We start from the raw sequence: 144,179 nt of genomic DNA on the forward strand, positions 1-144,179 counted from the left end.
TCTAACTTTGTCAGATATCGTCGATTAACATCCATTGAAGCCCATTGAGGTCGATTGTCACTTTGTGTTGAGTGAAAATTTTCTAAGTCTATCTTCCTAATTTGAAGTCGAATTACAAAATTTCTCATATATTTGAGTGAGTTTGCATCTAACTTTGTCAGATATCGTCGAATTACATCCGTTGAAGCCCTTTGAGGTCGATTGTCACTTTGTGTTAAGTGAAAATTTTCTAAGTCTATCTTCCTAATTTGAAGTCGAATTTCAAAATTTCTCATATATTTGAGTGAGTTTGCATCAAACTTTGTCAGATATCGTCGATTAACATCCGTTGAATCCCTTTGAGGTCGATTGTCACTTTGTGTTGATTGAAAATTTTCTAAGTCTATTTTCCTAATTTGAAGTCGAATTTCAAAATTTCTCATATATTTGAGTGAGTTTGCATCTAACTTTGTCAGATATCGTCGATTTACATCCGTTGAAGCCCTTTGAGGTCGATTGTCACTTTGTGTTGATTGAAAATTTTTTAAGTCTATCTTCATAATTTGAAGTCGAATTTCAAAATTTCTCATATATTTGAGTGAGTTTGCATCTAACTTTGTCAGATATCGTCGATTAACATCCTTTGAAGCCCATTGAGGTCGATTGTCACTTTGTGTTGAGTGAAAATTTTCTAAGTCTATCTTCCTAATTTGAAGTCGAATTACAAAATTTCTCATATATTTGAGTGAGTTTGCATCTAACTTCGTCAGATATCGTCGATTAACATCCTTTGAAGCCTATTGAGGTCGATTGTCAATTTGTGTTGATTGAAAATTTTCTAAGTCTATCTTCCTAATTTGAAGTCGAATTTCAACATTTCTCATATATTTGAGTGAGTTTGCATCTAACTTTGTCAGATATCGTCGATTAACATCCATTGAAGCCCATTGAGGTCGATTGTCACTTTGTGTTGAGTGAAAATTTTCTAAGTCTATCTTCCTAATTTGAAGTCGAATTACAAAATTTCTCATATATTTGAGTGAGTTTGCATCTAACTTTGTCAGATATCGTCGAATTACATCCGTTGAAGCCCTTTGAGGTCGATTGTCACTTTGTGTTAAGTGAAAATTTTCTAAGTCTATCTTCCTAATTTGAAGTCGAATTTCAAAATTTCTCATATATTTGAGTGAGTTTGCATCAAACTTTGTCAGATATCGTCGATTAACATCCGTTGAATCCCTTTGAGGTCGATTGTCACTTTGTGTTGATTGAAAATTTTCTAAGTCTATTTTCCTAATTTGAAGTCGAATTTCAAAATTTCTCATATATTTGAGTGAGTTTGCATCTAACTTTGTCAGATATCGTCGATTTACATCCGTTGAAGCCCTTTGAGGTCGATTGTCACTTTGTGTTGAGTGAAAATTTTCTAAGTCTATCTTCCTAATTTGAAGTCGAATTTCAAAATTTCTCATATATTTGAGTGAGTTTGCATCAAACTTTGTCAGATATCGTCGATTAACATCCGTTGAATCCCTTTGAGGTCGATTGTCACTTTGTGTTGATTGAAAATTTTCTAAGTCTATTTTCCTAATTTGAAGTCGAATTTCAAAATTTCTCATATATTTGAGTGAGTTTGCATCTAACTTTGTCAGATATCGTCGATTTACATCCGTTGAAGCCCTTTGAGGTCGATTGTCACTTTGTGTTGATTGAAAATTTTTTAAGTCTATCTTCATAATTTGAAGTCGAATTTCAAAATTTCTCATATATTTGAGTGAGTTTGCATCTAACTTTGTCAGATATCGTCGATTAACATCCTTTGAAGCCCATTGAGGTCGATTGTCACTTTGTGTTGAGTGAAAATTTTCTAAGTCTATCTTCCTAATTTGAAGTCGAATTACAAAATTTCTCATATATTTGAGTGAGTTTGCATCTAACTTCGTCAGATATCGTCGATTAACATCCTTTGAAGCCTATTGAGGTCGATTGTCAATTTGTGTTGATTGAAAATTTTCTAAGTCTATCTTCCTAATTTGAAGTCGAATTTCAACATTTCTCATATATTTGAGTGAGTTTGCATCTAACTTTGTCAGATATCGTCGATTAACATCCATTGAAGCCCATTGAGGTCGATTGTCACTTTGTGTTGAGTGAAAATTTTCTAAGTCTATCTTCCTAATTTGAAGTCGAATTTCAAAATTTCTCATATATTTGAGTGAGTTTGCATCTAACTTTGTCAGATATCGTCGAATTACATCCGTTGAAGCCCTTTGAGGTCGATTGTCACTTTGTGTTAAGTGAAAATTTTCTAAGTCTATCTTCCTAATTTGAAGTCGAATTTCAAAATTTCTCATATATTTGAGTGAGTTTGCATCAAACTTTGTCAGATATCGTCGATTAACATCCGTTGAATCCCTTTGAGGTCGATTGTCACTTTGTGTTGATTGAAAATTTTCTAAGTCTATTTTCCTAATTTGAAGTCGAATTTCAAAATTTCTCATATATTTGAGTGAGTTTGCATCTAACTTTGTCAGATATCGTCGATTTACATCCGTTGAAGCCCTTTGAGGTCGATTGTCACTTTGTGTTGAGTGAAAATTTTCTAAGTCTATCTTCCTAATTTGAAGTCGAATTTCAAAATTTCTCATATATTTGAGTGAGTTTGCATCAAACTTTGTCAGATATCGTCGATTAACATCCGTTGAATCCCTTTGAGGTCGATTGTCACTTTGTGTTGATTGAAAATTTTCTAAGTCTATTTTCCTAATTTGAAGTCGAATTTCAAAATTTCTCATATATTTGAGTGAGTTTGCATCTAACTTTGTCAGATATCGTCGATTTACATCCGTTGAAGCCCTTTGAGGTCGATTGTCACTTTGTGTTGATTGAAAATTTTTTAAGTCTATCTTCATAATTTGAAGTCGAATTTCAAAATTTCTCATATATTTGAGTGAGTTTGCATCTAACTTTGTCAGATATCGTCGATTAACATCCTTTGAAGCCCATTGAGGTCGATTGTCACTTTGTTGAGTGAAAATTTTCTAAGTCTATCTTCCTAATTTGAAGTCGAATTACAAAATTTCTCATATATTTGAGTGAGTTTGCATCTAACTTTGTCAGATATCGTCGATTAACATCCGTTGAAGCCCTTTGAGGTCGATTGTCACTTTGAGCTGAGTGAAAATTTTCTAAGTCTATCTTCCTAATTTGAAGTCGAATTTCAACATTTCTCATATATTTGAGTGAGTTTGCATCTAACTCTGTCAGATATCGTCGATTAACATCCGTTGAATCCCTTTGAGGTCGATTGTCACTTTGTGTTGAGTGAAAATTTTCTAAGTCTATCTTCCTAATTTGAAGTCGAATTTCAACATTTCTCATATATTTGAGTGAGTTTGCATCTAACTTTGTCAGATATCGTCGATTAACATCCGTTGAATCTCTTTGAGGTCGATTGTCACTTTGTGTTGATTGAAAATTTTCTAAGTCTATTTTCCTAATTTGAAGTCGAATTTCAAAATTTCTCATATATTTGAGTGAGTTTGCATCTAACTTTGTCAGATATCGTCGATTTACATCCGTTGAAGCCCTTTGAGGTCGATTGTCACTTTGAGTTGAGTGAAAATTTTCTAAATCTATCTTCCTAATTTGAAGTCGAATTTCAACATTTCTCATATATTTGAGTGAGTTTGCATCAAACTTTGTCAGATATCGTCGATTAACATCCGTTGAAGCCCTTTGAGGTCGATTGTCACTTTGTGTTGATTGAAAATTTTCTAAGTCTATCTTCCTAATTTGAAGTCGAATATCAAAATTTCTCATATATTTGAGTGAGTTTGCATCTAACTTTGTCAGATATCGTCGATTAACATCCATTGAAGCCCATTGAGGTCGATTGTCACTTTGTGTTGAGTGAAAATTTTCTAAGTCTATCTTCCTAATTTGAAGTCGAATTACAAAATTTCTCATATATTTGAGTGAGTTTGCATCTAACTTTGTCAGATATCGTCGAATTACATCCGTTGAAGCCCTTTGAGGTCGATTGTCACTTTGTGTTAAGTGAAAATTTTCTAAGTCTATCTTCCTAATTTGAAGTCGAATTTCAAAATTTCTCATATATTTGAGTGAGTTTGCATCAAACTTTGTCAGATATCGTCGATTAACATCCGTTGAATCCCTTTGAGGTCGATTGTCACTTTGTGTTGATTGAAAATTTTCTAAGTCTATTTTCCTAATTTGAAGTCGAATTTCAAAATTTCTCATATATTTGAGTGAGTTTGCATCTAACTTTGTCAGATATCGTCGATTTACATCCGTTGAAGCCCTTTGAGGTCGATTGTCACTTTGTGTTGATTGAAAATTTTTTAAGTCTATCTTCATAATTTGAAGTCGAATTTCAAAATTTCTCATATATTTGAGTGAGTTTGCATCTAACTTTGTCAGATATCGTCGATTAACATCCTTTGAAGCCCATTGAGGTCGATTGTCACTTTGTGTTGAGTGAAAATTTTCTAAGTCTATCTTCCTAATTTGAAGTCGAATTACAAAATTTCTCATATATTTGAGTGAGTTTGCATCTAACTTCGTCAGATATCGTCGATTAACATCCTTTGAAGCCTATTGAGGTCGATTGTCACTTTGTGTTGATTGAAAATTTTCTAAGTCTATCTTCCTAATTTGAAGTCGAATTTCAACATTTCTCATATATTTGAGTGAGTTTGCATCTAACTTTGTCAGATATCGTCGATTAACATCCATTGAAGCCCATTGAGGTCGATTGTCACTTTGTGTTGAGTGAAAATTTTCTAAGTCTATCTTCCTAATTTGAAGTCGAATTTCAAAATTTCTCATATATTTGAGTGAGTTTGCATCTAACTTTGTCAGATATCGTCGATTTACATCCGTTGAAGCCCTTTGAGGTCGATTGTCACTTTGAGTTGAGTGAAAATTTTCTAAGTCTATCTTCCTAATTTGAAGTCGAATTTCAAAATTTCTCATATATTTGAGTGAGTTTGCATCTAACTTTGTCAGATATCGTCGATTAACATCCGTTGAAGCCCTTTGAGGTCGATTGTCACTTTGTGTTGATTGAAAATTTTCTAAGTCTATCTTCCTAATTTGAAGTCGAATTTCAAAATTTCTCATATATTTGAGTGAGTTTGCATCAAACTTTGTCAGATATCGTCGATTAACATCCGTTGAAGCCCTTTGAGGTCGATTGTCACTTTGTGTTGATTGAAAATTTTCTAAGTCTATCTTCCTAATTTGAAGTCGAATATCAAAATTTCTCATATATTTGAGTGAGTTTGCATCTAACTTTGTCAGATATCGTCGATTAACATCCATTGAAGCCCATTGAGGTCGATTGTCACTTTGTGTTGAGTGAAAATTTTCTAAGTCTATCTTCCTAATTTGAAGTCGAATTACAAAATTTCTCATATATTTGAGTGAGTTTGCATCTAACTTTGTCAGATATCGTCGAATTACATCCGTTGAAGCCCTTTGAGGTCGATTGTCACTTTGTGTTGAGTGAAAATTTTCTAAGTCTATCTTCCTAATTTGAAGTCGAATTTCAAAATTTCTCATATATTTGAGTGAGTTTGCATCAAACTTTGTCAGATATCGTCGATTAACATCCGTTGAATCCCTTTGAGGTCGATTGTCACTTTGTGTTGATTGAAAATTTTCTAAGTCTATTTTCCTAATTTGAAGTCGAATTTCAAAATTTCTCATATATTTGAGTGAGTTTGCATCTAACTTTGTCAGATATCGTCGATTTACATCCGTTGAAGCCCTTTGAGGTCGATTGTCACTTTGTGTTGATTGAAAATTTTTTAAGTCTATCTTCATAATTTGAAGTCGAATTTCAAAATTTCTCATATATTTGAGTGAGTTTGCATCTAACTTTGTCAGATATCGTCGATTAACATCCTTTGAAGCCCATTGAGGTCGATTGTCACTTTGTTGAGTGAAAATTTTCTAAGTCTATCTTCCTAATTTGAAGTCGAATTACAAAATTTCTCATATATTTGAGTGAGTTTGCATCTAACTTTGTCAGATATCGTCGATTAACATCCGTTGAAGCCCTTTGAGGTCGATTGTCACTTTGAGCTGAGTGAAAATTTTCTAAGTCTATCTTCCTAATTTGAAGTCGAATTTCAACATTTCTCATATATTTGAGTGAGTTTGCATCTAACTCTGTCAGATATCGTCGATTAACATCCGTTGAATCCCTTTGAGGTCGATTGTCACTTTGTGTTGAGTGAAAATTTTCTAAGTCTATCTTCCTAATTTGAAGTCGAATTTCAACATTTCTCATATATTTGAGTGAGTTTGCATCTAACTTTGTCAGATATCGTCGATTAACATCCGTTGAATCTCTTTGAGGTCGATTGTCACTTTGTGTTGATTGAAAATTTTCTAAGTCTATTTTCCTAATTAGAAGTCGAATTTCAAAATTTCTCATATATTTGAGTGAGTTTGCATCTAACTTTGTCAGATATCGTCGATTTACATCCGTTGAAGCCCTTTGAGGTCGATTGTCACTTTGAGTTGAGTGAAAATTTTCTAAATCTATCTTCCTAATTTGAAGTCGAATTTCAACATTTCTCATATATTTGAGTGAGTTTGCATCAAACTTTGTCAGATATCGTCGATTAACATCCGTTGAAGCCCTTTGAGGTCGATTGTCACTTTGTGTTGATTGAAAATTTTCTAAGTCTATCTTCCTAATTTGAAGTCGAATATCAAAATTTCTCATATATTTGAGTGAGTTTGCATCTAACTTTGTCAGATATCGTCGATTAACATCCATTGAAGCCCATTGAGGTCGATTGTCACTTTGTGTTGAGTGAAAATTTTCTAAGTCTATCTTCCTAATTTGAAGTCGAATTTCAAAATTTCTCATATATTTGAGTGAGTTTGCATCAAACTTTGTCAGATATCGTCGATTAACATCCGTTGAATCCCTTTGAGGTCGATTGTCACTTTGTGTTGATTGAAAATTTTCTAAGTCTATTTTCCTAATTTGAAGTCGAATTTCAAAATTTCTCATATATTTGAGTGAGTTTGCATCTAACTTTGTCAGATATCGTCGATTTACATCCGTTGAAGCCCTTTGAGGTCGATTGTCACTTTGTGTTGATTGAAAATTTTTTAAGTCTATCTTCATAATTTGAAGTCGAATTTCAAAATTTCTCATATATTTGAGTGAGTTTGCATCTAACTTTGTCAGATATCGTCGATTAACATCCTTTGAAGCCCATTGAGGTCGATTGTCACTTTGTGTTGAGTGAAAATTTTCTAAGTCTATCTTCCTAATTTGAAGTCGAATTACAAAATTTCTCATATATTTGAGTGAGTTTGCATCTAACTTCGTCAGATATCGTCGATTAACATCCTTTGAAGCCTATTGAGGTCGATTGTCAATTTGTGTTGATTGAAAATTTTCTAAGTCTATCTTCCTAATTTGAAGTCGAATTTCAACATTTCTCATATATTTGAGTGAGTTTGCATCTAACTTTGTCAGATATCGTCGATTAACATCCATTGAAGCCCATTGAGGTCGATTGTCACTTTGTGTTGAGTGAAAATTTTCTAAGTCTATCTTCCTAATTTGAAGTCGAATTACAAAATTTCTCATATATTTGAGTGAGTTTGCATCTAACTTTGTCAGATATCGTCGAATTACATCCGTTGAAGCCCTTTGAGGTCGATTGTCACTTTGTGTTAAGTGAAAATTTTCTAAGTCTATCTTCCTAATTTGAAGTCGAATTTCAAAATTTCTCATATATTTGAGTGAGTTTGCATCAAACTTTGTCAGATATCGTCGATTAACATCCGTTGAATCCCTTTGAGGTCGATTGTCACTTTGTGTTGATTGAAAATTTTCTAAGTCTATTTTCCTAATTTGAAGTCGAATTTCAAATTTTCTCATATATTTGAGTGAGTTTGCATCTAACTTTGTCAGATATCGTCGATTTACATCCGTTGAAGCCCTTTGAGGTCGATTGTCACTTTGTGTTGATTGAAAATTTTTTAAGTCTATCTTCATAATTTGAAGTCGAATTTCAAAATTTCTCATATATTTGAGTGAGTTTGCATCTAACTTTGTCAGATATCGTCGATTAACATCCTTTGAAGCCCATTGAGGTCGATTGTCACTTTGTGTTGAGTGAAAATTTTCTAAGTCTATCTTCCTAATTTGAAGTCGAATTACAAAATTTCTCATATATTTGAGTGAGTTTGCATCTAACTTTGTCAGATATCGTCGATTAACATCCGTTGAAGCCCATTGAGGTCGATTGTCACTTTGTGTTGAGTGAAAATTTTCTAAGTCTATCTTCCTAATTTGAAGTCGAATTTCAACATTTCTCATATATTTGAGTGAGTTTGCATCTAACTTTGTCAGATATCGTCGATTAACATCCATTGAAGCCCATTGAGGTCGATTGTCACTTTGTGTTGAGTGAAAATTTTCTAAGTCTATCTTCCTAATTTGAAGTCGAATTTCAACATTTCTCATATATTTGAGTGAGTTTGCATCTAACTCTGTCAGATATCGTCGATTAACATCCGTTGAATCCCTTTGAGGTCGATTGTCACTTTGTGTTGAGTGAAAATTTTCTAAGTCTATCTTCCTAATTTGAAGTCGAATTTCAACATTTCTCATATATTTGAGTGAGTTTGCATCTAACTTTGTCAGATATCGTCGATTAACATCCGTTGAATCTCTTTGAGGTCGATTGTCACTTTGTGTTGATTGAAAATTTTCTAAGTCTATTTTCCTAATTTGAAGTCGAATTTCAAAATTTCTCATATATTTGAGTGAGTTTGCATCTAACTTTGTCAGATATCGTCGATTTACATCCGTTGAAGCCCTTTGAGGTCGATTGTCACTTTGAGTTGATTGAAAATTTTATAAGTCTATCTTCCTAATTTGAAGTCGAATTTCAAAATTTCTCATATATTTGAGTGAGTTTGCATCTCACTTTGTCAGATATCGTCGATTAACATCCGTTGAATCCCTTTGAGGTTGATTGTCACTTTGTGTTGAGTGAAAATTTTTTAAGTCTATCTTCATAATTTGAAGTCGAATTTCAAAATTTCTCATATATTTGAGTGAGTTTGCATCTAACTTTGTCAGATATCGTCGATTAACATCCTTTGAAGCCCATTGAGGTCGATTGTCACTTTGTGTTGAGTGAAAATTTTCTAAGTCTATCTTCCTAATTTGAAGTCGAATTACAAAATTTCTCATATATTTGAGTGAGTTTGCATCTAACTTTGTCAGATATCGTCGATTAACATCCGTTGAAGCCCATTGAGGTCGATTGTCACTTTGAGTTGAGTGAAAATTTTATAAGTCTATCTTCCTAATTTGAAGTCGAATTTCAACATTTCTCATATATTTGAGTGAGTTTGCATCTAACTTTGTCAGATATCGTCGATTAACATCCATTGAAGCCCATTGAGGTCGATTGTCACTTTGTGTTGAGTGAAAATTTTCTAAGTCTATCTTCCTAATTTGAAGTCGAATTTCAACATTTCTCATATATTTGAGTGAGTTTGCATCTAACTCTGTCAGATATCGTCGATTAACATCCGTTGAATCCCTTTGAGGTCGATTGTCACTTTGTGTTGAGTGAAAATTTTCTAAGTCTATCTTCCTAATTTGAAGTCGAATTTCAACATTTCTCATATATTTGAGTGAGTTTGCATCTAACTTTGTCAGATATCGTCGATTAACATCCGTTGAATCTCTTTGAGGTCGATTGTCACTTTGTGTTGATTGAAAATTTTCTAAGTCTATTTTCCTAATTTGAAGTCGAATTTCAAAATTTCTCATATATTTGAGTGAGTTTGCATCTAACTTTGTCAGATATCGTCGATTTACATCCGTTGAAGCCCTTTGAGGTCGATTGTCACTTTGAGTTGATTGAAAATTTTATAAGTCTATCTTCCTAATTTGAAGTCGAATTTCAAAATTTCTCATATATTTGAGTGAGTTTGCATCTAACTTTGTCAGATATCGTCGATTAACATCCGTTGAATCCCTTTGAGGTTGATTGTCACTTTGTGTTGAGTGAAAATTTTCTAAGTCTATCTTCCTAATTTGAAGTCGAATTTCAAAATTTCTCATATATTTGAGTGAGTTTGCATCTAACTTTGTCAGATATCGTCGATTTACATCCGTTGAAGCCCTTTGAGGTCGATTGTCACTTTGTGTTGATTGAAAATTTTTTAAGTCTATCTTCATAATTTGAAGTCGAATTACAAAATTTCTCATATATTTGAGTGAGTTTGCATCAAACTTTGTCAGATATCGTCGATTAACATCCGTTGAAGCCCTTTGAGGTCGATTGTCACTTTGTGTTGATTGAAAATTTTCTAAGTCTATCTTCCTAATTTGAAGTCTAATTTCAAAATTTCTCATATATTTGAGTGAGTTTGCATCTAACTTTGTCAGATATCGTCGATTAACATCCATTGAAGCCCATTGAGGTCGATTGTCACTTTGTGTTGAGTGAAAATTTTCTAAGTCTATCTTCCTAATTTGAAGTCGAATTTCAACATTTCTCATATATTTGAGTGAGTTTGCATCTAACTCTGTCAGATATCGTCGATTAACATCCGTTGAATCCCTTTGAGGTCGATTGTCACTTTGTGTTGAGTGAAAATTTTCTAAGTCTATCTTCCTAATTTGAAGTCGAATTTCAACATTTCTCATATATTTGAGTGAGTTTGCATCTAACTTTGTCAGATATCGTCGATTAACATCCGTTGAATCTCTTTGAGGTCGATTGTCACTTTGTGTTGATTGAAAATTTTCTAAGTCTATTTTCCTAATTTGAAGTCGAATTTCAAAATTTCTCATATATTTGAGTGAGTTTGCATCTAACTTTGTCAGATATCGTCGATTTACATCCGTTGAAGCCCTTTGAGGTCGATTGTCACTTTGAGTTGATTGAAAATTTTATAAGTCTATCTTCCTAATTTGAAGTCGAATTTCAAAATTTCTCATATATTTGAGTGAGTTTGCATCTAACTTTGTCAGATATCGTCGATTAACATCCGTTGAATCCCTTTGAGGTTGATTGTCACTTTGTGTTGAGTGAAAATTTTCTAAGTCTATCTTCCTAATTTGAAGTCGAATTTCAAAATTTCTCATATATTTGAGTGAGTTTGCATCTAACTTTGTCAGATATCGTCGATTTACATCCGTTGAAGCCCTTTGAGGTCGATTGTCACTTTGTGTTGATTGAAAATTTTTTAAGTCTATCTTCATAATTTGAAGTCGAATTACAAAATTTCTCATATATTTGAGTGAGTTTGCATCAAACTTTGTCAGATATCGTCGATTAACATCCGTTGAAGCCCTTTGAGGTCGATTGTCACTTTGTGTTGATTGAAAATTTTCTAAGTCTATCTTCCTAATTTGAAGTCTAATTTCAAAATTTCTCATATATTTGAGTGAGTTTGCATCTAACTTTGTCAGATATCGTCGATTAACATCCATTGAAGCCCATTGAGGTCGATTGTCACTTTGTGTTGAGTGAAAATTTTCTAAGTCTATCTTCCTAATTTGAAGTCGAATTACAAAATTTCTCATATATTTGAGTGATTTTGCATCTAACTTTGTCAGATATCGTCGAATTACATCCGTTGTAGCCCTTTGAGGTTGATTGTCACTTTGTGTTGAGTGAAAATTTTCTAAGTCTATCTTCCTAATTTGAAGTCGAATTTCAACATTTCTCATATATTTGAGTGAGTTTGCATCTAACTTTGTCAGATATCGTTGATTAACATCCGTTGAATCCCTTTGAGGTCGATTGTCACTTTGTGTTGAGTGAAAATTTTCTAAGTCTATCTTCCTAATTTGAAGTCGAATTTCAACATTTCTCATATATTTGAGTGAGTTTGCATCTAACTTTGTCAGATATCGTCGATTAACATCCGTTGAATCCCTTTGAGGTCGATTGTCACTTTGTGTTGATTGAAAATTTTTTAAGTCTATCTTCATAATTTGAAGTCGAATTACAAAATTTCTCATATATTTGAGTGAGTTTGCATCTAACTTTGTCAGATATCGTCGATTAACATCCTTTGAAGCCTATTGAGGTCGATTGTCACTTTGAGTTGAGTAAAAATTTTCTAAGTCTATCTTCCTAATTTGAAGTCGAATTTCAACATTTCTCATATATTTGAGTGAGTTTGCATCTAACTTTGTCAGATATCGTCGATTTACATCCGTTGAAGCCCTTTGAGGTCGATTGTCACTTTGTGTTGATTGAAAATTTTTTAAGTCTATCTTCATAATTTGAAGTCGAATTACAAAATTTCTCATATATTTGAGTGAGTTTGCATCAAACTTTGTCAGATATCGTCGATTAACATCCGTTGAAGCCCTTTGAGGTCGATTGTCACTTTGTGTTGATTGAAAATTTTCTAAGTCTATCTTCCTAATTTGAAGTCTAATTTCAAAATTTCTCATATATTTGAGTGAGTTTGCATCTAACTTTGTCAGATATCGTCGATTAACATCCATTGAAGCCCATTGAGGTCGATTGTCACTTTGTGTTGAGTGAAAATTTTCTAAGTCTATCTTCCTAATTTGAAGTCGAATTTCAACATTTCTCATATATTTGAGTGAGTTTGCATCTAACTCTGTCAGATATCGTCGATTAACATCCGTTGAATCCCTTTGAGGTCGATTGTCACTTTGTGTTGAGTGAAAATTTTCTAAGTCTATCTTCCTAATTTGAAGTCGAATTTCAACATTTCTCATATATTTGAGTGAGTTTGCATCTAACTTTGTCAGATATCGTCGATTAACATCCGTTGAATCTCTTTGAGGTCGATTGTCACTTTGTGTTGATTGAAAATTTTCTAAGTCTATTTTCCTAATTTGAAGTCGAATTTCAAAATTTCTCATATATTTGAGTGAGTTTGCATCTAACTTTGTCAGATATCGTCGATTTACATCCGTTGAAGCCCTTTGAGGTCGATTGTCACTTTGAGTTGATTGAAAATTTTATAAGTCTATCTTCCTAATTTGAAGTCGAATTTCAAAATTTCTCATATATTTGAGTGAGTTTGCATCTAACTTTGTCAGATATCGTCGATTAACATCCGTTGAATCCCTTTGAGGTTGATTGTCACTTTGTGTTGAGTGAAAATTTTCTAAGTCTATCTTCCTAATTTGAAGTCGAATTTCAAAATTTCTCATATATTTGAGTGAGTTTGCATCTAACTTTGTCAGATATCGTCGATTTACATCCGTTGAAGCCCTTTGAGGTCGATTGTCACTTTGTGTTGATTGAAAATTTTTTAAGTCTATCTTCATAATTTGAAGTCGAATTACAAAATTTCTCATATATTTGAGTGAGTTTGCATCAAACTTTGTCAGATATCGTCGATTAACATCCGTTGAAGCCCTTTGAGGTCGATTGTCACTTTGTGTTGATTGAAAATTTTCTAAGTCTATCTTCCTAATTTGAAGTCTAATTTCAAAATTTCTCATATATTTGAGTGAGTTTGCATCTAACTTTGTCAGATATCGTCGATTAACATCCATTGAAGCCCATTGAGGTCGATTGTCACTTTGTGTTGAGTGAAAATTTTCTAAGTCTATCTTCCTAATTTGAAGTCGAATTACAAAATTTCTCATATATTTGAGTGATTTTGCATCTAACTTTGTCAGATATCGTCGAATTACATCCGTTGTAGCCCTTTGAGGTTGATTGTCACTTTGTGTTGAGTGAAAATTTTCTAAGTCTATCTTCCTAATTTGAAGTCGAATTTCAACATTTCTCATATATTTGAGTGAGTTTGCATCTAACTTTGTCAGATATCGTTGATTAACATCCGTTGAATCCCTTTGAGGTCGATTGTCACTTTGTGTTGAGTGAAAATTTTCTAAGTCTATCTTCCTAATTTGAAGTCGAATTTCAACATTTCTCATATATTTGAGTGAGTTTGCATCTAACTTTGTCAGATATCGTCGATTAACATCCGTTGAATCCCTTTGAGGTCGATTGTCACTTTGTGTTGATTGAAAATTTTTTAAGTCTATCTTCATAATTTGAAGTCGAATTACAAAATTTCTCATATATTTGAGTGAGTTTGCATCTAACTTTGTCAGATATCGTCGATTAACATCCTTTGAAGCCTATTGAGGTCGATTGTCACTTTGAGTTGAGTGAAAATTTTCTAAGTCTATCTTCCTAATTTGAAGTCTAATTTCAAAATTTCTCATATATTTGAGTGAGTTTGCATCTAACTTTGTCAGATATCGTCGATTAACATCCATTGAAGCCCATTGAGGTCGATTGTCACTTTGTGTTGAGTGAAAATTTTTTAAGTCTATCTTCATAATTTGAAGTCGAATTACAAAATTTCTCATATATTTGAGTGAGTTTGCATCTAACTTTGTCAGATATCGTCGATTAACATCCGTTGAAGCCCTTTGAGGTCGATTGTCACTTTGTGTTGATTGAAAATTTTCTAAGTCTATCTTCCTAATTTGAAGTCTAATTTCAAAATTTCTCATATATTTGAGTGAGTTTGCATCTAACTTTGTCAGATATCGTCGATTAACATCCATTGAAGCCCATTGAGGTCGATTGTCACTTTGTGTTGAGTGAAAATTTTATAAGTCTATCTTCCTAATTTGAAGTCGAATTTCAAAATTTCTCATATATTTGAGTGAGTTTGCATCTAACTTTGTCAGATATCGTCGATTAACATCCGTTGAATCCCTTTGAGGTTGATTGTCACTTTGTGTTGAGTGAAAATTTTTTAAGTCTATCTTCATAATTTGAAGTCGAATTTCAAAATTTCTCATATATTTGAGTGAGTTTGCATCTAACTTTGTCAGATATCGTCGATTAACATCCTTTGAAGCCCATTGAGGTCGATTGTCACTTTGTGTTGAGTGAAAATTTTCTAAGTCTATCTTCCTAATTTGAAGTCGAATTACAAAATTTCTCATATATTTGAGTGAGTTTGCATCTAACTTTGTCAGATATCGTCGATTAACATCCGTTGAAGCCCATTGAGGTCGATTGTCACTTTGAGTTGAGTGAAAATTTTATAAGTCTATCTTCCTAATTTGAAGTCGAATTTCAACATTTCTCATATATTTGAGTGAGTTTGCATCTAACTTTGTCAGATATCGTCGATTAACATCCATTGAAGCCCATTGAGGTCGATTGTCACTTTGTGTTGAGTGAAAATTTTCTAAGTCTATCTTCCTAATTTGAAGTCGAATTTCAACATTTCTCATATATTTGAGTGAGTTTGCATCTAACTCTGTCAGATATCGTCGATTAACATCCGTTGAATCCCTTTGAGGTCGATTGTCACTTTGTGTTGAGTGAAAATTTTCTAAGTCTATCTTCCTAATTTGAAGTCGAATTTCAACATTTCTCATATATTTGAGTGAGTTTGCATCTAACTTTGTCAGATATCGTCGATTAACATCCGTTGAATCTCTTTGAGGTCGATTGTCACTTTGTGTTGATTGAAAATTTTCTAAGTCTATTTTCCTAATTTGAAGTCGAATTTCAAAATTTCTCATATATTTGAGTGAGTTTGCATCTAACTTTGTCAGATATCGTCGATTTACATCCGTTGAAGCCCTTTGAGGTCGATTGTCACTTTGAGTTGATTGAAAATTTTATAAGTCTATCTTCCTAATTTGAAGTCGAATTTCAAAATTTCTCATATATTTGAGTGAGTTTGCATCTAACTTTGTCAGATATCGTCGATTAACATCCGTTGAATCCCTTTGAGGTTGATTGTCACTTTGTGTTGAGTGAAAATTTTCTAAGTCTATCTTCCTAATTTGAAGTCGAATTTCAAAATTTCTCATATATTTGAGTGAGTTTGCATCTAACTTTGTCAGATATCGTCGATTTACATCCGTTGAAGCCCTTTGAGGTCGATTGTCACTTTGTGTTGATTGAAAATTTTTTAAGTCTATCTTCATAATTTGAAGTCGAATTACAAAATTTCTCATATATTTGAGTGAGTTTGCATCAAACTTTGTCAGATATCGTCGATTAACATCCGTTGAAGCCCTTTGAGGTCGATTGTCACTTTGTGTTGATTGAAAATTTTCTAAGTCTATCTTCCTAATTTGAAGTCTAATTTCAAAATTTCTCATATATTTGAGTGAGTTTGCATCTAACTTTGTCAGATATCGTCGATTAACATCCATTGAAGCCCATTGAGGTCGATTGTCACTTTGTGTTGAGTGAAAATTTTCTAAGTCTATCTTCCTAATTTGAAGTCGAATTTCAACATTTCTCATATATTTGAGTGAGTTTGCATCTAACTCTGTCAGATATCGTCGATTAACATCCGTTGAATCCCTTTGAGGTCGATTGTCACTTTGTGTTGAGTGAAAATTTTCTAAGTCTATCTTCCTAATTTGAAGTCGAATTTCAACATTTCTCATATATTTGAGTGAGTTTGCATCTAACTTTGTCAGATATCGTCGATTAACATCCGTTGAATCTCTTTGAGGTCGATTGTCACTTTGTGTTGATTGAAAATTTTCTAAGTCTATTTTCCTAATTTGAAGTCGAATTTCAAAATTTCTCATATATTTGAGTGAGTTTGCATCTAACTTTGTCAGATATCGTCGATTTACATCCGTTGAAGCCCTTTGAGGTCGATTGTCACTTTGAGTTGATTGAAAATTTTATAAGTCTATCTTCCTAATTTGAAGTCGAATTTCAAAATTTCTCATATATTTGAGTGAGTTTGCATCTAACTTTGTCAGATATCGTCGATTAACATCCGTTGAATCCCTTTGAGGTTGATTGTCACTTTGTGTTGAGTGAAAATTTTCTAAGTCTATCTTCCTAATTTGAAGTCGAATTTCAAAATTTCTCATATATTTGAGTGAGTTTGCATCTAACTTTGTCAGATATCGTCGATTTACATCCGTTGAAGCCCTTTGAGGTCGATTGTCACTTTGTGTTGATTGAAAATTTTTTAAGTCTATCTTCATAATTTGAAGTCGAATTACAAAATTTCTCATATATTTGAGTGAGTTTGCATCAAACTTTGTCAGATATCGTCGATTAACATCCGTTGAAGCCCTTTGAGGTCGATTGTCACTTTGTGTTGATTGAAAATTTTCTAAGTCTATCTTCCTAATTTGAAGTCTAATTTCAAAATTTCTCATATATTTGAGTGAGTTTGCATCTAACTTTGTCAGATATCGTCGATTAACATCCATTGAAGCCCATTGAGGTCGATTGTCACTTTGTGTTGAGTGAAAATTTTCTAAGTCTATCTTCCTAATTTGAAGTCGAATTACAAAATTTCTCATATATTTGAGTGATTTTGCATCTAACTTTGTCAGATATCGTCGAATTACATCCGTTGTAGCCCTTTGAGGTTGATTGTCACTTTGTGTTGAGTGAAAATTTTCTAAGTCTATCTTCCTAATTTGAAGTCGAATATCAAAATTTCTCATATATTTGAGTGAGTTTGCATCTAACTTTGTCAGATATCGTTGATTAACATCCGTTGAATCCCTTTGAGGTCGATTGTCACTTTGTGTTGAGTGAAAATTTTCTAAGTCTATCTTCCTAATTTGAAGTCGAATTTCAACATTTCTCATATATTTGAGTGAGTTTGCATCTAACTTTGTCAGATATCGTCGATTAACATCCGTTGAATCCCTTTGAGGTCGATTGTCACTTTGTGTTGATTGAAAATTTTTTAAGTCTATCTTCATAATTTGAAGTCGAATTACAAAATTTCTCATATATTTGAGTGAGTTTGCATCTAACTTTGTCAGATATCGTCGATTAACATCCTTTGAAGCCTATTGAGGTCGATTGTCACTTTGAGTTGAGTGAAAATTTTCTAAGTCTATCTTCCTAATTTGAAGTCGAATTTCAACATTTCTCATATATTTGAGTGAGTTTGCATCAAACTTTGTCAGATATCGTCGATTAACATCCGTTGAAGCCCTTTGAGGTCGATTGTCACTTTGTGTTGATTGAAAATTTTCTAAGTCTATCTTCCTAATTTGAAGTCGAATTTCAACATTTCTCATATATTTGAGTGAGTTTGCATCTAACTTTGTCAGATATCGTCGATTAACATCCGTTGAAGCCCTTTGATGTCGATTGTCACTTTGTGTTGATTGAAAATTTTATAAGTCTATCTTCCTAATTTGAAGTCGAATTTCAAAATTTCTCATATATTTGAGTGAGTTTGCATCAAACTTTGTCAGATATCGTCGATTAACATCCGTTGAAGCCCTTTGAGGTCGATTGTCACTTTGTGTTAATTGAAAATTTTCTAAGTCTATCTTCCTAATTTGAAGTCGAATTTCAAAATTTCTCATATATTTGAGTGAGTTTGCATCTAACTTTGTCAGATATCGTCGATTTACATCCGTTGAAGCCCTTTGAGGTCGATTGTCACTTTGTGTTGAGTGAAAATTTTCTAAGTCTATCTTCCTAATTTGAAGTCGAATATCAAAATTTCTCATATATTTGAGTGAGATTGCATCTAACTTTGTCAGATATCGTCGATTAACATCCTTTGAAGCCCTTTGAGGTCGATTGTCACTTTGTGTTAATTGAAAATTTTCTAAGTCTATCTTCCTAATTTGAAGTCGAATTTCAAAATTTCTTATATATTTGAGTGAGTTTGCATCTAACTTTGTCAGATATCGTCGATTAACATCCGTTGAATCCCTTTGAGGTCGATTGTCACTTTGTGTTGAGTGAAAATTTTCTAAGTCTATCTTCCTAATTTGAAGTCGAATATCAAAATTTCTCATATATTTGAGTGAGTTTGCATCTAACTTTGTCAGATATCGTCGATTAACATCCTTTGAAGCCTATTGAGGTCGATTGTCACTTTGAGTTGAGTGAAAATTTTCTAAGTCTATCTTCCTAATTTGAAGTCGAATTTCAACATTTCTCATATATTTGAGTGAGTTTGCATCTAACTTTGTCAGATATCGTCGATTAACATCCGTTGAATCCCTTTGAGGTCGATTGTCACTTTGTGTTGAGTGAAAATTTTCTAAGTCTATCTTCCTAATTTGAAGTCGAATTTCAACATTTCTCATATATTTGAGTGAGTTTGCATCTAACTTTGTCAGATATCGTCGATTAACATCCGTTGAATCCATTTGAGGTCGATTGTCACTTTGTGTTGATTGAAAATTTTCTAAGTCTATTTTCCTAATTTGAAGTCGAATTTCAAAATTTCTCATATATTTGAGTGAGTTTGCATCTAACTTTGTCAGATATCGTCGATTTACATCCGTTGAAGCCCTTTGAGGTCGATTGTCACTTTGAGTTGAGTGAAAATTTTCTAAGTCTATCTTCCTAATTTGAAGTCGAATTTCAACATTTCTCATATATTTGAGTGAGTTTGCATCAAACTTTGTCAGATATCGTCGATTAACATCCGTTGAAGCCCTTTGAGGTCGATTGTCACTTTGTGTTGATTGAAAATTTTCTAAGTCTATCTTCCTAATTTGAAGTCGAATTTCAAAATTTCTCATATATTTGAGTGAGTTTGCATCAAACTTTGTCAGATATCGTCGATTAACATCCGTTGAAGCCCTTTGAGGTCGATTGTCACTTTGTGTTGATTGAAAATTTTCTAAGTCTATCTTCCTAATTTGAAGTCGAATATCAAAATTTCTCATATATTTGAGTGAGTTTGCATCTAACTTTGTCAGATATCGTCGATTAACATCCATTGAAGCCCATTGAGGTCGATTGTCACTTTGTGTTGAGTGAAAATTTTCTAAGTCTATCTTCCTAATTTGAAGTCGAATTACAAAATTTCTCATATATTTGAGTGAGATGGCATCTAACTTTGTCAGATATCGTCGAATTACATCCGTTGAAGCCCTTTGAGGTCGATTGTCACTTTGTGTTGAGTGAAAATTTTCTAAGTCTATCTTCCTAATTTGAAGTCGAATTTCAACATTTCTCATATATTTGAGTGATTTTGCATCTAACTTTGTCAGATATCGTCGATTAACATCCGTTGAATCCCTTTGAGGTCGATTGTCACTTTGTGTTGATTGAAAATTTTCTAAGTCTATTTTCCTAATTTGAAGTCGAATTTCAAAATTTTTCATATATTTGAGTGAGTTTGCATCTAACTTTGTCAGATATCGTCGATTAACATCCGTTGAATCCCTTTGAGGTCGATTGTCACTTTGTGTTGAGTGAAAATTTTCTAAGTCTATTTTCCTAATTTGAAGTCGAATTTCAGAATTTCTCATATATTTGAGTGAGTTTGCATCTAACTTTGTCAGATATCGTCGATTAACATCCGTTGAAGCCCTTTGATGTCGATTGTCACTTTGTGTTGATTGAAAATTTTATAAGTCTATCTTCCTAATTTGAAGTCGAATTTCAAAATTTCTCATATATTTGAGTGAGTTTGCATCTAACTTTGTCAGATATCGTCGATTTACATCCGTTGAAGCCCTTTGAGGTCGATTGTCACTTTGTGTTGATTGAAAATTTTCTAAGTCTATCTTCCTAATTTGAAGTCGAATTTCAACATTTCTCATATATTTGAGTGAGTTTGCATCTAACTTTGTCAGATATCGTCGATTAACATCCGTTGAATCCCTTTGAGGTCGATTGTCACTTTGTGTTGATTGAAAATTTTTTAAGTCTATCTTCATAATTTGAAGTCGAATTACAAAATTTCTCATATATTTGAGTGAGTTTGCATCTAACTTTGTCAGATATCGTCGATTAACATCCTTTGAAGCCTATTGAGGTCGATTGTCACTTTGAGTTGAGTGAAAATTTTCTAAGTCTATCTTCCTAATTTGAAGTCGAATTTCAACATTTCTCATATATTTGAGTGAGTTTGCATCAAACTTTGTCAGATATCGTCGATTAACATCCGTTGAAGCCCTTTGAGGTCGATTGTCACTTTGTGTTGATTGAAAATTTTCTAAGTCTATCTTCCTAATTTGAAGTCGAATTTCAAAATTTCTCATATATTTGAGTGAGTTTGCATCTAACTTTGTCAGATATCGTCGATTAACATCCGTTGAAGCCCTTTGATGTCGATTGTCACTTTGTGTTGATTGAAAATTTTATAAGTCTATCTTCCTAATTTGAAGTCGAATTTCAAAATTTCTCATATATTTGAGTGAGTTTGCATCTAACTTTGTCAGATATCGTCGATTAACATCCGTTGAATCCCTTTGAGGTTGATTGTCACTTTGTGTTGAGTGAAAATTTTCTAAGTCTATCTTCCTAATTTGAAGTCGAATTTCAAAATTTCTCATATATTTGAGTGAGTTTGCATCTAACTTTGTCAGATATCGTCGATTTACATCCGTTGAAGCCCTTTGAGGTCGATTGTCACTTTGTGTTGAGTGAAAATTTTCTAAGTCTATCTTCCTAATTTGAAGTCGAATATCAAAATTTCTCATATATTTGAGTGAGTTTGCATCTAACTTTGTCAGATATCGTCGATTAACATCCTTTGAAGCCTATTGAGGTCGATTGTCACTTTGAGTTGAGTGAAAATTTTCTAAGTCTATCTTCCTAATTTGAAGTCGAATTTCAACATTTCTCATATATTTGAGTGAGTTTGCATCTAACTTTGTCAGATATCGTCGATTAACATCCGTTGAATCCCTTTGAGGTCGATTGTCACTTTGTGTTGAGTGAAAATTTTCTAAGTCTATCTTCCTAATTTGAAGTCGAATTTCAACATTTCTCATATATTTGAGTGAGTTTGCATCTAACTTTGTCAGATATCGTCGATTAACATCCGTTGAATCCATTTGAGGTCGATTGTCACTTTGTGTTGATTGAAAATTTTCTAAGTCTATTTTCCTAATTTGAAGTCGAATTTCAAAATTTCTCATATATTTGAGTGAGTTTGCATCTAACTTTGTCAGATATCGTCGATTTACATCCGTTGAAGCCCTTTGAGGTCGATTGTCACTTTGAGATGAGTGAAAATTTTCTAAGTCTATCTTCCTAATTTGAAGTCGAATTTCAACATTTCTCATATATTTGAGTGAGTTTGCATCAAACTTTGTCAGATATCGTCGATTAACATCCGTTGAAGCCCTTTGAGGTCGATTGTCACTTTGTGTTGATTGAAAATTTTCTAAGTCTATCTTCCTAATTTGAAGTCGAATTTCAAAATTTCTCATATATTTGAGTGAGTTTGCATCAAACTTTGTCAGATATCGTCGATTAACATCCGTTGAAGCCCTTTGAGGTCGATTGTCACTTTGTGTTGATTGAAAATTTTCTAAGTCTATCTTCCTAATTTGAAGTCGAATATCAAAATTTCTCATATATTTGAGTGAGTTTGCATCAAACTTTGTCAGATATCGTCGATTAACATCCGTTGAAGCCCTTTGAGGTCGATTGTCACTTTGTGTTGATTGAAAATTTTCTAAGTCTATCTTCCTAATTTGAAGTCGAATATCAAAATTTCTCATATATTTGAGTGACTTTGCATCTAACTTTGTCAGATATCGTCGATTAACATCCATTGAAGCCCATTGAGGTCGATTGTCACTTTGTGTTGAGTGAAAATTTTTTAAGTCTATCTTCATAATTTGAAGTCGAATTACAAAATTTCTCATATATTTGAGTGAGTTTGCATCTAACTTTGTCAGATATCGTCGATTAACATCCTTTGAAGCCTATTGAGGTCGATTGTCACTTTGAGTTGAGTGAAAATTTTCTAAGTCTATCTTCCTAATTTGAAGTCGAATTTCAACATTTCTCATATATTTGAGTGAGTTTGCATCAAACTTTGTCAGATATCGTCGATTAACATCCGTTGAAGCCCTTTGAGGTCGATTGTCACTTTGTGTTGATTGAAAATTTTCTAAGTCTATCTTCCTAATTTGAAGTCGAATTTCAAAATTTCTCATATATTTGAGTGAGTTTGCATCTAACTTTGTCAGATATCGTCGATTAACATCCGTTGAAGCCCTTTGATGTCGATTGTCACTTTGTGTTGATTGAAAATTTTATAAGTCTATCTTCCTAATTTGAAGTCGAATTTCAAAATTTCTCATATATTTGAGTGAGTTTGCATCTAACTTTGTCAGATATCGTCGATTAACATCCGTTGAATCCCTTTGAGGTTGATTGTCACTTTGTGTTGAGTGAAAATTTTCTAAGTCTATCTTCCTAATTTGAAGTCGAATTTCAAAATTTCTCATATATTTGAGTGAGTTTGCATCTAACTTTGTCAGATATCGTCGATTTACATCCGTTGAAGCCCTTTGAGGTCGATTGTCACTTTGTGTTGAGTGAAAATTTTCTAAGTCTATCTTCCTAATTTGAAGTCGAATATCAAAATTTCTCATATATTTGAGTGAGTTTGCATCTAACTTTGTCAGATATCGTCGATTAACATCCGTTGAATCCCTTTGAGGTCGATTGTCACTTTGTGTTGAGTGAAAATTTTCTAAGTCTATTTTCCTAATTTGAAGTCGAATTTCAGAATTTCTCATATATTTGAGTGAGTTTGCATCTAACTTTGTCAGATATCGTCGATTAACATCCGTTGAAGCCCTTTGATGTCGATTGTCACTTTGTGTTGATTGAAAATTTTATAAGTCTATCTTCCTAATTTGAAGTCGAATTTCAAAATTTCTCATATATTTGAGTGAGTTTGCATCTAACTTTGTCAGATATCGTCGATTTACATCCGTTGAAGCCCTTTGAGGTCGATTGTCACTTTGTGTTGATTGAAAATTTTCTAAGTCTATCTTCCTAATTTGAAGTCGAATTTCAACATTTCTCATATATTTGAGTGAGTTTGCATCTAACTTTGTCAGATATCGTCGATTAACATCCGTTGAATCCCTTTGAGGTCGATTGTCACTTTGTGTTGATTGAAAATTTTTTAAGTCTATCTTCATAATTTGAAGTCGAATTACAAAATTTCTCATATATTTGAGTGAGTTTGCATCTAACTTTGTCAGATATCGTCGATTAACATCCTTTGAAGCCTATTGAGGTCGATTGTCACTTTGAGTTGAGTGAAAATTTTCTAAGTCTATCTTCCTAATTTGAAGTCGAATTTCAACATTTCTCATATATTTGAGTGAGTTTGCATCAAACTTTGTCAGATATCGTCGATTAACATCCGTTGAAGCCCTTTGAGGTCGATTGTCACTTTGTGTTGATTGAAAATTTTCTAAGTCTATCTTCCTAATTTGAAGTCGAATTTCAAAATTTCTCATATATTTGAGTGAGTTTGCATCTAACTTTGTCAGATATCGTCGATTAACATCCGTTGAAGCCCTTTGATGTCGATTGTCACTTTGTGTTGATTGAAAATTTTATAAGTCTATCTTCCTAATTTGAAGTCGAATTTCAAAATTTCTCATATATTTGAGTGAGTTTGCATCTAACTTTGTCAGATATCGTCGATTAACATCCGTTGAATCCCTTTGAGGTTGATTGTCACTTTGTGTTGAGTGAAAATTTTCTAAGTCTATCTTCCTAATTTGAAGTCGAATTTCAAAATTTCTCATATATTTGAGTGAGTTTGCATCTAACTTTGTCAGATATCGTCGATTTACATCCGTTGAAGCCCTTTGAGGTCGATTGTCACTTTGTGTTGAGTGAAAATTTTCTAAGTCTATCTTCCTAATTTGAAGTCGAATATCAAAATTTCTCATATATTTGAGTGAGTTTGCATCTAACTTTGTCAGATATCGTCGATTAACATCCTTTGAAGCCTATTGAGGTCGATTGTCACTTTGAGTTGAGTGAAAATTTTCTAAGTCTATCTTCCTAATTTGAAGTCGAATTTCAACATTTCTCATATATTTGAGTGAGTTTGCATCAAACTTTGTCAGATATCGTCGATTAACATCCGTTGAAGCCCTTTGAGGTCGATTGTCACTTTGTGTTGATTGAAAATTTTCTAAGTCTATCTTCCTAATTTGAAGTCGAATTTCAAAATTTCTCATATATTTGAGTGAGTTTGCATCTAACTTTGTCAGATATCGTCGATTAACATCCGTTGAAGCCCTTTGATGTCGATTGTCACTTTGTGTTGATTGAAAATTTTATAAGTCTATCTTCCTAATTTGAAGTCGAATTTCAAAATTTCTCATATATTTGAGTGAGTTTGCATCTAACTTTGTCAGATATCGTCGATTAACATCCGTTGAATCCCTTTGAGGTTGATTGTCACTTTGTGTTGAGTGAAAATTTTCTAAGTCTATCTTCCTAATTTGAAGTCGAATTTCAAAATTTCTCATATATTTGAGTGAGTTTGCATCTAACTTTGTCAGATATCGTCGATTAACATCCGTTGAATCCCTTTGAGGTTGATTGTCACTTTGTGTTGAGTGAAAATTTTCTAAGTCTATCTTCCTAATTTGAAGTCGAATTTCAAAATTTCTCATATATTTGAGTGAGTTTGCATCTAACTTTGTCAGATATCGTCGATTTACATCCGTTGAAGCCCTTTGAGGTCGATTGTCACTTTGTGTTGAGTGAAAATTTTCTAAGTCTATCTTCCTAATTTGAAGTCGAATATCAAAATTTCTCATATATTTGAGTGAGTTTGCATCTAACTTTGTCAGATATCGTCGATTAACATCCTTTGAAGCCTATTGAGGTCGATTGTCACTTTGAGTTGAGTGAAAATTTTCTAAGTCTATCTTCCTAATTTGAAGTCGAATTTCAACATTTCTCATATATTTGAGTGAGTTTGCATCTAACTTTGTCAGATATCGTCGATTAACATCCGTTGAATCCCTTTGAGGTCGATTGTCACTTTGTGTTGAGTGAAAATTTTCTAAGTCTATCTTCCTAATTTGAAGTCGAATTTCAACATTTCTCATATATTTGAGTGAGTTTGCATCTAACTTTGTCAGATATCGTCGATTAACATCCGTTGAATCCATTTGAGGTCGATTGTCACTTTGTGTTGATTGAAAATTTTCTAAGTCTATTTTCCTAATTTGAAGTCGAATTTCAAAATTTCTCATATATTTGAGTGAGTTTGCATCTAACTTTGTCAGATATCGTCGATTTACATCCGTTGAAGCCCTTTGAGGTCGATTGTCACTTTGAGATGAGTGAAAATTTTCTAAGTCTATCTTCCTAATTTGAAGTCGAATTTCAACATTTCTCATATATTTGAGTGAGTTTGCATCAAACTTTGTCAGATATCGTCGATTAACATCCGTTGAAGCCCTTTGAGGTCGATTGTCACTTTGTGTTGATTGAAAATTTTCTAAGTCTATCTTCCTAATTTGAAGTCGAATTTCAAAATTTCTCATATATTTGAGTGAGTTTGCATCAAACTTTGTCAGATATCGTCGATTAACATCCGTTGAAGCCCTTTGAGGTCGATTGTCACTTTGTGTTGATTGAAAATTTTCTAAGTCTATCTTCCTAATTTGAAGTCGAATTTCAACATTTCTCATATATTTGAGTGAGTTTGCATCAAACTTTGTCAGATATCGTCGATTAACATCCGTTGAAGCCCTTTGAGGTCGATTGTCACTTTGTGTTGATTGAAAATTTTCTAAGTCTATCTTCCTAATTTGAAGTCGAATTTCAAAATTTCTCATATATTTGAGTGAGTTTGCATCTAACTTTGTCAGATATCGTCGATTAACATCCGTTGAAGCCCTTTGATGTCGATTGTCACTTTGTGTTGATTGAAAATTTTATAAGTCTATCTTCCTAATTTGAAGTCGAATTTCAAAATTTCTCATATATTTGAGTGAGTTTGCATCTAACTTTGTCAGATATCGTCGATTAACATCCGTTGAATCCCTTTGAGGTTGATTGTCACTTTGTGTTGAGTGAAAATTTTCTAAGTCTATCTTCCTAATTTGAAGTCGAATTTCAAAATTTCTCATATATTTGAGTGAGTTTGCATCTAACTTTGTCAGATATCGTCGATTAACATCCGTTGAATCCCTTTGAGGTTGATTGTCACTTTGTGTTGAGTGAAAATTTTCTAAGTCTATCTTCCTAATTTGAAGTCGAATTTCAAAATTTCTCATATATTTGAGTGAGTTTGCATCTAACTTTGTCAGATATCGTCGATTTACATCCGTTGAAGCCCTTTGAGGTCGATTGTCACTTTGTGTTGAGTGAAAATTTTCTAAGTCTATCTTCCTAATTTGAAGTCGAATATCAAAATTTCTCATATATTTGAGTGAGTTTGCATCTAACTTTGTCAGATATCGTCGATTAACATCCTTTGAAGCCTATTGAGGTCGATTGTCACTTTGAGTTGAGTGAAAATTTTCTAAGTCTATCTTCCTAATTTGAAGTCGAATTTCAACATTTCTCATATATTTGAGTGAGTTTGCATCTAACTTTGTCAGATATCGTCGATTAACATCCGTTGAATCCCTTTGAGGTCGATTGTCACTTTGTGTTGAGTGAAAATTTTCTAAGTCTATCTTCCTAATTTGAAGTCGAATTTCAACATTTCTCATATATTTGAGTGAGTTTGCATCTAACTTTGTCAGATATCGTCGATTAACATCCGTTGAATCCATTTGAGGTCGATTGTCACTTTGTGTTGATTGAAAATTTTCTAAGTCTATTTTCCTAATTTGAAGTCGAATTTCAAAATTTCTCATATATTTGAGTGAGTTTGCATCTAACTTTGTCAGATATCGTCGATTTACATCCGTTGAAGCCCTTTGAGGTCGATTGTCACTTTGAGATGAGTGAAAATTTTCTAAGTCTATCTTCCTAATTTGAAGTCGAATTTCAACATTTCTCATATATTTGAGTGAGTTTGCATCAAACTTTGTCAGATATCGTCGATTAACATCCGTTGAAGCCCTTTGAGGTCGATTGTCACTTTGTGTTGATTGAAAATTTTCTAAGTCTATCTTCCTAATTTGAAGTCGAATTTCAAAATTTCTCATATATTTGAGTGAGTTTGCATCAAACTTTGTCAGATATCGTCGATTAACATCCGTTGAAGCCCTTTGAGGTCGATTGTCACTTTGTGTTGATTGAAAATTTTCTAAGTCTATCTTCCTAATTTGAAGTCGAATATCAAAATTTCTCATATATTTGAGTGAGTTTGCATCTAACTTTGTCAGATATCGTCGATTAACATCCATTGAAGCCCATTGAGGTCGATTGTCACTTTGTGTTGAGTGAAAATTTTCTAAGTCTATCTTCCTAATTTGAAGTCGAATTACAAAATTTCTCATATATTTGAGTGAGTTTGCATCTAACTTTGTCAGATATCGTCGAATTACATCCGTTGAAGCCCTTTGAGGTCGATTGTCACTTTGTGTTGAGTGAAAATTTTCTAAGTCTATCTTCCTAATTTGAAGTCGAATTTCAACATTTCTCATATATTTGAGTGATTTTGCTTCTAACTTTGTCAGATATCGTCGATTAACATCCGTTGAATCCCTTTGAGGTCGATTGTCACTTTGTGTTGATTGAAAATTTTCTAAGTCTATTTTCCTAATTTGAAGTCGAATTTCAAAATTTCTCATATATTTGAGTGAGTTTGCATCTAACTTTGTCAGATATCGTCGATTAACATCCGTTGAATCCCTTTGAGGTCGATTGTCACTTTGTGTTGAGTGAAAATTTTCTAAGTCTATTTTCCTAATTTGAAGTCGAATTTCAGAATTTCTCATATATTTGAGTGAGTTTGCATCTAACTTTGTCAGATATCGTCGATTAACATCCGTTGAAGCCCTTTGATGTCGATTGTCACTTTGTGTTGATTGAAAATTTTATAAGTCTATCTTCCTAATTTGAAGTCGAATTTCAAAATTTCTCATATATTTGAGTGAGTTTGCATCTAACTTTGTCAGATATCGTCGATTTACATCCGTTGAAGCCCTTTGAGGTCGATTGTCACTTTGTGTTGATTGAAAATTTTCTAAGTCTATCTTCCTAATTTGAAGTCGAATTTCAACATTTCTCATATATTTGAGTGAGTTTGCATCTAACTTTGTCAGATATCGTCGATTAACATCCGTTGAATCCCTTTGAGGTCGATTGTCACTTTGTGTTGATTGAAAATTTTTTAAGTCTATCTTCATAATTTGAAGTCGAATTACAAAATTTCTCATATATTTGAGTGAGTTTGCATCTAACTTTGTCAGATATCGTCGATTAACATCCTTTGAAGCCTATTGAGGTCGATTGTCACTTTGAGTTGAGTGAAAATTTTCTAAGTCTATCTTCCTAATTTGAAGTCGAATTTCAACATTTCTCATATATTTGAGTGAGTTTGCATCAAACTTTGTCAGATATCGTCGATTAACATCCGTTGAAGCCCTTTGAGGTCGATTGTCACTTTGTGTTGATTGAAAATTTTCTAAGTCTATCTTCCTAATTTGAAGTCGAATTTCAAAATTTCTCATATATTTGAGTGAGTTTGCATCTAACTTTGTCAGATATCGTCGATTAACATCCGTTGAAGCCCTTTGATGTCGATTGTCACTTTGTGTTGATTGAAAATTTTATAAGTCTATCTTCCTAATTTGAAGTCGAATTTCAAAATTTCTCATATATTTGAGTGAGTTTGCATCTAACTTTGTCAGATATCGTCGATTAACATCCGTTGAATCCCTTTGAGGTTGATTGTCACTTTGTGTTGAGTGAAAATTTTCTAAGTCTATCTTCCTAATTTGAAGTCGAATTTCAAAATTTCTCATATATTTGAGTGAGTTTGCATCTAACTTTGTCAGATATCGTCGATTTACATCCGTTGAAGCCCTTTGAGGTCGATTGTCACTTTGTGTTGAGTGAAAATTTTCTAAGTCTATCTTCCTAATTTGAAGTCGAATATCAAAATTTCTCATATATTTGAGTGAGTTTGCATCTAACTTTGTCAGATATCGTCGATTAACATCCTTTGAAGCCTATTGAGGTCGATTGTCACTTTGAGTTGAGTGAAAATTTTCTAAGTCTATCTTCCTAATTTGAAGTCGAATTTCAACATTTCTCATATATTTGAGTGAGTTTGCATCTAACTTTGTCAGATATCGTCGATTAACATCCGTTGAATCCCTTTGAGGTCGATTGTCACTTTGTGTTGAGTGAAAATTTTCTAAGTCTATCTTCCTAATTTGAAGTCGAATTTCAACATTTCTCATATATTTGAGTGAGTTTGCATCTAACTTTGTCAGATATCGTCGATTAACATCCGTTGAATCCATTTGAGGTCGATTGTCACTTTGTGTTGATTGAAAATTTTCTAAGTCTATTTTCCTAATTTGAAGTCGAATTTCAAAATTTCTCATATATTTGAGTGAGTTTGCATCTAACTTTGTCAGATATCGTCGATCTACATCCGTTGAAGCCCTTTGAGGTCGATTGTCACTTTGAGATGAGTGAAAATTTTCTAAGTCTATCTTCCTAATTTGAAGTCGAATTTCAACATTTCTCATATATTTGAGTGAGTTTGCATCAAACTTTGTCAGATATCGTCGATTAACATCCGTTGAAGCCCTTTGAGGTCGATTGTCACTTTGTGTTGATTGAAAATTTTCTAAGTCTATCTTCCTAATTTGAAGTCGAATTTCAAAATTTCTCATATATTTGAGTGAGTTTGCATCAAACTTTGTCAGATATCGTCGATTAACATCCGTTGAAGCCCTTTGAGGTCGATTGTCACTTTGTGTTGATTGAAAATTTTCTAAGTCTATCTTCCTAATTTGAAGTCGAATATCAAAATTTCTCATATATTTGAGTGAGTTTGCATCAAACTTTGTCAGATATCGTCGATTAACATCCGTTGAAGCCCTTTGAGGTCGATTGTCACTTTGTGTTGATTGAAAATTTTCTAAGTCTATCTTCCTAATTTGAAGTCGAATATCAAAATTTCTCATATATTTGAGTGAGTTTGCATCTAACTTTGTCAGATATCGTCGATTAACATCCATTGAAGCCCATTGAGGTCGATTGTCACTTTGTGTTGAGTGAAAATTTTTTAAGTCTATCTTCATAATTTGAAGTCGAATTACAAAATTTCTCATATATTTGAGTGAGTTTGCATCTAACTTTGTCAGATATCGTCGATTAACATCCTTTGAAGCCTATTGAGGTCGATTGTCACTTTGAGTTGAGTGAAAATTTTCTAAGTCTATCTTCCTAATTTGAAGTCGAATTTCAACATTTCTCATATATTTGAGTGAGTTTGCATCAAACTTTGTCAGATATCGTCGATTAACATCCGTTGAAGCCCTTTGAGGTCGATTGTCACTTTGTGTTGATTGAAAATTTTCTAAGTCTATCTTCCTAATTTGAAGTCGAATTTCAAAATTTCTCATATATTTGAGTGAGTTTGCATCTAACTTTGTCAGATATCGTCGATTAACATCCGTTGAAGCCCTTTGATGTCGATTGTCACTTTGTGTTGATTGAAAATTTTATAAGTCTATCTTCCTAATTTGAAGTCGAATTTCAAAATTTCTCATATATTTGAGTGAGTTTGCATCTAACTTTGTCAGATATCGTCGATTAACATCCGTTGAATCCCTTTGAGGTTGATTGTCACTTTGTGTTGAGTGAAAATTTTCTAAGTCTATCTTCCTAATTTGAAGTCGAATTTCAAAATTTCTCATATATTTGAGTGAGTTTGCATCTAACTTTGTCAGATATCGTCGATTTACATCCGTTGAAGCCCTTTGAGGTCGATTGTCACTTTGTGTTGAGTGAAAATTTTCTAAGTCTATCTTCCTAATTTGAAGTCGAATATCAAAATTTCTCATATATTTGAGTGAGTTTGCATCTAACTTTGTCAGATATCGTCGATTAACATCCGTTGAAATCTTTGAGGTCGATTGTCACTTTGTGTTGAGTGAAAATTTTCTAAGTCTATTTTCCTAATTTGAAGTCGAATTTCAGAATTTCTCATATATTTGAGTGAGTTTGCATCTAACTTTGTCAGATATCGTCGATTAACATCCGTTGAAGCCCTTTGATGTCGATTGTCACTTTGTGTTGATTGAAAATTTTATAAGTCTATCTTCCTAATTTGAAGTCGAATTTCAAAATTTCTCATATATTTGAGTGAGTTTGCATCTAACTTTGTCAGATATCGTCGATTTACATCCGTTGAAGCCCTTTGAGGTCGATTGTCACTTTGTGTTGATTGAAAATTTTCTAAGTCTATCTTCCTAATTTGAAGTCGAATTTCAACATTTCTCATATATTTGAGTGAGTTTGCATCTAACTTTGTCAGATATCGTCGATTAACATCCGTTGAATCCCTTTGAGGTCGATTGTCACTTTGTGTTGATTGAAAATTTTTTAAGTCTATCTTCATAATTTGAAGTCGAATTACAAAATTTCTCATATATTTGAGTGAGTTTGCATCTAACTTTGTCAGATATCGTCGATTAACATCCTTTGAAGCCTATTGAGGTCGATTGTCACTTTGAGTTGAGTGAAAATTTTCTAAGTCTATCTTCCTAATTTGAAGTCGAATTTCAACATTTCTCATATATTTGAGTGAGTTTGCATCAAACTTTGTCAGATATCGTCGATTAACATCCGTTGAAGCCCTTTGAGGTCGATTGTCACTTTGTGTTGATTGAAAATTTTCTAAGTCTATCTTCCTAATTTGAAGTCGAATTTCAAAATTTCTCATATATTTGAGTGAGTTTGCATCTAACTTTGTCAGATATCGTCGATTAACATCCGTTGAAGCCCTTTGATGTCGATTGTCACTTTGTGTTGATTGAAAATTTTATAAGTCTATCTTCCTAATTTGAAGTCGAATTTCAAAATTTCTCATATATTTGAGTGAGTTTGCATCTAACTTTGTCAGATATCGTCGATTAACATCCGTTGAATCCCTTTGAGGTTGATTGTCACTTTGTGTTGAGTGAAAATTTTCTAAGTCTATCTTCCTAATTTGAAGTCGAATTTCAAAATTTCTCATATATTTGAGTGAGTTTGCATCTAACTTTGTCAGATATCGTCGATTTACATCCGTTGAAGCCCTTTGAGGTCGATTGTCACTTTGTGTTGAGTGAAAATTTTCTAAGTCTATCTTCCTAATTTGAAGTCGAATATCAAAATTTCTCATATATTTGAGTGAGTTTGCATCTAACTTTGTCAGATATCGTCGATTAACATCCTTTGAAGCCTATTGAGGTCGATTGTCACTTTGAGTTGAGTGAAAATTTTCTAAGTCTATCTTCCTAATTTGAAGTCGAATTTCAACATTTCTCATATATTTGAGTGAGTTTGCATCAAACTTTGTCAGATATCGTCGATTAACATCCGTTGAAGCCCTTTGAGGTCGATTGTCACTTTGTGTTGATTGAAAATTTTCTAAGTCTATCTTCCTAATTTGAAGTCGAATTTCAAAATTTCTCATATATTTGAGTGAGTTTGCATCTAACTTTGTCAGATATCGTCGATTAACATCCGTTGAAGCCCTTTGATGTCGATTGTCACTTTGTGTTGATTGAAAATTTTATAAGTCTATCTTCCTAATTTGAAGTCGAATTTCAAAATTTCTCATATATTTGAGTGAGTTTGCATCTAACTTTGTCAGATATCGTCGATTAACATCCGTTGAATCCCTTTGAGGTTGATTGTCACTTTGTGTTGAGTGAAAATTTTCTAAGTCTATCTTCCTAATTTGAAGTCGAATTTCAAAATTTCTCATATATTTGAGTGAGTTTGCATCTAACTTTGTCAGATATCGTCGATTAACATCCGTTGAATCCCTTTGAGGTTGATTGTCACTTTGTGTTGAGTGAAAATTTTCTAAGTCTATCTTCCTAATTTGAAGTCGAATTTCAAAATTTCTCATATATTTGAGTGAGTTTGCATCTAACTTTGTCAGATATCGTCGATTTACATCCGTTGAAGCCCTTTGAGGTCGATTGTCACTTTGTGTTGAGTGAAAATTTTCTAAGTCTATCTTCCTAATTTGAAGTCGAATATCAAAATTTCTCATATATTTGAGTGAGTTTGCATCTAACTTTGTCAGATATCGTCGATTAACATCCTTTGAAGCCTATTGAGGTCGATTGTCACTTTGAGTTGAGTGAAAATTTTCTAAGTCTATCTTCCTAATTTGAAGTCGAATTTCAACATTTCTCATATATTTGAGTGAGTTTGCATCTAACTTTGTCAGATATCGTCGATTAACATCCGTTGAATCCCTTTGAGGTCGATTGTCACTTTGTGTTGAGTGAAAATTTTCTAAGTCTATCTTCCTAATTTGAAGTCGAATTTCAACATTTCTCATATATTTGAGTGAGTTTGCATCTAACTTTGTCAGATATCGTCGATTAACATCCGTTGAATCCATTTGAGGTCGATTGTCACTTTGTGTTGATTGAAAATTTTCTAAGTCTATTTTCCTAATTTGAAGTCGAATTTCAAAATTTCTCATATATTTGAGTGAGTTTGCATCTAACTTTGTCAGATATCGTCGATTTACATCCGTTGAAGCCCTTTGAGGTCGATTGTCACTTTGAGATGAGTGAAAATTTTCTAAGTCTATCTTCCTAATTTGAAGTCGAATTTCAACATTTCTCATATATTTGAGTGAGTTTGCATCAAACTTTGTCAGATATCGTCGATTAACATCCGTTGAAGCCCTTTGAGGTCGATTGTCACTTTGTGTTGATTGAAAATTTTCTAAGTCTATCTTCCTAATTTGAAGTCGAATTTCAAAATTTCTCATATATTTGAGTGAGTTTGCATCAAACTTTGTCAGATATCGTCGATTAACATCCGTTGAAGCCCTTTGAGGTCGATTGTCACTTTGTGTTGATTGAAAATTTTCTAAGTCTATCTTCCTAATTTGAAGTCGAATATCAAAATTTCTCATATATTTGAGTGAGTTTGCATCTAACTTTGTCAGATATCGTCGATTAACATCCATTGAAGCCCATTGAGGTCGATTGTCACTTTGTGTTGAGTGAAAATTTTCTAAGTCTATCTTCCTAATTTGAAGTCGAATTACAAAATTTCTCATATATTTGAGTGAGTTTGCATCTAACTTTGTCAGATATCGTCGAATTACATCCGTTGAAGCCCTTTGAGGTCGATTGTCACTTTGTGTTGAGTGAAAATTTTCTAAGTCTATCTTCCTAATTTGAAGTCGAATTTCAACATTTCTCATATATTTGAGTGAGTTTGCATCTAACTTTGTCAGATATCGTCGATTAACATCCGTTGAATCCCTTTGAGGTCGATTGTCACTTTGTGTTGAGTGAAAATTTTCTAAGTCTATCTTCCTAATTTGAAGTCGAATTTCAACATTTCTCATATATTTGAGTGATTTTGCATCTAACTTTGTCAGATATCGTCGATTAACATCCGTTGAAGCCCTTTGATGTCGATTGTCACTTTGTGTTGATTGAAAATTTTCTAAGTCTATCTTCCTAATTTGAAGTCGAATTACAAAATTTCTCATATATTTGAGTGAGTTTGCATCTAACTTTGTCAGATATCGTCGAATTACATCCGTTGAAGCCCTTTGAGGTCGATTGTCACTTTGTGTTGAGTGAAAATTTTCTAAGTCTATCTTCCTAATTTGAAGTCGAATTTCAACATTTCTCATATATTTGAGTGATTTTGCATCTAACTTTGTCAGATATCGTCGATTAACATCCGTTGAATCCCTTTGAGGTCGATTGTCACTTTGTGTTGATTGAAAATTTTCTAAGTCTATTTTCCTAATTTGAAGTCGAATTTCAAAATTTCTCATATATTTGAGTGAGTTTGCATCTAACTTTGTCAGATATCGTCGATTAACATCCGTTGAATCCCTTTGAGGTCGATTGTCACTTTGTGTTGAGTGAAAATTTTCTAAGTCTATTTTCCTAATTTGAAGTCGAATTTCAGAATTTCTCATATATTTGAGTGAGTTTGCATCTAACTTTGTCAGATATCGTCGATTAACATCCGTTGAAGCCCTTTGATGTCGATTGTCACTTTGTGTTGATTGAAAATTTTATAAGTCTATCTTCCTAATTTGAAGTCGAATTTCAAAATTTCTCATATATTTGAGTGAGATGGCATCTAACTTTGTCATATATCGTCGAATTACATCCGTTGAAGCCCTTTGAGGTCGATTGTCACTTTGTGTTGAGTGAAAATTTTCTAAGTCTATCTTCCTAATTTGAAGTCGAATTTCAACATTTCTCATATATTTGAGTGATTTTGCATCTAACTTTGTCAGATATCGTCGATTAACATCCGTTGAATCCCTTTGAGGTCGATTGTCACTTTGTGTTGATTGAAAATTTTCTAAGTCTATTTTCCTAATTTGAAGTCGAATTTCAAAATTTCTCATATATTTGAGTGAGTTTGCATCTAACTTTGTCAGATATCGTCGATTAACATCCGTTGAATCCCTTTGAGGTCGATTGTCACTTTGTGTTGAGTGAAAATTTTCTAAGTCTATTTTCCTAATTTGAAGTCGAATTTCAGAATTTCTCATATATTTGAGTGAGTTTGCATCTAACTTTGTCAGATATCGTCGATTAACATCCGTTGAAGCCCTTTGATGTCGATTGTCACTTTGTGTTGATTGAAAATTTTATAAGTCTATCTTCCTAATTTGAAGTCGAATTTCAAAATTTCTCATATATTTGAGTGAGTTTGCATCTAACTTTGTCAGATATCGTCGATTTACATCCGTTGAAGCCCTTTGAGGTCGATTGTCACTTTGTGTTGATTGAAAATTTTCTAAGTCTATCTTCCTAATTTGAAGTCGAATTTCAACATTTCTCATATATTTGAGTGAGTTTGCATCTAACTTTGTCAGATATCGTCGATTAACATCCGTTGAATCCCTTTGAGGTCGATTGTCACTTTGTGTTGATTGAAAATTTTTTAAGTCTATCTTCATAATTTGAAGTCGAATTACAAAATTTCTCATATATTTGAGTGAGTTTGCATCTAACTTTGTCAGATATCGTCGATTAACATCCTTTGAAGCCTATTGAGGTCGATTGTCACTTTGAGTTGAGTGAAAATTTTCTAAGTCTATCTTCCTAATTTGAAGTCGAATTTCAACATTTCTCATATATTTGAGTGAGTTTGCATCAAACTTTGTCAGATATCGTCGATTAACATCCGTTGAAGCCCTTTGAGGTCGATTGTCACTTTGTGTTGAGTGAAAATTTTCTAAGTCTATTTTCCTAATTTGAAGTCGAATTTCAGAATTTCTCATATATTTGAGTGAGTTTGCATCTAACTTTGTCAGATATCGTCGATTAACATCCGTTGAAGCCCTTTGATGTCGATTGTCACTTTGTGTTGATTGAAAATTTTATAAGTCTATCTTCCTAATTTGAAGTCGAATTTCAAAATTTCTCATATATTTGAGTGAGTTTGCATCTAACTTTGTCAGATATCGTCGATTAACATCCGTTGAATCCCTTTGAGGTTGATTGTCACTTTGTGTTGAGTGAAAATTTTCTAAGTCTATCTTCCTAATTTGAAGTCGAATTTCAAAATTTCTCATATATTTGAGTGAGTTTGCATCTAACTTTGTCAGATATCGTCGATTTACATCCGTTGAAGCCCTTTGAGGTCGATTGTCACTTTGTGTTGAGTGAAAATTTTCTAAGTCTATCTTCCTAATTTGAAGTCGAATATCAAAATTTCTCATATATTTGAGTGAGTTTGCATCTAACTTTGTCAGATATCGTCGATTAACATCCTTTGAAGCCTATTGAGGTCGATTGTCACTTTGAGTTGAGTGAAAATTTTCTAAGTCTATCTTCCTAATTTGAAGTCGAATTTCAACATTTCTCATATATTTGAGTGAGTTTGCATCTAACTTTGTCAGATATCGTCGATTAACATCCGTTGAATCCCTTTGAGGTCGATTGTCACTTTGTGTTGAGTGAAAATTTTCTAAGTCTATCTTCCTAATTTGAAGTCGAATTTCAACATTTCTCATATATTTGAGTGAGTTTGCATCTAACTTTGTCAGATATCGTCGATTAACATCCGTTGAATCCATTTGAGGTCGATTGTCACTTTGTGTTGATTGAAAATTTTCTAAGTCTATTTTCCTAATTTGAAGTCGAATTTCAAAATTTCTCATATATTTGAGTGAGTTTGCATCTAACTTTGTCAGATATCGTCGATTTACATCCGTTGAAGCCCTTTGAGGTCGATTGTCACTTTGAGATGAGTGAAAATTTTCTAAGTCTATCTTCCTAATTTGAAGTCGAATTTCAACATTTCTCATATATTTGAGTGAGTTTGCATCAAACTTTGTCAGATATCGTCGATTAACATCCGTTGAAGCCCTTTGAGGTCGATTGTCACTTTGTGTTGATTGAAAATTTTCTAAGTCTATCTTCCTAATTTGAAGTCGAATTTCAAAATTTCTCATATATTTGAGTGAGTTTGCATCAAACTTTGTCAGATATCGTCGATTAACATCCGTTGAAGCCCTTTGAGGTCGATTGTCACTTTGTGTTGATTGAAAATTTTCTAAGTCTATCTTCCTAATTTGAAGTCGAATATCAAAATTTCTCATATATTTGAGTGAGTTTGCATCAAACTTTGTCAGATATCGTCGATTAACATCCGTTGAAGCCCTTTGAGGTCGATTGTCACTTTGTGTTGATTGAAAATTTTCTAAGTCTATCTTCCTAATTTGAAGTCGAATATCAAAATTTCTCATATATTTGAGTGAGTTTGCATCTAACTTTGTCAGATATCGTCGATTAACATCCATTGAAGCCCATTGAGGTCGATTGTCACTTTGTGTTGAGTGAAAATTTTCTAAGTCTATCTTCCTAATTTGAAGTCGAATTACAAAATTTCTCATATATTTGAGTGAGTTTGCATCTAACTTTGTCAGATATCGTCGAATTACATCCGTTGAAGCCCTTTGAGGTCGATTGTCACTTTGTGTTGAGTGAAAATTTTCTAAGTCTATCTTCCTAATTTGAAGTCGAATTTCAACATTTCTCATATATTTGAGTGAGTTTGCATCTAACTTTGTCAGATATCGTCGATTAACATCCGTTGAATCCCTTTGAGGTCGATTGTCACTTTGTGTTGAGTGAAAATTTTGTAAGTCTATCTTCCTAATTTGAAGTCGAATTTCAACATTTCTCATATATTTGAGTGATTTTGCATCTAACTTTGTCAGATATCGTCGATTAACATCCGTTGAATCCCTTTGAGGTCGATTGTCACTTTGTGTTGATTGAAAATTTTCTAAGTCTATTTTCCTAATTTGAAGTCGAATTTCAAAATTTCTCATATATTTGAGTGAGTTTGCATCTAACTTTGTCAGATATCGTCGATTAACATCCGTTGAATCCCTTTGAGGTCGATTGTCACTTTGTGTTGAGTGAAAATTTTCTAAGTCTATTTTCCTAATTTGAAGTCGAATTTCAGAATTTCTCATATATTTGAGTGAGTTTGCATCTAACTTTGTCAGATATCGTCGATTAACATCCGTTGAAGCCCTTTGATGTCGATTGTCACTTTGTGTTGATTGAAAATTTTATAAGTCTATCTTCCTAATTTGAAGTCGAATTTCAAAATTTCTCATATATTTGAGTGAGTTTGCATCTAACTTTGTCAGATATCGTCGATTTACATCCGTTGAAGCCCTTTGAGGTCGATTGTCACTTTGTGTTGATTGAAAATTTTCTAAGTCTATCTTCCTAATTTGAAGTCGAATTTCAAAATTTCTCATATATTTGAGTGAGTTTGCATCTAACTTTGTCAGATATCGTCGATTAACATCCGTTGAAGCCCTTTGATGTCGATTGTCACTTTGTGTTGATTGAAAATTTTATAAGTCTATCTTCCTAATTTGAAGTCGAATTTCAAAATTTCTCATATATTTGAGTGAGTTTGCATCTAACTTTGTCAGATATCGTCGAATTACATCCGTTGAAGCCCTTTGAGGTCGATTGTCACTTTGTGTTGAGTGAAAATTTTCTAAGTCTATCTTCCTAATTTGAAGTCGAATTCCAACATTTCTCATATATTTGAGTGAGTTTGCATCTAACTTTGTCAGATATCGTCGATTAACATCCGTTGAATCCCTTTGAGGTCGATTGTCACTTTGTGTTGAGTGAAAATTTTCTAAGTCTATCTTCCTAATTTGAAGTCGAATTACAAAATTTCTCATATATTTGAGTGAGTTTGCATCTAACTTTGTCAGATATCGTCGAATTACATCCGTTGTAGCCCTTTGAGGTCGATTGTCACTTTGTGTTGAGTGAAAATTTTCTAAGTCTATCTTCCTAATTTGAAGTCGAATTTCAACATTTCTCATATATTTGAGTGAGTTTGCATCTAACTTTGTCAGATATCGTCGATTAACATCCGTTGAATCCCTTTGAGGTCGATTGTCACTTTGTGTTGAGTGAAAATTTTCTAAGTCTATCTTCCTAATTTGAAGTCGAATTTCAACATTTCTCATATATTTGAGTGAGTTTGCATCTAACTTTGTCAGATATCGTCGAGTAACATCCATTGAAGCCCATTGAGGTCGATTGTCACTTTGTGTTGAGTGAAAATTTTCTAAGTCTATCTTCCTAATTTGAAGTCGAATTACAAAATTTCTCATATATTTGAGTGAGTTTGCATCTAACTTTGTCAGATATCGTCGAATTACATCCGTTGAAGCCCTTTGAGGTCGATTGTCACTTTGTGTTGAGTGAAAATTTTCTAAGTCTATCTTCCTAATTTGAAGTCGAATTTCAACATTTCTCATATATTTGAGTGAGTTTGCATCTAACTTTGTCAGATATCGTCGATTAACATCCGTTGAATCCCTTTGAGGTCGATTGTCACTTTGTGTTGAGTGAAAATTTTCTAAGTCTATCTTCCTAATTTGAAGTCGAATTTCAACATTTCTCATATATTTGAGTGATTTTGCATCTAACTTTGTCAGATATCGTCGATTAACATCCGTTGAATCCCTTTGAGGTCGATTGTCACTTTGTGTTGATTGAAAATTTTCTAAGTCTATTTTCCTAATTTGAAGTCGAATTTCAAAATTTCTCATATATTTGAGTGAGTTTGCATCTAACTTTGTCAGATATCGTCGATTAACATCCGTTGAATCCCTTTGAGGTCGATTGTCACTTTGTGTTGAGTGAAAATTTTCTAAGTCTATTTTCCTAATTTGAAGTCGAATTTCAGAATTTCTCATATATTTGAGTGAGTTTGCATCTAACTTTGTCAGATATCGTCGATTAACATCCGTTGAAGCCCTTTGATGTCGATTGTCACTTTGTGTTGATTGAAAATTTTATAAGTCTATCTTCCTAATTTGAAGTCGAATTTCAAAATTTCTCATATATTTGAGTGAGTTTGCATCTAACTTTGTCAGATATCGTCGATTTACATCCGTTGAAGCCCTTTGAGGTCGATTGTCACTTTGTGTTGATTGAAAATTTTCTAAGTCTATCTTCCTAATTTGAAGTCGAATTTCAAAATTTCTCATATATTTGAGTGAGTTTGCATCTAACTTTGTCAGATATCGTCGATTAACATCCGTTGAAGCCCTTTGATGTCGATTGTCACTTTGTGTTGATTGAAAATTTTATAAGTCTATCTTCCTAATTTGAAGTCGAATTTCAAAATTTCTCATATATTTGAGTGAGTTTGCATCTAACTTTGTCAGATATCGTCGAATTACATCCGTTGAAGCCCTTTGAGGTCGATTGTCACTTTGTGTTGAGTGAAAATTTTCTAAGTCTATCTTCCTAATTTGAAGTCGAATTCCAACATTTCTCATATATTTGAGTGAGTTTGCATCTAACTTTGTCAGATATCGTCGATTAACATCCGTTGAATCCCTTTGAGGTCGATTGTCACTTTGTGTTGAGTGAAAATTTTCTAAGTCTATCTTCCTAATTTGAAGTCGAATTACAAAATTTCTCATATATTTGAGTGAGTTTGCATCTAACTTTGTCAGATATCGTCGAATTACATCCGTTGTAGCCCTTTGAGGTCGATTGTCACTTTGTGTTGAGTGAAAATTTTCTAAGTCTATCTTCCTAATTTGAAGTCGAATTTCAACATTTCTCATATATTTGAGTGAGTTTGCATCTAACTTTGTCAGATATCGTCGATTAACATCCGTTGAATCCCTTTGAGGTCGATTGTCACTTTGTGTTGAGTGAAAATTTTCTAAGTCTATCTTCCTAATTTGAGGTCGAATTTCAACATTTCTCATATATTTGAGTGAGTTTGCATCTAACTTTGTCAGATATCGTCGATTAACATCCGTTGAATCCCTTTGAGGTCGATTGTCACTTTGTGTTGATTGAAAATTTTCTAAGTCTATTTTCCTAATTTGAAGTCGAATTTCAAAATTTCTCATATATTTGAGTGAGTTTGCATCTAACTTTGTCAGATATCGTCGATTTACATCCGTTGAAGCCCTTTGAGGTCGATTGTCACTTTTTGTTGATTGAAAATTTTTTAAGTCTATCTTCATAATTTGAAGTCGAATTACAAAATTTCTCATATATTTGACTGAGTTTGCATCTAACTTTGTCAGATATCGTCGATTAACATCCTTTGAAGCCTATTGAGGTCGATTGTCACTTTAGTTGAGTGAAAATTTTCTAAGTCTATCTTCCTAATTTGAAGTCGAATTTCAACATTTCTCATATATTTGAGTGAGTTTGCATCAAACTTTGTCAGATATCGTCGATTAACATCCGTTGAAGCCCTTTGAGGTCGATTGTCACTTTGTGTTGATTGAAAATTTTATAAGTCTATCTTCCTAATTTGAAGTCGAATTTCAAAATTTCTCATATATTTGAGTGAGTTTGCATCTAACTTTGTCAGATATCGTCGATTTACATCCGTTGAAGCCCTTTGAGGTCGATTGTCACTTTGTGTTGATTGAAAATTTTTTAAGTCTATCTTCATAATTTGAAGTCGAATTACAAAATTTCTCATATATTTGAGTGAGTTTGCATCTAACTTTGTCAGATATCGTCGATTAACATCCTTTGAAGCCTATTGAGGTCGATTGTCACTTTGAGTTGAGTGAAAATTTTCTAAGTCTATCTTCCTAATTTGAAGTCGAATTTCAAAATTTCTCATATATTTGAGTGAGTTTGCATCTAACTTTGTCAGATATCGTCGATTAACATCCGTTGAAGCCCTTTGATGTCGATTGTCACTTTGTGTTGATTGAAAATTTTATAAGTCTATCTTCCTAATTTGAAGTCGAATTTCAAAATTTCTCATATATTTGAGTGAGTTTGCATCTAACTTTGTCAGATATCGTCGATTTACATCCGTTGAAGCCCTTTGAGGTCGATTGTCACTTTGTGTTGATTGAAAATTTTTTAAGTCTATCTTCATAATTTGAAGTCGAATTACAAAATTTCTCATATATTTGAGTGAGTTTGCATCTAACTTTGTCAGATATCGTCGATTAACATCCTTTGAAGCCTATTGAGGTCGATTGTCACTTTGAGTTGAGTGAAAATTTTCTAAGTCTATCTTCCTAATTTGAAGTCGAATTTCAACATTTCTCATATATTTGAGTGAGTTTGCATCAAACTTTGTCAGATATCGTCGATTAACATCCGTTGAAGCCCTTTGAGGTCGATTGTCACTTTGTGTTGATTGAAAATTTTCTAAGTCTATCTTCCTAATTTGAAGTCGAATTTCAAAATTTCTCATATATTTGAGTGAGTTTGCATCTAACTTTGTCAGATATCGTCGATTAACATCCGTTGAAGCCCTTTGATGTCGATTGTCACTTTGTGTTGATTGAAAATTTTATAAGTCTATCTTCCTAATTTGAAGTCGAATTTCAAAATTTCTCATATATTTGAGTGAGTTTGCATCTAACTTTGTCAGATATCGTCGATTAACATCCGTTGAATCCCTTTGAGGTCGATTGTCACTTTGTGTTGAGTGAAAATTTTCTAAGTCTATCTTCCTAATTTGAAGTCGAATTTCAACATTTCTCATATATTTGAGTGAGTTTGCATCTAACTTTGTCAGATATCGTCGATTAACATCCGTTGAATCCCTTTGAGGTCGATTGTCACTTTGTGTTGATTGAAAATTTTCTAAGTCTATTTTCCTAATTTGAAGTCGAATTTCAAAATTTCTCATATATTTGAGTGAGTTTGCATCTAACTTTGTCAGATATCGTCGATTTACATCCGTTGAAGCCCTTTGAGGTCGATTGTCACTTTGTGTTGATTGAAAATTTTTTAAGTCTATCTTCATAATTTGAAGTCGAATTACAAAATTTCTCATATATTTGAGTGAGTTTGCATCTAACTTTGTCAGATATCGTCGATTAACATCCTTTGAAGCCTATTGAGGTCGATTGTCACTTTGAGTTGAGTGAAAATTTTCTAAGTCTATCTTCCTAATTTGAAGTCGAATTTCAAAATTTCTCATATATTTGAGTGAGTTTGCATCTAACTTTGTCAGATATCGTCGATTAACATCCGTTGAAGCCCTTTGATGTCGATTGTCACTTTGTGTTGATTGAAAATTTTATAAGTCTATCTTCCTAATTTGAAGTCGAATTTCAACATTTCTCATATATTTGAGTGAGTTTGCATCTAACTTTGTCAGATATCGTCGATTAACATCCGTTGAATCCCTTTGAGGTCGATTGTCACTTTGTGTTGAGTGAAAATTTTCTAAGTCTATCTTCCTAATTTGAAGTCGAATTTCAACATTTCTCATATATTTGAGTGAGTTTGCATCTAACTTTGTCAGATATCGTCGATTAACATCCGTTGAATCCCTTTGAGGTCGATTGTCACTTTGTGTTGATTGAAAATTTTCTAAGTCTATCTTCCTAATTTGAAGTCGAATTTCAACATTTCTCATATATTTGAGTGAGTTTGCATCTAACTTTGTCAGATATCGTCGATTAACATCCGTTGAATCCCTTTGAGGTCGATTGTCACTTTGTGTTGAGTGAAAATTTTCTAAGTCTATCTTCCTAATTTGAAGTCGAATTTCAACATTTCTCATATATTTGAGTGAGTTTGCATCTAACTTTGTCAGATATCGTCGATTAACATCCGTTGAATCCCTTTGAGGTCGATTGTCACTTTGTGTTGATTGAAAATTTTCTAAGTCTATTTTCCTAATTTGAAGTCGAATTTCAAAATTTCTCATATATTTGAGTGAGTTTGCATCTAACTTTGTCAGATATCGTCGATTTACATCCGTTGAAGCCCTTTGAGGTCGATTGTCACTTTGTGTTGATTGAAAATTTTTTAAGTCTATCTTCATAATTTGAAGTCGAATTACAAAATTTCTCATATATTTGAGAGAGTTTGCATCTAACTTTGTCAGATATCGTCGATTTACATCCGTTGAAGCCCTTTGAGGTCGATTGTCACTTTGTGTTGATTGAAAATTTTTTAAGTCTATCTTCATAATTTGAAGTCGAATTACAAAATTTCTCATATATTTGAGTGAGTTTGCATCTAACTTTGTCAGATATCGTCGATTAACATCCGTTGAATCCCTTTGAGGTCGATTGTCACTTTGTGTTGAGTGAAAATTTTCTAAGTCTATCTTCCTAATTTGAAGTCGAATTTCAACATTTCTCATATATTTGAGTGAGTTTGCATCTAACTTTGTCAGATATCGTCGATTAACATCCGTTGAATCCCTTTGAGGTCGATTGTCACTTTGTGTTGATTGAAAATTTTCTAAGTCTATCTTCCTAATTTGAAGTCGAATTTCAACATTTCTCATATATTTGAGTGATTTTGCATCTAACTTTGTCAGATATCGTCGATTAACATCCGTTGAATCCCTTTGAGGTCGATTGTCACTTTGTGTTGATTGAAAATTTTCTAAGTCTATTTTCCTAATTTGAAGTCGAATTTCAAAATTTCTCATATATTTGAGTGAGTTTGCATCTAACTTTGTCAGATATCGTCGATTAACATCCGTTGAATCCCTTTGAGGTCGATTGTCACTTTGTGTTGAGTGAAAATTTTCTAAGTCTATTTTCCTAATTTGAAGTCGAATTTCAGAATTTCTCATATATTTGAGTGAGTTTGCATCTAACTTTGTCAGATATCGTCGATTAACATCCGTTGAAGCCCTTTGATGTCGATTGTCACTTTGTGTTGATTGAAAATTTTATAAGTCTATCTTCCTAATTTGAAGTCGAATTTCAAAATTTCTCATATATTTGAGTGAGTTTGCATCTAACTTTGTCAGATATCGTCGATTTACATCCGTTGAAGCCCTTTGAGGTCGATTGTCACTTTGTGTTGATTGAAAATTTTCTAAGTCTATCTTCCTAATTTGAAGTCGAATTTCAAAATTTCTCATATATTTGAGTGAGTTTGCATCTAACTTTGTCAGATATCGTCGATTAACATCCGTTGAAGCCCTTTGATGTCGATTGTCACTTTGTGTTGATTGAAAATTTTATAAGTCTATCTTCCTAATTTGAAGTCGAATTTCAAAATTTCTCATATATTTGAGTGAGTTTGCATCTAACTTTGTCAGATATCGTCGAATTACATCCGTTGAAGCCCTTTGAGGTCGATTGTCACTTTGTGTTGAGTGAAAATTTTCTAAGTCTATCTTCCTAATTTGAAGTCGAATTCCAACATTTCTCATATATTTGAGTGAGTTTGCATCTAACTTTGTCAGATATCGTCGATTAACATCCGTTGAATCCCTTTGAGGTCGATTGTCACTTTGTGTTGAGTGAAAATTTTCTAAGTCTATCTTCCTAATTTGAAGTCGAATTACAAAATTTCTCATATATTTGAGTGAGTTTGCATCTAACTTTGTCAGATATCGTCGAATTACATCCGTTGTAGCCCTTTGAGGTCGATTGTCACTTTGTGTTGAGTGAAAATTTTCTAAGTCTATCTTCCTAATTTGAAGTCGAATTTCAACATTTCTCATATATTTGAGTGAGTTTGCATCTAACTTTGTCAGATATCGTCGATTAACATCCGTTGAATCCCTTTGAGGTCGATTGTCACTTTGTGTTGAGTGAAAATTTTCTAAGTCTATCTTCCTAATTTGAAGTCGAATTTCAACATTTCTCATATATTTGAGTGAGTTTGCATCTAACTTTGTCAGATATCGTCGATTAACATCCGTTGAATCCCTTTGAGGTCGATTGTCACTTTGTGTTGATTGAAAATTTTCTAAGTCTATTTTCCTAATTTGAAGTCGAATTTCAAAATTTCTCATATATTTGAGTGAGTTTGCATCTAACTTTGTCAGATATCGTCGATTTACATCCGTTGAAGCCCTTTGAGGTCGATTGTCACTTTTTGTTGATTGAAAATTTTTTAAGTCTATCTTCATAATTTGAAGTCGAATTACAAAATTTCTCATATATTTGACTGAGTTTGCATCTAACTTTGTCAGATATCGTCGATTAACATCCTTTGAAGCCTATTGAGGTCGATTGTCACTTTGAGTTGAGTGAAAATTTTCTAAGTCTATCTTCCTAATTTGAAGTCGAATTTCAACATTTCTCATATATTTGAGTGAGTTTGCATCAAACTTTGTCAGATATCGTCGATTAACATCCGTTGAAGCCCTTTGAGGTCGATTGTCACTTTGTGTTGATTGAAAATTTTATAAGTCTATCTTCCTAATTTGAAGTCGAATTTCAAAATTTCTCATATATTTGAGTGAGTTTGCATCTAACTTTGTCAGATATCGTCGATTTACATCCGTTGAAGCCCTTTGAGGTCGATTGTCACTTTGTGTTGATTGAAAATTTTTTAAGTCTATCTTCATAATTTGAAGTCGAATTACAAAATTTCTCATATATTTGAGTGAGTTTGCATCTAACTTTGTCAGATATCGTCGATTAACATCCTTTGAAGCCTATTGAGGTCGATTGTCACTTTGAGTTGAGTGAAAATTTTCTAAGTCTATCTTCCTAATTTGAAGTCGAATTTCAAAATTTCTCATATATTTGAGTGAGTTTGCATCTAACTTTGTCAGATATCGTCGATTAACATCCGTTGAAGCCCTTTGATGTCGATTGTCACTTTGTGTTGATTGAAAATTTTATAAGTCTATCTTCCTAATTTGAAGTCGAATTTCAAAATTTCTCATATATTTGAGTGAGTTTGCATCTAACTTTGTCAGATATCGTCGATTTACATCCGTTGAAGCCCTTTGAGGTCGATTGTCACTTTGTGTTGATTGAAAATTTTTTAAGTCTATCTTCATAATTTGAAGTCGAATTACAAAATTTCTCATATATTTGAGTGAGTTTGCATCTAACTTTGTCAGATATCGTCGATTAACATCCTTTGAAGCCTATTGAGGTCGATTGTCACTTTGAGTTGAGTGAAAATTTTCTAAGTCTATCTTCCTAATTTGAAGTCGAATTTCAACATTTCTCATATATTTGAGTGAGTTTGCATCAAACTTTGTCAGATATCGTCGATTAACATCCGTTGAAGCCCTTTGAGGTCGATTGTCACTTTGTGTTGATTGAAAATTTTCTAAGTCTATCTTCCTAATTTGAAGTCGAATTTCAAAATTTCTCATATATTTGAGTGAGTTTGCATCTAACTTTGTCAGATATCGTCGATTAACATCCGTTGAAGCCCTTTGATGTCGATTGTCACTTTGTGTTGATTGAAAATTTTATAAGTCTATCTTCCTAATTTGAAGTCGAATTTCAAAATTTCTCATATATTTGAGTGAGTTTGCATCTAACTTTGTCAGATATCGTCGATTAACATCCGTTGAATCCCTTTGAGGTCGATTGTCACTTTGTGTTGAGTGAAAATTTTCTAAGTCTATCTTCCTAATTTGAAGTCGAATTTCAACATTTCTCATATATTTGAGTGAGTTTGCATCTAACTTTGTCAGATATCGTCGATTAACATCCGTTGAATCCCTTTGAGGTCGATTGTCACTTTGTGTTGATTGAAAATTTTCTAAGTCTATTTTCCTAATTTGAAGTCGAATTTCAAAATTTCTCATATATTTGAGTGAGTTTGCATCTAACTTTGTCAGATATCGTCGATTTACATCCGTTGAAGCCCTTTGAGGTCGATTGTCACTTTGTGTTGATTGAAAATTTTTTAAGTCTATCTTCATAATTTGAAGTCGAATTACAAAATTTCTCATATATTTGAGTGAGTTTGCATCTAACTTTGTCAGATATCGTCGATTAACATCCTTTGAAGCCTATTGAGGTCGATTGTCACTTTGAGTTGAGTGAAAATTTTCTAAGTCTATCTTCCTAATTTGAAGTCGAATTTCAAAATTTCTCATATATTTGAGTGAGTTTGCATCTAACTTTGTCAGATATCGTCGATTAACATCCGTTGAAGCCCTTTGATGTCGATTGTCACTTTGTGTTGATTGAAAATTTTATAAGTCTATCTTCCTAATTTGAAGTCGAATTTCAACATTTCTCATATATTTGAGTGAGTTTGCATCTAACTTTGTCAGATATCGTCGATTAACATCCGTTGAATCCCTTTGAGGTCGATTGTCACTTTGTGTTGAGTGAAAATTTTCTAAGTCTATCTTCCTAATTTGAAGTCGAATTTCAACATTTCTCATATATTTGAGTGAGTTTGCATCTAACTTTGTCAGATATCGTCGATTAACATCCGTTGAATCCCTTTGAGGTCGATTGTCACTTTGTGTTGATTGAAAATTTTCTAAGTCTATCTTCCTAATTTGAAGTCGAATTTCAACATTTCTCATATATTTGAGTGAGTTTGCATCTAACTTTGTCAGATATCGTCGATTAACATCCGTTGAATCCCTTTGAGGTCGATTGTCACTTTGTGTTGAGTGAAAATTTTCTAAGTCTATCTTCCTAATTTGAAGTCGAATTTCAACATTTCTCATATATTTGAGTGAGTTTGCATCTAACTTTGTCAGATATCGTCGATTAACATCCGTTGAATCCCTTTGAGGTCGATTGTCACTTTGTGTTGATTGAAAATTTTCTAAGTCTATTTTCCTAATTTGAAGTCGAATTTCAAAATTTCTCATATATTTGAGTGAGTTTGCATCTAACTTTGTCAGATATCGTCGATTTACATCCGTTGAAGCCCTTTGAGGTCGATTGTCACTTTGTGTTGATTGAAAATTTTTTAAGTCTATCTTCATAATTTGAAGTCGAATTACAAAATTTCTCATATATTTGAGTGAGTTTGCATCTAACTTTGTCAGATATCGTCGATTAACATCCTTTGAAGCCTATTGAGGTCGATTGTCACTTTGAGTTGAGTGAAAATTTTCTAAGTCTATCTTCCTAATTTGAAGTCGAATTTCAAAATTTCTCATATATTTGAGTGAGTTTGCATCTAACTTTGTCAGATATCGTCGATTAACATCCGTTGAAGCCCTTTGATGTCGATTGTCACTTTGTGTTGATTGAAAATTTTATAAGTCTATCTTCCTAATTTGAAGTCGAATTTCAACATTTCTCATATATTTGAGTGAGTTTGCATCTAACTTTGTCAGATATCGTCGATTAACATCCGTTGAATCCCTTTGAGGTCGATTGTCACTTTGTGTTGATTGAAAATTTTCTAAGTTTATTTTCCTAATTTGAAGTCGAATTTCAAAATTTCTCATATATTTGAGTGAGTTTGCATCTAACTTTGTCAGATATCGTCGATTTACATCCGTTGAAGCCCTTTGAGGTCGATTGTCACTTTGTGTTGATTGAAAATTTTTTAAGTCTATCTTCCTAATTTGAAATCGAATATCAAAATTTCTCATATATTTGAGTGAGTTTGCATCTAACTTTGTCAGATATCGTCGATTAACATCCATTGAAGCCCATTGAGGTCGATTGTCACTTTGTGTTGAGTGAAAATTTTCTAAGTCTATCTTCCTAATTTGAAGTCGAATTACAAAATTTCCCATATATTTGAGTGAGTTTGCATCTAACTTTGTCAGATATCGTCGATTTACATCCGTTGAAGCCCTTTGAGGTCGATTGTCACTTTGTGTTGATTGAAAATTTTTTAAGTCTATCTTCATAATTTGAAGTCGAATTACAAAATTTCTCATATATTTGAGTGAGTTTGCATCTAACTTTGTCAGATATCGTCGATTAACATCCTTTGAAGCCTATTGAGGTCGATTGTCACTTTGAGTTGAGTGAAAATTTTCTAAGTCTATCTTCCTAATTTGAAGTCGAATTTCAAAATTTCTCATATATTTGAGTGAGTTTGCATCTAACTTTGTCAGATATCGTCGATTAACATCCGTTGAATCCCTTTGAGGTCGATTGTCACTTTGTGTTGAGTGAAAATTTTCTAAGTCTATCTTCCTAATTTGAAGTCGAATTTCAACATTTCTCATATATTTGAGTGAGTTTGCATCAAACTTTGTCAGATATCGTCGATTAACATCCGTTGAAGCCCTTTGAGGTCGATTGTCACTTTGTGTTGATTGAAAATTTTATAAGTCTATCTTCCTAATTTGAAGTCGAATTTCAAAATTTCTCATATATTTGAGTGAGTTTGCATCTAACTTTGTCAGATATCGTCGATTCACATCCGTTGAAGCCCTTTGAGGTCGATTGTCACTTTGTGTTGATTGAAAATTTTTTAAGTCTATCTTCATAATTTGAAGTCGAATTACAAAATTTCTCATATATTTGAGTGAGTTTGCATCTAACTTTGTCAGATATCGTCGATTAACATCCTTTGAAGCCTATTGAGGTCGATTGTCACTTTGAGTTGAGTGAAAATTTTCTAAGTCTATCTTCCTAATTTGAAGTCGAATTTCAAAATTTCTCATATATTTGAGTGAGTTTGCATCTAACTTTGTCAGATATCGTCGATTAACATCCGTTGAAGCCCTTTGATGTCGATTGTCACTTTGTGTTGATTGAAAATTTTATAAGTCTATCTTCCTAATTTGAAGTCGAATTTCAAAATTTCTCATATATTTGAGTGAGTTTGCATCTAACTTTGTCAGATATCGTCGATTTACATCCGTTGAAGCCCTTTGAGGTCGATTGTCACTTTGTGTTGATTGAAAATTTTTTAAGTCTATCTTCATAATTTGAAGTCGAATTACAAAATTTCTCATATATTTGAGTGAGTTTGCATCTAACTTTGTCAGATATCGTCGATTAACATCCTTTGAAGCCTATTGAGGTCGATTGTCACTTTGAGTTGAGTGAAAATTTTCTAAGTCTATCTTCCTAATTTGAAGTCGAATTTCAAAATTTCTCATATATTTGAGTGAGTTTGCATCTAACTTTGTCAGATATCGTCGATTAACATCCGTTGAATCCCTTTGAGGTCGATTGTCACTTTGTGTTGAGTGAAAATTTTCTAAGTCTATCTTCCTAATTTGAAGTCGAATTTCAACATTTCTCATATATTTGAGTGAGTTTGCATCAAACTTTGTCAGATATCGTCGATTAACATCCGTTGAAGCCCTTTGAGGTCGATTGTCACTTTGTGTTGATTGAAAATTTTATAAGTCTATCTTCCTAATTTGAAGTCGAATTTCAAAATTTCTCATATATTTGAGTGAGTTTGCATCTAACTTTGTCAGATATCGTCGATTCACATCCGTTGAAGCCCTTTGAGGTCGATTGTCACTTTGTGTTGATTGAAAATTTTTTAAGTCTATCTTCATAATTTGAAGTCGAATTACAAAATTTCTCATATATTTGAGTGAGTTTGCATCTAACTTTGTCAGATATCGTCGATTAACATCCTTTGAAGCCTATTGAGGTCGATTGTCACTTTGAGTTGAGTGAAAATTTTCTAAGTCTATCTTCCTAATTTGAAGTCGAATTTCAAAATTTCTCATATATTTGAGTGAGTTTGCATCTAACTTTGTCAGATATCGTCGATTAACATCCGTTGAAGCCCTTTGATGTCGATTGTCACTTTGTGTTGATTGAAAATTTTATAAGTCTATCTTCCTAATTTGAAGTCGAATTTCAAAATTTCTCATATATTTGAGTGAGTTTGCATCTAACTTTGTCAGATATCGTCGATTTACATCCGTTGAAGCCCTTTGAGGTCGATTGTCACTTTGTGTTGATTGAAAATTTTTTAAGTCTATCTTCATAATTTGAAGTCGAATTACAAAATTTCTCATATATTTGAGTGAGTTTGCATCTAACTTTGTCAGATATCGTCGATTAACATCCTTTGAAGCCTATTGAGGTCGATTGTCACTTTGAGTTGAGTGAAAATTTTCTAAGTCTATCTTCCTAATTTGAAGTCGAATTTCAACATTTCTCATATATTTGAGTGAGTTTGCATCAAACTTTGTCAGATATCGTCGATTAACATCCGTTGAAGCCCTTTGAGGTCGATTGTCACTTTGTGTTGATTGAAAATTTTCTAAGTCTATCTTCCTAATTTGAAGTCGAATTTCAAAATTTCTCATATATTTGAGTGAGTTTGCATCTAACTTTGTCAGATATCGTCGATTTACATCCGTTGAAGCCCTTTGAGGTCGATTGTCACTTTGTGTTGATTGAAAATTTTTTAAGTCTATCTTCATAATTTGAAGTCGAATTACAAAATTTCTCATATATTTGAGTGAGTTTGCATCTAACTTTGTCAGATATCGTCGATTAACATCCTTTGAAGCCTATTGAGGTCGATTGTCACTTTGAGTTGAGTGAAAATTTTCTAAGTCTATCTTCCTAATTTGAAGTCGAATTTCAACATTTCTCATATATTTGAGTGAGTTTGCATCTAACTTTGTCAGATATCGTCGATTAACATCCGTTGAATCCCTTTGAGGTCGATTGTCACTTTGTGTTGATTGAAAATTTTCTAAGTCTATTTTCCTAATTTGAAGTCGAATTTCAAAATTTCTCATATATTTGAGTGAGTTTGCATCTAACTTTGTCAGATATCGTCGATTTACATCCGTTGAAGCCCTTTGAGGTCGATTGTCACTTTGTGTTGATTGAAAATTTTTTAAGTCTATCTTCATAATTTGAAGTCGAATTACAAAATTTCTCATATATTTGAGTGAGTTTGCATCTAACTTTGTCAGATATCGTCGATTAACATCCTTTGAAGCCTATTGAGGTCGATTGTCACTTTGAGTTGAGTGAAAATTTTCTAAGTCTATCTTCCTAATTTGAAGTCGAATTTCAAAATTTCTCATATATTTGAGTGAGTTTGCATCTAACTTTGTCAGATATCGTCGATTAACATCCGTTGAAGCCCTTTGATGTCGATTGTCACTTTGTGTTGATTGAAAATTTTATAAGTCTATCTTCCTAATTTGAAGTCGAATTTCAACATTTCTCATATATTTGAGTGAGTTTGCATCTAACTTTGTCAGATATCGTCGATTAACATCCGTTGAATCCCTTTGAGGTCGATTGTCACTTTGTGTTGAGTGAAAATTTTCTAAGTCTATCTTCCTAATTTGAAGTCGAATTTCAACATTTCTCATATATTTGAGTGAGTTTGCATCTAACTTTGTCAGATATCGTCGATTAACATCCGTTGAATCCCTTTGAGGTCGATTGTCACTTTGTGTTGATTGAAAATTTTCTAAGTCTATTTTCCTAATTTGAAGTCGAATTTCAAAATTTCTCATATATTTGAGTGAGTTTGCATCTAACTTTGTCAGATATCGTCGATTTACATCCGTTGAAGCCCTTTGAGGTCGATTGTCACTTTGTGTTGATTGAAAATTTTTTAAGTCTATCTTCATAATTTGAAGTCGAATTACAAAATTTCTCATATATTTGAGTGAGTTTGCATCTAACTTTGTCAGATATCGTCGATTAACATCCTTTGAAGCCTATTGAGGTCGATTGTCACTTTGAGTTGAGTGAAAATTTTCTAAGTCTATTTTCCTAATTTGAAGTCGAATTTCAAAATTTCTCATATATTTGAGTGAGTTTGCATCTAACTTTGTCAGATATCGTCGATTTACATCCGTTGAAGCCCTTTGAGGTCGATTGTCACTTTGTGTTGATTGAAAATTTTTTAAGTCTATCTTCATAATTTGAAGTCGAATTACAAAATTTCTCATATATTTGAGTGAGTTTGCATCTAACTTTGTCAGATATCGTCGATTAACATCCTTTGAAGCCTATTGAGGTCGATTGTCACTTTGAGTTGAGTGAAAATTTTCTAAGTCTATCTTCCTAATTTGAAGTCGAATTTCAAAATTTCTCATATATTTGAGTGAGTTTGCATCTAACTTTGTCAGATATCGTCGATTAACATCCGTTGAATCCCTTTGAGGTCGATTGTCACTTTGTGTTGAGTGAAAATTTTCTAAGTCTATCTTCCTAATTTGAAGTCGAATTTCAACATTTCTCATATATTTGAGTGAGTTTGCATCAAACTTTGTCAGATATCGTCGATTAACATCCGTTGAAGCCCTTTGAGGTCGATTGTCACTTTGTGTTGATTGAAAATTTTATAAGTCTATCTTCCTAATTTGAAGTCGAATTTCAAAATTTCTCATATATTTGAGTGAGTTTGCATCTAACTTTGTCAGATATCGTCGATTCACATCCGTTGAAGCCCTTTGAGGTCGATTGTCACTTTGTGTTGATTGAAAATTTTTTAAGTCTATCTTCATAATTTGAAGTCGAATTACAAAATTTCTCATATATTTGAGTGAGTTTGCATCTAACTTTGTCAGATATCGTCGATTAACATCCTTTGAAGCCTATTGAGGTCGATTGTCACTTTGAGTTGAGTGAAAATTTTCTAAGTCTATCTTCCTAATTTGAAGTCGAATTTCAAAATTTCTCATATATTTGAGTGAGTTTGCATCTAACTTTGTCAGATATCGTCGATTAACATCCGTTGAAGCCCTTTGATGTCGATTGTCACTTTGTGTTGATTGAAAATTTTATAAGTCTATCTTCCTAATTTGAAGTCGAATTTCAAAATTTCTCATATATTTGAGTGAGTTTGCATCTAACTTTGTCAGATATCGTCGATTTACATCCGTTGAAGCCCTTTGAGGTCGATTGTCACTTTGTGTTGATTGAAAATTTTTTAAGTCTATCTTCATAATTTGAAGTCGAATTACAAAATTTCTCATATATTTGAGTGAGTTTGCATCTAACTTTGTCAGATATCGTCGATTAACATCCTTTGAAGCCTATTGAGGTCGATTGTCACTTTGAGTTGAGTGAAAATTTTCTAAGTCTATCTTCCTAATTTGAAGTCGAATTTCAACATTTCTCATATATTTGAGTGAGTTTGCATCAAACTTTGTCAGATATCGTCGATTAACATCCGTTGAAGCCCTTTGAGGTCGATTGTCACTTTGTGTTGATTGAAAATTTTCTAAGTCTATCTTCCTAATTTGAAGTCGAATTTCAAAATTTCTCATATATTTGAGTGAGTTTGCATCTAACTTTGTCAGATATCGTCGATTTACATCCGTTGAAGCCCTTTGAGGTCGATTGTCACTTTGTGTTGATTGAAAATTTTTTAAGTCTATCTTCATAATTTGAAGTCGAATTACAAAATTTCTCATATATTTGAGTGAGTTTGCATCTAACTTTGTCAGATATCGTCGATTAACATCCTTTGAAGCCTATTGAGGTCGATTGTCACTTTGAGTTGAGTGAAAATTTTCTAAGTCTATCTTCCTAATTTGAAGTCGAATTTCAACATTTCTCATATATTTGAGTGAGTTTGCATCTAACTTTGTCAGATATCGTCGATTAACATCCGTTGAATCCCTTTGAGGTCGATTGTCACTTTGTGTTGATTGAAAATTTTCTAAGTCTATTTTCCTAATTTGAAGTCGAATTTCAAAATTTCTCATATATTTGAGTGAGTTTGCATCTAACTTTGTCAGATATCGTCGATTTACATCCGTTGAAGCCCTTTGAGGTCGATTGTCACTTTGTGTTGATTGAAAATTTTTTAAGTCTATCTTCATAATTTGAAGTCGAATTACAAAATTTCTCATATATTTGAGTGAGTTTGCATCTAACTTTGTCAGATATCGTCGATTAACATCCTTTGAAGCCTATTGAGGTCGATTGTCACTTTGAGTTGAGTGAAAATTTTCTAAGTCTATCTTCCTAATTTGAAGTCGAATTTCAAAATTTCTCATATATTTGAGTGAGTTTGCATCTAACTTTGTCAGATATCGTCGATTAACATCCGTTGAAGCCCTTTGATGTCGATTGTCACTTTGTGTTGATTGAAAATTTTATAAGTCTATCTTCCTAATTTGAAGTCGAATTTCAACATTTCTCATATATTTGAGTGAGTTTGCATCTAACTTTGTCAGATATCGTCGATTAACATCCGTTGAATCCCTTTGAGGTCGATTGTCACTTTGTGTTGAGTGAAAATTTTCTAAGTCTATCTTCCTAATTTGAAGTCGAATTTCAACATTTCTCATATATTTGAGTGAGTTTGCATCTAACTTTGTCAGATATCGTCGATTAACATCCGTTGAATCCCTTTGAGGTCGATTGTCACTTTGTGTTGATTGAAAATTTTTTAAGTCTATCTTCATAATTTGAAGTCGAATTACAAAATTTCTCATATATTTGAGTGAGTTTGCATCTAACTTTGTCAGATATCGTCGATTAACATCCTTTGAAGCCTATTGAGGTCGATTGTCACTTTGAGTTGAGTGAAAATTTTCTAAGTCTATTTTCCTAATTTGAAGTCGAATTTCAAAATTTCTCATATATTTGAGTGAGTTTGCATCTAACTTTGTCAGATATCGTCGATTAACATCCGTTGAAGCCCTTTGATGTCGATTGTCACTTTGTGTTGATTGAAAATTTTATAAGTCTATCTTCCTAATTTGAAGTCGAATTTCAACATTTCTCATATATTTGAGTGAGTTTGCATCTAACTTTGTCAGATATCGTCGATTAACATCCGTTGAATCCCTTTGAGGTCGATTGTCACTTTGTGTTGATTGAAAATTTTCTAAGTTTATTTTCCTAATTTGAAGTCGAATTTCAAAATTTCTCATATATTTGAGTGAGTTTGCATCTAACTTTGTCAGATATCGTCGATTTACATCCGTTGAAGCCCTTTGAGGTCGATTGTCACTTTGTGTTGATTGAAAATTTTTTAAGTCTATCTTCCTAATTTGAAATCGAATATCAAAATTTCTCATATATTTGAGTGAGTTTGCATCTAACTTTGTCAGATATCGTCGATTAACATCCATTGAAGCCCATTGAGGTCGATTGTCACTTTGTGTTGAGTGAAAATTTTCTAAGTCTATCTTCCTAATTTGAAGTCGAATTACAAAATTTCCCATATATTTGAGTGAGTTTGCATCTAACTTTGTCAGATATCGTCGATTTACATCCGTTGAAGCCCTTTGAGGTCGATTGTCACTTTGTGTTGATTGAAAATTTTTTAAGTCTATCTTCATAATTTGAAGTCGAATTACAAAATTTCTCATATATTTGAGTGAGTTTGCATCTAACTTTGTCAGATATCGTCGATTAACATCCTTTGAAGCCTATTGAGGTCGATTGTCACTTTGAGTTGAGTGAAAATTTTCTAAGTCTATCTTCCTAATTTGAAGTCGAATTTCAAAATTTCTCATATATTTGAGTGAGTTTGCATCTAACTTTGTCAGATATCGTCGATTAACATCCGTTGAATCCCTTTGAGGTCGATTGTCACTTTGTGTTGAGTGAAAATTTTCTAAGTCTATCTTCCTAATTTGAAGTCGAATTTCAACATTTCTCATATATTTGAGTGAGTTTGCATCTAACTTTGTCAGATATCGTCGATTAACATCCGTTGAATCCCTTTGAGGTCGATTGTCACTTTGTGTTGATTGAAAATTTTCTAAGTCTATTTTCCTAATTTGAAGTCGAATTTCAAAATTTCTCATATATTTGAGTGAGTTTGCATCTAACTTTGTCAGATATCGTCGATTTACATCCGTTGAAGCCCTTTGAGGTCGATTGTCACTTTGTGTTGATTGAAAATTTTTTAAGTCTATCTTCATAATTTGAAGTCGAATTACAAAATTTCTCATATATTTGAGTGAGTTTGCATCTAACTTTGTCAGATATCGTCGATTAACATCCTTTGAAGCCTATTGAGGTCGATTGTCACTTTGAGTTGAGTGAAAATTTTCTAAGTCTATCTTCCTAATTTGAAGTCGAATTTCAAAATTTCTCATATATTTGAGTGAGTTTGCATCTAACTTTGTCAGATATCGTCGATTAACATCCGTTGAAGCCCTGTGATGTCGATTGTCACTTTGTGTTGATTGAAAATTTTATAAGTCTATCTTCCTAATTTGAAGTCGAATTTCAACATTTCTCATATATTTGAGTGAGTTTGCATCTAACTTTGTCAGATATCGTCGATTAACATCCGTTGAATCCCTTTGAGGTCGATTGTCACTTTGTGTTGATTGAAAATTTTCTAAGTTTATTTTCCTAATTTGAAGTCGAATTTCAAAATTTCTCATATATTTGAGTGAGTTTGCATCTAACTTTGTCAGATATCGTCGATTTACATCCGTTGAAGCCCTTTGAGGTCGATTGTCACTTTGTGTTGATTGAAAATTTTTTAAGTCTATCTTCCTAATTTGAAATCGAATATCAAAATTTCTCATATATTTGAGTGAGTTTGCATCTAACTTTGTCAGATATCGTCGATTAACATCCATTGAAGCCCATTGAGGTCGATTGTCACTTTGTGTTGAGTGAAAATTTTCTAAGTCTATCTTCCTAATTTGAAGTCGAATTACAAAATTTCTCATATATTTGAGTGAGTTTGCATCTAACTTTGTCAGATATCGTCGAATTACATCCGTTGAAGCCCTTTGAGGTCGATTGTCACTTTGTGTTGAGTGAAAATTTTCTAAGTCTATCTTCCTAATTTGAAGTCGAATTTCAACATTTCTCATATATTTGAGTGAGTTTGCATCTAACTTTGTCAGATATCGTCGATTAACATCCTTTGAAGCCTATTGAGGTCGATTGTCACTTTGAGTTGAGTGAAAATTTTCTAAGTCTATCTTCCTAATTTGAAGTCGAATTTCAAAATTTCCCATATATTTGAGTGAGTTTGCATCTAACTTTGTCAGATATCGTCGATTTACATCCGTTGAAGCCCTTTGAGGTCGATTGTCACTTTGTGTTGATTGAAAATTTTTTAAGTCTATCTTCATAATTTGAAGTCGAATTACAAAATTTCTCATATATTTGAGTGAGTTTGCATCTAACTTTGTCAGATATCGTCGATTAACATCCTTTGAAGCCTATTGAGGTCGATTGTCACTTTGAGTTGAGTGAAAATTTTCTAAGTCTATCTTCCTAATTTGAAGTCGAATTTCAAAATTTCTCATATATTTGAGTGAGTTTGCATCTAACTTTGTCAGATATCGTCGATTAACATCCGTTGAATCCCTTTGAGGTCGATTGTCACTTTGTGTTGAGTGAAAATTTTCTAAGTCTATCTTCCTAATTTGAAGTCGAATTTCAACATTTCTCATATATTTGAGTGAGTTTGCATCTAACTTTGTCAGATATCGTCGATTAACATCCGTTGAATCCCTTTGAGGTCGATTGTCACTTTGTGTTGATTGAAAATTTTCTAAGTCTATTTTCCTAATTTGAAGTCGAATTTCAAAATTTCTCATATATTTGAGTGAGTTTGCATCTAACTTTGTCAGATATCGTCGATTTACATCCGTTGAAGCCCTTTGAGGTCGATTGTCACTTTGTGTTGATTGAAAATTTTTTAAGTCTATCTTCATAATTTGAAGTCGAATTACAAAATTTCTCATATATTTGAGTGAGTTTGCATCTAACTTTGTCAGATATCGTCGATTAACATCCTTTGAAGCCTATTGAGGTCGATTGTCACTTTGAGTTGAGTGAAAATTTTCTAAGTCTATCTTCCTAATTTGAAGTCGAATTTCAAAATTTCTCATATATTTGAGTGAGTTTGCATCTAACTTTGTCAGATATCGTCGATTAACATCCGTTGAAGCCCTGTGATGTCGATTGTCACTTTGTGTTGATTGAAAATTTTATAAGTCTATCTTCCTAATTTGAAGTCGAATTTCAACATTTCTCATATATTTGAGTGAGTTTGCATCTAACTTTGTCAGATATCGTCGATTAACATCCGTTGAATCCCTTTGAGGTCGATTGTCACTTTGTGTTGATTGAAAATTTTCTAAGTTTATTTTCCTAATTTGAAGTCGAATTTCAAAATTTCTCATATATTTGAGTGAGTTTGCATCTAACTTTGTCAGATATCGTCGATTTACATCCGTTGAAGCCCTTTGAGGTCGATTGTCACTTTGTGTTGATTGAAAATTTTTTAAGTCTATCTTCCTAATTTGAAATCGAATATCAAAATTTCTCATATATTTGAGTGAGTTTGCATCTAACTTTGTCAGATATCGTCGATTAACATCCATTGAAGCCCATTGAGGTCGATTGTCACTTTGTGTTGAGTGAAAATTTTCTAAGTCTATCTTCCTAATTTGAAGTCGAATTACAAAATTTCTCATATATTTGAGTGAGTTTGCATCTAACTTTGTCAGATATCGTCGAATTACATCCGTTGAAGCCCTTTGAGGTCGATTGTCACTTTGTGTTGAGTGAAAATTTTCTAAGTCTATCTTCCTAATTTGAAGTCGAATTTCAACATTTCTCATATATTTGAGTGAGTTTGCATCTAACTTTGTCAGATATCGTCGATTAACATCCGTTGAATCCCTTTGAGGTCGATTGTCACTTTGTGTTGATTGAAAATTTTCTAAGTCTATTTTCCTAATTTGAAGTCGAATTTCAAAATTTCTCATATATTTGAGTGAGTTTGCATCTAACTTTGTCAGATATCGTCGATTTACATCCGTTGAAGCCCTTTGAGGTCGATTGTCACTTTGTGTTGATTGAAAATTTTTTAAGTCTATCTTCATAATTTGAAGTCGAATTACAAAATTTCTCATATATTTGAGTGAGTTTGCATCTAACTTTGTCAGATATCGTCGATTAACATCCTTTGAAGCCTATTGAGGTCGATTGTCACTTTGAGTTGAGTGAAAATTTTCTAAGTCTATCTTCCTAATTTGAAGTCGAATTTCAAAATTTCTCATATATTTGAGTGAGTTTGCATCTAACTTTGTCAGATATCGTCGATTAACATCCGTTGAAGCCCTTTGATGTCGATTGTCACTTTGTGTTGATTGAAAATTTTATAAGTCTATCTTCCTAATTTGAAGTCGAATTTCAACATTTCTCATATATTTGAGTGAGTTTGCATCTAACTTTGTCAGATATCGTCGAATTACATCCGTTGAAGCCCTTTGAGGTCGATTGTCACTTTGTGTTGAGTGAAAATTTTCTAAGTCTATCTTCCTAATTTGAAGTCGAATTTCAACATTTCTCATATATTTGAGTGAGTTTGCATCTAACTTTGTCAGATATCGTCGATTAACATCCGTTGAATCCCTTTGAGGTCGATTGTCACTTTGTGTTGATTGAAAATTTTCTAAGTCTATCTTCCTAATTTGAAGTCGAATTTCAAAATTTCTCATATATTTGAGTGAGTTTGCATCAAACTTTGTCAGATATCGTCGATTAACATCCGTTGAAGCCCTTTGAGGTCGATTGTCACTTTGTGTTGATTGAAAATTTTCTAAGTCTATCTTCCTAATTTGAAATCGAATATCAAAATTTCTCATATATTTGAGTGAGTTTGCATCTAACTTTGTCAGATATCGTCGATTAACATCCATTGAAGCCCATTGAGGTCGATTGTCACTTTGTGTTGAGTGAAAATTTTCTAAGTCTATCTTCCTAATTTGAAGTCGAATTACAAAATTTCTCATATATTTGAGTGAGTTTGCATCTAACTTTGTCAGATATCGTCGAATTACATCCGTTGAAGCCCTTTGAGGTCGATTGTCACTTTGTGTTGAGTGAAAATTTTCTAAGTCTATCTTCCTAATTTGAAGTCGAATTTCAACATTTCTCATATATTTGAGTGAGTTTGCATCTAACTTTGTCAGATATCATCGATTAACATCCGTTGAATCCCTTTGAGGTCGATTGTCACTTTGTGTTGATTGAAAATTTTCTAAGTCTATTTTCCTAATTTGAAGTCGAATTTCAAAATTTCTCATATATTTGAGTGAGTTTGCATCTAACTTTGTCAGATATCGTCGATTTACATCCGTTGAAGCCTTTTGAGGTCGATTGTCACTTTGTGTTGATTGAAAATTTTCTAAGTCTATTTTCCTAATTTGAAGTCGAATTTCAAAATTTCTCATATATTTGAGTGAGTTTGCATCTAACTTTGTGAGATATCGTCGATTAACATCCTTTGAAGCCTATTGAGGTCGATTGTCACTTTGTGTTGATTGAAAATTTTCTAAGTCTATCTTCCTAATTTGAAGTCGAATTTCAAAATTTCTCATATATTTGAGTGAGTTTGCATCAAACTTTGTCAGATATCGTCGATTAACATCCGTTGAAGCCCTTTGAGGTCGATTGTCACTTTGTGTTGATTGAAAATTTTCTAAGTCTATCTTCCTAATTTGAAATCGAATATCAAAATTTCTCATATATTTGAGTGAGTTTGCATCTAACTTTGTCAGATATCGTCGATTAACATCCATTGAAGCCCATTGAGGTCGATTGTCACTTTGTGTTGAGTGAAAATTTTCTAAGTCTATCTTCCTAATTTGAAGTCGAATTACAAAATTTCTCATATATTTGAGTGAGTTTGCATCTAACTTTGTCAGATATCGTCGAATTACATCCGTTGAAGCCCTTTGAGGTCGATTGTCACTTTGTGTTGAGTGAAAATTTTCTAAGTCTATCTTCCTAATTTGAAGTCGAATTTCAACATTTCTCATATATTTGAGTGAGTTTGCATCTAACTTTGTCAGATATCATCGATTAACATCCGTTGAATCCCTTTGAGGTCGATTGTCACTTTGTGTTGAGTGAAAATTTTCTAAGTCTATCTTCCTAATTTGAAGTCGAATTTCAACATTTCTCATATATTTGAGTGAGTTTGCATCTAACTTTGTCAGATATCGTCGATTAACATCCGTTGAATCCCTTTGAGGTCGATTGTCACTTTGTGTTGATTGAAAATTTTCTAAGTCTATTTTCCTAATTTGAAGTCGAATTTCAAAATTTCTCATATATTTGAGTGAGTTTGCATCTAACTTTGTCAGATATCGTCGATTTACATCCGTTGAAGCCCTTTGAGGTCGATTGTCACTTTGTGTTGATTGAAAATTTTTTAAGTCTATCTTCATAATTTGAAGTCGAATTACAAAATTTCTCATATATTTGAGTGAGTTTGCATCTAACTTTGTCAGATATCGTCGATTAACATCCTTTGAAGCCTATTGAGGTCGATTGTCACTTTGAGTTGAGTGAAAATTTTCTAAGTCTATCTTCCTAATTTGAAGTCGAATTTCAACATTCCTCATATATTTGAGTGAGTTTGCATCAAACTTTGTCAGATATCGTCGATTAACATCCGTTGAAGCCCTTTGAGGTCGATTGTCACTTTGTGTTGATTGAAAATTTTCTAAGTCTATCTTCCTAATTTGAAGTCGAATTTCAAAATTTCTCATATATTTGAGTGAGTTTGCATCTAACTTTGTCAGATATCGTCGATTAACATCCGTTGAAGCCCTTTGATGTCGATTGTCACTTTGTGTTGATTGAAAATTTTATAAGTCTATCTTCCTAATTTGAAGTCGAATTTCAAAATTTCTCATATATTTGAGTGAGTTTGCATCTAACTTTGTCAGATATCGTCGATTAACATCCGTTGAATCCCTTTGAGGTTGATTGTCACTTTGTGTTGAGTGAAAATTTTCTAAGTCTATCTTCCTAATTTGAAGTCGAATTTCAAAATTTCTCATATATTTGAGTGAGTTTGCATCTAACTTTGTCAGATATCGTCGATTTACATCCGTTGAATCCCTTTGAGGTCGATTGTCACTTTGTGTTGATTGAAAATTTTTTAAGTCTATCTTCATAATTTGAAGTCGAATTACAAAATTTCTCATATATTTGAGTGAGTTTGCATCTAACTTTGTCAGATATCGTCGATTAACATCCTTTGAAGCCTATTGAGGTCGATTGTCACTTTGAGTTGAGTGAAAATTTTCTAAGTCTATCTTCCTAATTTGAAGTCGAATTTCAAAATTTCTCATATATTTGAGTGAGTTTGCATCAAACTTTGTCAGATATCGTCGATTAACATCCGTTGAAGCCCTTTGAGGTCGATTGTCACTTTGTGTTGATTGAAAATTTTCTAAGTCTATCTTCCTAATTTGAAGTCTAATTTCAAAATTTCTCATATATTTGAGTGAGTTTGCATCAAACTTTGTCAGATATCGTCGATTAACATCCGTTGAAGCCCTTTGAGGTCGATTGTCACTTTGTGTTGATTGAAAATTTTCTAAGTCTATCTTCCTAATTTGAAGTCGAATATCAAAATTTCTCATATATTTGAGTGAGTTTGCATCTAACTTTGTCAGATATCGTCGATTAACATCCATTGAAGCCCATTGAGGTCGATTGTCACTTTGTGTTGAGTGAAAATTTTCTAAGTCTATCTTCCTAATTTGAAGTCGAATTACAAAATTTCTCATATATTTGAGTGGGTTTGCATCTAACTTTGTCAGATATCGTCGAATTACATCCGTTGTAGCCCTTTGAGGTCGATTGTCACTTTGTGTTGAGTGAAAATTTTCTAAGTCTATCTTCCTAATATGAAGTCGAATTTCAACATTTCTCATATATTTGAGTGAGTTTGCATCTAACTTTGTCAGATATCGTCGATTTACATCCGTTGAAGCCCTTTGAGGTCGATTGTCACTTTGTGTTGATTGAAAATTTTCTAAGTCTATCTTCATAATTTGAAGTCGAATTACAAAATTTCTCATATATTTGAGTGAGTTTGCATCTAACTTTGTCAGATATCGTCGAATTACATCCGTTGAAGCCCTTTGAGGTCGATTGTCACTTTGTGTTGAGTGAAAATTTTCTAAGTCTATCTTCCTAATTTGAAGTCGAATTTCAACATTTCTCATATATTTGAGTGAGTTTGCATCTAACTTTGTCAGATATCGTCGATTAACATCCGTTGAATCCCTTTGAGGTCGATTGTCACTTTGTGTTGAGTGAAAATTTTCTAAGTCTATCTTCCTAATTTGAAGTCGAATTTCAACATTTCTCATATATTTGAGTGAGTTTGCATCTAACTTTGTCAGATATCGTCGATTAACATCCGTTGAATCCCTTTGAGGTCGATTGTCACTTTGTGTTGATTGAAAATTTTCTAAGTCTATTTTCCTAATTTGAAGTCGAATTTCAAAATTTCTCATATATTTGAGTGAGTTTGCATCTAACTTTGTCAGATATCGTCGATTTACATCCGTTGAAGCCCTTTGAGGTCGATTGTCACTTTGTGTTGATTGAAAATTTTTTAAGTCTATCTTCATAATTTGAAGTCGAATTACAAAATTTCTCATATATTTGAGTGAGTTTGCATCTAACTTTGTCAGATATCGTCAATTAACATCCTTTGAAGCCTATTGAGGTCGATTGTCACTTTGAGTTGAGTGAAAATTTTCTAAGTCTATCTTCCTAATTTGAAGTCGAATTTCAACATTCCTCATATATTTGAGTGAGTTTGCATCAAACTTTGTCAGATATCGTCGATTAACATCCGTTGAAGCCCTTTGAGGTCGATTGTCACTTTGTGTTGATTGAAAATTTTCTAAGTCTATCTTCCTAATTTGAAGTCGAATTTCAAAATTTCTCATATATTTGAGTGAGTTTGCATCTAACTTTGTCAGATATCGTCGATTAACATCCGTTGAAGCCCTTTGATGTCGATTGTCACTTTGTGTTGATTGAAAATTTTATAAGTCTATCTTCCTAATTTGAAGTCGAATTTCAAAATTTCTCATATATTTGAGTGAGTTTGCATCTAACTTTGTCAGATATCGTCGATTAACATCCGTTGAATCCCTTTGAGGTTGATTGTCACTTTGTGTTGAGTGAAAATTTTCTAAGTCTATCTTCCTAATTTGAAGTCGAATTACAAAATTTCTCATATATTTGAGTGAGTTTGCATCTAACTTTGTCAGATATCGTCGATTTACATCCGTTGAATCCCTTTGAGGTCGATTGTCACTTTGTGTTGATTGAAAATTTTTTAAGTCTATCTTCATAATTTGAAGTCGAATTACAAAATTTCTCATATATTTGAGTGAGTTTGCATCTAACTTTGTCAGATATCGTCGATTAACATCCTTTGAAGCCTATTGAGGTCGATTGTCACTTTGAGTTGAGTGAAAATTTTCTAAGTCTATCTTCCTAATTTGAAGTCGAATTTCAAAATTTCTCATATATTTGAGTGAGTTTGCATCTAACTTTGTCAGATATCGTCGATTAACATCCGTTGAATCCCTTTGAGGTTGATTGTCACTTTGTGTTGAGTGAAAATTTTCTAAGTTTATCTTCCTAATTTGAAGTCGAATTTCAAAATTTCTCATATATTTGAGTGAGTTTGCATCTAACTTTGTCAGATATCGTCGATTTACATCCGTTGAATCCCTTTGAGGTCGATTGTCACTTTGTGTTGATTGAAAATTTTTTAAGTCTATCTTCATAATTTGAAGTCGAATTACAAAATTTCTCATATATTTGAGTGAGTTTGCATCTAACTTTGTCAGATATCGTCGATTAACATCCTTTGAAGCCTATTGAGGTCGATTGTCACTTTGAGTTGAGTGAAAATTTTCTAAGTCTATCTTCCTAATTTGAAGTCGAATTTCAAAATTTCTCATATATTTGAGTGAGTTTGCATCAAACTTTGTCAGATATCGTCGATTAACATCCGTTGAAGCCCTTTGAGGTCGATTGTCACTTTGTGTTGATTGAAAATTTTCTAAGTCTATCTTCCTAATTTGAAGTCTAATTTCAAAATTTCTCATATATTTGAGTGAGTTTGCATCAAACTTTGTCAGATATCGTCGATTAACATCCGTTGAAGCCCTTTGAGGTCGATTGTCACTTTGTGTTGATTGAAAATTTTCTAAGTCTATCTTCCTAATTTGAAGTCGAATATCAAAATTTCTCATATATTTGAGTGAGTTTGCATCTAACTTTGTCAGATATCGTCGATTAACATCCATTGAAGCCCATTGAGGTCGATTGTCACTTTGTGTTGAGTGAAAATTTTCTAAGTCTATCTTCCTAATTTGAAGTCGAATTACAAAATTTCTCATATATTTGAGTGGGTTTGCATCTAACTTTGTCAGATATCGTCGAATTACATCCGTTGTAGCCCTTTGAGGTCGATTGTCACTTTGTGTTGAGTGAAAATTTTCTAAGTCTATCTTCCTAATATGAAGTCGAATTTCAACATTTCTCATATATTTGAGTGAGTTTGCATCTAACTTTGTCAGATATCGTCGATTTACATCCGTTGAAGCCCTTTGAGGTCGATTGTCACTTTGTGTTGATTGAAAATTTTCTAAGTCTATCTTCATAATTTGAAGTCGAATTACAAAATTTCTCATATATTTGAGTGAGTTTGCATCTAACTTTGTCAGATATCGTCGAATTACATCCGTTGAAGCCCTTTGAGGTCGATTGTCACTTTGTGTTGAGTGAAAATTTTCTAAGTCTATCTTCCTAATTTGAAGTCGAATTTCAACATTTCTCATATATTTGAGTGAGTTTGCATCTAACTTTGTCAGATATCGTCGATTAGCATCCGTTGAATCCCTTTGAGGTCGATTGTCACTTTGTGTTGAGTGAAAATTTTCTAAGTCTATCTTCCTAATTTGAAGTCGAATTTCAACATTTCTCATATATTTGAGTGAGTTTGCATCTAACTTTGTCAGATATCGTCGATTAACATCCGTTGAATCCCTTTGAGGTCGATTGTCACTTTGTGTTGATTGAAAATTTTCTAAGTCTATTTTCCTAATTTGAAGTCGAATTTCAAAATTTCTCATATATTTGAGTGAGTTTGCATCTAACTTTGTCAGATATCGTCGATTAACATCCTTTGAAGCCTATTGAGGTCGATTGTCACTTTGAGTTGAGTGAAAATTTTCTAAGTCTATCTTCCTAATTTGAAGTCGAATTTCAAAATTTCTCATATATTTGAGTGAGTTTGCATCAAACTTTGTCAGATATCGTCGATTAACATCCGTTGAAGCCCTTTGAGGTCGATTGTCACTTTGTGTTGATTGAAAATTTTCTAAGTCTATCTTCCTAATTTGAAGTCGAATTTCAAAATTTCTCATATATTTGAGTGAGTTTGCATCTAACTTTGTCAGATATCGTCGATTAACATCCGTTGAAGCCCTTTGATGTCGATTGTCACTTTGTGTTGAGTGAAAATTTTCTAAGTCTATCTTCCTAATTTGAAGTCGAATTACAAAATTTCCCATATATTTGAGTGAGTTTGCATCTAACTTTGTCAGATATCGTCGATTAACATCCGTTGAATCCCTTTGAGGTCGATTGTCACTTTGTGTTGATTGAAAATTTTCTAAGTCTATTTTCCTAATTTGAAGTCGAATTTCAAAATTTCTCATATATTTGAGTGAGTTTGCATCTAACTTTGTCAGATATCGTCGATTAACATCCTTTGAAGCCTATTGAGGTCGATTGTCACTTTGAGTTGAGTGAAAATTTTCTAAGTCTATCTTCCTAATTTGAAGTCGAATTTCAACATTTCTCATATATTTGAGTGAGTTTGCATCTAACTTTGTCAGATATCGTCGATTAACATCCGTTGAATCCCTTTGAGGTCGATTGTCACTTTGTGTTGATTGAAAATTTTATAAGTCTATCTTCCTAATTTGAAGTCGAATTTCAACATTTCTCATATATTTGAGTGAGTTTGCATCTAACTTTGTCAGATATCGTCGATTAACATCCGTTGAATCCCTTTGAGGTCGATTGTCACTTTGTGTTGAGTGAAAATTTTCTAAGTCTATCTTCCTAATTTGAAGTCGAATTACAAAATTTCCCATATATTTGAGTGAGTTTGCATCTAACTTTGTCAGATATCGTCGATTTACATCCGTTGAAGCCCTTTGAGGTCGATTGTCACTTTGTGTTGATTGAAAATTTTTTAAGTCTATCTTCATAATTTGAAGTCGAATTACAAAATTTCTCATATATTTGAGTGAGTTTGCATCTAACTTTGTCAGATATCGTCGATTAACATCCTTTGAAGCCTATTGAGGTCGATTGTCACTTTGAGTTGAGTGAAAATTTTCTAAGTCTATCTTCCTAATTTGAAGTCGAATTTCAAAATTTCTCATATATTTGAGTGAGTTTGCATCTAACTTTGTCAGATATCGTCGATTAACATCCGTTGAATCCCTTTGAGGTCGATTGTCACTTTGTGTTGAGTGAAAATTTTCTAAGTCTATCTTCCTAATTTGAAGTCGAATTTCAACATTTCTCATATATTTGAGTGAGTTTGCATCTAACTTTGTCAGATATCGTCGATTAACATCCGTTGAATCCCTTTGAGGTCGATTGTCACTTTGTGTTGATTGAAAATTTTCTAAGTCTATTTTCCTAATTTGAAGTCGAATTTCAAAATTTCTCATATATTTGAGTGAGTTTGCATCTAACTTTGTCAGATATCGTCGATTTACATCCGTTGAAGCCCTTTGAGGTCGATTGTCACTTTGTGTTGATTGAAAATTTTTTAAGTCTATCTTCATAATTTGAAGTCGAATTACAAAATTTCTCATATATTTGAGTGAGTTTGCATCTAACTTTGTCAGATATCGTCGATTAACATCCTTTGAAGCCTATTGAGGTCGATTGTCACTTTGAGTTGAGTGAAAATTTTCTAAGTCTATCTTCCTAATTTGAAGTCGAATTTCAAAATTTCTCATATATTTGAGTGAGTTTGCATCTAACTTTGTCAGATATCGTCGATTAACATCCGTTGAAGCCCTGTGATGTCGATTGTCACTTTGTGTTGATTGAAAATTTTATAAGTCTATCTTCCTAATTTGAAGTCGAATTTCAACATTTCTCATATATTTGAGTGAGTTTGCATCTAACTTTGTCAGATATCGTCGATTAACATCCGTTGAATCCCTTTGAGGTCGATTGTCACTTTGTGTTGATTGAAAATTTTCTAAGTTTATTTTCCTAATTTGAAGTCGAATTTCAAAATTTCTCATATATTTGAGTGAGTTTGCATCTAACTTTGTCAGATATCGTCGATTTACATCCGTTGAAGCCCTTTGAGGTCGATTGTCACTTTGTGTTGATTGAAAATTTTTTAAGTCTATCTTCCTAATTTGAAATCGAATATCAAAATTTCTCATATATTTGAGTGAGTTTGCATCTAACTTTGTCAGATATCGTCGATTAACATCCATTGAAGCCCATTGAGGTCGATTGTCACTTTGTGTTGAGTGAAAATTTTCTAAGTCTATCTTCCTAATTTGAAGTCGAATTACAAAATTTCTCATATATTTGAGTGAGTTTGCATCTAACTTTGTCAGATATCGTCGAATTACATCCGTTGAAGCCCTTTGAGGTCGATTGTCACTTTGTGTTGAGTGAAAATTTTCTAAGTCTATCTTCCTAATTTGAAGTCGAATTTCAACATTTCTCATATATTTGAGTGAGTTTGCATCTAACTTTGTCAGATATCGTCGATTAACATCCGTTGAATCCCTTTGAGGTCGATTGTCACTTTGTGTTGATTGAAAATTTTCTAAGTCTATTTTCCTAATTTGAAGTCGAATTTCAAAATTTCTCATATATTTGAGTGAGTTTGCATCTAACTTTGTCAGATATCGTCGATTTACATCCGTTGAAGCCCTTTGAGGTCGATTGTCACTTTGTGTTGATTGAAAATTTTTTAAGTCTATCTTCATAATTTGAAGTCGAATTACAAAATTTCTCATATATTTGAGTGAGTTTGCATCTAACTTTGTCAGATATCGTCGATTAACATCCTTTGAAGCCTATTGAGGTCGATTGTCACTTTGAGTTGAGTGAAAATTTTCTAAGTCTATCTTCCTAATTTGAAGTCGAATTTCAAAATTTCTCATATATTTGAGTGAGCTTGCATCTAACTTTGTCAGATATCGTCGATTAACATCCGTTGAAGCCCTTTGATGTCGATTGTCACTTTGTGTTGATTGAAAATTTTATAAGTCTATCTTCCTAATTTGAAGTCGAATTTCAACATTTCTCATATATTTGAGTGAGTTTGCATCTAACTTTGTCAGATATCGTCGAATTACATCCGTTGAAGCCCTTTGAGGTCGATTGTCACTTTGTGTTGAGTGAAAATTTTCTAAGTCTATCTTCCTAATTTGAAGTCGAATTTCAACATTTCTCATATATTTGAGTGAGTTTGCATCTAACTTTGTCAGATATCGTCGATTAACATCCGTTGAATCCCTTTGAGGTCGATTGTCACTTTGTGTTGATTGAAAATTTTCTAAGTCTATTTTCCTAATTTGAAGTCGAATTTCAAAATTTCTCATATATTTGAGTGAGTTTGCATCTAACTTTGTCAGATATCGTCGATTTACATCCGTTGAAGCCCTTTGAGGTCGATTGTCACTTTGTGTTGATTGAAAATTTTTTAAGTCTATCTTCATAATTTGAAGTCGAATTACAAAATTTCTCATATATTTGAGTGAGTTTGCATCTAACTTTGTCAGATATCGTCGATTAACATCCGTTGAATCCCTTTGAGGTCGATTGTCACTTTGTGTTGAGTGAAAATTTTCTAAGTCTATCTTCCTAATTTGAAGTCGAATTTCAACATTTTTCATATATTTGAGTGAGTTTGCATCTAACTTTGTCAGATATCGTCGATTAACATCCGTTGAATCCCTTTGAGGTCGATTGTCACTTTGTGTTGATTGAAAATTTTCTAAGTCTATTTTCCTAATTTGAAGTCGAATTTCAAAATTTCTCATATATTTGAGTGAGTTTGCATCTAACTTTGTCAGATATCGTCGATTTACATCCGTTGAAGCCTTTTGAGGTCGATTGTCACTTTGTGTTGATTGAAAATTTTCTAAGTCTATTTTCCTAATTTGAAGTCGAATTTCAAAATTTCTCATATATTTGAGTGAGTTTGCATCTAACTTTGTGAGATATCGTCGATTAACATCCTTTGAAGCCTATTGAGGTCGATTGTCACTTTGTGTTGATTGAAAATTTTCTAAGTCTATCTTCCTAATTTGAAGTCGAATTTCAAAATTTCTCATATATTTGAGTGAGTTTGCATCAAACTTTGTCAGATATCGTCGATTAACATCCGTTGAAGCCCTTTGAGGTCGATTGTCACTTTGTGTTGATTGAAAATTTTCTAAGTCTATCTTCCTAATTTGAAATCGAATATCAAAATTTCTCATATATTTGAGTGAGTTTGCATCTAACTTTGTCAGATATCGTCGATTAACATCCATTGAAGCCCATTGAGGTCGATTGTCACTTTGTGTTGAGTGAAAATTTTCTAAGTCTATCTTCCTAATTTGAAGTCGAATTACAAAATTTCTCATATATTTGAGTGAGTTTGCATCTAACTTTGTCAGATATCGTCGAATTACATCCGTTGAAGCCCTTTGAGGTCGATTGTCACTTTGTGTTGAGTGAAAATTTTCTAAGTCTATCTTCCTAATTTGAAGTCGAATTTCAACATTTCTCATATATTTGAGTGAGTTTGCATCTAACTTTGTCAGATATCGTCGATTAACATCCGTTGAATCCCTTTGAGGTCGATTGTCACTTTGTGTTGAGTGAAAATTTTCTAAGTCTATCTTCCTAATTTGAAGTCGAATTTCAACATTTCTCATATATTTGAGTGAGTTTGCATCTAACTTTGTCAGATATCGTCGATTAACATCCGTTGAATCCCTTTGAGGTCGATTGTCACTTTGTGTTGATTGAAAATTTTCTAAGTCTATTTTCCTAATTTGAAGTCGAATTTCAAAATTTCTCATATATTTGAGTGAGTTTGCATCTAACTTTGTCAGATATCGTCGATTTACATCCGTTGAAGCCCTTTGAGGTCGATTGTCACTTTGTGTTGATTGAAAATTTTTTAAGTCTATCTTCATAATTTGAAGTCGAATTACAAAATTTCTCATATATTTGAGTGAGTTTGCATCTAACTTTGTCAGATATCGTCGAATTACATCCGTTGAAGCCCTTTGAGGTCGATTGTCACTTTGTGTTGAGTGAAAATTTTCTAAGTCTATCTTCCTAATTTGAAGTCGAATTTCAACATTTCTCATATATTTGAGTGAGTTTGCATCTAACTTTGTCAGATATCGTCGATTAACATCCGTTGAATCCCTTTGAGGTCGATTGTCACTTTGTGTTGAGTGAAAATTTTCTAAGTCTATCTTCCTAATTTGAAGTCGAATTTCAACATTTCTCATATATTTGAGTGAGTTTGCATCTAACTTTGTCAGATATCGTCGATTAACATCCGTTGAATCCCTTTGAGGTCGATTGTCACTTTGTGTTGATTGAAAATTTTCTAAGTCTATTTTCCTAATTTGAAGTCGAATTTCAAAATTTCTCATATATTTGAGTGAGTTTGCATCTAACTTTGTCAGATATCGTCGATTTACATCCGTTGAAGCCCTTTGAGGTCGATTGTCACTTTGTGTTGATTGAAAATTTTTTAAGTCTATCTTCATAATTTGAAGTCGAATTACAAAATTTCTCATATATTTGAGTGAGTTTGCATCTAACTTTGTCAGATATCGTCGATTAACATCCTTTGAAGCCTATTGAGGTCGATTGTCACTTTGAGTTGAGTGAAAATTTTCTAAGTCTATCTTCCTAATTTGAAGTCGAATTTCAACATTCCTCATATATTTGAGTGAGTTTGCATCAAACTTTGTCAGATATCGTCGATTAACATCCGTTGAAGCCCTTTGAGGTCGATTGTCACTTTGTGTTGATTGAAAATTTTCTAAGTCTATCTTCCTAATTTGAAGTCGAATTTCAAAATTTCTCATATATTTGAGTGAGTTTGCATCTAACTTTGTCAGATATCGTCGATTAACATCCGTTGAAGCCCTTTGATGTCGATTGTCACTTTGTGTTGATTGAAAATTTTATAAGTCTATCTTCCTAATTTGAAGTCGAATTTCAAAATTTCTCATATATTTGAGTGAGTTTGCATCTAACTTTGTCAGATATCGTCGATTAACATCCGTTGAAGCCCTTTGATGTCGATTGTCACTTTGTGTTGATTGAAAATTTTATAAGTCTATCTTCCTAATTTGAAGTCGAATTTCAAAATTTCTCATATATTTGAGTGAGTTTGCATCTAACTTTGTCAGATATCGTCGATTAACATCCGTTGAATCCCTTTGAGGTTGATTGTCACTTTGAGTTGAGTGAAAATTTTCTAAGTCTATCTTCCTAATTTGAAGTCTAATTTCAAAATTTCTCATATATTTGAGTGAGTTTGCATCAAACTTTGTCAGATATCGTCGATTAACATCCGTTGAAGCCCTTTGAGGTCGATTGTCACTTTGTGTTGATTGAAAATTTTCTAAGTCTATCTTCCTAATTTGAAGTCGAATATCAAAATTTCTCATATATTTGAGTGAGTTTGCATCTAACTTTGTCAGATATCGTCGATTAACATCCATTGAAGCCCATTGAGGTCGATTGTCACTTTGTGTTGAGTGAAAATTTTCTAAGTCTATCTTCCTAATTTGAAGTCGAATTACAAAATTTCTCATATATTTGAGTGGGTTTGCATCTAACTTTGTCAGATATCGTCGAATTACATCCGTTGTAGCCCTTTGAGGTCGATTGTCACTTTGTGTTGAGTGAAAATTTTCTAAGTCTATCTTCCTAATATGAAGTCGAATTTCAACATTTCTCATATATTTGAGTGAGTTTGCATCTAACTTTGTCAGATATCGTCGATTTACATCCGTTGAAGCCCTTTGAGGTCGATTGTCACTTTGTGTTGATTGAAAATTTTCTAAGTCTATCTTCATAATTTGAAGTCGAATTACAAAATTTCTCATATATTTGAGTGAGTTTGCATCTAACTTTGTCAGATATCGTCGAATTACATCCGTTGAAGCCCTTTGAGGTCGATTGTCACTTTGTGTTGAGTGAAAATTTTCTAAGTCTATCTTCCTAATTTGAAGTCGAATTTCAACATTTCTCATATATTTGAGTGAGTTTGCATCTAACTTTGTCAGATATCGTCGATTAACATCCGTTGAATCCCTTTGAGGTCGATTGTCACTTTGTGTTGAGTGAAAATTTTCTAAGTCTATCTTCCTAATTTGAAGTCGAATTTCAACATTTCTCATATATTTGAGTGAGTTTGCATCTAACTTTGTCAGATATCGTCGATTAACATCCGTTGAATCCCTTTGAGGTCGATTGTCACTTTGTGTTGATTGAAAATTTTCTAAGTCTATTTTCCTAATTTGAAGTCGAATTTCAAAATTTCTCATATATTTGAGTGAGTTTGCATCTAACTTTGTCAGATATCGTCGATTTACATCCGTTGAAGCCCTTTGAGGTCGATTGTCACTTTGTGTTGATTGAAAATTTTTTAAGTCTATCTTCATAATTTGAAGTCGAATTACAAAATTTCTCATATATTTGAGTGAGTTTGCATCTAACTTTGTCAGATATCGTCGATTAACATCCTTTGAAGCCTATTGAGGTCGATTGTCACTTTGAGTTGAGTGAAAATTTTCTAAGTCTATCTTCCTAATTTGAAGTCGAATTTCAACATTCCTCATATATTTGAGTGAGTTTGCATCAAACTTTGTCAGATATCGTCGATTAACATCCGTTGAAGCCCTTTGAGGTCGATTGTCACTTTGTGTTGATTGAAAATTTTCTAAGTCTATCTTCCTAATTTGAAGTCGAATTTCAAAATTTCTCATATATTTGAGTGAGTTTGCATCTAACTTTGTCAGATATCGTCGATTAACATCCGTTGAAGCCCTTTGATGTCGATTGTCACTTTGTGTTGATTGAAAATTTTATAAGTCTATCTTCCTAATTTGAAGTCGAATTTCAACATTTCTCATATATTTGAGTGAGTTTGCATCTAACTTTGTCAGATATCGTCGATTAACATCCGTTGAAGCCCTTTGATGTCGATTGTCACTTTGTGTTGATTGAAAATTTTATAAGTCTATCTTCCTAATTTGAAGTCGAATTTCAACATTTCTCATATATTTGAGTGAGTTTGCATCTAACTTTGTCAGATATCGTCGATTAACATCCATTGAAGCCCATTGAGGTCGATTGTCACTTTGTGTTGAGTGAAAATTTTCTAAGTCTATCTTCCTAATTTGAAGTCGAATTTCAACATTTCTCATATATTTGAGTGAGTTTGCATCTAACTTTGTCAGATATCGTCGATTAACATCCGTTGAATCCCTTTGAGGTCGATTGTCACTTTGTGTTGATTGAAAATTTTCTAAGTCTATTTTCCTAATTTGAAGTCGAATTTCAAAATTTCTCATATATTTGAGTGAGTTTGCATCTAACTTTGTCAGATATCGTCGATTTACATCCGTTGAAGCCCTTTGAGGTCGATTGTCACTTTGTGTTGATTGAAAATTTTTTAAGTCTATCTTCATAATTTGAAGTCGAATTACAAAATTTCTCATATATTTGAGTGAGTTTGCATCTAACTTTGTCAGATATCGTCAATTAACATCCTTTGAAGCCTATTGAGGTCGATTGTCACTTTGAGTTGAGTGAAAATTTTCTAAGTCTATCTTCCTAATTTGAAGTCGAATTTCAACATTCCTCATATATTTGAGTGAGTTTGCATCAAACTTTGTCAGATATCGTCGATTAACATCCGTTGAAGCCCTTTGAGGTCGATTGTCACTTTGTGTTGATTGAAAATTTTCTAAGTCTATCTTCCTAATTTGAAGTCGAATTTCAAAATTTCTCATATATTTGAGTGAGTTTGCATCTAACTTTGTCAGATATCGTCGATTAACATCCGTTGAATCCCTTTGAGGTTGATTGTCACTTTGTGTTGAGTGAAAATTTTCTAAGTCTATCTTCCTAATTTGAAGTCGAATTACAAAATTTCTCATATATTTGAGTGAGTTTGCATCTAACTTTGTCAGATATCGTCGATTTACATCCGTTGAATCCCTTTGAGGTCGATTGTCACTTTGTGTTGAGTGATAATTTTCTAAGTCTATCTTCCTAATTTGAAGTCGAATTACAAAATTTCTCATATATTTGAGTGAGTTTGCATCTAACTTTGTCAGATATCGTCGATTTACATCCGTTGAATCCCTTTGAGGTCGATTGTCACTTTGTGTTGATTGAAAATTTTTTAAGTCTATCTTCATAATTTGAAGTCGAATTACAAAATTTCTCATATATTTGAGTGAGTTTGCATCTAACTTTGTCAGATATCGTCGATTAACATCCTTTGAAGCCTATTGAGGTCGATTGTCACTTTGAGTTGAGTGAAAATTTTCTAAGTCTATCTTCCTAATTTGAAGTCGAATTTCAAAATTTCTCATATATTTGAGTGAGTTTGCATCTAACTTTGTCAGATATCGTCGATTAACATCCGTTGAATCCCTTTGAGGTTGATTGTCACTTTGTGTTGAGTGAAAATTTTCTAAGTTTATCTTCCTAATTTGAAGTCGAATTTCAAAATTTCTCATATATTTGAGTGAGTTTGCATCTAACTTTGTCAGATATCGTCGATTTACATCCGTTGAATCCCTTTGAGGTCGATTGTCACTTTGTGTTGATTGAAAATTTTTTAAGTCTATCTTCATAATTTGAAGTCGAATTACAAAATTTCTCATATATTTGAGTGAGTTTGCATCTAACTTTGTCAGATATCGGCGATTAACATCCTTTGAAGCCTATTGAGGTCGATTGTCACTTTGAGTTGAGTGAAAATTTTCTAAGTCTATCTTCCTAATTTGAAGTCGAATTTCAAAATTTCTCATATATTTGAGTGAGTTTGCATCAAACTTTGTCAGATATCGTCGATTAACATCCGTTGAAGCCCTTTGAGGTCGATTGTCACTTTGTGTTGATTGAAAATTTTCTAAGTCTATCTTCCTAATTTGAAGTCTAATTTCAAAATTTCTCATATATTTGAGTGAGTTTGCATCAAACTTTGTCAGATATCGTCGATTAACATCCGTTGAAGCCCTTTGAGGTCGATTGTCACTTTGTGTTGATTGAAAATTTTCTAAGTCTATCTTCCTAATTTGAAGTCGAATATCAAAATTTCTCATATATTTGAGTGAGTTTGCATCTAACTTTGTCAGATATCGTCGATTAACATCCATTGAAGCCCATTGAGGTCGATTGTCACTTTGTGTTGAGTGAAAATTTTCTAAGTCTATCTTCCTAATTTGAAGTCGAATTACAAAATTTCTCATATATTTGAGTGGGTTTGCATCTAACTTTGTCAGATATCGTCGAATTACATCCGTTGTAGCCCTTTGAGGTCGATTGTCACTTTGTGTTGAGTGAAAATTTTCTAAGTCTATCTTCCTAATATGAAGTCGAATTTCAACATTTCTCATATATTTGAGTGAGTTTGCATCTAACTTTGTCAGATATCGTCGATTTACATCCGTTGAAGCCCTTTGAGGTCGATTGTCACTTTGTGTTGATTGAAAATTTTCTAAGTCTATCTTCATAATTTGAAGTCGAATTACAAAATTTCTCATATATTTGAGTGAGTTTGCATCTAACTTTGTCAGATATCGTCGAATTACATCCGTTGAAGCCCTTTGAGGTCGATTGTCACTTTGTGTTGAGTGAAAATTTTCTAAGTCTATCTTCCTAATTTGAAGTCGAATTTCAACATTTCTCATATATTTGAGTGAGTTTGCATCTAACTTTGTCAGATATCGTCGATTAACATCCGTTGAATCCCTTTGAGGTCGATTGTCACTTTGTGTTGAGTGAAAATTTTCTAAGTCTATCTTCCTAATTTGAAGTCGAATTTCAACATTTCTCATATATTTGAGTGAGTTTGCATCTAACTTTGTCAGATATCGTCGATTAACATCCGTTGAATCCCTTTGAGGTCGATTGTCACTTTGTGTTGATTGAAAATTTTCTAAGTCTATTTTCCTAATTTGAAGTCGAATTTCAAAATTTCTCATATATTTGAGTGAGTTTGCATCTAACTTTGTCAGATATCGTCGATTAACATCCTTTGAAGCCTATTGAGGTCGATTGTCACTTTGAGTTGAGTGAAAATTTTCTAAGTCTATCTTCCTAATTTGAAGTCGAATTTCAAAATTTCTCATATATTTGAGTGAGTTTGCATCAAACTTTGTCAGATATCGTCGATTAACATCCGTTGAAGCCCTTTGAGGTCGATTGTCACTTTGTGTTGATTGAAAATTTTCTAAGTCTATCTTCCTAATTTGAAGTCGAATTTCAAAATTTCTCATATATTTGAGTGAGTTTGCATCTAACTTTGTCAGATATCGTCGATTAACATCCGTTGAAGCCCTTTGATGTCGATTGTCACTTTGTGTTGATTGAAAATTTTATAAGTCTATCTTCCTAATTTGAAGTCGAATTTCAACATTTCTCATATATTTGAGTGAGTTTGCATCTAACTTTGTCAGATATCGTCGATTAACATCCGTTGAATCCCTTTGAGGTCGATTGTCACTTTGTGTTGAGTGAAAATTTTCTAAGTCTATCTTCCTAATTTGAAGTCGAATTACAAAATTTCCCATATATTTGAGTGAGTTTGCATCTAACTTTGTCAGATATCGTCGATTTACATCCGTTGAAGCCCTTTGAGGTCGATTGTCACTTTGTGTTGATTGAAAATTTTTTAAGTCTATCTTCATAATTTGAAGTCGAATTACAAAATTTCTCATATATTTGAGTGAGTTTGCATCTAACTTTGTCAGATATCGTCGATTAACATCCTTTGAAGCCTATTGAGGTCGATTGTCACTTTGAGTTGAGTGAAAATTTTCTAAGTCTATCTTCCTAATTTGAAGTCGAATTTCAAAATTTCTCATATATTTGAGTGAGTTTGCATCTAACTTTGTCAGATATCGTCGATTAACATCCGTTGAATCCCTTTGAGGTCGATTGTCACTTTGTGTTGAGTGAAAATTTTCTAAGTCTATCTTCCTAATTTGAAGTCGAATTTCAACATTTCTCATATATTTGAGTGAGTTTGCATCTAACTTTGTCAGATATCGTCGATTAACATCCGTTGAATCCCTTTGAGGTCGATTGTCACTTTGTGTTGATTGAAAATTTTCTAAGTCTATTTTCCTAATTTGAAGTCGAATTTCAAAATTTCTCATATATTTGAGTGAGTTTGCATCTAACTTTGTCAGATATCGTCGATTTACATCCGTTGAAGCCCTTTGAGGTCGATTGTCACTTTGTGTTGATTGAAAATTTTTTAAGTCTATCTTCATAATTTGAAGTCGAATTACAAAATTTCTCATATATTTGAGTGAGTTTGCATCTAACTTTGTCAGATATCGTCGATTAACATCCTTTGAAGCCTATTGAGGTCGATTGTCACTTTGAGTTGAGTGAAAATTTTCTAAGTCTATCTTCCTAATTTGAAGTCGAATTTCAAAATTTCTCATATATTTGAGTGAGTTTGCATCTAACTTTGTCAGATATCGTCGATTAACATCCGTTGAAGCCCTGTGATGTCGATTGTCACTTTGTGTTGATTGAAAATTTTATAAGTCTATCTTCCTAATTTGAAGTCGAATTTCAACATTTCTCATATATTTGAGTGAGTTTGCATCTAACTTTGTCAGATATCGTCGATTAACATCCGTTGAATCCCTTTGAGGTCGATTGTCACTTTGTGTTGATTGAAAATTTTCTAAGTTTATTTTCCTAATTTGAAGTCGAATTTCAAAATTTCTCATATATTTGAGTGAGTTTGCATCTAACTTTGTCAGATATCGTCGATTTACATCCGTTGAAGCCCTTTGAGGTCGATTGTCACTTTGTGTTGATTGAAAATTTTTTAAGTCTATCTTCCTAATTTGAAATCGAATATCAAAATTTCTCATATATTTGAGTGAGTTTGCATCTAACTTTGTCAGATATCGTCGATTAACATCCATTGAAGCCCATTGAGGTCGATTGTCACTTTGTGTTGAGTGAAAATTTTCTAAGTCTATCTTCCTAATTTGAAGTCGAATTACAAAATTTCTCATATATTTGAGTGAGTTTGCATCTAACTTTGTCAGATATCGTCGAATTACATCCGTTGAAGCCCTTTGAGGTCGATTGTCACTTTGTGTTGAGTGAAAATTTTCTAAGTCTATCTTCCTAATTTGAAGTCGAATTTCAACATTTCTCATATATTTGAGTGAGTTTGCATCTAACTTTGTCAGATATCGTCGATTAACATCCGTTGAATCCCTTTGAGGTCGATTGTCACTTTGTGTTGATTGAAAATTTTCTAAGTCTATTTTCCTAATTTGAAGTCGAATTTCAAAATTTCTCATATATTTGAGTGAGTTTGCATCTAACTTTGTCAGATATCGTCGATTAACATCCTTTGAAGCCTATTGAGGTCGATTGTCACTTTGAGTTGAGTGAAAATTTTCTAAGTCTATCTTCCTAATTTGAAGTCGAATTTCAAAATTTCTCATATATTTGAGTGAGTTTGCATCAAACTTTGTCAGATATCGTCGATTAACATCCGTTGAAGCCCTTTGAGGTCGATTGTCACTTTGTGTTGATTGAAAATTTTCTAAGTCTATCTTCCTAATTTGAAGTCGAATTTCAAAATTTCTCATATATTTGAGTGAGTTTGCATCTAACTTTGTCAGATATCGTCGATTAACATCCGTTGAAGCCCTTTGATGTCGATTGTCACTTTGTGTTGATTGAAAATTTTATAAGTCTATCTTCCTAATTTGAAGTCGAATTTCAACATTTCTCATATATTTGAGTGAGTTTGCATCTAACTTTGTCAGATATCGTCGATTAACATCCGTTGAATCCCTTTGAGGTCGATTGTCACTTTGTGTTGAGTGAAAATTTTCTAAGTCTATCTTCCTAATTTGAAGTCGAATTACAAAATTTCCCATATATTTGAGTGAGTTTGCATCTAACTTTGTCAGATATCGTCGATTTACATCCTTTGAAGCCTATTGAGGTCGATTGTCACTTTGAGTTGAGTGAAAATTTTCTAAGTCTATCTTCCTAATTTGAAGTCGAATTTCAAAATTTCTCATATATTTGAGTGAGTTTGCATCTAACTTTGTCAGATATCGTCGATTAACATCCGTTGAATCCCTTTGAGGTCGATTGTCACTTTGTGTTGAGTGAAAATTTTCTAAGTCTATCTTCCTAATTTGAAGTCGAATTTCAACATTTCTCATATATTTGAGTGAGTTTGCATCTAACTTTGTCAGATATCGTCGATTAACATCCGTTGAATCCCTTTGAGGTCGATTGTCACTTTGTGTTGATTGAAAATTTTCTAAGTCTATTTTCCTAATTTGAAGTCGAATTTCAAAATTTCTCATATATTTGAGTGAGTTTGCATCTAACTTTGTCAGATATCGTCGATTTACATCCGTTGAAGCCCTTTGAGGTCGATTGTCACTTTGTGTTGATTGAAAATTTTTTAAGTCTATCTTCATAATTTGAAGTCGAATTACAAAATTTCTCATATATTTGAGTGAGTTTGCATCTAACTTTGTCAGATATCGTCGATTAACATCCTTTGAAGCCTATTGAGGTCGATTGTCACTTTGAGTTGAGTGAAAATTTTCTAAGTCTATCTTCCTAATTTGAAGTCGAATTTCAAAATTTCTCATATATTTGAGTGAGTTTGCATCTAACTTTGTCAGATATCGTCGATTAACATCCGTTGAAGCCCTGTGATGTCGATTGTCACTTTGTGTTGATTGAAAATTTTATAAGTCTATCTTCCTAATTTGAAGTCGAATTTCAACATTTCTCATATATTTGAGTGAGTTTGCATCTAACTTTGTCAGATATCGTCGATTAACATCCGTTGAATCCCTTTGAGGTCGATTGTCACTTTGTGTTGATTGAAAATTTTCTAAGTTTATTTTCCTAATTTGAAGTCGAATTTCAAAATTTCTCATATATTTGAGTGAGTTTGCATCTAACTTTGTCAGATATCGTCGATTTACATCCGTTGAAGCCCTTTGAGGTCGATTGTCACTTTGTGTTGATTGAAAATTTTTTAAGTCTATCTTCCTAATTTGAAATCGAATATCAAAATTTCTCATATATTTGAGTGAGTTTGCATCTAACTTTGTCAGATATCGTCGATTAACATCCATTGAAGCCCATTGAGGTCGATTGTCACTTTGTGTTGAGTGAAAATTTTCTAAGTCTATCTTCCTAATTTGAAGTCGAATTACAAAATTTCTCATATATTTGAGTGAGTTTGCATCTAACTTTGTCAGATATCGTCGAATTACATCCGTTGAAGCCCTTTGAGGTCGATTGTCACTTTGTGTTGAGTGAAAATTTTCTAAGTCTATCTTCCTAATTTGAAGTCGAATTTCAACATTTCTCATATATTTGAGTGAGTTTGCATCTAACTTTGTCAGATATCGTCGATTAACATCCGTTGAATCCCTTTGAGGTCGATTGTCACTTTGTGTTGATTGAAAATTTTCTAAGTCTATTTTCCTAATTTGAAGTCGAATTTCAAAATTTCTCATATATTTGAGTGAGTTTGCATCTAACTTTGTCAGATATCGTCGATTTACATCCGTTGAAGCCCTTTGAGGTCGATTGTCACTTTGTGTTGATTGAAAATTTTTTAAGTCTATCTTCATAATTTGAAGTCGAATTACAAAATTTCTCATATATTTGAGTGAGTTTGCATCTAACTTTGTCAGATATCGTCGATTAACATCCTTTGAAGCCTATTGAGGTCGATTGTCACTTTGAGTTGAGTGAAAATTTTCTAAGTCTATCTTCCTAATTTGAAGTCGAATTTCAAAATTTCTCATATATTTGAGTGAGCTTGCATCTAACTTTGTCAGATATCGTCGATTAACATCCGTTGAAGCCCTTTGATGTCGATTGTCACTTTGTGTTGATTGAAAATTTTATAAGTCTATCTTCCTAATTTGAAGTCGAATTTCAACATTTCTCATATATTTGAGTGAGTTTGCATCTAACTTTGTCAGATATCGTCGAATTACATCCGTTGAAGCCCTTTGAGGTCGATTGTCACTTTGTGTTGAGTGAAAATTTTCTAAGTCTATCTTCCTAATTTGAAGTCGAATTTCAACATTTCTCATATATTTGAGTGAGTTTGCATCTAACTTTGTCAGATATCGTCGATTAACATCCGTTGAATCCCTTTGAGGTCGATTGTCACTTTGTGTTGATTGAAAATTTTCTAAGTCTATTTTCCTAATTTGAAGTCGAATTTCAAAATTTCTCATATATTTGAGTGAGTTTGCATCTAACTTTGTCAGATATCGTCGATTTACATCCGTTGAAGCCCTTTGAGGTCGATTGTCACTTTGTGTTGATTGAAAATTTTTTAAGTCTATCTTCATAATTTGAAGTCGAATTACAAAATTTCTCATATATTTGAGTGAGTTTGCATCTAACTTTGTCAGATATCGTCGATTAACATCCGTTGAATCCCTTTGAGGTCGATTGTCACTTTGTGTTGAGTGAAAATTTTCTAAGTCTATCTTCCTAATTTGAAGTCGAATTTCAACATTTTTCATATATTTGAGTGAGTTTGCATCTAACTTTGTCAGATATCGTCGATTAACATCCGTTGAATCCCTTTGAGGTCGATTGTCACTTTGTGTTGATTGAAAATTTTCTAAGTCTATTTTCCTAATTTGAAGTCGAATTTCAAAATTTCTCATATATTTGAGTGAGTTTGCATCTAACTTTGTCAGATATCGTCGATTTACATCCGTTGAAGCCTTTTGAGGTCGATTGTCACTTTGTGTTGATTGAAAATTTTCTAAGTCTATTTTCCTAATTTGAAGTCGAATTTCAAAATTTCTCATATATTTGAGTGAGTTTGCATCTAACTTTGTGAGATATCGTCGATTAACATCCTTTGAAGCCTATTGAGGTCGATTGTCACTTTGTGTTGATTGAAAATTTTCTAAGTCTATCTTCCTAATTTGAAGTCGAATTTCAAAATTTCTCATATATTTGAGTGAGTTTGCATCAAACTTTGTCAGATATCGTCGATTAACATCCGTTGAAGCCCTTTGAGGTCGATTGTCACTTTGTGTTGATTGAAAATTTTCTAAGTCTATCTTCCTAATTTGAAATCGAATATCAAAATTTCTCATATATTTGAGTGAGTTTGCATCTAACTTTGTCAGATATCGTCGATTAACATCCATTGAAGCCCATTGAGGTCGATTGTCACTTTGTGTTGAGTGAAAATTTTCTAAGTCTATCTTCCTAATTTGAAGTCGAATTACAAAATTTCTCATATATTTGAGTGAGTTTGCATCTAACTTTGTCAGATATCGTCGAATTACATCCGTTGAAGCCCTTTGAGGTCGATTGTCACTTTGTGTTGAGTGAAAATTTTCTAAGTCTATCTTCCTAATTTGAAGTCGAATTTCAACATTTCTCATATATTTGAGTGAGTTTGCATCTAACTTTGTCAGATATCGTCGATTAACATCCGTTGAATCCCTTTGAGGTCGATTGTCACTTTGTGTTGAGTGAAAATTTTCTAAGTCTATCTTCCTAATTTGAAGTCGAATTTCAACATTTCTCATATATTTGAGTGAGTTTGCATCTAACTTTGTCAGATATCGTCGATTAACATCCGTTGAATCCCTTTGAGGTCGATTGTCACTTTGTGTTGATTGAAAATTTTCTAAGTCTATTTTCCTAATTTGAAGTCGAATTTCAAAATTTCTCATATATTTGAGTGAGTTTGCATCTAACTTTGTCAGATATCGTCGATTTACATCCGTTGAAGCCCTTTGAGGTCGATTGTCACTTTGTGTTGATTGAAAATTTTTTAAGTCTATCTTCATAATTTGAAGTCGAATTACAAAATTTCTCATATATTTGAGTGAGTTTGCATCTAACTTTGTCAGATATCGTCGATTAACATCCTTTGAAGCCTATTGAGGTCGATTGTCACTTTGAGTTGAGTGAAAATTTTCTAAGTCTATCTTCCTAATTTGAAGTCGAATTTCAACATTCCTCATATATTTGAGTGAGTTTGCATCAAACTTTGTCAGATATCGTCGATTAACATCCGTTGAAGCCCTTTGAGGTCGATTGTCACTTTGTGTTGATTGAAAATTTTCTAAGTCTATCTTCCTAATTTGAAGTCGAATTTCAAAATTTCTCATATATTTGAGTGAGTTTGCATCTAACTTTGTCAGATATCGTCGATTAACATCCGTTGAATCCCTTTGAGGTTGATTGTCACTTTGTGTTGAGTGAAAATTTTCTAAGTCTATCTTCCTAATTTGAAGTCGAATTTCAAAATTTCTCATATATTTGAGTGAGTTTGCATCTAACTTTGTCAGATATCGTCGATTTACATCCGTTGAATCCCTTTGAGGTCGATTGTCACTTTGTGTTGATTGAAAATTTTTTAAGTCTATCTTCATAATTTGAAGTCGAATTACAAAATTTCTCATATATTTGAGTGAGTTTGCATCTAACTTTGTCAGATATCGTCGATTAACATCCTTTGAAGCCTATTGAGGTCGATTGTCACTTTGAGTTGAGTGAAAATTTTCTAAGTCTATCTTCCTAATTTGAAGTCGAATTTCAAAATTTCTCATATATTTGAGTGAGTTTGCATCAAACTTTGTCAGATATCGTCGATTAACATCCGTTGAAGCCCTTTGAGGTCGATTGTCACTTTGTGTTGATTGAAAATTTTCTAAGTCTATCTTCCTAATTTGAAGTCTAATTTCAAAATTTCTCATATATTTGAGTGAGTTTGCATCAAACTTTGTCAGATATCGTCGATTAACATCCGTTGAAGCCCTTTGAGGTCGATTGTCACTTTGTGTTGATTGAAAATTTTCTAAGTCTATCTTCCTAATTTGAAGTCGAATATCAAAATTTCTCATATATTTGAGTGAGTTTGCATCTAACTTTGTCAGATATCGTCGATTAACATCCATTGAAGCCAATTGAGGTCGATTGTCACTTTGTGTTGAGTGAAAATTTTCTAAGTCTATCTTCCTAATTTGAAGTCGAATTACAAAATTTCTCATATATTTGAGTGGGTTTGCATCTAACTTTGTCAGATATCGTCGAATTACATCCGTTGTAGCCCTTTGAGGTCGATTGTCACTTTGTGTTGAGTGAAAATTTTCTAAGTCTATCTTCCTAATATGAAGTCGAATTTCAACATTTCTCATATATTTGAGTGAGTTTGCATCTAACTTTGTCAGATATCGTCGATTTACATCCGTTGAAGCCCTTTGAGGTCGATTGTCACTTTGTGTTGATTGAAAATTTTCTAAGTCTATCTTCATAATTTGAAGTCGAATTACAAAATTTCTCATATATTTGAGTGAGTTTGCATCTAACTTTGTCAGATATCGTCGAATTACATCCGTTGAAGCCCTTTGAGGTCGATTGTCACTTTGTGTTGAGTGAAAATTTTCTAAGTCTATCTTCCTAATTTGAAGTCGAATTTCAACATTTCTCATATATTTGAGTGAGTTTGCATCTAACTTTGTCAGATATCGTCGATTAACATCCGTTGAATCCCTTTGAGGTCGATTGTCACTTTGTGTTGAGTGAAAATTTTCTAAGTCTATCTTCCTAATTTGAAGTCGAATTTCAACATTTCTCATATATTTGAGTGAGTTTGCATCTAACTTTGTCAGATATCGTCGATTAACATCCGTTGAATCCCTTTGAGGTCGATTGTCACTTTGTGTTGAGTGAAAATTTTCTAAGTCTATCTTCCTAATTTGAAGTCGAATTTCAACATTTCTCATATATTTGAGTGAGTTTGCATCTAACTTTGTCAGATATCGTCGATTAACATCCGTTGAATCCCTTTGAGGTCGATTGTCACTTTGTGTTGATTGAAAATTTTCTAAGTCTATTTTCCTAATTTGAAGTCGAATTTCAAAATTTCTCATATATTTGAGTGAGTTTGCATCTAACTTTGTCAGATATCGTCGATTTACATCCGTTGAAGCCCTTTGAGGTCGATTGTCACTTTGTGTTGATTGAAAATTTTTTAAGTCTATCTTCATAATTTGAAGTCGAATTACAAAATTTCTCATATATTTGAGTGAGTTTGCATCTAACTTTGTCAGATATCGTCAATTAACATCCTTTGAAGCCTATTGAGGTCGATTGTCACTTTGAGTTGAGTGAAAATTTTCTAAGTCTATCTTCCTAATTTGAAGTCGAATTTCAACATTCCTCATATATTTGAGTGAGTTTGCATCAAACTTTGTCAGATATCGTCGATTAACATCCGTTGAAGCCCTTTGAGGTCGATTGTCACTTTGTGTTGATTGAAAATTTTCTAAGTCTATCTTCCTAATTTGAAGTCGAATTTCAAAATTTCTCATATATTTGAGTGAGTTTGCATCTAACTTTGTCAGATATCGTCGATTAACATCCGTTGAAGCCCTTTGATGTCGATTGTCACTTTGTGTTGATTGAAAATTTTATAAGTCTATCTTCCTAATTTGAAGTCGAATTTCAAAATTTCTCATATATTTGAGTGAGTTTGCATCTAACTTTGTCAGATATCGTCGATTAACATCCGTTGAATCCCTTTGAGGTTGATTGTCACTTTGTGTTGAGTGAAAATTTTCTAAGTCTATCTTCCTAATTTGAAGTCGAATTACAAAATTTCTCATATATTTGAGTGAGTTTGCATCTAACTTTGTCAGATATCGTCGATTTACATCCGTTGAATCCCTTTGAGGTCGATTGTCACTTTGTGTTGATTGAAAATTTTTTAAGTCTATCTTCATAATTTGAAGTCGAATTACAAAATTTCTCATATATTTGAGTTAGTTTGCATCTAACTTTGTCAGATATCGTCGATTAACATCCTTTGAAGCCTATTGAGGTCGATTGTCACTTTGAGTTGAGTGAAAATTTTCTAAGTCTATCTTCCTAATTTGAAGTCGAATTTCAAAATTTCTCATATATTTGAGTGAGTTTGCATCAAACTTTGTCAGATATCGTCGATTAACATCCGTTGAAGCCCTTTGAGGTCGATTGTCACTTTGTGTTGATTGAAAATTTTCTAAGTCTATCTTCCTAATTTGAAGTCTAATTTCAAAATTTCTCATATATTTGAGTGAGATTGCATCAAACTTTGTCAGATATCGTCGATTAACATCCGTTGAAGCCCTTTGAGGTCGATTGTCACTTTGTGTTGATTGAAAATTTTCTAAGTCTATCTTCCTAATTTGAAGTCGAATATCAAAATTTCTCATATATTTGAGTGAGTTTGCATCTAACTTTGTCAGATATCGTCGATTAACATCCATTGAAGCCCATTGAGGTCGATTGTCACTTTGTGTTGAGTGAAAATTTTCTAAGTCTATCTTCCTAATTTGAAGTCGAATTACAAAATTTCTCATATATTTGAGTGGGTTTGCATCTAACTTTGTCAGATATCGTCGAATTACATCCGTTGTAGCCCTTTGAGGTCGATTGTCACTTTGTGTTGAGTGAAAATTTTCTAAGTCTATCTTCCTAATATGAAGTCGAATTTCAACATTTCTCATATATTTGAGTGAGTTTGCATCTAACTTTGTCAGATATCGTCGATTAACATCCGTTGAATCCCTTTGAGGTCGATTGTCACTTTGTGTTGATTGAAAATTTTTTAAGTCTATTTTCCTAATTTGAAGTCGAATTTCAAAATTTCTTATATATTTGAGTGAGTTTGCATCTAACTTTGTCAGATATCGTCGATTTACATCCGTTGAAGCCCTTTGAGGTCGATTGTCACTTTGTGTTGATTGAAAATTTTTTAAGTCTATCTTCATAATTTGAAGTCGAATTACAAAATTTCTCATATATTTGAGTGAGTTTGCATCTAACTTTGTCAGATATCGTCGATTAACATCCTTTGAAGCCTATTGAGGTCGATTGTCACTTTGAGTTGAGTGAAAATTTTCTAAGTCTATCTTCCTAATTTGAAGTCGAATTTCAACATTTCTCATATATTTGAGTGAGTTTGCATTAAACTTTGTCAGATATCGTCGATTAACATCCGTTGAAGCCCTTTGAGGTCGATTGTCACTTTGTGTTGATTGAAAATTTTATAAGTCTATCTTCCTAATTTGAAGTCGAATTTCAAAATTTCTCATATATTCGAGTGAGTTTGCATCTAACTTTGTCAGATATCGTCGATTTACATCCGTTGAAGCCCTTTGAGGTCGATTGTCACTTTGTGTTGATTGAAAATTTTTTAAGTCTATCTTCATAATTTGAAGTCGAATTACAAAATTTCTCATATATTTGAGTGAGTTTGCATCTAACTTTGTCAGATATCGTCGATTAACATCCTTTGAAGCCTATTGAGGTCGATTGTCACTTTGTGTTGATTGAAAATTTTCTAAGTCTATCTTCCTAATTTGAAGTCTAATTTCAAAATTTCTCATATATTTGAGTGAGTTTGCATCAAACTTTGTCAGATATCGTCGATTAACATCCGTTGAAGCCCTTTGAGGTCGATTGTCACTTTGTGTTGATTAAAAATTTTCTAAGTCTATCTTCCTAATTTGAAGTCGAATATCAAAATTTCTCATATATTTGAGTGAGTTTGCATCTAACTTTGTCAGATATCGTCGATTAACATCCATTGAAGCCCATTGAGGTCGATTGTCACTTTGTGTTGAGTGAAAATTTTCTAAGTCTATCTTCCTAATTTGAAGTCGAATTACAAAATTTCTCATATATTTGAGTGAGTTTGCATCTAACTTTGTCAGATATCGTCGAATTACATCCGTTGTAGCCCTTTGAGGTCGATTGTCACTTTGTGTTGAGTGAAAATTTTCTAAGTCTATCTTCCTAATTTGAAGTCGAATTTCAACATTTCTCATATATTTGAGTGAGTTTGCATCTAACTTTGTCAGATATCGTCGACTAACATCCGTTGAATCCCTTTGAGGTCGATTGTCACTTTGTGTTGAGTGAAAATTTTCTAAGTCTATCTTCCTAATTTGAAGTCGAATTTCAACATTTCTCATATATTTGAGTGAGTTTGCATCTAACTTTGTCAGATATCGTCGATTAACATCCGTTGAATCCCTTTGAGGTCGATTGTCACTTTGTGTTGATTGAAAATTTTCTAAGTCTATTTTCCTAATTTGAAGTCGAATTTCAAAATTTCTCATATATTTGAGTGAGTTTGCATCTAACTTTGTCAGATATCGTCGATTTACATCCGTTGAAGCCCTTTGAGGTCGATTGTCACTTTGTGTTGATTGAAAATTTTCTAAGTCAATCTTCCTAATTTGAAGTCGAATTTCAACATTTCTCATATATTTGAGTGAGTTTGCATCTAACTTTGTCAGATATCGTCGAATAACATCCGTTGAAGCCCTTTGAGGTCGATTGTCACTTTGTGTTGAGTGAAAATTTTGTAAGTCTATCTTCCTAATTTGAAGTCGAATTACAAAATTTCTCATATATTTGAGTGAGTTTGCATCTAACTTTGTCAGATATCGTCGAATTACATCCGTGGTAGCCCTTTGAGGTCGATTGTCACTTTGTGTTGAGTGAAAATTTTCTAAGTCTATCTTCCTAATTTGAAGTCTAATTTCAAAATTTCTCATATATTTGAGTGAGTTTGCATCAAACTTTTTCAGATATCGTCGATTAACATCCGTTGAAGCCCTTTGAGGTCGATTGTCACTTTGTGTTGATTAAAAATTTTCTAAGTCTATCTTCCTAATTTGAAGTCGAATATCAAAATTTCTCATATATTTGAGTGAGTTTGCATCTAACTTTGTCAGATATCGTCGATTAACATCCATTGAAGCCCATTGAGGTCGATTGTCACTTTGTGTTGAGTGAAAATTTTCTAAGTCTATCTTCCTAATTTGAAGTCGAATTACAAAATTTCTCATATATTTGAGTGAGTTTGCATCTAACTTTGTCAGATATCGTCGACTAACATCCGTTGAATCCCTTTGAGGTCGATTGTCACTTTGTGTTGAGTGAAAATTTTCTAAGTCTATCTTCCTAATTTGAAGTCGAATTTCAACATTTCTCATATATTTGAGTGAGTTTGCATCTAACTTTGTCAGATATCGTCGATTAACATCCGTTGAATCCCTTTGAGGTCGATTGTCACTTTGTGTTGATTGAAAATTTTCTAAGTCTATTTTCCTAATTTGAAGTCGAATTTCAAAATTTCTCATATATTTGAGTGAGTTTGCATCTAACTTTGTCAGATATCGTCGATTTACATCCGTTGAAGCCCTTTGAGGTCGATTGTCACTTTGTGTTGATTGAAAATTTTCTAAGTCTATCTTCCTAATTTGAAGTCGAATTTCAACATTTCTCATATATTTGAGTGAGTTTGCATCTAACTTTGTCAGATATCGTCGAATAACATCCGTTGAAGCCCTTTGAGGTCGATTGTCACTTTGTGTTGAGTGAAAATTTTGTAAGTCTATCTTCCTAATTTGAAGTCGAATTACAAAATTTCTCATATATTTGAGTGAGTTTGCATCTAACTTTGTCAGATATCGTCGAATTACATCCGTTGTAGCCCTTTGAGGTCGATTGTCACTTTGTGTTGAGTGAAAATTTTCTAAGTCTATCTTCCTAATTTGAAGTCGAATTTCAACATTTCTCATATATTTGAGTGAGTTTGCATCTAACTTTGTCAGATATCGTCGACTAACATCCGTTGAATCCCTTTGAGGTCGATTGTCACTTTGTGTTGAGTGAAAATTTTCTAAGTCTATCTTCCTAATTTGAAGTCGAATTTCAACATTTCTCATATATTTGAGTGAGTTTGCATCTAACTTTGTCAGATATCGTCGATTAACATCCGTTGAATCCCTTTGAGGTCGATTGTCACTTTGTGTTGATTGAAAATTTTCTAAGTCTATTTTCCTAATTTGAAGTCGAATTTCAAAATTTCTCATATATTTGAGTGAGTTTGCATCTAACTTTGTCAGATATCGTCGATTTACATCCGTTGAAGCCCTTTGAGGTCGATTGTCACTTTGTGTTGATTGAAAATTTTTTAAGTCTATCTTCATAATTTGAAGTCGAATTACAAAATTTCTCATATATTTGAGTGAGTTTGCATCTAACTTTGTCAGATATCGTCGATTAACATCCTTTGAAGCCTATTGAGGTCGATTGTCACTTTGAGTTGAGTGAAAATTTTCTAAGTCTATCTTCCTAATTTGAAGTCGAATTTCAACATTTCTCATATATTTGAGTGAGTTTGCATCAAACTTTGTCAGATATCGTCGATTAACATCCGTTGAAGCCCTTTGAGGTCGATTGTCACTTTGTGTTGATTGAAAATTTTCTAAGTCTATCTTCCTAATTTGAAGTCGAATTTCAAAATTTCTCATATATTTGAGTGAGTTTGCATCTAACTTTGTCAGATATCGTCGATTAACATCCGTTGAATCCCTTTGAGGTTGATTGTCACTTTGTGTTGAGTGAAAATTTTCTAAGTCTATCTTCCTAATTTGAAGTCGAATTTCAAAATTTCTCATATATTTGAGTGAGTTTGCATCTAACTTTGTCAGATATCGTCGATTTACATCCGTTGAAGCCCTTTGAGGTCGATTGTCACTTTGTGTTGATTGAAAATTTTTTAAGTCTATCTTCATAATTTGAAGTCGAATTACAAAATTTCTCATATATTTGAGTGAGTTTGCATCTAACTTTGTCAGATATCGTCGATTAACATCCTTTGAAGCCTATTGAGGTCGATTGTCACTTTGAGTTGAGTGAAAATTTTCTAAGTCTATCTTCCTAATTTGAAGTCGAATTTCAAAATTTCTCATATATTTGAGTGAGTTTGCATCAAACTTTGTCAGATATCGTCGATTAACATCCGTTGAAGCCCTTTGAGGTCGATTGTCACTTTGTGTTGATTGAAAATTTTCTAAGTCTATCTTCCTAATTTGAAGTCTAATTTCAAAATTTCTCATATATTTGAGTGAGTTTGCATCAAACTTTGTCAGATATCGTCGATTAACATCCGTTGAAGCCCTTTGAGGTCGATTGTCACTTTGTGTTGATTGAAAATTTTCTAAGTCTATCTTCCTAATTTGAAGTCGAATATCAAAATTTCTCATATATTTGAGTGAGTTTGCATCTAACTTTGTCAGATATCGTCGATTAACATCCATTGAAGCCCATTGAGGTCGATTGTCACTTTGTGTTGAGTGAAAATTTTCTAAGTCTATCTTCCTAATTTGAAGTCGAATTACAAAATTTCTCATATATTTGAGTGAGTTTGCATCTAACTTTGTCAGATATCGTCGAATTACATCCGTTGTAGCCCTTTGAGGTCGATTGTCACTTTGTGTTGAGTGAAAATTTTCTAAGTCTATCTTCCTAATTTGAAGTCGAATTTCAACATTTCTCATATATTTGAGTGAGTTTGCATCTAACTTTGTCAGATATCGTCGATTAACATCCGTTGAATCCCTTTGAGGTCGATTGTCACTTTGTGTTGAGTGAAAATTTTCTAAGTCTATCTTCCTAATTTGAAGTCGAATTTCAACATTTCTCATATATTTGAGTGAGTTTGCATCTAACTTTGTCAGATATCGTCGATTAACATCCGTTGAATCCCTTTGAGGTCGATTGTCACTTTGTGTTGATTGAAAATTTTCTAAGTCTATTTTCCTAATTTGAAGTCGAATTTCAAAATTTCTCATATATTTGAGTGAGTTTGCATCTAACTTTGTCAGATATCGTCGATTTACATCCGTTGAAGCCCTTTGAGGTCGATTGTCACTTTGTGTTGATTGAAAATTTTTTAAGTCTATCTTCATAATTTGAAGTCGAATTACAAAATTTCTCATATATTTGAGTGAGTTTGCATCTAACTTTGTCAGATATCGTCGATTAACATCCTTTGAAGCCTATTGAGGTCGATTGTCACTTTGAGTTGAGTGAAAATTTTCTAAGTCTATCTTCCTAATTTGAAGTCGAATTTCAACATTTCTCATATATTTGAGTGAGTTTGCATCAAACTTTGTCAGATATCGTCGATTAACATCCGTTGAAGCCCTTTGAGGTCGATTGTCACTTTGTGTTGATTGAAAATTTTCTAAGTCTATCTTCCTAATTTGAAGTCGAATTTCAAAATTTCTCATATATTTGAGTGAGTTTGCATCTAACTTTGTCAGATATCGTCGATTAACATCCGTTGAATCCCTTTGAGGTTGATTGTCACTTTGTGTTGAGTGAAAATTTTCTAAGTCTATCTTCCTAATTTGAAGTCGAATTTCAAAATTTCTCATATATTTGAGTGAGTTTGCATCTAACTTTGTCAGATATCGTCGATTTACATCCGTTGAAGCCCTTTGAGGTCGATTGTCACTTTGTGTTGATTGAAAATTTTTTAAGTCTATCTTCATAATTTGAAGTCGAATTACAAAATTTCTCATATATTTGAGTGAGTTTGCATCTAACTTTGTCAGATATCGTCGATTAACATCCTTTGAAGCCTATTGAGGTCGATTGTCACTTTGAGTTGAGTGAAAATTTTCTAAGTCTATCTTCCTAATTTGAAGTCGAATTTCAACATTTCTCATATATTTGAGTGAGTTTGCATCAAACTTTGTCAGATATCGTCGATTAACATCCGTTGAAGCCCTTTGAGGTCGATTGTCACTTTGTGTTGATTGAAAATTTTTTAAGTCTATCTTCCTAATTTGAAGTCGAATTTCAACATTTCTCATATATTTGAGTGAGTTTGCATCAAACTTTGTCAGATATCGTCGATTAACATCCGTTGAAGCCCTTTGAGGTCGATTGTCACTTTGTGTTGATTGAAAATTTTTTAAGTCTATCTTCATAATTTGAAGTCGAATTACAAAATTTCTCATATATTTGAGTGAGTTTGCATCTAACTTTGTCAGATATCGTCGATTAACATCCTTTGAAGCCTATTGAGGTCGATTGTCACTTTGAGTTGAGTGAAAATTTTCTAAGTCTATCTTCCTAATTTGAAGTCGAATTTCAAAATTTCTCATATATTTGAGTGAGTTTGCATCAAACTTTGTCAGATATCGTCGATTAACATCCGTTGAAGCCCTTTGAGGTCGATTGTCACTTTGTGTTGATTGAAAATTTTCTAAGTCTATCTTCCTAATTTGAAGTCTAATTTCAAAATTTCTCATATATTTGAGTGAGTTTGCATCAAACTTTGTCAGATATCGTCGATTAACATCCGTTGAAGCCCTTTGAGGTCGATTGTCACTTTGTGTTGATTGAAAATTTTCTAAGTCTATCTTCCTAATTTGAAGTCGAATATCAAAATTTCTCATATATTTGAGTGAGTTTGCATCTAACTTTGTCAGATATCGTCGATTAACATCCATTGAAGCCCATTGAGGTCGATTGTCACTTTGTGTTGAGTGAAAATTTTCTAAGTCTATCTTCCTAATTTGAAGTCGAATTACAAAATTTCTCATATATTTGAGTGAGTTTGCATCTAACTTTGTCAGATATCGTCGAATTACATCCGTTGTAGCCCTTTGAGGTCGATTGTCACTTTGTGTTGAGTGAAAATTTTCTAAGTCTATCTTCCTAATTTGAAGTCGAATTTCAACATTTCTCATATATTTGAGTGAGTTTGCATCTAACTTTGTCAGATATCGTCGATTAACATCCTTTGAAGCCTATTGAGGTCGATTGTCACTTTGTGTTGATTGAAAATTTTCTAAGTCTATCTTCCTAATTTGAAGTCTAATTTCAAAATTTCTCATATATTTGAGTGAGTTTGCATCAAACTTTGTCAGATATCGTCGATTAACATCCGTTGAAGCCCTTTGAGGTCGATTGTCACTTTGTGTTGATTGAAAATTTTCTAAGTCTATCTTCCTAATTTGAAGTCGAATATCAAAATTTCTCATATATTTGAGTGAGTTTGCATCTAACTTTGTCAGATATCGTCGATTAACATCCATTGAAGCCCATTGAGGTCGATTGTCACTTTGTGTTGAGTGAAAATTTTCTAAATCTATCTTCCTAATTTGAAGTCGAATTACAAAATTTCTCATATATTTGAGTGAGTTTGCATCTAACTTTGTCAGATATCGTCGAATTACATCCGTTGTAGCCCTTTGAGGTCGATTGTCACTTTGTGTTGAGTGAAAATTTTCTAAGTCTATCTTCCTAATTTGAAGTCGAATTTCAACATTTCTCATATATTTGAGTGAGTTTGCATCTAACTTTGTCAGATATCGTCGACTAACATCCGTTGAATCCCTTTGAGGTCGATTGTCACTTTGTGTTGAGTGAAAATTTTCTAAGTCTATCTTCCTAATTTGAAGTCGAATTTCAACATTTCTCATATATTTGAGTGAGTTTGCATCTAACTTTGTCAGATATCGTCGATTAACATCCGTTGAATCCCTTTGAGGTCGATTGTCACTTTGTGTTGATTGAAAATTTTCTAAGTCTATTTTCCTAATTTGAAGTCGAATTTCAAAATTTCTCATATATTTGAGTGAGTTTGCATCTAACTTTGTCAGATATCGTCGATTTACATCCGTTGAAGCCCTTTGAGGTCGATTGTCACTTTGTGTTGATTGAAAATTTTTTAAGTCTATCTTCATAATTTGAAGTCGAATTACAAAATTTCTCATATATTTGAGTGAGTTTGCATCTAACTTTGTCAGATATCGTCGATTAACATCCTTTGAAGCCTATTGAGGTCGATTGTCACTTTGAGTTGAGTGAAAATTTTCTAAGTCTATCTTCCTAATTTGAAGTCGAATTTCAACATTTCTCATATATTTGAGTGAGTTTGCATCAAACTTTGTCAGATATCGTCGATTAACATCCGTTGAAGCCCTTTGAGGTCGATTGTCACTTTGTGTTGATTGAAAATTTTCTAAGTCTATCTTCCTAATTTGAAGTCGAATTTCAAAATTTCTCATATATTTGAGTGAGTTTGCATCTAACTTTGTCAGATATCGTCGATTAACATCCGTTGAATCCCTTTGAGGTTGATTGTCACTTTGTGTTGAGTGAAAATTTTCTAAGTCTATCTTCCTAATTTGAAGTCGAATTTCAAAATTTCTCATATATTTGAGTGAGTTTGCATCTAACTTTGTCAGATATCGTCGATTTACATCCGTTGAAGCCCTTTGAGGTCGATTGTCACTTTGTGTTGATTGAAAATTTTTTAAGTCTATCTTCATAATTTGAAGTCGAATTACAAAATTTCTCATATATTTGAGTGAGTTTGCATCTAACTTTGTCAGATATCGTCGATTAACATCCTTTGAAGCCTATTGAGGTCGATTGTCACTTTGAGTTGAGTGAAAATTTTCTAAGTCTATCTTCCTAATTTGAAGTCGAATTTCAACATTTCTCATATATTTGAGTGAGTTTGCATCAAACTTTGTCAGATATCGTCGATTAACATCCGTTGAAGCCCTTTGAGGTCGATTGTCACTTTGTGTTGATTGAAAATTTTTTAAGTCTATCTTCCTAATTTGAAGTCGAATTTCAACATTTCTCATATATTTGAGTGAGTTTGCATCAAACTTTGTCAGATATCGTCGATTAACATCCGTTGAAGCCCTTTGAGGTCGATTGTCACTTTGTGTTGATTGAAAATTTTTTAAGTCTATCTTCATAATTTGAAGTCGAATTACAAAATTTCTCATATATTTGAGTGAGTTTGCATCTAACTTTGTCAGATATCGTCGATTAACATCCTTTGAAGCCTATTGAGGTCGATTGTCACTTTGAGTTGAGTGAAAATTTTCTAAGTCTATCTTCCTAATTTGAAGTCGAATTTCAAAATTTCTCATATATTTGAGTGAGTTTGCATCAAACTTTGTCAGATATCGTCGATTAACATCCGTTGAAGCCCTTTGAGGTCGATTGTCACTTTGTGTTGATTGAAAATTTTCTAAGTCTATCTTCCTAATTTGAAGTCTAATTTCAAAATTTCTCATATATTTGAGTGAGTTTGCATCAAACTTTGTCAGATATCGTCGATTAACATCCGTTGAAGCCCTTTGAGGTCGATTGTCACTTTGTGTTGATTGAAAATTTTCTAAGTCTATCTTCCTAATTTGAAGTCGAATATCAAAATTTCTCATATATTTGAGTGAGTTTGCATCTAACTTTGTCAGATATCGTCGATTAACATCCATTGAAGCCCATTGAGGTCGATTGTCACTTTGTGTTGAGTGAAAATTTTCTAAGTCTATCTTCCTAATTTGAAGTCGAATTACAAAATTTCTCATATATTTGAGTGAGTTTGCATCTAACTTTGTCAGATATCGTCGAATTACATCCGTTGTAGCCCTTTGAGGTCGATTGTCACTTTGTGTTGAGTGAAAATTTTCTAAGTCTATCTTCCTAATTTGAAGTCGAATTTCAACATTTCTCATATATTTGAGTGAGTTTGCATCTAACTTTGTCAGATATCGTCGATTAACATCCGTTGAATCCCTTTGAGGTCGATTGTCACTTTGTGTTGATTGAAAATTTTCTAAGTCTATTTTCCTAATTTGAAGTCGAATTTCAAAATTTCTCATATATTTGAGTGAGTTTGCATCTAACTTTGTCAGATATCGTCGATTTACATCCGTTGAAGCCCTTTGAGGTCGATTGTCACTTTGTGTTGATTGAAAATTTTTTAAGTCTATCTTCATAATTTGAAGTCGAATTACAAAATTTCTCATATATTTGAGTGAGTTTGCATCTAACTTTGTCAGATATCGTCGATTAACATCCTTTGAAGCCTATTGAGGTCGATTGTCACTTTGAGTTGAGTGAAAATTTTCTAAGTCTATCTTCCTAATTTGAAGTCGAATTTCAACATTTCTCATATATTTGAGTGAGTTTGCATCTAACTTTGTCAGATATCGTCGATTAACATCCGTTGAAGCCCTTTGATGTCGATTGTCACTTTGTGTTGATTGAAAATTTTATAAGTCTATCTTCCTAATTTGAAGTCGAATTTCAAAATTTCTCATATATTTGAGTGAGTTTGCATCTAACTTTGTCAGATATCGTCGATTTACATCCGTTGAAGCCCTTTGAGGTCGATTGTCACTTTGTGTTGATTGAAAATTTTTTAAGTCTATCTTCATAATTTGAAGTCGAATTACAAAATTTCTCATATATTTGAGTGAGTTTGCATCTAACTTTGTCAGATATCGTCGATTAACATCCTTTGAAGCCTATTGAGGTCGATTGTCACTTTGAGTTGAGTGAAAATTTTCTAAGTCTATCTTCCTAATTTGAAGTCGAATATCAAAATTTCTCATATATTTGAGTGAGTTTGCATCTAACTTTGTCAGATATCGTCGATTAACATCCATTGAAGCCCATTGAGGTCGATTGTCACTTTGTGTTGAGTGAAAATTTTCTAAGTCTATCTTCCTAATTTGAAGTCGAATTACAAAATTTCTCATATATTTGAGTGAGTTTGCATCTAACTTTGTCAGATATCGTCGAATTACATCCGTTGTAGCCCTTTGAGGTCGATTGTCACTTTGTGTTGAGTGAAAATTTTCTAAGTCTATCTTCCTAATTTGAAGTCGAATTTCAACATTTCTCATATATTTGAGTGAGTTTGCATCTAACTTTGTCAGATATCGTCGACTAACATCCGTTGAATCCCTTTGAGGTCGATTGTCACTTTGTGTTGAGTGAAAATTTTCTAAGTCTATCTTCCTAATTTGAAGTCGAATTTCAACATTTCTCATATATTTGAGTGAGTTTGCATCTAACTTTGTCAGATATCGTCGATTAACATCCGTTGAATCCCTTTGAGGTCGATTGTCACTTTGTGTTGATTGAAAATTTTCTAAGTCTATTTTCCTAATTTGAAGTCGAATTTCAAAATTTCTCATATATTTGAGTGAGTTTGCATCTAACTTTGTCAGATATCGTCGATTTACATCCGTTGAAGCCCTTTGAGGTCGATTGTCACTTTGTGTTGATTGAAAATTTTTTAAGTCTATCTTCATAATTTGAAGTCGAATTACAAAATTTCTCATATATTTGAGTGAGTTTGCATCTAACTTTGTCAGATATCGTCGATTAACATCCTTTGAAGCCTATTGAGGTCGATTGTCACTTTGAGTTGAGTGAAAATTTTCTAAGTCTATCTTCCTAATTTGAAGTCGAATTTCAAAATTTCTCATATATTTGAGTGAGTTTGCATCTAACTTTGTCAGATATCGTCGATTTACATCCGTTGAAGCCCTTTGAGGTCGATTGTCACTTTGTGTTGATTGAAAATTTTTTAAGTCTATCTTCATAATTTGAAGTCGAATTACAAAATTTCTCATATATTTGAGTGAGTTTGCATCTAACTTTGTCAGATATCGTCGATTAACATCCTTTGAAGCCTATTGAGGTCGATTGTCACTTTGAGTTGAGTGAAAATTTTCTAAGTCTATCTTCCTAATTTGAAGTCGAATTTCAAAATTTCTCATATATTTGAGTGAGTTTGCATCAAACTTTGTCAGATATCGTCGATTAACATCCGTTGAAGCCCTTTGAGGTCGATTGTCACTTTGTGTTGATTGAAAATTTTCTAAGTCTATTTTCCTAATTTGAAGTCGAATTTCAAAATTTCTCATATATTTGAGTGAGTTTGCATCTAACTTTGTCAGATATCGTCGATTTACATCCGTTGAAGCCCTTTGAGGTCGATTGTCACTTTGTGTTGATTGAAAATTTTTTAAGTCTATCTTCATAATTTGAAGTCGAATTACAAAATTTCTCATATATTTGAGTGAGTTTGCATCTAACTTTGTCAGATATCGTCGATTAACATCCTTTGAAGCCTATTGAGGTCGATTGTCACTTTGAGTTGAGTGAAAATTTTCTAAGTCTATCTTCCTAATTTGAAGTCGAATTTCAACATTTCTCATATATTTGAGTGAGTTTGCATCAAACTTTGTCAGATATCGTCGATTAACATCCGTTGAAGCCCTTTGAGGTCGATTGTCACTTTGTGTTGATTGAAAATTTTCTAAGTCTATCTTCCTAATTTGAAGTCGAATTTCAAAATTTCTCATATATTTGAGTGAGTTTGCATCTAACTTTGTCAGATATCGTCGATTTACATCCGTTGAAGCCCTTTGAGGTCGATTGTCACTTTGTGTTGATTGAAAATTTTTTAAGTCTATCTTCATAATTTGAAGTCGAATTACAAAATTTCTCATATATTTGAGTGAGTTTGCATCTAACTTTGTCAGATATCGTCGATTAACATCCTTTGAAGCCTATTGAGGTCGATTGTCACTTTGAGTTGAGTGAAAATTTTCTAAGTCTATCTTCCTAATTTGAAGTCGAATTTCAAAATTTCTCATATATTTGAGTGAGTTTGCATCAAACTTTGTCAGATATCGTCGATTAACATCCGTTGAAGCCCTTTGAGGTCGATTGTCACTTTGTGTTGATTGAAAATTTTCTAAGTCTATCTTCCTAATTTGAAGTCTAATTTCAAAATTTCTCATATATTTGAGTGAGTTTGCATCAAACTTTGTCAGATATCGTCGATTAACATCCGTTGAAGCCCTTTGAGGTCGATTGTCACTTTGTGTTGATTGAAAATTTTCTAAGTCTATCTTCCTAATTTGAAGTCGAATATCAAAATTTCTCATATATTTGAGTGAGTTTGCATCTAACTTTGTCAGATATCGTCGATTAACATCCATTGAAGCCCATTGAGGTCGATTGTCACTTTGTGTTGAGTGAAAATTTTCTAAGTCTATCTTCCTAACTTGAAGTCGAATTACAAAATTTCTCATATATTTGAGTGAGTTTGCATCTAACTTTGTCAGATATCGTCGAATTACATCCGTTGTAGCCCTTTGAGGTCGATTGTCACTTTGTGTTGAGTGAAAATTTTCTAAGTCTATCTTCCTAATTTGAAGTCGAATTTCAACATTTCTCATATATTTGAGTGAGTTTGCATCTAACTTTGTCAGATATCGTCGATTAACATCCGTTGAATCCCTTTGAGGTCGATTGTCACTTTGTGTTGAGTGAAAATTTTCTAAGTCTATCTTCCTAATTTGAAGTCGAATTTCAACATTTCTCATATATTTGAGTGAGTTTGCATCTAACTTTGTCAGATATCGTCGATTAACATCCGTTGAATCCCTTTGAGGTCGATTGTCACTTTGTGTTGATTGAAAATTTTCTAAGTCTATTTTCCTAATTTGAAGTCGAATTTCAAAATTTCTCATATATTTGAGTGAGTTTGCATCTAACTTTGTCAGATATCGTCGATTTACATCCGTTGAAGCCCTTTGAGGTCGATTGTCACTTTGTGTTGATTGAAAATTTTTTAAGTCTATCTTCATAATTTGAAGTCGAATTACAAAATTTCTCATATATTTGAGTGAGTTTGCATCTAACTTTGTCAGATATCGTCGATTAACATCCTTTGAAGCCTATTGAGGTCGATTGTCACTTTGAGTTGAGTGAAAATTTTCTAAGTCTATCTTCCTAATTTGAAGTCGAATTTCAACATTTCTCATATATTTGAGTGAGTTTGCATCAAACTTTGTCAGATATCGTCGATTAACATCCGTTGAAGCCCTTTGAGGTCGATTGTCACTTTGTGTTGATTGAAAATTTTCTAAGTCTATCTTCCTAATTTGAAGTCGAATTTCAAAATTTCTCATATATTTGAGTGAGTTTGCATCTTACTTTGTCAGATATCGTCGATTAACATCCGTTGAAGCCCTTTGATGTCGATTGTCACTTTGTGTTGATTGAAAATTTTATAAGTCTATCTTCCTAATTTGAAGTCGAATTTCAAAATTTCTCATATATTTGAGTGAGTTTGCATCTAACTTTGTCAGATATCGTCGATTTACATCCGTTGAAGCCCTTTGAGGTCGATTGTCACTTTGTGTTGATTGAAAATTTTTTAAGTCTATCTTCATAATTTGAAGTCGAATTACAAAATTTCTCATATATTTGAGTGAGTTTGCATCTAACTTTGTCAGATATCGTCGATTAACATCCTTTGAAGCCTATTGAGGTCGATTGTCACTTTGTGTTGATTGAAAATTTTCTAAGTCTATCTTCCTAATTTGAAGTCTAATTTCAAAATTTCTCATATATTTGAGTGAGTTTGCATCAAACTTTGTCAGATATCGTCGATTAACATCCGTTGAAGCCCTTTGAGGTCGATTGTCACTTTGTGTTGATTGAAAATTTTCTAAGTCTATCTTCCTAATTTGAAGTCGAATATCAAAATTTCTCATATATTTGAGTGAGTTTGCATCTAACTTTGTCAGATATCGTCGATTAACATCCATTGAAGCCCATTGAGGTCGATTGTCACTTTGTGTTGAGTGAAAATTTTCTAAGTCTATCTTCCTAATTTGAAGTCGAATTTCAACATTTCTCATATATTTGAGTGAGTTTGCATCTAACTTTGTCAGATATCGTCGACTAACATCCGTTGAATCCCTTTGAGGTCGATTGTCACTTTGTGTTGAGTGAAAATTTTCTAAGTCTATCTTCCTAATTTGAAGTCGAATTTCAACATTTCTCATATATTTGAGTGAGTTTGCATCTAACTTTGTCAGATATCGTCGATTTACATCCGTTGAATCCCTTTGAGGTCGATTGTCACTTTGTGTTGATTGAAAATTTTCTAAGTCTATTTTCCTAATTTGAAGTCGAATTTCAAAATTTCTCATATATTTGAGTGAGTTTGCATCTAACTTTGTCAGATATCGTCGATTTACATCCGTTGAAGCCCTTTGAGGTCGATTGTCACTTTGTGTTGATTGAAAATTTTTTAAGTCTATCTTCATAATTTGAAGTCGAATTACAAAATTTCTCATATATTTGAGTGAGTTTGCATCTAACTTTGTCAGATATCGTCGATTAACATCCTTTGAAGCCTATTGAGGTCGATTGTCACTTTGAGTTGAGTGAAAATTTTCTAAGTCTATCTTCCTAATTTGAAGTCGAATTTCAACATTTCTCATATATTTGAGTGAGTTTGCATCAAACTTTGTCAGATATCGTCGATTAACATCCGTTGAAGCCCTTTGAGGTCGATTGTCACTTTGTGTTGATTGAAAATTTTCTAAGTCTATCTTCCTAATTTGAAGTCGAATTTCAAAATTTCTCATATATTTGAGTGAGTTTGCATCTAACTTTGTCAGATATCGTCGATTAACATCCGTTGAATCCCTTTGAGGTTGATTGTCACTTTGTGTTGAGTGAAAATTTTCTAAGTCTATCTTCCTAATTTGAAGTCGAATTTCAAAATTTCTCATATATTTGAGTGAGTTTGCATCTAACTTTGTCAGATATCGTCGATTTACATCCGTTGAAGCCCTTTGAGGTCGATTGTCACTTTGTGTTGATTGAAAATTTTCTAAGTCTATCTTCCTAATTTGAAGTCGAATTACAAAATTTCTCATATATTTGAGTGAGTTTGCATCTAACTTTGTCAGATATCGTCGATTAACATCCTTTGAAGCCTATTGAGGTCGATTGTCACTTTGAGTTGAGTGAAAATTTTCTAAGTCTATCTTCCTAATTTGAAGTCGAATTTCAACATTTCTCATATATTTGAGTGAGTTTGCATCAAACTTTGTCAGATATCGTCGAATTACATCCGTTGTAGCCCTTTGAGGTCGATTGTCACTTTGTGTTGAGTGAAAATTTTCTAAGTCTATCTTCCTAATTTGAAGTCGAATTTCAACATTTCTCATATATTTGAGTGAGTTTGCATCTAACTTTGTCAGATATCGTCGACTAACATCCGTTGAATCCCTTTGAGGTCGATTGTCACTTTGTGTTGAGTGAAAATTTTCTAAGTCTATCTTCCTAATTTGAAGTCGAATTTCAACATTTCTCATATATTTGAGTGAGTTTGCATCTAACTTTGTCAGATATCGTCGATTAACATCCGTTGAATCCCTTTGAGGTCGATTGTCACTTTGTGTTGATTGAAAATTTTCTAAGTCTATTTTCCTAATTTGAAGTCGAATTTCAAAATTTCTCATATATTTGAGTGAGTTTGCATCTAACTTTGTCAGATATCGTCGATTTACATCCGTTGAAGCCCTTTGAGGTCGATTGTCACTTTGTGTTGATTGAAAATTTTTGAAGTCTATCTTCATAATTTGAAGTCGAATTACAAAATTTCTCATATATTTGAGTGAGTTTGCATCTAACTTTGTCAGATATCGTCGATTAACATCCTTTGAAGCCTATTGAGGTCGATTGTCACTTTGAGTTGAGTGAAAATTTTCTAAGTCTATCTTCCTAATTTGAAGTCGAATTTCAAAATTTCTCATATATTTGAGTGAGTTTGCATCAAACTTTGTCAGATATCGTCGATTAACATCCGTTGAAGCCCTTTGAGGTCGATTGTCACTTTGTGTTGATTGAAAATTTTCTAAGTCTATCTTCCTAATTTGAAGTCTAATTTCAAAATTTCTCATATATTTGAGTGAGTTTGCATCAAACTTTGTCAGATATCGTCGATTAACATCCGTTGAAGCCCTTTGAGGTCGATTGTCACTTTGTGTTGATTGAAAATTTTTTAAGTCTATCTTCATAATTTGAAGTCGAATTACAAAATTTCTCATATATTTGAGTGAGTTTGCATCTAACTTTGTCAGATATCGTCGATTAACATCCTTTGAAGCCTATTGAGGTCGATTGTCACTTTGAGTTGAGTGAAAATTTTCTAAGTCTATCTTCCTAATTTGAAGTCGAATTTCAAAATTTCTCATATATTTGAGTGAGTTTGCATCAAACTTTGTCAGATATCGTCGATTAACATCCGTTGAAGCCCTTTGAGGTCGATTGTCACTTTGTGTTGATTGAAAATTTTCTAAGTCTATCTTCCTAATTTGAAGTCTAATTTCAAAATTTCTCATATATTTGAGTGAGTTTGCATCAAACTTTGTCAGATATCGTCGATTAACATCCGTTGAAGCCCTTTGAGGTCGATTGTCACTTTGTGTTGATTGAAAATTTTCTAAGTCTATCTTCCTAATTTGAAGTCGAATATCAAAATTTCTCATATATTTGAGTGAGTTTGCATCTAACTTTGTCAGATATCGTCGATTAACATCCATTGAAGCCCATTGAGGTCGATTGTCACTTTGTGTTGAGTGAAAATTTTCTAAGTCTATCTTCCTAATTTGAAGTCGAATTACAAAATTTCTCATATATTTGAGTGAGTTTGCATCTAACTTTGTCAGATATCGTCGAATTACATCCGTTGTAGCCCTTTGAGGTCGATTGTCACTTTGTGTTGAGTGAAAATTTTCTAAGTCTATCTTCCTAATTTGAAGTCGAATTTCAACATTTCTCATATATTTGAGTGAGTTTGCATCTAACTTTGTCAGATATCGTCGATTAACATCCGTTGAATCCCTTTGAGGTCGATTGTCACTTTGTGTTGATTGAAAATTTTCTAAGTCTATTTTCCTAATTTGAAGTCGAATTTCAAAATTTCTCATATATTTGAGTGAGTTTGCATCTAACTTTGTCAGATATCGTCGATTTACATCCGTTGAAGCCCTTTGAGGTCGATTGTCACTTTGTGTTGATTGAAAATTTTTTAAGTCTATCTTCATAATTTGAAGTCGAATTACAAAATTTCTCATATATTTGAGTGAGTTTGCATCTAACTTTGTCAGATATCGTCGATTAACATCCTTTGAAGCCTATTGAGGTCGATTGTCACTTTGAGTTGAGTGAAAATTTTCTAAGTCTATCTTCCTAATTTGAAGTCGAATTTCAACATTTCTCATATATTTGAGTGAGTTTGCATCTAACTTTGTCAGATATCGTCGATTAACATCCGTTGAAGCCCTTTGATGTCGATTGTCACTTTGTGTTGATTGAAAATTTTATAAGTCTATCTTCCTAATTTGAAGTCGAATTTCAAAATTTCTCATATATTTGAGTGAGTTTGCATCTAACTTTGTCAGATATCGTCGATTTACATCCGTTGAAGCCCTTTGAGGTCGATTGTCACTTTGTGTTGATTGAAAATTTTTTAAGTCTATCTTCATAATTTGAAGTCGAATTACAAAATTTCTCATATATTTGAGTGAGTTTGCATCTAACTTTGTCAGATATCGTCGATTAACATCCTTTGAAGCCTATTGAGGTCGATTGTCACTTTGAGTTGAGTGAAAATTTTCTAAGTCTATCTTCCTAATTTGAAGTCGAATTTCAACATTTCTCATATATTTGAGTGAGTTTGCATCAAACTTTGTCAGATATCGTCGATTAACATCCGTTGAAGCCCTTTGAGGTCGATTGTCACTTTGTGTTGATTGAAAATTTTCTAAGTCTATCTTCCTAATTTGAAGTCGAATATCAAAATTTCTCATATATTTGAGTGAGTTTGCATCTAACTTTGTCAGATATCGTCGATTAACATCCATTGAAGCCCATTGAGGTCGATTGTCACTTTGTGTTGAGTGAAAATTTTCTAAGTCTATCTTCCTAATTTGAAGTCGAATTACAAAATTTCTCATATATTTGAGTGAGTTTGCATCTAACTTTGTCAGATATCGTCGAATTACATCCGTTGTAGCCCTTTGAGGTCGATTGTCACTTTGTGTTGAGTGAAAATTTTCTAAGTCTATCTTCCTAATTTGAAGTCGAATTTCAACATTTCTCATATATTTGAGTGAGTTTGCATCTAACTTTGTCAGATATCGTCGACTAACATCCGTTGAATCCCTTTGAGGTCGATTGTCACTTTGTGTTGAGTGAAAATTTTCTAAGTCTATCTTCCTAATTTGAAGTCGAATTTCAACATTTCTCATATATTTGAGTGAGTTTGCATCTAACTTTGTCAGATATCGTCGATTAACATCCGTTGAATCCCTTTGAGGTCGATTGTCACTTTGTGTTGATTGAAAATTTTCTAAGTCTATTTTCCTAATTTGAAGTCGAATTTCAAAATTTCTCATATATTTGAGTGAGTTTGCATCTAACTTTGTCAGATATCGTCGATTTACATCCGTTGAAGCCCTTTGAGGTCGATTGTCACTTTGTGTTGATTGAAAATTTTTTAAGTCTATCTTCATAATTTGAAGTCGAATTACAAAATTTCTCATATATTTGAGTGAGTTTGCATCTAACTTTGTCAGATATCGTCGATTAACATCCTTTGAAGCCTATTGAGGTCGATTGTCACTTTGAGTTGAGTGAAAATTTTCTAAGTCTATCTTCCTAATTTGAAGTCGAATTTCAACATTTCTCATATATTTGAGTGAGTTTGCATCAAACTTTGTCAGATATCGTCGATTAACATCCGTTGAAGCCCTTTGAGGTCGATTGTCACTTTGTGTTGATTAAAAATTTTCTAAGTCTATCTTCCTAATTTGAAGTCGAATTTCAAAATTTCTCATATATTTGAGTGAGTTTGCATCTAACTTTGTCAGATATCGTCGATTAACATCCGTTGAATCCCTTTGAGGTTGATTGTCACTTTGTGTTGAGTGAAAATTTTCTAAGTCTATCTTCCTAATTTGAAGTCGAATTTCAAAATTTCTCATATATTTGAGTGAGTTTGCATCTAACTTTGTCAGATATCGTCGATTTACATCCGTTGAAGCCCTTTGAGGTCGATTGTCACTTTGTGTTGATTGAAAATTTTTTAAGTCTATCTTCATAATTTGAAGTCGAATTACAAAATTTCTCATATATTTGAGTGAGTTTGCATCTAACTTTGTCAGATATCGTCGATTAACATCCTTTGAAGCCTATTGAGGTCGATTGTCACTTTGAGTTGAGTGAAAATTTTCTAAGTCTATCTTCCTAATTTGAAGTCGAATTTCAAAATTTCTCATATATTTGAGTGAGTTTGCATCAAACTTTGTCAGATATCGTCGATTAACATCCGTTGAAGCCCTTTGAGGTCGATTGTCACTTTGTGTTGATTGAAAATTTTCTAAGTCTATCTTCCTAATTTGAAGTCTAATTTCAAAATTTCTCATATATTTGAGTGAGTTTGCATCAAACTTTGTCAGATATCGTCGATTAACATCCGTTGAAGCCCTTTGAGGTCGATTGTCACTTTGTGTTGATTGAAAATTTTCTAAGTCTATCTTCCTAATTTGAAGTCGAATATCAAAATTTCTCATATATTTGAGTGAGTTTGCATCTAACTTTGTCAGATATCGTCGATTAACATCCATTGAAGCCCATTGAGGTCGATTGTCACTTTGTGTTGAGTGAAAATTTTCTAAGTCTATCTTCCTAATTTGAAGTCGAATTACAAAATTTCTCATATATTTGAGTGAGTTTGCATCTAACTTTGTCAGATATCGTCGAATTACATCCGTTGTAGCCCTTTGAGGTCGATTGTCACTTTGTGTTGAGTGAAAATTTTCTAAGTCTATCTTCCTAATTTGAAGTCGAATTTCAACATTTCTCATATATTTGAGTGAGTTTGCATCTAACTTTGTCAGATATCGTCGATTAACATCCGTTGAATCCCTTTGAGGTCGATTGTCACTTTGTGTTGATTGAAAATTTTCTAAGTCTATTTTCCTAATTTGAAGTCGAATTTCAAAATTTCTCATATATTTGAGTGAGTTTGCATCTAACTTTGTCAGATATCGTCGATTTACATCCGTTGAAGCCCTTTGAGGTCGATTGTCACTTTGTGTTGATTGAAAATTTTTTAAGTCTATCTTCATAATTTGAAGTCGAATTACAAAATTTCTCATATATTTGAGTGAGTTTGCATCTAACTTTGTCAGATATCGTCGATTAACATCCTTTGAAGCCTATTGAGGTCGATTGTCACTTTGAGTTGAGTGAAAATTTTCTAAGTCTATCTTCCTAATTTGAAGTCGAATTTCAACATTTCTCATATATTTGAGTGAGTTTGCATCTAACTTTGTCAGATATCGTCGATTAACATCCGTTGAAGCCCTTTGATGTCGATTGTCACTTTGTGTTGATTGAAAATTTTATAAGTCTATCTTCCTAATTTGAAGTCGAATTTCAAAATTTCTCATATATTTGAGTGAGTTTGCATCTAACTTTGTCAGATATCGTCGATTAACATCCTTTGAAGCCTATTGAGGTCGATTGTCACTTTGAGTTGAGTGAAAATTTTCTAAGTCTATCTTCCTAATTTGAAGTCGAATTTCAACATTTCTCATATATTTGAGTGAGTTTGCATCAAACTTTGTCAGATATCGTCGATTAACATCCGTTGAAGCCCTTTGAGGTCGATTGTCACTTTGTGTTGATTGAAAATTTTCTAAGTCTATCTTCCTAATTTGAAGTCGAATATCAAAATTTCTCATATATTTGAGTGAGTTTGCATCTAACTTTGTCAGATATCGTCGATTAACATCCATTGAAGCCCATTGAGGTCGATTGTCACTTTGTGTTGAGTGAAAATTTTCTAAGTCTATCTTCCTAATTTGAAGTCGAATTACAAAATTTCTCATATATTTGAGTGAGTTTGCATCTAACTTTGTCAGATATCGTCGAATTACATCCGTTGTAGCCCTTTGAGGTCGATTGTCACTTTGTGTTGAGTGAAAATTTTCTAAGTCTATCTTCCTAATTTGAAGTCGAATTTCAACATTTCTCATATATTTGAGTGAGTTTGCATCTAACTTTGTCAGATATCGTCGACTAACATCCGTTGAATCCCTTTGAGGTCGATTGTCACTTTGTGTTGAGTGAAAATTTTCTAAGTCTATCTTCCTAATTTGAAGTCGAATTTCAACATTTCTCATATATTTGAGTGAGTTTGCATCTAACTTTGTCAGATATCGTCGATTAACATCCGTTGAATCCCTTTGAGGTCGATTGTCACTTTGTGTTGATTGAAAATTTTCTAAGTCTATTTTCCTAATTTGAAGTCGAATTTCAAAATTTCTCATATATTTGAGTGAGTTTGCATCTAACTTTGTCAGATATCGTCGATTTACATCCGTTGAAGCCCTTTGAGGTCGATTGTCACTTTGTGTTGATTGAAAATTTTCTAAGTCTATCTTCCTAATTTGAAGTCGAATTTCAACATTTCTCATATATTTGAGTGAGTTTGCATCAAACTTTGTCAGATATCGTCGAATTACATCCGTTGTAGCCCTTTGAGGTCGATTGTCACTTTGTGTTGAGTGAAAATTTTCTAAGTCTATCTTCCTAATTTGAAGTCGAATTTCAACATTTCTCATATATTTGAGTGAGTTTGCATCTAACTTTGTCAGATATCGTCGACTAACATCCGTTGAATCCCTTTGAGGTCGATTGTCACTTTGTGTTGAGTGAAAATTTTCTAAGTCTATCTTCCTAATTTGAAGTCGAATTTCAACATTTCTCATATATTTGAGTGAGTTTGCATCTAACTTTGTCAGATATCGTCGATTAACATCCGTTGAATCCCTTTGAGGTCGATTGTCACTTTGTGTTGATTGAAAATTTTCTAAGTCTATTTTCCTAATTTGAAGTCGAATTTCAAAATTTCTCATATATTTGAGTGAGTTTGCATCTAACTTTGTCAGATATCGTCGATTTACATCCGTTGAAGCCCTTTGAGGTCGATTGTCACTTTGTGTTGATTGAAAATTTTTTAAGTCTATCTTCATAATTTGAAGTCGAATTACAAAATTTCTCATATATTTGAGTGAGTTTGCATCTAACTTTGTCAGATATCGTCGATTAACATCCTTTGAAGCCTATTGAGGTCGATTGTCACTTTGAGTTGAGTGAAAATTTTCTAAGTCTATCTTCCTAATTTGAAGTCGAATTTCAACATTTCTCATATATTTGAGTGAGTTTGCATCAAACTTTGTCAGATATCGTCGATTAACATCCGTTGAAGCCCTTTGAGGTCGATTGTCACTTTGTGTTGATTGAAAATTTTCTAAGTCTATCTTCCTAATTTGAAGTCGAATTTCAAAATTTCTCATATATTTGAGTGAGTTTGCATCTAACTTTGTCAGATATCGTCGATTAACATCCGTTGAATCCCTTTGAGGTTGATTGTCACTTTGTGTTGAGTGAAAATTTTCTAAGTCTATCTTCCTAATTTGAAGTCGAATTTCAAAATTTCTCATATATTTGAGTGAGTTTGCATCTAACTTTGTCAGATATCGTCGATTTACATCCGTTGAAGCCCTTTGAGGTCGATTGTCACTTTGTGTTGATTGAAAATTTTTTAAGTCTATCTTCATAATTTGAAGTCGAATTACAAAATTTCTCATATATTTGAGTGAGTTTGCATCTAACTTTGTCAGATATCGTCGATTAACATCCTTTGAAGCCTATTGAGGTCGATTGTCACTTTGAGTTGAGTGAAAATTTTCTAAGTCTATCTTCCTAATTTGAAGTCGAATTTCAACATTTCTCATATATTTGAGTGAGTTTGCATCAAACTTTGTCAGATATCGTCGATTAACATCCGTTGAAGCCCTTTGAGGTCGATTGTCACTTTGTGTTGATTGAAAATTTTTTAAGTCTATCTTCCTAATTTGAAGTCGAATTTCAACATTTCTCATATATTTGAGTGAGTTTGCATCAAACTTTGTCAGATATCGTCGATTAACATCCGTTGAAGCCCTTTGAGGTCGATTGTCACTTTGTGTTGATTGAAAATTTTTTAAGTCTATCTTCATAATTTGAAGTCGAATTACAAAATTTCTCATATATTTGAGTGAGTTGCATCTAACTTTGTCAGATATCGTCGATTAACATCCTTTGAAGCCTATTGAGGTCGATTGTCACTTTGAGTTGAGTGAAAATTTTCTAAGTCTATCTTCCTAATTTGAAGTCGAATTTCAACATTTCTCATATATTTGAGTGAGTTTGCATCAAACTTTGTCAGATATCGTCGATTAACATCCGTTGAAGCCCTTTGAGGTCGATTGTCACTTTGTGTTGATTGAAAATTTTTTAAGTCTATCTTCCTAATTTGAAGTCGAATTTCAAAATTTCTCATATATTTGAGTGAGTTTGCATCAAACTTTGTCAGATATCGTCGATTAACATCCGTTGAAGCCCTTTGAGGTCGATTGTCACTTTGTGTTGATTGAAAATTTTCTAAGTCTATCTTCCTAATTTGAAGTCTAATTTCAAAATTTCTCATATATTTGAGTGAGTTTGCATCAAACTTTGTCAGATATCGTCGATTAACATCCGTTGAAGCCCTTTGAGGTCGATTGTCACTTTGTGTTGAGTGAAAATTTTCTAAGTCTATCTTCCTAATTTGAAGTCGAATTACAAAATTTCTCATATATTTGAGTGAGTTTGCATCTAACTTTGTCAGATATCGTCGAATTACATCCGTTGTAGCCCTTTGAGGTCGATTGTCACTTTGTGTTGAGTGAAAATTTTCTAAGTCTATCTTCCTAATTTGAAGTCGAATTTCAACATTTCTCATATATTTGAGTGAGTTTGCATCTAACTTTGTCAGATATCGTCGACTAACATCCGTTGAATCCCTTTGAGGTCGATTGTCACTTTGTGTTGAGTGAAAATTTTCTAAGTCTATCTTCCTAATTTGAAGTCGAATTTCAACATTTCTCATATATTTGAGTGAGTTTGCATCTAACTTTGTCAGATATCGTCGATTAACATCCGTTGAATCCCTTTGAGGTCGATTGTCACTTTGTGTTGATTGAAAATTTTCTAAGTCTATTTTCCTAATTTGAAGTCGAATTTCAAAATTTCTCATATATTTGAGTGAGTTTGCATCTAACTTTGTCAGATATCGTCGATTTACATCCGTTGAAGCCCTTTGAGGTCGATTGTCACTTTGTGTTGATTGAAAATTTTCTAAGTCTATCTTCCTAATTTGAAGTCGAATTTCAACATTTCTCATATATTTGAGTGAGTTTGCATCAAACTTTGTCAGATATCGTCGAATTACATCCGTTGTAGCCCTTTGAGGTCGATTGTCACTTTGTGTTGAGTGAAAATTTTCTAAGTCTATCTTCCTAATTTGAAGTCGAATTTCAACATTTCTCATATATTTGAGTGAGTTTGCATCTAACTTTGTCAGATATCGTCGACTAACATCCGTTGAATCCCTTTGAGGTCGATTGTCACTTTGTGTTGAGTGAAAATTTTCTAAGTCTATCTTCCTAATTTGAAGTCGAATTTCAACATTTCTCATATATTTGAGTGAGTTTGCATCTAACTTTGTCAGATATCGTCGATTAACATCCGTTGAATCCCTTTGAGGTCGATTGTCACTTTGTGTTGATTGAAAATTTTCTAAGTCTATTTTCCTAATTTGAAGTCGAATTTCAAAATTTCTCATATATTTGAGTGAGTTTGCATCTAACTTTGTCAGATATCGTCGATTTACATCCGTTGAAGCCCTTTGAGGTCGATTGTCACTTTGTGTTGATTGAAAATTTTTTAAGTCTATCTTCATAATTTGAAGTCGAATTACAAAATTTCTCATATATTTGAGTGAGTTTGCATCTAACTTTGTCAGATATCGTCGATTAACATCCTTTGAAGCCTATTGAGGTCGATTGTCACTTTGAGTTGAGTGAAAATTTTCTAAGTCTATCTTCCTAATTTGAAGTCGAATTTCAACATTTCTCATATATTTGAGTGAGTTTGCATCAAACTTTGTCAGATATCGTCGATTAACATCCGTTGAAGCCCTTTGAGGTCGATTGTCACTTTGTGTTGATTGAAAATTTTCTAAGTCTATCTTCCTAATTTGAAGTCGAATTTCAAAATTTCTCATATATTTGAGTGAGTTTGCATCTAACTTTGTCAGATATCGTCGATTAACATCCGTTGAATCCCTTTGAGGTTGATTGTCACTTTGTGTTGAGTGAAAATTTTCTAAGTCTATCTTCCTAATTTGAAGTCGAATTTCAAAATTTCTCATATATTTGAGTGAGTTTGCATCTAACTTTGTCAGATATCGTCGATTTACATCCGTTGAAGCCCTTTGAGGTCGATTGTCACTTTGTGTTGATTGAAAATTTTTTAAGTCTATCTTCATAATTTGAAGTCGAATTACAAAATTTCTCATATATTTGAGTGAGTTTGCATCTAACTTTGTCAGATATCGTCGATTAACATCCTTTGAAGCCTATTGAGGTCGATTGTCACTTTGAGTTGAGTGAAAATTTTCTAAGTCTATCTTCCTAATTTGAAGTCGAATTTCAACATTTCTCATATATTTGAGTGAGTTTGCATCAAACTTTGTCAGATATCGTCGATTAACATCCGTTGAAGCCCTTTGAGGTCGATTGTCACTTTGTGTTGATTGAAAATTTTTTAAGTCTATCTTCCTAATTTGAAGTCGAATTTCAACATTTCTCATATATTTGAGTGAGTTTGCATCAAACTTTGTCAGATATCGTCGATTAACATCCGTTGAAGCCCTTTGAGGTCGATTGTCACTTTGTGTTGATTGAAAATTTTTTAAGTCTATCTTCATAATTTGAAGTCGAATTACAAAATTTCTCATATATTTGAGTGAGTTGCATCTAACTTTGTCAGATATCGTCGATTAACATCCTTTGAAGCCTATTGAGGTCGATTGTCACTTTGAGTTGAGTGAAAATTTTCTAAGTCTATCTTCCTAATTTGAAGTCGAATTTCAAAATTTCTCATATATTTGAGTGAGTTTGCATCAAACTTTGTCAGATATCGTCGATTAACATCCGTTGAAGCCCTTTGAGGTCGATTGTCACTTTGTGTTGATTGAAAATTTTCTAAGTCTATCTTCCTAATTTGAAGTCTAATTTCAAAATTTCTCATATATTTGAGTGAGTTTGCATCAAACTTTGTCAGATATCGTCGATTAACATCCGTTGAAGCCCTTTGAGGTCGATTGTCACTTTGTGTTGATTGAAAATTTTCTAAGTCTATCTTCCTAATTTGAAGTCGAATATCAAAATTTCTCATATATTTGAGTGAGTTTGCATCTAACTTTGTCAGATATCGTCGATTAACATCCATTGAAGCCCATTGAGGTCGATTGTCACTTTGTGTTGAGTGAAAATTTTCTAAGTCTATCTTCCTAATTTGAAGTCGAATTACAAAATTTCTCATATATTTGAGTGAGTTTGCATCTAACTTTGTCAGATATCGTCGAATTACATCCGTTGTAGCCCTTTGAGGTCGATTGTCACTTTGTGTTGAGTGAAAATTTTCTAAGTCTATCTTCCTAATTTGAAGTCGAATTTCAACATTTCTCATATATTTGAGTGAGTTTGCATCTAACTTTGTCAGATATCGTCGATTAACATCCGTTGAATCCCTTTGAGGTCGATTGTCACTTTGTGTTGATTGAAAATTTTCTAAGTCTATTTTCCTAATTTGAAGTCGAATTTCAAAATTTCTCATATATTTGAGTGAGTTTGCATCTAACTTTGTCAGATATCGTCGATTTACATCCGTTGAAGCCCTTTGAGGTCGATTGTCACTTTGTGTTGATTGAAAATTTTTTAAGTCTATCTTCATAATTTGAAGTCGAATTACAAAATTTCTCATATATTTGAGTGAGTTTGCATCTAACTTTGTCAGATATCGTCGATTAACATCCTTTGAAGCCTATTGAGGTCGATTGTCACTTTGAGTTGAGTGAAAATTTTCTAAGTCTATCTTCCTAATTTGAAGTCGAATTTCAACATTTCTCATATATTTGAGTGAGTTTGCATCTAACTTTGTCAGATATCGTCGATTAACATCCGTTGAAGCCCTTTGATGTCGATTGTCACTTTGTGTTGATTGAAAATTTTATAAGTCTATCTTCCTAATTTGAAGTCGAATTTCAAAATTTCTCATATATCTGAGTGAGTTTGCATCTAACTTTGTCAGATATCGTCGATTTACATCCGTTGAAGCCCTTTGAGGTCGATTGTCACTTTGTGTTGATTGAAAATTTTTTAAGTCTATCTTCATAATTTGAAGTCGAATTACAAAATTTCTCATATATTTGAGTGAGTTTGCATCTAACTTTGTCAGATATCGTCGATTAACATCCTTTGAAGCCTATTGAGGTCGATTGTCACTTTGAGTTGAGTGAAAATTTTCTAAGTCTATCTTCCTAATTTGAAGTCGAATTTCAACATTTCTCATATATTTGAGTGAGTTTGCATCAAACTTTGTCAGATATCGTCGATTAACATCCGTTGAAGCCCTTTGAGGTCGATTGTCACTTTGTGTTGATTGAAAATTTTCTAAGTCTATCTTCCTAATTTGAAGTCGAATATCAAAATTTCTCATATATTTGAGTGAGTTTGCATCTAACTTTGTCAGATATCGTCGATTAACATCCATTGAAGCCCTTTGAGGTCGATTGTCACTTTGTGTTGATTGAAAATTTTCTAAGTCTATTTTCCTAATTTGAAGTCGAATTTCAAAATTTCTCATATATTTGAGTGAGTTTGCATCTAACTTTGTCAGATATCGTCGATTTACATCCGTTGAAGCCCTTTGAGGTCGATTGTCACTTTGTGTTGATTGAAAATTTTTTAAGTCTATCTTCATAATTTGAAGTCGAATTACAAAATTTCTCATATATTTGAGTGAGTTTGCATCTAACTTTGTCAGATATCGTCGATTAACATCCTTTGAAGCCTATTGAGGTCGATTGTCACTTTGAGTTGAGTGAAAATTTTCTAAGTCTATCTTCCTAATTTGAAGTCGAATTTCAAAATTTCTCATATATTTGAGTGAGTTTGCATCAAACTTTGTCAGATATCGTCGATTAACATCCGTTGAAGCCCTTTGAGGTCGATTGTCACTTTGTGTTGATTGAAAATTTTCTAAGTCTATCTTCCTAATTTGAAGTCTAATTTCAAAATTTCTCATATATTTGAGTGAGTTTGCATCAAACTTTGTCAGATATCGTCGATTAACATCCGTTGAAGCCCTTTGAGGTCGATTGTCACTTTGTGTTGATTGAAAATTTTCTAAGTCTATCTTCCTAATTTGAAGTCGAATATCAAAATTTCTCATATATTTGAGTGAGTTTGCATCTAACTTTGTCAGATATCGTCGATTAACATCCATTGAAGCCCATTGAGGTCGATTGTCACTTTGTGTTGAGTGAAAATTTTCTAAGTCTATCTTCCTAATTTGAAGTCGAATTACAAAATTTCTCATATATTTGAGTGAGTTTGCATCTAACTTTGTCAGATATCGTCGAATTACATCCGTTGTAGCCCTTTGAGGTCGATTGTCACTTTGTGTTGAGTGAAAATTTTCTAAGTCTATCTTCCTAATTTGAAGTCGAATTTCAACATTTCTCATATATTTGAGTGAGTTTGCATCTAACTTTGTCAGATATCGTCGATTAACATCCTTTGAAGCCTATTGAGGTCGATTGTCACTTTGTGTTGATTGAAAATTTTCTAAGTCTATCTTCCTAATTTGAAGTCTAATTTCAAAATTTCTCATATATTTGAGTGAGTTTGCATCAAACTTTGTCAGATATCGTCGATTAACATCCGTTGAAGCCCTTTGAGGTCGATTGTCACTTTGTGTTGATTGAAAATTTTCTAAGTCTATCTTCCTAATTTGAAGTCGAATATCAAAATTTCTCATATATTTGAGTGAGTTTGCATCTAACTTTGTCAGATATCGTCGATTAACATCCATTGAAGCCCATTGAGGTCGATTGTCACTTTGTGTTGAGTGAAAATTTTCTAAGTCTATCTTCCTAATTTGAAGTCGAATTACAAAATTTCTCATATATTTGAGTGAGTTTGCATCTAACTTTGTCAGATATCGTCGAATTACATCCGTTGTAGCCCTTTGAGGTCGATTGTCACTTTGTGTTGAGTGAAAATTTTCTAAGTCTATCTTCCTAATTTGAAGTCGAATTTCAACATTTCTCATATATTTGAGTGAGTTTGCATCTAACTTTGTCAGATATCGTCGACTAACATCCGTTGAATCCCTTTGAGGTCGATTGTCACTTTGTGTTGAGTGAAAATTTTCTAAGTCTATCTTCCTAATTTGAAGTCGAATTTCAACATTTCTCATATATTTGAGTGAGTTTGCATCTAACTTTGTCAGATATCGTCGATTAACATCCGTTGAATCCCTTTGAGGTCGATTGTCACTTTGTGTTGATTGAAAATTTTCTAAGTCTATTTTCCTAATTTGAAGTCGAATTTCAAAATTTCTCATATATTTGAGTGAGTTTGCATCTAACTTTGTCAGATATCGTCGATTTACATCCGTTGAAGCCCTTTGAGGTCGATTGTCACTTTGTGTTGATTGAAAATTTTTTAAGTCTATCTTCATAATTTGAAGTCGAATTACAAAATTTCTCATATATTTGAGTGAGTTTGCATCTAACTTTGTCAGATATCGTCGATTAACATCCTTTGAAGCCTATTGAGGTCGATTGTCACTTTGAGTTGAGTGAAAATTTTCTAAGTCTATCTTCCTAATTTGAAGTCGAATTTCAACATTTCTCATATATTTGAGTGAGTTTGCATCAAACTTTGTCAGATATCGTCGATTAACATCCGTTGAAGCCCTTTGAGGTCGATTGTCACTTTGTGTTGATTGAAAATTTTCTAAGTCTATCTTCCTAATTTGAAGTCGAATTTCAAAATTTCTCATATATTTGAGTGAGTTTGCATCTAACTTTGTCAGATATCGTCGATTAACATCCGTTGAATCCCTTTGAGGTTGATTGTCACTTTGTGTTGAGTGAAAATTTTCTAAGTCTATCTTCCTAATTTGAAGTCGAATTTCAAAATTTCTCATATATTTGAGTGAGTTTGCATCTAACTTTGTCAGATATCGTCGATTTACATCCGTTGAAGCCCTTTGAGGTCGATTGTCACTTTGTGTTGATTGAAAATTTTTTAAGTCTATCTTCCTAATTTGAAGTCGAATTTCAACATTTCTCATATATTTGAGTGAGTTTGCATCAAACTTTGTCAGATATCGTCGATTAACATCCGTTGAAGCCCTTTGAGGTCGATTGTCACTTTGTGTTGATTGAAAATTTTTTAAGTCTATCTTCATAATTTGAAGTCGAATTACAAAATTTCTCATATATTTGAGTGAGTTTGCATCTAACTTTGTCAGATATCGTCGATTAACATCCTTTGAAGCCTATTGAGGTCGATTGTCACTTTGAGTTGAGTGAAAATTTTCTAAGTCTATCTTCCTAATTTGAAGTCGAATTTCAAAATTTCTCATATATTTGAGTGAGTTTGCATCAAACTTTGTCAGATATCGTCGATTAACATCCGTTGAAGCCCTTTGAGGTCGATTGTCACTTTGTGTTGATTGAAAATTTTCTAAGTCTATCTTCCTAATTTGAAGTCGAATTTCAAAATTTCTCATATATTTGAGTGAGTTTGCATCTAACTTTGTCAGATATCGTCGATTAACATCCGTTGAATCCCTTTGAGGTTGATTGTCACTTTGTGTTGAGTGAAAATTTTCTAAGTCTATCTTCCTAATTTGAAGTCGAATTTCAAAATTTCTCATATATTTGAGTGAGTTTGCATCTAACTTTGTCAGATATCGTCGATTTACATCCGTTGAAGCCCTTTGAGGTCGATTGTCACTTTGTGTTGATTGAAAATTTTTTAAGTCTATCTTCATAATTTGAAGTCGAATTACAAAATTTCTCATATATTTGAGTGAGTTTGCATCTAACTTTGTCAGATATCGTCGATTAACATCCTTTGAAGCCTATTGAGGTCGATTGTCACTTTGAGTTGAGTGAAAATTTTCTAAGTCTATCTTCCTAATTTGAAGTCGAATTTCAACATTTCTCATATATTTGAGTGAGTTTGCATCAAACTTTGTCAGATATCGTCGATTAACATCCGTTGAAGCCCTTTGAGGTCGATTGTCACTTTGTGTTGATTGAAAATTTTTTAAGTCTATCTTCCTAATTTGAAGTCGAATTTCAACATTTCTCATATATTTGAGTGAGTTTGCATCAAACTTTGTCAGATATCGTCGATTAACATCCGTTGAAGCCCTTTGAGGTCGATTGTCACTTTGTGTTGATTGAAAATTTTTTAAGTCTATCTTCATAATTTGAAGTCGAATTACAAAATTTCTCATATATTTGAGTGAGTTTGCATCTAACTTTGTCAGATATCGTCGATTAACATCCTTTGAAGCCTATTGAGGTCGATTGTCACTTTGAGTTGAGTGAAAATTTTCTAAGTCTATCTTCCTAATTTGAAGTCGAATTTCAAAATTTCTCATATATTTGAGTGAGTTTGCATCAAACTTTGTCAGATATCGTCGATTAACATCCGTTGAAGCCCTTTGAGGTCGATTGTCACTTTGTGTTGATTGAAAATTTTCTAAGTCTATCTTCCTAATTTGAAGTCTAATTTCAAAATTTCTCATATATTTGAGTGAGTTTGCATCAAACTTTGTCAGATATCGTCGATTAACATCCGTTGAAGCCCTTTGAGGTCGATTGTCACTTTGTGTTGATTGAAAATTTTCTAAGTCTATCTTCCTAATTTGAAGTCGAATATCAAAATTTCTCATATATTTGAGTGAGTTTGCATCTAACTTTGTCAGATATCGTCGATTAACATCCATTGAAGCCCATTGAGGTCGATTGTCACTTTGTGTTGAGTGAAAATTTTCTAAGTCTATCTTCCTAATTTGAAGTCGAATTACAAAATTTCTCATATATTTGAGTGAGTTTGCATCTAACTTTGTCAGATATCGTCGATTAACATCCTTTGAAGCCTATTGAGGTCGATTGTCACTTTGAGTTGAGTGAAAATTTTTTAAGTCTATCTTCCTAATTTGAAGTCGAATTTCAACATTTCTCATATATTTGAGTGAGTTTGCATCAAACTTTGTCAGATATCGTCGATTAACATCCGTTGAAGCCCTTTGAGGTCGATTGTCACTTTGTGTTGATTGAAAATTTTTTAAGTCTATCTTCCTAATTTGAAGTCGAATTTCAACATTTCTCATATATTTGAGTGAGTTTGCATCAAACTTTGTCAGATATCGTCGATTAACATCCGTTGAAGCCCTTTGAGGTCGATTGTCACTTTGTGTTGATTGAAAATTTTTTAAGTCTATCTTCATAATTTGAAGTCGAATTACAAAATTTCTCATATATTTGAGTGAGTTTGCATCTAACTTTGTCAGATATCGTCGATTAACATCCTTTGAAGCCTATTGAGGTCGATTGTCACTTTGAGTTGAGTGAAAATTTTCTAAGTCTATCTTCCTAATTTGAAGTCGAATTTCAACATTTCTCATATATTTGAGTGAGTTTGCATCAAACTTTGTCAGATATCGTCGATTAACATCCGTTGAAGCCCTTTGAGGTCGATTGTCACTTTGTGTTGATTGAAAATTTTTTAAGTCTATCTTCCTAATTTGAAGTCGAATTTCAACATTTCTCATATATTTGAGTGAGTTTGCATCAAACTTTGTCAGATATCGTCGATTAACATCCGTTGAAGCCCTTTGAGGTCGATTGTCACTTTGTGTTGATTGAAAATTTTTTAAGTCTATCTTCATAATTTGAAGTCGAATTACAAAATTTCTCATATATTTGAGTGAGTTTGCATCTAACTTTGTCAGATATCGTCGATTAACATCCTTTGAAGCCTATTGAGGTCGATTGTCACTTTGAGTTGAGTGAAAATTTTCTAAGTCTATCTTCCTAATTTGAAGTCGAATTTCAAAATTTCTCATATATTTGAGTGAGTTTGCATCAAACTTTGTCAGATATCGTCGATTAACATCCGTTGAAGCCCTTTGAGGTCGATTGTCACTTTGTGTTGATTGAAAATTTTCTAAGTCTATCTTCCTAATTTGAAGTCTAATTTCAAAATTTCTCATATATTTGAGTGAGTTTGCATCAAACTTTGTCAGATATCGTCGATTAACATCCGTTGAAGCCCTTTGAGGTCGATTGTCACTTTGTGTTGATTGAAAATTTTCTAAGTCTATCTTCCTAATTTGAAGTCGAATATCAAAATTTCTCATATATTTGAGTGAGTTTGCATCTAACTTTGTCAGATATCGTCGATTAACATCCATTGAAGCCCATTGAGGTCGATTGTCACTTTGTGTTGAGTGAAAATTTTCTAAGTCTATCTTCCTAATTTGAAGTCGAATTACAAAATTTCTCATATATTTGAGTGAGTTTGCATCTAACTTTGTCAGATATCGTCGAATTACATCCGTTGTAGCCCTTTGAGGTCGATTGTCACTTTGTGTTGAGTGAAAATTTTCTAAGTCTATCTTCCTAATTTGAAGTCGAATTTCAACATTTCTCATATATTTGAGTGAGTTTGCATCTAACTTTGTCAGATATCGTCGATTAACATCCGTTGAATCCCTTTGAGGTCGATTGTCACTTTGTGTTGATTGAAAATTTTCTAAGTCTATTTTCCTAATTTGAAGTCGAATTTCAAAATTTCTCATATATTTGAGTGAGTTTGCATCTAACTTTGTCAGATATCGTCGATTTACATCCGTTGAAGCCCTTTGAGGTCGATTGTCACTTTGTGTTGATTGAAAATTTTTTAAGTCTATCTTCATAATTTGAAGTCGAATTACAAAATTTCTCATATATTTGAGTGAGTTTGCATCTAACTTTGTCAGATATCGTCGATTAACATCCTTTGAAGTTTATTGAGGTCGATTGTCACTTTGAGTTGAGTGAAAATTTTCTAAGTCTATCTTCCTAATTTGAAGTCGAATTTCAACATTTCTCATATATTTGAGTGAGTTTGCATCAAACTTTGTCAGATATCGTCGATTAACATCCGTTGAAGCCCTTTGAGGTCGATTGTCACTTTGTGTTGATTGAAAATTTTTTAAGTCTATCTTCCTAATTTGAAGTCGAATTTCAACATTTCTCATATATTTGAGTGAGTTTGCATCAAACTTTGTCAGATATCGTCGATTAACATCCGTTGAAGCCCTTTGAGGTCGATTGTCACTTTGTGTTGATTGAAAATTTTTTAAGTCTATCTTCATAATTTGAAGTCGAATTACAAAATTTCTCATATATTTGAGTGAGTTTGCATCTAACTTTGTCAGATATCGTCGATTAACATCCTTTGAAGCCTATTGAGGTCGATTGTCACTTTGAGTTGAGTGAAAATTTTCTAAGTCTATCTTCCTAATTTGAAGTCGAATTTCAAAATTTCTCATATATTTGAGTGAGTTTGCATCAAACTTTGTCAGATATCGTCGATTAACATCCGTTGAAGCCCTTTGAGGTCGATTGTCACTTTGTGTTGATTGAAAATTTTCTAAGTCTATCTTCCTAATTTGAAGTCTAATTTCAAAATTTCTCATATATTTGAGTGAGTTTGCATCAAACTTTGTCAGATATCGTCGATTAACATCCGTTGAAGCCCTTTGAGGTCGATTGTCACTTTGTGTTGATTGAAAATTTTCTAAGTCTATCTTCCTAATTTGAAGTCGAATATCAAAATTTCTCATATATTTGAGTGAGTTTGCATCTAACTTTGTCAGATATCGTCGATTAACATCCATTGAAGCCCATTGAGGTCGATTGTCACTTTGTGTTGAGTGAAAATTTTCTAAGTCTATCTTCCTAATTTGAAGTCGAATTACAAAATTTCTCATATATTTGAGTGAGTTTGCATCTAACTTTGTCAGATATCGTCGAATTACATCCGTTGTAGCCCTTTGAGGTCGATTGTCACTTTGTGTTGAGTGAAAATTTTCTAAGTCTATCTTCCTAATTTGAAGTCGAATTTCAACATTTCTCATATATTTGAGTGAGTTTGCATCTAACTTTGTCAGATATCGTCGATTAACATCCGTTGAATCCCTTTGAGGTCGATTGTCACTTTGTGTTGATTGAAAATTTTCTAAGTCTATTTTCCTAATTTGAAGTCGAATTTCAAAATTTCTCATATATTTGAGTTTAGTTTGCATCTAACTTTGTCAGATATCGTCGATTTACATCCGTTGAAGCCCTTTGAGGTCGATTGTCACTTTGTGTTGATTGAAAATTTTTTAAGTCTATCTTCATAATTTGAAGTCGAATTACAAAATTTCTCATATATTTGAGTGAGTTTGCATCTAACTTTGTCAGATATCGTCGATTAACATCCGTTGAAGTTTATTGAGGTCGATTGTCACTTTGAGTTGAGTGAAAATTTTCTAAGTCTATCTTCCTAATTTGAAGTCGAATTTCAAAATTTCTCATATATTTGAGTGAGTTTGCATCTAACTTTGTCAGATATCGTCGATTTACATCCGTTGAATCCCTTTGAGGTCGATTGTCACTTTGTGTTGATTGAAAATTTTTTAAGTCTATCTTCATAATTTGAAGTCGAATTACAAAATTTCTCATATATTTGAGTGAGTTTGCATCTAACTTTGTCAGATATCGTCGATTAACATCCTTTGAAGCCTATTGAGGTCGATTGTCACTTTGAGTTGAGTGAAAATTTTCTAAGTCTATCTTCATAATTTGAAGTCGAATTACAAAATTTCTCATATATTTGAGTGAGTTTGCATCTAACTTTGTCAGATATCGTCGATTAACATCCTTTGAAGTTTATTGAGGTCGATTGTCACTTTGAGTTGAGTGAAAATTTTCTAAGTCTATCTTCCTAATTTGAAGTCGAATTTCAACATTTCTCATATATTTGAGTGAGTTTGCATCAAACTTTGTCAGATATCGTCGATTAACATCCGTTGAAGCCCTTTGAGGTCGATTGTCACTTTGTGTTGATTGAAAATTTTTTAAGTCTATCTTCCTAATTTGAAGTCGAATTTCAACATTTCTCATATATTTGAGTGAGTTTGCATCAAACTTTGTCAGATATCGTCGATTAACATCCGTTGAAGCCCTTTGAGGTCGATTGTCACTTTGTGTTGATTGAAAATTTTTTAAGTCTATCTTCATAATTTGAAGTCGAATTACAAAATTTCTCATATATTTGAGTGAGTTTGCATCTAACTTTGTCAGATATCGTCGATTAACATCCTTTGAAGCCTATTGAGGTCGATTGTCACTTTGAGTTGAGTGAAAATTTTCTAAGTCTATCTTCCTAATTTGAAGTCGAATTTCAAAATTTCTCATATATTTGAGTGAGTTTGCATCAAACTTTGTCAGATATCGTCGATTAACATCCGTTGAAGCCCTTTGAGGTCGATTGTCACTTTGTGTTGATTGAAAATTTTCTAAGTCTATCTTCCTAATTTGAAGTCTAATTTCAAAATTTCTCATATATTTGAGTGAGTTTGCATCAAACTTTGTCAGATATCGTCGATTAACATCCGTTGAAGCCCTTTGAGGTCGATTGTCACTTTGTGTTGATTGAAAATTTTCTAAGTCTATCTTCCTAATTTGAAGTCGAATATCAAAATTTCTCATATATTTGAGTGAGTTTGCATCTAACTTTGTCAGATATCGTCGATTAACATCCATTGAAGCCCATTGAGGTCGATTGTCACTTTGTGTTGAGTGAAAATTTTCTAAGTCTATCTTCCTAATTTGAAGTCGAATTACAAAATTTCTCATATATTTGAGTGAGTTTGCATCTAACTTTGTCAGATATCGTCGAATTACATCCGTTGTAGCCCTTTGAGGTCGATTGTCACTTTGTGTTGAGTGAAAATTTTCTAAGTCTATCTTCCTAATTTGAAGTCGAATTTCAACATTTCTCATATATTTGAGTGAGTTTGCATCTAACTTTGTCAGATATCGTCGATTAACATCCGTTGAATCCCTTTGAGGTCGATTGTCACTTTGTGTTGATTGAAAATTTTCTAAGTCTATTTTCCTAATTTGAAGTCGAATTTCAAAATTTCTCATATATTTGAGTGAGTTTGCATCTAACTTTGTCAGATATCGTCGATTTACATCCGTTGAAGCCCTTTGAGGTCGATTGTCACTTTGTGTTGATTGAAAATTTTTTAAGTCTATCTTCATAATTTGAAGTCGAATTACAAAATTTCTCATATATTTGAGTGAGTTTGCATCTAACTTTGTCAGATATCGTCGATTAACATCCGTTGAAGTTTATTGAGGTCGATTGTCACTTTGAGTTGAGTGAAAATTTTCTAAGTCTATCTTCCTAATTTGAAGTCGAATTTCAAAATTTCTCATATATTTGAGTGAGTTTGCATCTAACTTTGTCAGATATCGTCGATTTACATCCGTTGAATCCCTTTGAGGTCGATTGTCACTTTGTGTTGATTGAAAATTTTTTAAGTCTATCTTCATAATTTGAAGTCGAATTACAAAATTTCTCATATATTTGAGTGAGTTTGCATCTAACTTTGTCAGATATCGTCGATTAACATCCGTTGAAGCCTATTGAGGTCGATTGTCACTTTGAGTTGAGTGAAAATTTTCTAAGTCTATCTTCCTAATTTGAAGTCGAATTTCAAAATTTCTCATATATTTGAGTGAGTTTGCATCAAACTTTGTCAGATATCGTCGATTAACATCCGTTGAAGCCCTTTGAGGTCGATTGTCACTTTGTGTTGATTGAAAATTTTCTAAGTCTATCTTCCTAATTTGAAGTCTAATTTCAAAATTTCTCATATATTTGAGTGAGTTTGCATCAAACTTTGTCAGATATCGTCGATTAACATCCGTTGAAGCCCTTTGAGGTCGATTGTCACTTTGTGTTGATTGAAAATTTTCTAAGTCTATCTTCCTAATTTGAAGTCGAATATCAAAATTTCTCATATATTTGAGTGAGTTTGCATCTAACTTTGTCAGATATCGTCGATTAACATCCATTGAAGCCCATTGAGGTCGATTGTCACTTTGTGTTGAGTGAAAATTTTCTAAGTCTATCTTCCTAATTTGAAGTCGAATTACAAAATTTCTCATATATTTGAGTGAGTTTGCATCTAACTTTGTCAGATATCGTCGAATTACATCCGTTGTAGCCCTTTGAGGTCGATTGTCACTTTGTGTTGAGTGAAAATTTTCTAAGTCTATCTTCCTAATTTGAAGTCGAATTTCAACATTTCTCATATATTTGAGTGAGTTTGCATCTAACTTTGTCAGATATCGTCGATTAACATCCGTTGAATCCCTTTGAGGTCGATTGTCACTTTGTGTTGAGTGAAAATTTTCTAAGTCTATTTTCCTAATTTGAAGTCGAATTTCAAAATTTCTCATATATTTGAGTGAGTTTGCATCTAACTTTGTCAGATATCGTCGATTTACATCCGTTGAAGCCCTTTGAGGTCGATTGTCACTTTGTGTTGATTGAAAATTTTTTAAGTCTATCTTCATAATTTGAAGTCGAATTACAAAATTTCTCATATATTTGAGTGAGTTTGCATCTAACTTTGTCAGATATCGTCGATTAACATCCTTTGAAGTTTATTGAGGTCGATTGTCACTTTGAGTTGAGTGAAAATTTTCTAAGTCTATCTTCCTAATTTGAAGTCGAATTTCAACATTTCTCATATATTTGAGTGAGTTTGCATCAAACTTTGTCAGATATCGTCGATTAACATCCGTTGAAGCCCTTTGAGGTCGATTGTCACTTTGTGTTGATTGAAAATTTTTTAAGTCTATCTTCCTAATTTGAAGTCGAATTTCAACATTTCTCATATATTTGAGTGAGTTTGCATCAAACTTTGTCAGATATCGTCGATTAACATCCGTTGAAGCCCTTTGAGGTCGATTGTCACTTTGTGTTGATTGAAAATTTTTTAAGTCTATCTTCATAATTTGAAGTCGAATTACAAAATTTCTCATATATTTGAGTGAGTTTGCATCTAACTTTGTCAGATATCGTCGATTAACATCCTTTGAAGCCTATTGAGGTCGATTGTCACTTTGAGTTGAGTGAAAATTTTCTAAGTCTCTCTTCCTAATTTGAAGTCGAATTTCAAAATTTCTCATATATTTGAGTGAGTTTGCATCAAACTTTGTCAGATATCGTCGATTAACATCCGTTGAAGCCCTTTGAGGTCGATTGTCACTTTGTGTTGATTGAAAATTTTCTAAGTCTATCTTCCTAATTTGAAGTCTAATTTCAAAATTTCTCATATATTTGAGTGAGTTTGCATCAAACTTTGTCAGATATCGTCGATTAACATCCGTTGAAGCCCTTTGAGGTCGATTGTCACTTTGTGTTGATTGAAAATTTTCTAAGTCTATCTTCCTAATTTGAAGTCGAATATCAAAATTTCTCATATATTTGAGTGAGTTTGCATCTAACTTTGTCAGATATCGTCGATTAACATCCATTGAAGCCCATTGAGGTCGATTGTCACTTTGTGTTGAGTGAAAATTTTCTAAGTCTATCTTCCTAATTTGAAGTCGAATTACAAAATTTCTCATATATTTGAGTGAGTTTGCATCTAACTTTGTCAGATATCGTCGAATTACATCCGTTGTAGCCCTTTGAGGTCGATTGTCACTTTGTGTTGAGTGAAAATTTTCTAAGTCTATCTTCCTAATTTGAAGTCGAATTTCAACATTTCTCATATATTTGAGTGAGTTTGCATCTAACTTTGTCAGATATCGTCGATTAACATCCGTTGAATCCCTTTGAGGTCGATTGTCACTTTGTGTTGATTGAAAATTTTCTAAGTCTATTTTCCTAATTTGAAGTCGAATTTCAAAATTTCTCATATATTTGAGTGAGTTTGCATCTAACTTTGTCAGATATCGTCGATTTACATCCGTTGAAGCCCTTTGAGGTCGATTGTCACTTTGTGTTGATTGAAAATTTTTTAAGTCTATCTTCATAATTTGAAGTCGAATTACAAAATTTCTCATATATTTGAGTGAGTTTGCATCTAACTTTGTCAGATATCGTCGATTAACATCCTTTGAAGCCTATTGAGGTCGATTGTCACTTTGAGTTGAGTGAAAATTTTCTAAGTCTATCTTCCTAATTTGAAGTCGAATTTCAACATTTCTCATATATTTGAGTGAGTTTGCATCTAACTTTGTCAGATATCGTCGATTAACATCCGTTGAAGCCCTTTGATGTCGATTGTCACTTTGTGTTGATTGAAAATTTTATAAGTCTATCTTCCTAATTTGAAGTCGAATTTCAAAATTTCTCATATATTTGAGTGAGTTTGCATCTAACTTTGTCAGATATCGTCGATTTACATCCGTTGAAGCCCTTTGAGGTCGATTGTCACTTTGTGTTGATTGAAAATTTTTTAAGTCTATCTTCATAATTTGAAGTCGAATTACAAAATTTCTCATATATTTGAGTGAGTTTGCATCTAACTTTGTCAGATATCGTCGATTAACATCCATTGAAGCCCATTGAGGTCGATTGTCACTTTGTGTTGAGTGAAAATTTTCTAAGTCTATCTTCCTAATTTGAAGTCGAATTACAAAATTTCTCATATATTTGAGTGAGTTTGCATCTAACTTTGTCAGATATCGTCGAATTACATCCGTTGTAGCCCTTTGAGGTCGATTGTCACTTTGTGTTGAGTGAAAATTTTCTAAGTCTATCTTCCTAATTTGAAGTCGAATTTCAACATTTCTCATATATTTGAGTGAGTTTGCATCTAACTTTGTCAGATATCGTCGACTAACATCCGTTGAATCCCTTTGAGGTCGATTGTCACTTTGTGTTGAGTGAAAATTTTCTAAGTCTATCTTCCTAATTTGAAGTCGAATTTCAACATTTCTCATATATTTGAGTGAGTTTGCATCTAACTTTGTCAGATATCGTCGATTAACATCCGTTGAATCCCTTTGAGGTCGATTGTCACTTTGTGTTGATTGAAAATTTTCTAAGTCTATTTTCCTAATTTGAAGTCGAATTTCAAAATTTCTCATATATTTGAGTGAGTTTGCATCTAACTTTGTCAGATATCGTCGATTTACATCCGTTGAAGCCCTTTGAGGTCGATTGTCACTTTGTGTTGATTGAAAATTTTTTAAGTCTATCTTCATAATTTGAAGTCGAATTACAAAATTTCTCATATATTTGAGTGAGTTTGCATCTAACTTTGTCAGATATCGTCGATTAACATCCTTTGAAGCCTATTGAGGTCGATTGTCACTTTGAGTTGAGTGAAAATTTTCTAAGTCTATCTTCCTAATTTGAAGTCGAATTTCAACATTTCTCATATATTTGAGTGAGTTTGCATCAAACTTTGTCAGATATCGTCGATTAACATCCGTTGAAGCCCTTTGAGGTCGATTGTCACTTTGTGTTGATTGAAAATTTTCTAAGTCTATCTTCCTAATTTGAAGTCGAATTTCAAAATTTCTCATATATTTGAGTGAGTTTGCATCTAACTTCGTCAGATATCGTCGATTAACATCCGTTGAATCCCTTTGAGGTTGATTGTCACTTTGTGTTGAGTGAAAATTTTCTAAGTCTATCTTCCTAATTTGAAGTCGAATTTCAAAATTTCTCATATATTTGAGTGAGTTTGCATCTAACTTTGTCAGATATCGTCGATTTACATCCGTTGAAGCCCTTTGAGGTCGATTGTCACTTTGTGTTGATTGAAAATTTTTTAAGTCTATCTTCATAATTTGAAGTCGAATTACAAAATTTCTCATATATTTGAGTGAGTTTGCATCTAACTTTGTCAGATATCGTCGATTAACATCCTTTGAAGCCTATTGAGGTCGATTGTCACTTTGAGTTGAGTGAAAATTTTCTAAGTCTATCTTCCTAATTTGAAGTCGAATTTCAACATTTCTCATATATTTGAGTGAGTTTGCATCAAACTTTGTCAGATATCGTCGATTAACATCCGTTGAAGCCCTTTGAGGTCGATTGTCACTTTGTGTTGATTGAAAATTTTTTAAGTCTATCTTCCTAATTTGAAGTCGAATTTCAACATTTCTCATATATTTGAGTGAGTTTGCATCAAACTTTGTCAGATATCGTCGATTAACATCCGTTGAAGCCCTTTGAGGTCGATTGTCACTTTGTGTTGATTGAAAATTTTTTAAGTCTATCTTCATAATTTGAAGTCGAATTACAAAATTTCTCATATATTTGAGTGAGTTTGCATCTAACTTTGTCAGATATCGTCGATTAACATCCTTTGAAGCCTATTGAGGTCGATTGTCACTTTGAGTTGAGTGAAAATTTTCTAAGTCTATCTTCCTAATTTGAAGTCGAATTTCAAAATTTCTCATATATTTGAGTGAGTTTGCATCAAACTTTGTCAGATATCGTCGATTAACATCCGTTGAAGCCCTTTGAGGTCGATTGTCACTTTGTGTTGATTGAAAATTTTCTAAGTCTATCTTCCTAATTTGAAGTCTAATTTCAAAATTTCTCATATATTTGAGTGAGTTTGCATCAAACTTTGTCAGATATCGTCGATTAACATCCGTTGAAGCCCTTTGAGGTCGATTGTCACTTTGTGTTGATTGAAAATTTTCTAAGTCTATCTTCCTAATTTGAAGTCGAATATCAAAATTTCTCATATATTTGAGTGAGTTTGCATCTAACTTTGTCAGATATCGTCGATTAACATCCATTGAAGCCCATTGAGGTCGATTGTCACTTTGTGTTGAGTGAAAATTTTCTAAGTCTATCTTCCTAATTTGAAGTCGAATTACAAAATTTCTCATATATTTGAGTGAGTTTGCATCTAACTTTGTCAGATATCGTCGAATTACATCCGTTGTAGCCCTTTGAGGTCGATTGTCACTTTGTGTTGAGTGAAAATTTTCTAAGTCTATTTTCCTAATTTGAAGTCGAATTTCAAAATTTCTCATATATTTGAGTGAGTTTGCATCTAACTTTGTCAGATATCGTCGATTTACATCCGTTGAAGCCCTTTGAGGTCGATTGTCACTTTGTGTTGATTGAAAATTTTTTAAGTCTATCTTCATAATTTGAAGTCGAATTACAAAATTTCTCATATATTTGAGTGAGTTTGCATCTAACTTTGTCAGATATCGTCGATTAACATCCTTTGAAGCCTATTGAGGTCGATTGTCACTTTGAGTTGAGTGAAAATTTTCTAAGTCTATCTTCCTAATTTGAAGTCGAATTTCAACATTTCTCATATATTTGAGTGAGTTTGCATCTAACTTTGTCAGATATCGTCGATTAACATCCGTTGAAGCCCTTTGAGGTCGATTGTCACTTTGTGTTGATTGAAAATTTTCTAAGTCTATCTTCCTAATTTGAAGTCGAATTTCAAAATTTCTCATATATTTGAGTGAGTTTGCATCTAACTTCGTCAGATATCGTCGATTAACATCCGTTGAATCCCTTTGAGGTTGATTGTCACTTTGTGTTGAGTGAAAATTTTCTAAGTCTATCTTCCTAATTTGAAGTCGAATTTCAAAATTTCTCATATATTTGAGTGAGTTTGCATCTAACTTTGTCAGATATCGTCGATTTACATCCGTTGAAGCCCTTTGAGGTCGATTGTCACTTTGTGTTGATTGAAAATTTTTTAAGTCTATCTTCATAATTTGAAGTCGAATTACAAAATTTCTCATATATTTGAGTGAGTTTGCATCTAACTTTGTCAGATATCGTCGATTAACATCCTTTGAAGCCTATTGAGGTCGATTGTCACTTTGAGTTGAGTGAAAATTTTCTAAGTCTATCTTCCTAATTTGAAGTCGAATTTCAACATTTCTCATATATTTGAGTGAGTTTGCATCAAACTTTGTCAGATATCGTCGATTAACATCCGTTGAAGCCCTTTGAGGTCGATTGTCACTTTGTGTTGATTGAAAATTTTTTAAGTCTATCTTCCTAATTTGAAGTCGAATTTCAACATTTCTCATATATTTGAGTGAGTTTGCATCAAACTTTGTCAGATATCGTCGATTAACATCCGTTGAAGCCCTTTGAGGTCGATTGTCACTTTGTGTTGATTGAAAATTTTTTAAGTCTATCTTCATAATTTGAAGTCGAATTACAAAATTTCTCATATATTTGAGTGAGTTTGCATCTAACTTTGTCAGATATCGTCGATTAACATCCTTTGAAGCCTATTGAGGTCGATTGTCACTTTGAGTTGAGTGAAAATTTTCTAAGTCTATCTTCCTAATTTGAAGTCGAATTTCAAAATTTCTCATATATTTGAGTGAGTTTGCATCAAACTTTGTCAGATATCGTCGATTAACATCCGTTGAAGCCCTTTGAGGTCGATTGTCACTTTGTGTTGATTGAAAATTTTCTAAGTCTATCTTCCTAATTTGAAGTCTAATTTCAAAATTTCTCATATATTTGAGTGAGTTTGCATCAAACTTTGTCAGATATCGTCGATTAACATCCGTTGAAGCCCTTTGAGGTCGATTGTCACTTTGTGTTGATTGAAAATTTTCTAAGTCTATCTTCCTAATTTGAAGTCGAATATCAAAATTTCTCATATATTTGAGTGAGTTTGCATCTAACTTTGTCAGATATCGTCGATTAACATCCATTGAAGCCCATTGAGGTCGATTGTCACTTTGTGTTGAGTGAAAATTTTCTAAGTCTATCTTCTTAATTTGAAGTCGAATTACAAAATTTCTCATATATTTGAGTGAGTTTGCATCTAACTTTGTCAGATATCGTCGAATTACATCCGTTGTAGCCCTTTGAGGTCGATTGTCACTTTGTGTTGAGTGAAAATTTTCTAAGTCTATCTTCCTAATTTGAAGTCGAATTTCAACATTTCTCATATATTTGAGTGAGTTTGCATCTAACTTTGTCAGATATCGTCGATTAACATCCGTTGAATCCCTTTGAGGTCGATTGTCACTTTGTGTTGATTGAAAATTTTCTAAGTCTATTTTCCTAATTTGAAGTCGAATTTCAAAATTTCTCATATATTTGAGTGAGTTTGCATCTAACTTTGTCAGATATCGTCGATTTACATCCGTTGAAGCCCTTTGAGGTCGATTGTCACTTTGTGTTGATTGAAAATTTTTTAAGTCTATCTTCATAATTTGAAGTCGAATTACAAAATTTCTCATATATTTGAGTGAGTTTGCATCTAACTTTGTCAGATATCGTCGATTAACATCCTTTGAAGCCTATTGAGGTCGATTGTCACTTTGAGTTGAGTGAAAATTTTCTAAGTCTATCTTCCTAATTTGAAGTCGAATTTCAACATTTCTCATATATTTGAGTGAGTTTGCATCTAACTTTGTCAGATATCGTCGATTAACATCCGTTGAAGCCCTTTGATGTCGATTGTCACTTTGTGTTGATTGAAAATTTTATAAGTCTATCTTCCTAATTTGAAGTCGAATTTCAAAATTTCTCATATATTTGAGTGAGTTTGCATCTAACTTTGTCAGATATCGTCGATTTACATCCGTTGAAGCCCTTTGAGGTCGATTGTCACTTTGTGTTGATTGAAAATTTTTTAAGTCTATCTTCATAATTTGAAGTCGAATTACAAAATTTCTCATATATTTGAGTGAGTTTGCATCTAACTTTGTCAGATATCGTCGATTAACATCCTTTGAAGCCTATTGAGGTCGATTGTCACTTTGAGTTGAGTGAAAATTTTCTAAGTCTATCTTCCTAATTTGAAGTCGAATTTCAACATTTCTCATATATTTGAGTGAGTTTGCATCAAACTTTGTCAGATATCGTCGATTAACATCCGTTGAAGCCCTTTGAGGTCGATTGTCACTTTGTGTTGATTGAAAATTTTCTAAGTCTATCTTCCTAATTTGAAGTCGAATATCAAAATTTCTCATATATTTGAGTGAGTTTGCATCTAACTTTGTCAGATATCGTCGATTAACATCCATTGAAGCCCATTGAGGTCGATTGTCACTTTGTGTTGAGTGAAAATTTTCTAAGTCTATCTTCCTAATTTGAAGTCGAATTACAAAATTTCTCATATATTTGAGTGAGTTTGCATCTAACTTTGTCAGATATCGTCGAATTACATCCGTTGTAGCCCTTTGAGGTCGATTGTCACTTTGTGTTGAGTGAAAATTTTCTAAGTCTATCTTCCTAATTTGAAGTCGAATTTCAACATTTCTCATATATTTGAGTGAGTTTGCATCTAACTTTGTCAGATATCGTCGACTAACATCCGTTGAATCCCTTTAAGGTCGATTGTCACTTTGTGTTGAGTGAAAATTTTCTAAGTCTATCTTCCTAATTTGAAGTCGAATTTCAACATTTCTCATATATTTGAGTGAGTTTGCATCTAACTTTGTCAGATATCGTCGATTAACATCCGTTGAATCCCTTTGAGGTCGATTGTCACTTTGTGTTGATTGAAAATTTTCTAAGTCTATTTTCCTAATTTGAAGTCGAATTTCAAAATTTCTCATATATTTGAGTGAGTTTGCATCTAACTTTGTCAGATATCGTCGATTTACATCCGTTGAAGCCCTTTGAGGTCGATTGTCACTTTGTGTTGATTGAAAATTTTTTAAGTCTATCTTCATAATTTGAAGTCGAATTACAAAATTTCTCATATATTTGAGTGAGTTTGCATCTAACTTTGTCAGATATCGTCGATTAACATCCTTTGAAGCCTATTGAGGTCGATTGTCACTTTGAGTTGAGTGAAAATTTTCTAAGTCTATCTTCCTAATTTGAAGTCGAATTTCAACATTTCTCATATATTTGAGTGAGTTTGCATCAAACTTTGTCAGATATCGTCGATTAACATCCGTTGAAGCCCTTTGAGGTCGATTGTCACTTTGTGTTGATTGAAAATTTTCTAAGTCTATCTTCCTAATTTGAAGTCGAATTTCAAAATTTCTCATATATTTGAGTGAGTTTGCATCTAACTTTGTCAGATATCGTCGATTTACATCCGTTGAAGCCCTTTGAGGTCGATTGTCACTTTGTGTTGATTGAAAATTTTTTAAGTCTATCTTCATAATTTGAAGTCGAATTACAAAATTTCTCATATATTTGAGTGAGTTTGCATCTAACTTTGTCAGATATCGTCGATTAACATCCTTTGAAGCCTATTGAGGTCGATTGTCACTTTGAGTTGAGTGAAAATTTTCTAAGTCTATCTTCCTAATTTGAAGTCGAATTTCAAAATTTCTCATATATTTGAGTGAGTTTGCATCAAACTTTGTCAGATATCGTCGATTAACATCCGTTGAAGCCCTTTGAGGTCGATTGTCACTTTGTGTTGATTGAAAATTTTCTAAGTCTATCTTCCTAATTTGAAGTCTAATTTCAAAATTTCTCATATATTTGAGTGAGTTTGCATCAAACTTTGTCAGATATCGTCGATTAACATCCGTTGAAGCCCTTTGAGGTCGATTGTCACTTTGTGTTGATTGAAAATTTTCTAAGTCTATCTTCCTAATTTGAAGTCGAATATCAAAATTTCTCATATATTTGAGTGAGTTTGCATCTAACTTTGTCAGATATCGTCGATTAACATCCATTGAAGCCCATTGAGGTCGATTGTCACTTTGTGTTGAGTGAAAATTTTCTAAGTCTATCTTCCTAACTTGAAGTCGAATTACAAAATTTCTCATATATTTGAGTGAGTTTGCATCTAACTTTGTCAGATATCGTCGAATTACATCCGTTGTAGCCCTTTGAGGTCGATTGTCACTTTGTGTTGAGTGAAAATTTTCTAAGTCTATCTTCCTAATTTGAAGTCGAATTTCAACATTTCTCATATATTTGAGTGAGTTTGCATCTAACTTTGTCAGATATCGTCGATTAACATCCGTTGAATCCCTTTGAGGTCGATTGTCACTTTGTGTTGAGTGAAAATTTTCTAAGTCTATCTTCCTAATTTGAAGTCGAATTTCAACATTTCTCATATATTTGAGTGAGTTTGCATCTAACTTTGTCAGATATCGTCGATTAACATCCGTTGAATCCCTTTGAGGTCGATTGTCACTTTGTGTTGATTGAAAATTTTCTAAGTCTATTTTCCTAATTTGAAGTCGAATTTCAAAATTTCTCATATATTTGAGTGAGTTTGCATCTAACTTTGTCAGATATCGTCGATTTACATCCGTTGAAGCCCTTTGAGGTCGATTGTCACTTTGTGTTGATTGAAAATTTTTTAAGTCTATCTTCATAATTTGAAGTCGAATTACAAAATTTCTCATATATTTGAGTGAGTTTGCATCTAACTTTGTCAGATATCGTCGATTAACATCCTTTGAAGCCTATTGAGGTCGATTGTCACTTTGAGTTGAGTGAAAATTTTCTAAGTCTATCTTCCTAATTTGAAGTCGAATTTCAACATTTCTCATATATTTGAGTGAGTTTGCATCAAACTTTGTCAGATATCGTCGATTAACATCCGTTGAAGCCCTTTGAGGTCGATTGTCACTTTGTGTTGATTGAAAATTTTCTAAGTCTATCTTCCTAATTTGAAGTCGAATTTCAAAATTTCTCATATATTTGAGTGAGTTTGCATCTAACTTTGTCAGATATCGTCGATTAACATCCGTTGAAGCCCTTTGATGTCGATTGTCACTTTGTGTTGATTGAAAATTTTATAAGTCTATCTTCCTAATTTGAAGTCGAATTTCAAAATTTCTCATATATTTGAGTGAGTTTGCATCTAACTTTGTCAGATATCGTCGATTAACATCCTTTGAAGCCTATTGAGGTCGATTGTCACTTTGAGTTGAGTGAAAATTTTCTAAGTCTATCTTCCTAATTTGAAGTCGAATTTCAAAATTTCTCATATATTTGAGTGAGTTTGCATCAAACTTTGTCAGATATCGTCGATTAACATCCGTTGAATCCCTTTGAGGTCGATTGTCACTTTGTGTTGATTGAAAATTTTCTAAGTCTATTTTCCTAATTTGAAGTCGAATTTCAAAATTTCTCATATATTTGAGTGAGTTTGCATCTAACTTTGTCAGATATCGTCGATTTACATCCGTTGAAGCCCTTTGAGGTCGATTGTCACTTTGTGTTGATTGAAAATTTTTTAAGTCTATCTTCATAATTTGAAGTCGAATTACAAAATTTCTCATATATTTGAGTGAGTTTGCATCTAACTTTGTCAGATATCGTCGATTAACATCCTTTGAAGCCTATTGAGGTCGATTGTCACTTTGAGTTGAGTGAAAATTTTCTAAGTCTATCTTCCTAATTTGAAGTCGAATTTCAACATTTCTCATATATTTGAGTGAGTTTGCATCAAACTTTGTCAGATATCGTCGATTAACATCCGTTGAAGCCCTTTGAGGTCGATTGTCACTTTGTGTTGATTGAAAATTTTCTAAGTCTATCTTCCTAATTTGAAGTCGAATTTCAAAATTTCTCATATATTTGAGTGAGTTTGCATCTAACTTTGTCAGATATCGTCGATTAACATCCGTTGAAGCCCTTTGATGTCGATTGTCACTTTGTGTTGATTGAAAATTTTATAAGTCTATCTTCCTAATTTGAAGTCGAATTTCAAAATTTCTCATATATTTGAGTGAGTTTGCATCTAACTTTGTCAGATATCGTCGATTTACATCCGTTGAAGCCCTTTGAGGTCGATTGTCACTTTGTGTTGATTGAAAATTTTTTAAGTCTATCTTCATAATTTGAAGTCGAATTACAAAATTTCTCATATATTTGAGTGAGTTTGCATCTAACTTTGTCAGATATCGTCGATTAACATCCTTTGAAGCCTATTGAGGTCGATTGTCACTTTGTGTTGATTGAAAATTTTCTAAGTCTATCTTCCTAATTTGAAGTCTAATTTCAAAATTTCTCATATATTTGAGTGAGTTTGCATCAAACTTTGTCAGATATCGTCGATTAACATCCGTTGAAGCCCTTTGAGGTCGATTGTCACTTTGTGTTGATTAAAAATTTTCTAAGTCTATCTTCCTAATTTGAAGTCGAATATCAAAATTTCTCATATATTTGAGTGAGTTTGCATCTAACTTTGTCAGATATCGTCGATTAACATCCATTGAAGCCCATTGAGGTCGATTGTCACTTTGTGTTGAGTGAAAATTTTCTAAGTCTATCTTCCTAATTTGAAGTCGAATTACAAAATTTCTCATATATTTGAGTGAGTTTGCATCTAACTTTGTCAGATATCGTCGAATTACATCCGTTGTAGCCCTTTGAGGTCGATTGTCACTTTGTGTTGAGTGAAAATTTTCTAAGTCTATCTTCCTAATTTGAAGTCGAATTTCAACATTTCTCATATATTTGAGTGAGTTTGCATCTAACTTTGTCAGATATCGTCGACTAACATCCGTTGAATCCCTTTGAGGTCGATTGTCACTTTGTGTTGAGTGAAAATTTTCTAAGTCTATCTTCCTAATTTGAAGTCGAATTTCAACATTTCTCATATATTTGAGTGAGTTTGCATCTAACTTTGTCAGATATCGTCGACTAACATCCGTTGAATCCCTTTGAGGTCGATTGTCACTTTGTGTTGAGTGAAAATTTTCTAAGTCTATCTTCCTAATTTGAAGTCGAATTTCAAAATTTCTCATATATTTGAGTGAGTTTGCATCTAACTTTGTCAGATATCGTCGATTTACATCCGTTGAAGCCCTTTGAGGTCGATTGTCACTTTGTGTTGATTGAAAATTTTTTAAGTCTATCTTCATAATTTGAAGTCGAATTACAAAATTTCTCATATATTTGAGTGAGTTTGCATCTAACTTTGTCAGATATCGTCGATTAACATCCTTTGAAGCCTATTGAGGTCGATTGTCACTTTGAGTTGAGTGAAAATTTTCTAAGTCTATCTTCCTAATTTGAAGTCGAATTTCAACATTTCTCATATATTTGAGTGAGTTTGCATCAAACTTTGTCAGATATCGTCGATTAACATCCGTTGAAGCCCTTTGAGGTCGATTGTCACTTTGTGTTGATTGAAAATTTTCTAAGTCTATCTTCCTAATTTGAAGTCGAATTTCAAAATTTCTCATATATTTGAGTGAGTTTGCATCTAACTTTGTCAGATATCGTCGATTAACATCCGTTGAATCCCTTTGAGGTTGATTGTCACTTTGTGTTGAGTGAAAATTTTCTAAGTCTATCTTCCTAATTTGAAGTCGAATTTCAAAATTTCTCATATATTTGAGTGAGTTTGCATCTAACTTTGTCAGATATCGTCGATTTACATCCGTTGAAGCCCTTTGAGGTCGATTGTCACTTTGTGTTGATTGAAAATTTTTTAAGTCTATCTTCATAATTTGAAGTCGAATTACAAAATTTCTCATATATTTGAGTGAGTTTGCATCTAACTTTGTCAGATATCGTCGATTAACATCCTTTGAAGCCTATTGAGGTCGATTGTCACTTTGAGTTGAGTGAAAATTTTCTAAGTCTATCTTCCTAATTTGAAGTCGAATTTCAACATTTCTCATATATTTGAGTGAGTTTGCATCAAACTTTGTCAGATATCGTCGATTAACATCCGTTGAAGCCCTTTGAGGTCGATTGTCACTTTGTGTTGATTGAAAATTTTTTAAGTCTATCTTCCTAATTTGAAGTCGAATTTCAACATTTCTCATATATTTGAGTGAGTTTGCATCAAACTTTGTCAGATATCGTCGATTAACATCCGTTGAAGCCCTTTGAGGTCGATTGTCACTTTGTGTTGATTGAAAATTTTTTAAGTCTATCTTCATAATTTGAAGTCGAATTACAAAATTTCTCATATATTTGAGTGAGTTTGCATCTAACTTTGTCAGATATCGTCGATTAACATCCTTTGAAGCCTATTGAGGTCGATTGTCACTTTGAGTTGAGTGAAAATTTTCTAAGTCTATCTTCCTAATTTGAAGTCGAATATCAAAATTTCTCATATATTTGAGTGAGTTTGCATCTAACTTTGTCAGATATCGTCGATTAACATCCATTGAAGCCCATTGAGGTCGATTGTCACTTTGTGTTGAGTGAAAATTTTCTAAGTCTATCTTCCTAATTTGAAGTCGAATTACAAAATTTCTCATATATTTGAGTGAGTTTGCATCTAACTTTGTCAGATATCGTCGAATTACATCCGTTGTAGCCCTTTGAGGTCGATTGTCACTTTGTGTTGAGTGAAAATTTTCTAAGTCTATCTTCCTAATTTGAAGTCGAATTTCAACATTTCTCATATATTTGAGTGAGTTTGCATCTAACTTTGTCAGATATCGTCGACTAACATCCGTTGAATCCCTTTGAGGTCGATTGTCACTTTGTGTTGAGTGAAAATTTTCTAAGTCTATCTTCCTAATTTGAAGTCGAATTTCAACATTTCTC

Source organism: Diorhabda carinulata, chromosome 9 (assembly GCF_026250575.1).
Source record: "Diorhabda carinulata isolate Delta chromosome 9, icDioCari1.1, whole genome shotgun sequence".
Lineage (NCBI taxonomy): Eukaryota > Metazoa > Arthropoda > Insecta > Coleoptera > Chrysomelidae > Diorhabda > Diorhabda carinulata.